Genomic DNA, 107,387 nt, shown 5'->3' on the forward strand with positions numbered 1-107,387 from the left:
GCACGTCTGTCCAGGATGTGTCCAATTGTGAAGGGTGTCTTAATAATGTCCCTCCACTGCAGCAAGGTCTCAGTGGCTGCAGTAGAAGATTACCTTTCTGACTCCAAGGCTTGGCCATACAGATTCTAAGTTCTCCTTTTTCTCTTTAACTTTCTCTCTTTCTGTGGATTTTGCAGAGATCCGTTAGTCTCTTTAGCTTTCTCGGGCCTGAGAAGAGGAAGCATGAGGCACTGCTTCCTTCCTCTCTGAACTTTCACTATAGACTCCCTAGAGCCAAGGGTGGAACCGACCACCACCTATCAACCTATAAGGGCTGAGCTAGGATTATTAACCTTTGGCTGTGCCATTCATACATGGCTGTACTTGATGGAATACATCACATAACAATACATAACATGCTCTGGGGTACTCTACAAGCATGGTGGTTGCAACAGTCTTTTGACAGACAACAGGTTTAGTAGTTACAGTCTTAAACAAGGCATAAAGCTTGAGTCATTGAGGGCACAGTCTTAGGGCTCATGCACAGAGACATACTCATTGTACGGCCTACATGCCCATATACAGATTTGGGAAAACTGTGCATGTAATCTGAAAAGATTGAGTTTACTCTCTGCAAGTGCCTTTGTGTATCATCTGCCTAAATCCGGCCTTGTCATTGCTTTGCACCACCACTCTGTACTGTCTCATCATCCATCCTACTCTGAGGTAGCCCTGCGTTACACACCAAAAACACCCCACCTAACATCAGGCAGGATTCCTCAAACCAGAATGTTCCCATGTGGTAAGAAAGCCCATCCCATGACTGCATTGCCCTGTAAGCACCAGAGTGAGGACTGTTACTGTGGCTACTACTACTACTCCTATCCTCTCCACGCCTGTCTTCTCCCCTAGCAGATCGCTGCAATTACCCATTGGTAATGGCATGTATCGGGTCCACTAATAACTTCACTTCTGAACCTGGATGAGGTTCTGGAGTTTTGTCTCAAGATATTCCAGTGGGATGTATCTCAAGATAAATGTCCATACTATTACCCCTGTTAATCCCTGCCTAATCAGCAGAGAAGCTGCCCTGAAAAGGATGCCATTGCCCTATAGAGGCTAACCCTGTTAAAGCCCTCAAGCTAAAAAATAAAAGAAAACTAGCTTTTGTTGTACTACGATAATCATAACATATACATTTCTGGTGTAATTAGTAATGTAGCTTGTTACAGTCACAGTGCAACAATTCAACTAGGTGAAGTGGCCACCGCAAGACAGTCAAACTAACCCGTAACAACAGGTTTACAGTAAAGGATATGTAGTCTTCTTGCAAGAGGTTTTGCAGTGGTAATACAGAGATTAACTTGCCTTTTATTACACACATTAGAAACTGGGTGGGGAAAAAATGAGGATTCCATAAGACAAATCTCTGTGCAGAGTCTGTTTGGTATAAAGCATGTAGCCTGCAAATGGGTGGTTTGACCTGGATGCCTGTTAACTACAAGCAGAAAGCTTCCCACGTAAAGGGGTATTGGTACAAAAGAGACCTCATGAGGAGGAGAAGGCTATTTTATACTTGTCCATGGCCATGTTCCATGTTGCAGCTTTCCATGAGGAGAAGGCATGGAGGTCTCCTGGGTACAGAGAGTATACCATTTATCATGGGACCAGATTATATTATGGATTGTATGGAGAGCAGAAGACCATGAACATCAACTGTTCTCGGCCATTATCATAAAGGAAGTATCTTCTTATCTTCTCACTTATATTTTCTTACTCACATTCTGATGCTGTGCTCCTGCAGAATAGTAATAAAGTCATACATTTGTCAGCTTGTAAAACATACCCTCTAGGACAGGGATCAGCAACCTCCGGCACGTCAACTGTTCGGAAACTGCAACTCCCAGAATGCTTCATTCACTTTTATGGGAGTTAGAAGAGCAGCCAAGCATGTTTGCATGCTGGGAGTTGTAGTTTCACAGCAGCTGGAGTTCCGACGGTTGCTGACTCTTCACATCCCACCAATCAACTGTTTTGCAGTAGCTCTGGCACCACAGGTAGACATCTTTGTCTACGTTGTAGTGCGCTAAGCTTGTCACTGCACTACTGCTCCAATTGAAGTAAATGGGTGTAGCGCTGCATTGACAAGGTCAGTCCACTACAATTAGATGGATCTGTCTACAAGTGCCAAAAATATAGCCAAACAGCTGATCAGCGGGAGCATCAGATCCCCAGCTAATGATGGCCTAACTTGAGAACAGGCCGGTGGACAACCCTTTTAATAATTACCAAGGGGTAATTATCGACAGGCTGAGTGCTACAGCTCCCTTTCTCTCAACCACCATTTGTAGGTCTGGTGTCATCTTAAAAGGCAGATGATGCTTCAGGTCCTCTTTAAGCAACAAGGCACAGGCAAACCTCACCTCTGAACCCCTAAAGCTCTGTAATTGGTTGCTGATTAGATTATATCCTTTTTGTCACTTTGGCAGAGGGGACTGAGCCTCTTCAGACACCAGGGCCTGGATATGATCAATACTTTGACCCATATACCTACATCCCTAATTCCCCCCTCAGACACTAGCCCCTGAAGTATGACTGCTAACTCTACACCACCTATATAGCTACATCCCTGGTCCTCCCTCAGACACTAGCCCCCTTGATATGACTGCTACCTCTACACCCCTGGTCCTCCCTCGGACAACAAGACCCAAGTATACCTGTTATGTCTACACCTATAGCTGCATTACTGGGGACCCCTGTAACACCACGGCCTTGGTGTAAGGGTACTTTCACACTAGCGTTTTTCTTTTCCGGCGCTGAGTTCAGTCCTAGGGGCTCAAATCCGGAAAAGAACTGATCAGTTTTATCCTAATGCACTCTGAATGGAGAGTCAGTCCTTCAGGATGCATCAGGATGTCTTCAGTTCAGTCTTTTTGACTGATCAGGCTTTTCAGAAAAACGTAGCATGCAGTATTTTTACCTCCGGCCAAAAAGCCTGAACACTTTGACTGAACGCCGGATCAGGCCTTTTTCCCATTGACTTGCATTAACGCCGGATCTGGCGCTGTGTGTTCAGTCAAAACGGATCCGGCTTTTGCATGTTAAACCCGAAAAATGTGAAAAAATAGTTAAAGTCCATAAATGGCGGATCCGTTTTTTCCAATGCATTTTTTCATTGTGATCAAAATCCTGATCAGGATTCAAATGTAATCCGTTTTCACACGTTTTTCCGGATCCGGCGGGCAGTTCCGGTGTCGGAATTGAACGCCGGATTAAAACAACGCTAGTGTGAAAGTAGCCTAACACTACCTTTGCACCCAGATAGATATAGCCCTGGGGTTCCCTCACATACCAGGGCCTGGGTGTGACTGCTACCTCTGCACCCTTCCCCTAGACCCTGCAGTGTTTCTCTGTGTTCTTGGGTCAATGCTGATTTTGTATTGTATTTTTCCGGTTTACTACTAGAAATGAGCTGCACCCACGTTAAGGATCTCCTCCATTCATGATTAAACACAAGAGCACCTCCAGAAACAGCAGGGCTCGACCTTCACAATCTGAAATCATTAGAGAAGAAATGAAGTTGCAATGCCGTGTGAGGGAGAGCAATCCCCTGTGGACACCGGGCTGAGGCTCGGGAGTTTTACCATGAAGCGCTCTCCTGCTCCTGTAAACAGCCTATTTATTGTACTGAAGTCCGGACGCTCGTTCCCTTCTGCTGCTGCAACACAAGGCGATTGATCGGTGAGTAGATAGCGCAGTAGTCGCCGCTGGTTTTCCAAGTGTCTTGAGGGGCGGAATGCTGAGAAATTCCTGTATGGCTGATTTCAGAAATGCTGTATTGATGGAGTTGTTGTAGCAGAAGCAAGGAGCGGATAGTAAAGAGGGTTAATTATATAAGAAAGATTCTACTTCTCTAAAAAAAACTGCATTAAAACAGCATGTGTGGAAACACCCTAGTATTAGATATGGGGAAGCACCGTAGATGTTTCCTATAGAATATTCACTGTGATGACACAATATCTGCCTTAAACTTGTAGCATCAGGCAATATTGGACGTTTCATAATGGTGAGAAGAGTGGGCGCTCCACAGAGGCATCTCACCTTTCCTATCATCTTTACAACCTATTAGCCAAAATAGCAGCTGCAGACCCTCTGCTCTTCCCATTTTGCTTGTAATTATGAAAATGATGTGAGTGCATTGTACAATCAGATCTGACAGATATCCTGGACTCTGTATTACGCCTTGCTAGCACACTGATAGGGGAGAGGCAGAGAATCACACCTGTGCTGGTTATGCAGCCCTCTCAGGAGGTCGCCATTACTAGATAGGTCTCTTAATGTGGTTACTGCCATCTGTGGTATAGATCATAGTAGCAGTATTCTAGTAGTATTACTCCTATAGTGTAGATCATAGTAACAGTATTCTAGTAGTATTACTCCTATAGTGTAGATAATAGTAGCAGTATTCTAGTAGTATTACTCCTATAGTGTAGATAATAGTAGCAATATTCTAGTAGTATTACTCCTATAGTGTAGATAATAGTAGCAGTATTCTAGTAGTATTACTATAAGGCCTCTTGCACACGACAGTATGTGGGCCATATGTCCCGGAGCGGCACTGATCGTACGCACGGGAGCACACAGCATTATAGATTACAATGATGCTGTGCACATCGGGGCGCCCGCAGGACAATTGTCCCGCACTTATAAGATCATATAAGAAGCGGGACAATAATCCTGCGGGCGGCCCGACGTGCACAGTATCATTGTAATCTATAATGCTGTGTGCTCCCGTGCGTACGATCAATGCCGCTCCGGGACTTATGGCCCGCTCACGGACCGTATGTCTCGGAGGGCATACGGTCGTGTGCAAGGGGCCTTATAGTGTAGATAATAGTAGCAGTATTCTAGTAGTATTACTCCTATAGTGTAGATAATAGTAGCAGTATTCTAGTAGTATTACTCCTATAGTGTAAGTAGTAGTAGAAGTATTCTAGTAGTATTACTCCTATAGTGTAAGTAGTAGTAGCAGCAGTATTCTAGTAGTATTACTCCTAGAGTATAGATAATAGTAGCAGTATTCTAGTACTATTACTCCTATAGTGTAGATAATAGTAGCAGTATTCTAGTAGTATTACTTCTAGAGTGTAGATAATAGTAGCAGTATTCTAGTACTATTACTCCTATAGTGTAGATAATAGTAGCAGAATTCTAGTACTATTACTCCTATAGTGTAGATAGTATCAGTATTCTAATAGTTTTACTCCTATAGTGTAGGCCATAGCATAATACAATAGTGGTATTACGCTAAGGGATCCGCAAATCACGGACACCGGTCATGTGCGTTCCGCATTTTGCGGTCCGCACATGGCTGGCACTATAAAAGAAATGCCTTTTCTTGTCAGTGTCTGCAGACAAGAATACGGCATGTTCTATTTTTTTGCGGGGCCGCAGAACGGAAGTGCGGATGCAGACAGCACACTTTGCTGCCCCATTGAAAATGAACGGGTCCGCACCCGTTCTGCAACTTTGCGGAATGGATGCGGACCCATTTTGTGGACGTGTGAATGGACCCTAAGGGCTCATGCACACGAACGTATTTTCTTTCCGTGTCCGTTCCATTTATTTGTGGAATGTATGCGGAACCATTCACTTCAATGGGTCCGCAAAAAAAACTGAAGTTACTCGGCGTGCATTCAGTTTCTGTATGTCCGTATTTACGTTCCGCAAAAAATAGAACTTGTCCTATTATTGTCCGCATTACGGACAAGGATAAGACTGTTCTATGAAGGACCAGCTGTTCCGTTCTGCAAAATACGGAATGCACACGGATGTCATCCGGATTTTTTGCGGATCCGTTTTTTTGTGGACCGCATGCACATACGGTCATGTGCATGAGCCCTAATAGTGTAGATAATAGTGGTATAACTCTAGTGTAGCTAATAGTAGTAGTAGTCACAATATATTAGCTTACTAGTTTGCTTTGGATTTTCTGACGCATCACAGATTCTGGAATTTCTCTACTATTCTGGTTTGTAGATGATGGAAAATGTTTCATCATTATTTTCTAGACAAAAAAAAGCTCAATTAATGACAGTAAAAATAACGATTCCCAAAAGATGGCGACTTTATCCCCATCGGGTGGAGAAATCCTCCAGAGGTGTTGACATGTCAGTAACCTGTTAAATACCAAATGTAAGTGTTAGACCTGCACTGTGCTGGGAGCTGACATTTGAATAGAGTTGTGTTATAGTACTATAACACCATCCAGTACAACCAGCTCCATCACCAATGTAGAGTACTATAACACCATCCAGTACAACCAGCTCCATCACCAATGTAGAGTACTATAACACCATCCAGTACAACCAGCTCCATCACCAATGTAGAGTACTATAACACCATCCAGTACAACCAGCTCCATCACCAATGTAGAGTACTATAACACCATCCAGTACAACCAGCTCCATCACCAATGTAGAGTACTATAACACCATCCAGTACAACCAGCTCCATCACCAATGTATAGTACTCTGCATTGATGATGGAGCTGGTTGTACTGATTGTGTTATAGTACTCTACATTGGTGATGGAGCTGGTTGTACTGGATTGTGTTATAGTACTCTACATTGGTGATGGAGCTGGTTGTACTGATTGTGTTATAGTACTCTACATTGGTGATGGAGCTGGCCTTACTGGTTTGTGTTATAGTACTCTACATTGGTGATGGAGCTGGCCTTACTGGTTTGTGTTATAGTACTCTACATTGGTAATGGAGCTGGTCTTACTGGTTTGTGTTATATTGCTCTACATTGATGATGGAGCTGGTAACACTGGATTGAGATGTAGTGAGCTATGCTTATAATGGAGCTGGTTGTACTGGATTGTGTTATAGTACTCTCCATTGATGATGGAGCTGGTTGTACTGTATTGTGTTATAGTACTCTGCATTGATGATGGAGCTGGTTGTACTGATTCTGTTATAGTACTATACATTGGTGATGGAGCTGGTCTTACTGGTTTGTGTTATAGTACCCTACATTAATGATGGATCTGGTTGTACAGGATTGTGTTATAGTACATTACATTGGTGATGGAGCTGGTTGTACTAAATTGTGTTATAATACTATACATCGGTGATGGAGCTGGTTGTACTGGATTGTGTTATACTTCTCTACATTGGCTTTGGCGCTGGTAACACTGGATTGTGTTATAGTTCTCTACATTGATGATGGTACTGGTTGTACTGGATTGTGTTATAGTACATTACATTGGTGATGGAGCTGGTTGTACTAAATTGTGTCATAGTACTCTACATTGGTGATGGAGCTGGTTGTACTGGATTGTGTTATACTTCTCTACATTGGCTTTGGCGCTGGTAACACTGGATTGTGTTATGGTTCTCTACATTGATGATGGTACTGGTTATACTGGATTGTGTTATAGTACATTACATTGGTGATGGAGCTGGTTGTACTAAATTGTGTCATAGTACTATACATCGGTGATGGAGCTGGTTGTACTGGATTGTGTTATACTTCTCTACATTGGCTTTGGCGCTGGTAACACTGGATTGTGTTATAGTTCTCTACATTGATGATGGTACTGGTTGTACTGGATTGTGTTATAGTACTTTACATTGATGATGTAGCTGGTTGTACTGGATTGTGTTATAGTACAGTACATTGGTAATAGAGATAGTTGCACTGGCTTATGTTGAATTGCACTATGTTGATCATGGAGCCCCGGATTCTGCACTGCGCTGTGCTCGTGATGTTGCAGTGTGCTGTGTTAGTGATGCAACCGGTTGCACTAGAACAGGGGTCGAAAACCTTTTTTGGACTGAGTGCCAATGTAAGAAATAAAATAAAAGTTGAAGAGCTCAGCGTTCCGGGCAATACAGGAAAGTCATATAACACAAACTGTATGTGACAAAAAAAAAAGGGGAAAAAATCAGTTTAACTTACCACTCAATGGGATCTTTGTTCCTGACTTTCTTTGCAAAGACGATGCAGCTTTAGTTCATATGAGGAGACTTTTACGTCCCTCTGGCAGTCACATATAGGCTCACTATCCTCCACACCCTCTAAAGTTGTCAAAAGCTTGTTCCACATTGACCCCCCCCCCATTACTCCCAGCAGTCACATACAGGCTCAACATCCTTCCACCCCCCCAAAAGTTGTCAGAAGTTGCTCCCCATCCCCCCAGCAATCATATGCAGGATTGCTATCTGGCAACACCCCCAAAGTTGAAAGTTGTCAGAAGTTCGCTCCACATTGTTCCCCCATTTTCCCCAGCAGTTACATGCAGGCTCACCATTCTCCCACCCACCCAAAGTTGTCAGACGCTTGCCCCACATTGTCCCCCCATAACCCCCAGCAGTCACATGCAGGCTCACTATCCTAAACCCATCCCCAATTTAGTCACTAAGCTTCCCCCATTCCCCAAGCTCACTATCAACCTACCATCTGACTGCCCCAGCACATCATCCCCTGCTGTCCCTTATCCCACTACTACTCCTTACCCTCTGCTGTTACCTGTGCCACTACTACTCCCATCTCCCTAACTGTCACTTGTGTCATTAATCCCATCTCTATGGTGTCAGCTGCGCCAGCAGAACGGCAGTCGAGGAACATTAGCGATACAGCAGCCAGCCCGTGAGGTAATGGAGGGAAGTGTGAGGAGCGGGCCTTGGTGATGGGTTCTGTGCAGCGCATCAGTACTCAGCCAGCCATCCAACGTGAGGCAGTGGAGTCTCGTAGCTGGTTGGCACTGCGGGAAGCATGCGGGGCGGGCCTAGCAGACCCTGTGTAGCGAGTCTGATTTTTTTTAAATTAAAGATGCAGTGCGTTGCGATGCAGTGTGACTGCGTGCCAGTCAAATATGGCCTGCATGGCATTTTTGGCACACGTGTCGGGGGTTGCCGACCCCAGCACTAGAGGGTGTTGCGGTACATTGCATTGATGAATGAGCTGGTTGAACAAGTTTGCTTTACAGTGCTATGTTCTGTGATGGAGTTGGTTGCACTGGATTCTGTTACAGTATAGTACATTAGTAATAGAGCTGGTTGCACTACATTGTGTTGTAGTGCACTGTGTTGGTGTTCGAGCTGTTTGCTCTGGATTGTGTTGTAGTACATTGCGATGGTGTTGGAGCTGGTTGCACTGGATTGTGTTGCAGTGCTGTGTGCTGGTTATGGAGCTGTTTGCTCTGGGTTATGTTGTAGTGTGTTGTGATGGAGCTGGTTGCACTGGATTGTGTTGTAGTATACAGTATTGGTGATGTTACTGGTTGAACAAGTTTGTTCTGTGATGGAGTTGGTTGCTCTGGATTGTGTTGTACTACTCTATGTTTGTGATAGAGTTGGCTGCACTGGCTTGTGTAGTAGTCTTCTGTGTTGGTAATGGCTGTGGTTGCACTGGACTGTATTGCAGTGTTGGTGATGACACTGGTTTCACTTGATGATATTGCAGTATTTTGTGTTGGTGATGAAGCTGGTTGTTCTGGATTGTATTGCAGTGCTCTATGTTTTTAATAGAGCTGGTTGCTTGGAATTGTGTTGTAGTGCCCAATGTTATTGATGGTTGTACAGATTGTGTAGTAGTGCTCTGGACTAGTGATGGAACTGGTTGCACTAAATTGCATTGCAGTGTTTTATGTTAGTAATATACAGTAGTTTGTTGCAGTGTTCTTTCTTGGTGACTAGAGATGTTTGCACTGGATGTGGAGTGGTCTACATTGGTGATGGCTGGTTGCACTAGATTGTGTAGTAGTACTTTGTGTTGGTGATGGAATTGTTGCACTAGATGGTGTTGCAGTGTTCTGTGTTGCTGAGATAAGATGTTTGCACTGGAAGTGGTCTACAGTGGTGTTAGAACTCATGCACTGGATTGTGATGCAGTAATCTGCATCATTTATAGAGCTTGTCACACTGGATTGTGTTGCGACACTCATTATCAGTGATAGAGCTGCACCGGATTGTGTTGCAACACTCATTATAAGTGATAGAGCTGCACTGGATTGTGTTGCGACACTCGTTATCAGTGATAGAGATGCACTGGATTGTGTTGCACACTCATTATTAGTGATAGAGCTGCACTGGATTGTGTTGCGACACTCATTATTAGTGATAGAGCTGCACCGGCTTGTGGTGCGACACTCATAATTAGTGACAGAGCTGCACTGGATTGTGTTGCGACACTCATTATTAGTGATAGAGCTGCACTGGATTGTGTTGGGACACTCATTATTAGTGATAGAGCTGCACCGGATTGTGTTGCGACACTCATTATTAGTGATAGAGCTGCACCGGATTGTGGTGCAACACTCATTATTAGTGATAGAGCTGCACCGGATTGTGGTGCGACACTCATAATTAGTGACAGAGCTGCAACGGATTGTGTTGCGACACTCATTATTAGTGATAGAGCTGCACTGGATTGTGTTGGGACACTCATTATTAGTGATAGAGCTGCACCGGATTGTGGTGCGACACTCATTATTAGTGATAGAGCTGCACCGGATTGTGTTGCGACACTCATTATTAGTGATAGAGCTGCACCGGATTGTGGTGCAGCACTCATTATTAGTGATAGAGCTGCACCTGATTGTGGTGCGACACTCATTATTAGTGATAGAGCTGCACCTGATTGTGTTGCGACACTCATTATTAGTGATAGAGCTGCACCGGATTGTGGTGCGACACTCATAATTAGTGACAGAGCTGCAACGGATTGTGTTGCGACACTCATTATTAGTGATAGAGCTGCACTGGATTGTGTTGGGACACTCATTATTAGTGATAGAGCTGCACCGGATTGTGGTGCGACACTCATTATTAGTGATAGAGCTGCACCTGATTGTGTTGCGACACTCATTATTAGTGATAGAGCTGCACTGGATTGTGGTGCGACACTCGTTATCAGTGATAGAGATGCACTGGATTGTGTTGCACACTCATTATGAGTGATAGAGCTGCACCTGATTGTGTTGCGACACTCATTATTAGTGATAGAGCTGCACTGGATTGTGTTGCGACACTCATTATTAGTGATAGAGCTGCACTGGATTGTGTTGCGACACTCATTATTAGTGATAGAGCTGCACTGGATTGTGTTGGGACACTCATTAATAGTGGTAGAGCTGCACCTGATTGTGTTGCGACACTCATAATTAGTGACAGAGCTGCACTGGATTGTGTTGCGACACTCATTATTAGTGATAGAGCTGCACTGGATTGTGTTGGGACACTCATTATTAGTGATAGAGCTGCACCGGATTGTGTTGCGACACTCATTATTAGTGATAGAGCTGCACCGGATTGTGGTGCAACACTCATTATTAGTGATAGAGCTGCACCGGATTGTGGTGCGACACTCATAATTAGTGACAGAGCTGCAACGGATTGTGTTGCGACACTCATTTTTAGTGATAGAGCTGCACTGGATTGTGTTGGGACACTCATTATTAGTGATAGAGCTGCACCGGATTGTGGTGCGACACTCATTATTAGTGATAGAGCTGCACCGGATTGTGTTGCGACACTCATTATTAGTGATAGAGCTGCACCGGATTGTGGTGCAGCACTCATTATTAGTGATAGAGCTGCACCTGATTGTGGTGCGACACTCATTATTAGTGATAGAGCTGCACCTGATTGTGTTGCGACACTCATTATTAGTGATAGAGCTGCACCGGATTGTGGTGCGACACTCATAATTAGTGACAGAGCTGCAACGGATTGTGTTGCGACACTCATTATTAGTGATAGAGCTGCACTGGATTGTGTTGGGACACTCATTATTAGTGATAGAGCTGCACCGGATTGTGGTGCGACACTCATTATTAGTGATAGAGCTGCACCTGATTGTGTTGCGACACTCATTATTAGTGATAGAGCTGCACCGGATTGTGGTGCGACACTCGTTATCAGTGATAGAGATGCACTGGATTGTGTTGCACACTCATTATGAGTGATAGAGCTGCACCTGATTGTGTTGCGACACTCATTATTAGTGATAGAGCTGCACTGGATTGTGTTGCGACACTCATTATTAGTGATAGAGCTGCACTGGATTGTGTTGCGACACTCATTATTAGTGATAGAGCTGCACTGGATTGTGTTGGGACACTCATTAATAGTGGTAGAGCTGCACCTGATTGTGTTGCGACACTCATAATTAGTGACAGAGCTGCACTGGATTGTGGTGCGACACTCATTATTAGTGATAGAGCTGCACTGGATTGTGTTGGGACACTCATTAATAGTGGTAGAGCTGCACCTGATTGTGTTGCGACACTCATAATTAGTGACAGAGCTGCACTGGATTGTGGTGCGACACTCATAATTAGTGACAGAGCTGCACTGGATTGTGTCGCTTAGCTCTATGCTGCTGATGGAGCTTTTTCCTTTGTTGCAGAAAGTCTCTACTTTTCAATGTATTTGACGGTGAGGCATTTGCAAGGAGATTGATGTAATAATAATTAGAGTGAGATGAATTGATTTGATGGTCTCTGGAGCAGTAACCTTGTCAGCATTAGAGTCTCTGATCTCCTTTAAAGTCTAGTTAATTAAACCCGGGCAGGGGAAGTGAGATGTGTCCTCCTCTAGCTGTATAATGACCAGATCACAGGAGATTATTGATCCTCTTAGGTCAAAGGAACGACTGGTGTCTCTTCGTCCCCTAGGGCTGAACACGAGGATGGGTGGCACTGTACATTATATTATATTCACATCAGCTCCACATGAGCAGATACGGGAGATGCTGCAATTCTTTCCTCTTTAACTTGATGGAGGATCCAGGGAGCGCAGATTGGAGACGCTGATCTGGTTATTGCAGTTGGCAGCTTGTAATTAAGCCAAGAGGCCTCTTGATACCGTTCATGCTCTTTAAGCTCAGCTGATTTTTTTTTAATTGCCACTAAAAAAAAGAAAGTTTCCTGCAAGGTATTTCACGGCTGAGTGTGGAAAGTTTTCTATCCTGATCTCAAGGTCAAACATGATGCAGAGTTACTGCCATCATTATACGAAATTTGTAACCATCGCCAAATGGACAGGGAGAGAAAGAGGGGGCACAGGTTCTACAGGAGGTTCAGCACATGTCTCATCATGGTCACCAGGGGAATTGGACGGTGCTGGATACATTTTGCTGAAAGACACTAACAACTGTGCTATATCCCTCAAGAGTGAACTTCAGGACCACTGACTCATTCTTCTGCGGTTGATCTGCTGGTGGTTCAGACTCCAATTGCAGGGATAATGTGTTATAGCAAGAAACGTTCCTGGCTCTATACACCGTAAAATCCTCCCATCTCCTGTCTGTAACACGTGTAAGGACATACATGTGACTGAAACTAATTTACAGTTAACCCCATCTTGTCTGCCCAGCATAAAAGAATTCTCTCTCCTGTGCTAGGTGTCCTCTGCTGCATATTAATTTTATTTTTATCTTGTACTGAGCCCTGGAGCGTCACTTTCTTGTCTGTAAAACTCCTGATTAGAGCTCTCATCTAAAACTGAAATGTAAGTCTTCTCTTCAGCATCAGACAAGACAATGTCTGAGATTTATCATGAGGGGAATTTTTGAAGTCAGTTTTGCAGGTCTCTGAGTTGCCTAAATTTGGGCCAAATTTATCAAATGTGTTAGAATGTTTGATAATTTGGGTCTTGAAAGGGTTTATTTAGCCATAGATATTGATGGCCCATCGTCAGGATAGGTCATCACTCATCAATATCTGATCTGACACCCCCACGATCAGCTGTTTGAACAGGAGGTGGCGCTCCATGAGAGCACTACTTCTTCTTTATTACACAGAAGTTCAGTGTGATGACAAATACTCATTCCTTTCGCTCTAATGGAGCGAGTGCTTGTAGTTACACTGTGCAACCGCTCCACAGGAGACAATGCGTAGTTGAATGACCAAGAAGCAGCGCTTGCATGGTGATTGTCGGGGTTGCTGGGTGTCTGATCCCCGCCAATCAGATATTGATGACCTATCCTGGCGACAGATCATCAATATACATGGCTGGACACAGGCGCAGACTGGGAACCTAAAGTGGCCGTGGAAAAAAATACTAAAAGTGGCCCCGTTTTGTTGTTGGGTCAATATTGATGGAAGACAGGGCCAGCAATACCATATTGTTGCATGTTATACCACCCCAACAGAGCCAAATACCACAGTGCATCACAAAATACTGCCAGAAGCACAAAATACATCCCCAAAACTTCCACTGGCTGGCCATGAGGAGGGCCAAGGCGGTCCCCTGGGCATTGGCCCACCAGGAAATTTCCCGGTAAGGTCTATGGCCAATCCACCTCTGGCTGGACAACCCCTTTATGTCTAACACTTCTGTCTTGAGATGTCACTCCACTTTCTACACCTCCTCTTTAGTGGAGTAAGATTGCTACAGTTTTTATGACTTTTTTAAAGTCTCAGTTGATAAATCTGGCATAAATGAGCTCCATATGCTAACCATGCCCACTCTCCCACTCATTTTTCAAAACAGGAGTGGATTAGAAATGCAAAATGTCTCAACATTTCTGAGAAAATAAACCCATAAACTCGCAAAATCCTATTTCCGACTTTTTGAAACCAGTATTCTGGAGTGCAGGGCTTGAAATATTCCCCCATTGCTGTGCATGGGAAAATTACAGGATTCAGTTTCGGGGCAAATATTATTGATTGGTCAAAATGCCATCGAAGAGATCAGGAGGAATATCAGAAGGCCCATGTTCCTGCAGAAATTACCGGTAAAGGATTTGAGATAGAAATGTCCCCCTTCATTTTTTTTTTTTTTTTTTTACAAAGCAGCGTCTAGGCCCAAAATATATGCAGCCATGAAAAGCTTAGAGGGGTTGTCCAGTCAATTAAAAATGGTAAAAAACTACTGAGACTGCTTTAAAAATAAAAGAAGTAACGCTCGCTTCACCCATTCTTCGCTGCTCCCAATTTCCTTGCTTATTCCCTGTGGGATCTTGGTATTTAGCCAGTCACAGCAGAGAGAGAAACTCATTCCAGCTTTGATTGGCTGAGAGGACAGCGGCATATGGCTTGGCGGCTGCATAGCGGCAATAGTGACATCATGAGTAGGCTTGAGCGAATCGACCTTCGGATCATAGATCCGAAGTTGATTCGTTCAAAAACTTTTATTGTAATGTATTGGCTCTGTGGAGCCAAAGTTCATTTCGCCCTAAGTTGCGCGAGACTTTAGTGAATTCCTACTGTATTCATGTCTGCGTAATGGAAAACAATTTAAAATAGCAATTCAAACTGGGCTTTGGTACTAAAGTACCAGCCAGTACCAAAGCCCAGTTCGGATTGCTATTTTAAATTGTATTTCAATACACAGATATGAATTTAGTAAGAATTCACCATGCGCCTTAGGGCGATATGAAATTTGGCTCCACGGAGCCAATACATTTTTATTGCTGTACGGAAACAGCATTAAATCATGAGCCTCTTTGATTCACCTTTTTTTTACTGTAGAACAAGTTGAAGTTTTTCATAAATATGAAGAACATCATCTGCTTCATTATTTCTACAATTTCTGATATATTTTGTTTTATCGATGGGGAAGAGCGGGTAAACTACATATCGGATTAGGATGGGCTGTGGAAGTTAACAGGCCTTCCGCACTCCAGGCTCCTCCACCACTCCCCATCTCAAGGCTTGATGTCTTGTCCCTGTTCTAAATAAAAAGTAAATGCCCTCATCCTTTGTTAGTGTCACCACAGATTTTAGCTGATTCTTCTTCAATGTGGTGCAGGCATGTCCAGATTTCAGAAGATTCTGCACCAGTAAAGTGTGGTATGAGTTAAATGCCTCACATCCAGAGGAGAGTCTATCGGATGAGACGCTTTGCTCTGAGACGCTTCATCTCTTGGCTCTGACATAGATTCTTGAATATGACCACAGCACTTGCCACTTGTTAAGTGGATCATTATCGCCATTAATAAATAACAGGGATGAGATGGCGCCGGCTGGAGGGTGACGACGAGAAGGCTGTAACCTGGATCCACGTGTTCCCTCTATATGCTCTGTAGCTGAAGTTGATTCTAGTGATGAACCATGAGTTGAGATATGAGATGCTGTTGGTATGTCCCTCATAGTGTACAGCTTATGTATATGCCCCTGTTGGCTGGTGACAGAGAGGGAAAGTCTTCATTGTCTATGGTAAATGAATGGCTCTGCAGGATTAAAGGGGTTTCAGCAAGTGGCATTTATCATGTAGATGCAGTTAATGCAAGGCACTTACTAATGTATTGTTATTATCCATAGTGCTTCCGTTGCTGGCTGGATTCATTTTTCCTTCACAGTATACACTGCTTTTTTCGATGGTTACGACCATCCTACAATCCATCAACGGTGGCCGTGCTTGTACACTATAGGAAAAAGTGCCGGCCTCTCTGGTGGCCAGGACCGTGGGAGCGCACATAGGCTGGTGCTTTTTTCTATAGTTTGCAAGCAGGACCACCACTGACGGATTGCAGGATGGTCTGTAACCATGGAAATTAGCAGTGTATAATGGGATGGAAAAATGAATCCAGCCAGCAAAGAAGGAAATATGTATAATCACAATACACTGGCAAGTACCTTGTATTAACTGCATCTACATGATAAATGCCACTTGCTGAAGAGAGACAACCCCTTTAAGGATTTAGTGTTGCCGCCACAAAGTAGATTCCCAGATGCCCACAGTGTTTTCTCCATGTTACATGCAGCACAGAGACAAATACAGAAGCTGTACCGTGTGAGCAGCGTACAATCAACTCCCTCTGCCTCTGTTTCCTGTACCCCTGTGACATATGGAATGGGTGGAGAACTGCAAAGCCATAAAACATCATAGAAATTTCATAGTGATGTGTTAGCAGTTGAAAGTCTCATGATGACATATTAATACATAGTCATCAGCCATCTCAAATTTTAAAGAACTGTCCCTAATTTTCAGAGAGGATTTTGGGAAACTTGAACTGTCCCACACGTAAGTGGGCGGGCCTGACTGGGGTTGGGTTATTCCCGGTTATGGCTTACATGCCCCGAAGTTACCAACTACAATGTTGGTAAGTATGCAGCTTGTGGCAGATTGATGTCCAGTCCAGCAGATGTACAAAATCCCATTGCTACGGCAGTGGTCCACTACTTAAAGGGTTAAAATGTATTTTATGCATCTTCTGTATGTGACCTTGCACAGGCAATATCCAGTCCCCATAGCTCTGTGTGCTTTTATTGTGTAAAAAAACCGATTTGATACATATGCAAATTAACCTGAGATGAGTCCTGTCCCTGAGACGAGTCCTGTACGTGAGATGAGTCAGGGACAGGACTCATCTCAGGTTAATTTGCATATGTATAAAATCTGTTTTTTGACACAATAAAAGCACACAGAGCTATGGGGACTGGGTATTGCGGATGTGCTAGCGGCCATCTAGCAACCCATGTCCTCAGCTCTATACCCAAAATCCAGGTGACAGGTTCCCTTTAACCACCTCAGCTCCCCTAGCTTAAACCCCCTTAATGACCAGACCACGTTTTACAATTCTGCACTACACTACTTTCACGGTTTATTGCTCGGTCATACAACTTACCACCCAAATAAATTTTACCTCCTTTTCTTCTCACTAATAGAGCTTTCATTTGGTGGTATTTCATTGCTGCTGACATTTTTACTTTTTTTGTTATTAATCGAAATTGACCGAAATTTTTGCCAAAAAAAAAAAAATTTGCACTTTCAGTTGTAAATTAAAAAAAAAAAAAATACATTTCTATATAAATTTTTCTCAAAATTTATTGTTCTACATGTCTTTGATTAAAAAAAATGCAATAAGTGTATATTTATTGGTTTGCGCAAAAGTTATAGCGTTTACAAACTATGGTGCAAAAATGTGAATTTCCGCATTTTGAAGTAGCTCTGACTTTCTGAGCACCTGTCATGTTTCCTGAGGTTCTACAATGCCCAGACAGTAGAAACACCCCACAAATGACCCCATTTCGGAAAGTAGACACCCTAAGGTATTCGCTGATGGGCATAGTGAGTTCATAGAACATTTAATTTTTTGTCACAAGTTAGCGGAAAATTATGATTTTTTATTTTTTTCCTTTCAAAGTCTCATATTCCACTAACTTGTGACAAAAAATAAAAACTTCCATGAACTCACTATGCCCATCACAAAATACCTTAGGGTGTCTTCTTTCCAAAATGGGGTCACTTGTGGGTTTTTTATACTGCCCTGGCATTTTAGGGGACCTAAAGCGTGAGAAGAAGTCTGGAATCCAAATGCGTAAAAAATGCCCTGTGAAATCCTAAAGGTGCTCTTTAGAATTTGGGCCCCTTTGGGCACCTAGGCTGCAAAAAAGTGTCACACATGAGGTATCGCCATACTCAGAAGAAGTAGGGCAATGTGTTTTGGGGTGTATTTTTACATATACCCATGCTGGGTGAGAGAAATATATCTCTAAAAGTCAACTTTTCCCATTTTTGTATACAAAGTTGTCATTTTAGAGAGATATTTCTCTCACCCAGCATGGGTATATGTAAAAAGACACCCCAAAACACATTGCCCAACTTCTCCTGAGTACGGCAATACCACATGTGTGACACTTTTTTGCAGCCTAGGTGCGCAAAGGGGCCCAAATTCCAATGAGTACCTTTTAGGAGGGCATTTTTAGACATTTGGATTCCAGACTTCTTCTCACGCTTTTGGGCCCCTAAAATGGGCCCCTAAAATGCCAGGGCAGTATAAATACCCCACATGTGACCCCATTTTGGAAAGAAGACACCCCAAGGTATTCCGTGAGGGGCATGGCGAGTTCATAGAAGTTAGTTTTTTTTGGCACAAGTTAGCGGAAATTGATTTTTTTTTTGTTTTTACTCACAAAGTCTCCCTTTCCGCTAACTTGTGACAAAAAGTTCAATCTTTCATGGACTCAATATGCCCCTCAGCGAATACCTTGGGGTGTCTACTTTCCAAAATGGGGTCACATGTGGGGTATTTATACTGCCCTTGCATTTTAGGGGCCCTAAAGCATGAGAAGAAGTCTGGAATATAAATGTCTAAAAATTTTTACGCATTTGGATTCCGTGAGGGGTATGGTGAGTTCATGTGAGATTTAATTTTTTTGGCACCAGTTAGTGGAATATGAGACTTTGTAAGAAAATAAATAAATAAATCAATTTCTGCTAACTTGTGACAAAAAAAAAATCTTCTATGAACTCGCCATGCCCCTCAAAAGTGATCTTTTTATAGCGCCGCAGCGATTTTACGGTGTTTTTGCAGTGATCAGAAAAAAAATAATTCACTGAACGCAAGTGTGCGCACAAGATCAGGCCTGATTGGGCGAACACTGCGTTTTTTGTAGAGCCTATAGAACATGTCCTATTCTTGTCCGCAATTGCGGACAAGAAAAGGCATTTTTTATATAGTTCTGGCAATGTGCGGAGCCGCAAAATGCGGAAAGCACATTGCCGGTGTCCATGTTTTGCGGATCCGCGGTGTCCGTGTTTTGCGGATTTGCAGTGTCCGTGTTTTGCAGCCGCGGTGTCCGTGTTTTGCAGCCTTACAGGGGGGTGATCAATGACAGGGGGTGATCAGGGAGTCTATATGGGTGATCACCCCCCTGTCATTGATCACCCCCCTGTAAGGCTCCATTCCGACGTCCGTATGTGTTTTGCGGATCCACGGATCGGATCCGCAAAACACATACGGATGTCTGAATGGAGCCTTACAGGGGGGTGATCAATGACAGGGGGGTGATCAGGGAGTCTATATGGGGTGATCACCCCCCTGTAAGGCTCCATTCAGACGTCCGTATGTGTTTTGCGGATCCGCTGATCCACGGATCGGATCCGCAAAACACATACGGACGTCTGAATGGAGCCTTACAGGGGGGTGATCAATGACGGGGTGATCAGGGAGTCTATATGGGGATGATCACCCCCCTGTCATTGATCACCCCCCTGTAAGGCTCCATTCAGACGTCTGTATGTGCTTTGCGGATCCGCGGATCCACAAAACACATACGGACGTCTGAATGGAGCCTTACAGGGGGGTGATCAGGGAGTCTATATGGGGTGATCAGGGGGTTAATAAGGGGTTAATAAGTGACAGGGGGTGTAGTGTAGTGGTGTTTGGTGCTACTTTACAGAGCTGCCTGTGTCCTCTAGTGGTCGATCCAAGCAAAAGGGACCCCCAGAGGACCAGGTAGCAGGTATATTAGACGCTGTTATCAAAACAGCGTCTAATATACCCTTCAGGGGTTAAAAAAATCGCATCTACAGCCCGCCAGCGAACGATCGCCGCTGGCAGGCTGCAGATCCACTCGTTTACCTGCCGATCCTGTGAACGCGCGTGCCTGTGTGCATGCGTTCACAGGAAATTGCGCCGGCGCGTCAAGGAGGAATGAATCGACCGCCTCCAGAACGCAATCCTGCGTTAGGCGGTCCGGAGGCGGTTAAAGACAGACTGGGGATCTGCTAAGGACCACATCCTGCAGAGGACATTGTGGGTAGAAGAACTCAGTGAGATAAAGCAAAAAGCAGTGAGGGAAGTGTTGCACACCTATTTCTGGATGCTTGTATTTGAGCTAGAGAACAAAGTGTAGTGCTTCAGAGAAAGACCTGACTTGTAAACTACCTTTGCAGCTGTGAGAACTGTAAGACCAGAGGAAAGTGCAAAACTGTATACGAACTGACAGTCAATGCATGCTGAGAAATGTAACTGATGTATTTGAACCATTCACCTGTTAAACCTGCCTCATTGCCTTACACTTCAGGGAACACTGCCTTACACCTTAGAACAGGGGTGGGGAACCTTTTTGCTGCCAAGGGTTATTTGGATATTTGTAACATCGATCAGGGGCCATACAAAATTCTCAACTTAAAAATTTTACGGCTATATTTGGTCAAACATATAATTGACTTAGGGTAAGTTACAGAAGCTCTTCAATAAAAAAATCTAGAGTGCTGTATTTTTGCAGCACAAAATGGTGCCTGCATTATATATTACAAATAGTACAGGCACCATTTTGACCATATATAGCAGTCTAATTTTTAAGTTGAGAATGTTATATATTTAGTTCTTTATTTGGCATTAATGGCAGCCAAGATAAACCCAGAGGGGTCCAGAGAGGGGTTCACCCAGCTTTCAATCTCCCTGCCACTGTCCCTGCCTCTTTCTTCGCAACTGTCCCTTTCTCTGCCCCTTTCTGCACCCCACCTCCATTAGTCTCAAATGAGCCTCCTATCAGACCCCCCCAGCCTACATCAGCCTCAGATCAGACCCTCATGAGACCCTCCCCAGCCTTAGATTAGACCCCCAGCCTCAGATCAGACCTCCCAACCTCAGATCAGATGCCCATCAGACCCTCCCTACCCTAAGATCAATCCCCATCAGACGCCCAGCCTCAGATCAGACCCTCATAAGACCCCCCAGCCTCAGATCAGACCCCCAGCCTCAGATCAGACTCCTGAGCCTCAGATCAGACTCCTCAGCCTCAGATCAGACCCCCCAGCCTCAGATCAGACCCACAGCCTCAGATCAGACCCCCAATAGGCCCCCAGCCTCAGATCAGACACCTATCAGACCCCCAGCCTCAGATCAGACCCCCAATAGGCCCCCAGCCTCAGATCAGCCCCTGTAAGACTCCCCAGCCTCAGATCAGACCTCCAGCCTCAGATCAGACCCCCCAGCCTCAGATCACACCCCATCAGACCCCCCAGCTTCAGATCAGACCCCCAACAGGCCCCCCAACCTCAGATCAGACCCCCCAGCCTCAGATCACACCCCATCAGACCCCCCAGCTTCAGATTAGACCCCCAATAGGCCCCCCAGCCTCAGATCAGACCCCCCAGCCTCAGATCAGCCCCCATCAGACCCCCCTAGCCTCAGCTCACACCCCCATCAGACCCTCCCCAGCCTCAGATCAGACCCCCAACAGGCCCCCCATCCTCAGATCAGACTCCCCAGCCTCATATCACACCCCATCAGACCCCCCTGCCTCAGATCAGACCCCCAACCTCAGATCAGACCCGCAATAGGCCCCCTAGCCTCAGATCAGACCCCCCAGCCTCAGATCAGCCCCCATCAGACCCCCCTAGCCTCAGCTCAGACCCCCATAAGACCCTCCCTAACCTTAGATCAGCCCCAATCGGACCTCAGATCAGACATTTAAAATAAATAAATAAACTTACCTCTCCAGCTTCGGACAGTGCTGCCACTTGGCAGATTCACTTACCCTCCCTGGCCTTCTCCCCGCCGTGCTACACTGTGACCTGACAGTGCACAGCGTCAGGTCATAGTGTGTGTCTACGTGCACTACGTCCTGACACTGTACATGTCAGGACACAGCCTGGGGCCGGAAGAAGACCAAGGAAGATGAGTACAGCTAGCAATGCACTGTTCTCACCTTCCTGTGCCTCCCGCATGCTAATGACCGCTTCCATAATGGAAGCGTTCATTAGCATCTTCACAATATGTTCTGGCAGGGGCCGGGGGCCAGATGAAATGGTCATATGCAGCCCGCGGGCCGGAGGTTCCCCGCCCCTGCCTTAGAACATCACCACCAAGGGCATTCCGAACCACCACCAGGCAGGAGAGCCCCAAACCCTGGGAGTGTCCTGAAGAGAAGCACAGATGCGCCCTTTCCATCACTGCATGGCTCAGGAGAACATCAGACTAAGTAACCACTACCTCCATTACTGATACTACTATTTCTACTCCCATTCTCTTCCTTCTCCTGGGCCCGCTACAGATGGACAATGTGGATCTGTTCATTAGGTAATGATGGTCTTTCTCCCTCATTGTACTGCTGCTGCTGGAAAGAACACTGGGTTAGTCTAGTCTAGTCTTAGAGGGTCCATAAAATAATATAAATGTTCCTTCATTTTCTGTGTTTTCCATGTAGGAATGGATTACAGTAAAAACGACAAGAAGCAGAAAATGTATTCTACTGGTCGTCTTCTAAAGTCAAGATACCCCAATGTTGGAAACAATTGGCCAATGCACCAGAAACTTCCTGGAAGCACACACATAACTCCCAAGGATGCAGGAGACCTTTTCATCACTGGAATTTCTGTCTCAAAACTGAAAGACCAAAGTCTAGAAAACCATGCCAACCAGAAAGTGTCCATTACACAAAATGTGACCTCAGCACAGACCAGCGGATGGAGACTGAAAGCTGTCCCGGTAAATAATGTCCCTATCATCTGTTCGTACACCAGACCATTACAAATAACTCTTCATGGCTGTCCACTGACTGCCTCGAGCTCCCGAACGCAACAGTTTATCCGCCAGTTTGGTAGTACATTGGGTACAGCAAGTTCTGAGTCCTGGTGGAATTATCGATTTGCTACATATACAATTTTATCGAGAAAACCTGGAAAACCATGTAGAGAATCGAATCTCTTGGCTGGACATGAATCTCAAAGTCATAACCATCTACAGAGGCAAGAAGTGATGACTCGCAGCAATCAATACAATAAATATTTGTGTATGAAGCCTCTCCTGACAGATTCGTCTACTCAGACCCAGAGTCCACAAGATGTTCACCTTTCAAACCCTGAGGAATACAATACCTTCAAGGAGAAAGACCCCAGTCATCTGGATCCTGGAGGCTCCACTAACAGAATGGGAAAATTGGGCAAAAGAATGAGAAAACAGAAGAGTGGGTATGCACTGTCCATCCCTTCATCACCCAAAAACTCAGGGAGCAGGATTTACTGCACAGAGCCTGGTGTCCCAGTTATGTCCCCTGAGCCTTGGTCATCACCTCACACCCCAGAAGAAGAAGAGATATCTATCACTGTCCCTCTCCTTCCAAAATTGCAAAATTTTGGACAGTAGTCAGTGATCCATACAAACATCCTGGCCGTTCACACAATTTACCAGTAATAGAGGAGTTAATCAGCCATCATGGTGGCCCAGCTACTTCAGAGGACCTTGGCGAATGGAATTCCTTCTGCTGCTTTCCATGTAAAAATTCCTAATACTAATAAATCAGTGAGAACAGAGTAAATCAGAGTAGAATTTTAATTAACTTTTTTGATCCACTCTAACGTGAGTTGACCTACTGTATCTTATTATTTTTGGGTGCAACATGTTACCAACACAATTTGACTATTAGACAAAGCATCCAAGCCAACCTCTCCTTCTTACCAGTATGACCCCTTAATCACAGCTCCACCTTGTCCGACGGGGGCCCATCCTTAGAATTACTGACACATATACATTGCAGAGGCTCTGTGGCTTGTCTCCTTCAGTAGGCACTGCAGCCTCAAAACCTGTATCACCAGCTTGCCATGTAGATCATAGATTAGATGCCTCCCTATGAAAAAAATTTCAATATAATCTTCATAGATGCAACACCAAATGACTCCAGAATCTCACAGAGGACGTGTCCATCCCAAGAGGTCTCAACAGTGCCCCAACATGTTAAGCACCACAGTTATTGTTGCTGGTGAGGGCTATAATGTTGTCTCTAATGGGCCAAGTGTTGCTGGCCAGGCCAGAAAAGTCTCATAGAACTTGAGTGACTTCTCATGGAGCAGCAGCTTCTCCTCCAGAAGACTTGGTCTAAATCCTTGGTCATTGTGATCATCTAGGTCCCAGTACCTGTCACAGAAAAATTACATGAAAAAGTACCAGTTTCAGGATAAATGCAGTCACCTTGGCTAACATACATATGTGGCCCCTAGGTCTCATGTATAGATGTGGTCCCTGGGTAATGTATAGATGTGGCCCCTGTGCTCATAAATAAAAGCATCCTCTGCACTCATGGATAGATGAGGCCCCCAAGGCTCTGTATAAAGGCAGACACCATGACTCATGTATAGATGTGGCCTCCTGGACTGATTATACACTGTGGGAACTGCTGACTCCAAAACCCAAGCTGATTTTCTTATGGACCCTTCCTGCTACATCTGGATGTAAAGGACTTTAGTTCTGGGTTATTAGAGCAGAGATTGGGAATCAGTCACAGGTGATGATGCCAGCTTTATTGGATAATTAGGTTGTAAAGTTGGATGATAAGATGGGGCAAAGTCTAGAAATACTGAAACACTCAAGGTCCAGTGGTTACCTGTAAGATATTTGCCAGAAAGCCAAAGAATTCAAGAGCATTGCAGAGGCCAAGAAGAAGAAGAAGTGCTCTAAGTGACCACTTGACAAGATGTCTGGAAACCAGTCCCCTGAGGATAAAAAAAGTTCAATGTAGGAGGTGATATCACCACACTATAGATATATTATATTATACAGCTGTGACATCACCGGTCCTCGGATGTGAGTTATATGATATAGGAGATATCACCACTATCCAGATATGTAACATTATACAGCAGCGAAGGAGGTGAGGTGGGGTATGGTTTAGATTAGACACCTTGATCACACACACAATACATTATACATATACAGTTCAGATCTCTATACAAACCTTCTGATGCTGAAAACACAATTTTAATCAGTAAAGCTCCAATAAAGCAGCCAAGTGCCTGAAACACAGTCATAACTGCCATACAAACACCCCTGATACTGCGTGGAGCCAGGCAGAATGTGATAAAAGAACCTGTGGAGAGAAGAGGGAGCACCATCAGTGATCCCTGTGCATTCCATATTCATCAATTACATCATCAGCTCTGCTGCCCCACCCACAAGGAGACATGGTATAACTGAGGAGCCAGAACTTCTGAGGTCTGGGAGAAATTTCACCTCTGTCAGTACCAGATCACTGCTTTATGATATCAGCAGGGAGACGCACCCCTAATGACCCCACACAACTTCCTGGACTAAACATAAGGGAGCTGCTTACCTATAAATATTACATGCAGACATTTCAGATTTCAGTGCTGCTGCAAAAACAGTACATGCAGACTTATGACTATCTCCTATGTGTGCTCTGTCCCTTCCTCTATGTGGCTCATCCTCCTTAATTCTAACTACTTGTTTTCCTTTCCTGCTTTTCTGCTTTGATACTATGTGTGGCCTTTTCCTTCCTATATGTGACTTTGTCTTTCTGTGTCGTCGTCCCCCCCCCCATGTGGCTCCTCCTCTTTCCTTTCTGTGGCTTCTTTTGTTCCATTTCTGTGGTCCCCCCCCCCCCCTTGCATGGTACCTCCTTCCTCAAAGAAACATCTGATCTGTGGCAACCAAGGAATAGGAAGACTAATCAGCAGACTTCTGAGGAACATGAAAGAATGTAGTCATCACTGTTCAACCTAAAACCACATGCCACCTGATCTCCACAAATCTGCACAAGAGTGACTAGTGAGAGGTCACAAGGAGAGACAACAATTCTGACATTTGATTTTCAACATAAGTACACCAGCCTCATCAGGTCTAAAGATCTGCTTAAAAATGGGTGCAGTTTGTATTAGTGACAAAGCCTGTTTTTATTATTCTGTGCAGCTGGCAGAACCCTGCTTCTGTATCTGGCCTCTCACAAGTCATTCTTGTGCGGAAAAGTGGAGGTCAAACAGTTGTGTAGACTGTGGCTGAGTATTGATACAGTAGATAAAAACTTTCACATTATTCAGGAGTCTGCAGTAGAAGAACTGTGTTTCTTGTTGGAAGAAGCAGAATCCCCTGAAATATAGAGTATATAAGGAAAGAAGTGTGTTGATCTTGAAAAGGAAGGTGTAGGGGTAGTCACAGGCTTAGGCATCATGCACAGGACCGTAAGCTTTTTGCAGTCCACAAACTATGGATCTGCAGAACACAGACACCTTTTCTTTGCAATCTGCATTTTTTTCACTCTCATTAGGGGACATTTACACAACCATATCCATTCTGTGGTCCGCAAATTGGGAATCCGCAAAACACGGATACCGGCCGAGTACATTCTGCATTTTGTGGATTAAAAATGCCTATTCTTGTCTGCAAAATGGACAAGAATATGACATATTCTGTTGTTGTTGTTTTTTTGCTGAGGCACGGAACAGACATAGGGGTGCAGACAGCACGTGGTGTGCTGTCTGCATCTTTTACGGCCCCATTGAAATCAATAGGTCCACAACCGATCTGCAAAACATGTGGATTGGATGCAGATGGAAAATACAGTTGTGTGAATGCACCCTTTACTAGAAATGACTATTACTCTCCGCAATATGGCCAAGAATAGGATATGTTTAATTTGCAGAATGGAAACACAAGATGCAGACAGATGCTGTCCGTTTTTTTTATGTTTTTTTTTCAAAACCCATAGAAATGAATGGGTCTTTATGCAAGCCGCAAAAAATGCTGATCGGACATGGATACAAAATTGGTCGTGTGCATGAGGCCTTAACCTGGATAAAACATTGGCTGATACTTATTAATAGTGCAGGGTGTCCAATTATTTTATCTTAGACTTACAAGCAGGAGCCACCATAACTTCTGCCATTCCTAGGAAAATATATTGTGGAGCCAGGTGGAGGCAGGACATGGAAGACACTAACAAAATCTTTCCTGATAGGGTCTGTTCCACCAGAGGGAACCACTTGCGATGAATTTCATAGATACCAGCAATTAGCAGGGACAGCGCAGCAGCAACGTGACCACAAACTGCAGAAAAATCACAAATGGATAATGCTTCCTGATTACCAAGACCCTGAGGAGGAACAAGAAGAGACACTAGCTTACTTATAGAGGACACTTTGATTCCCTTATTGCCAACAGCAGACCATGGGATTACTCTGAAGTAGGACAAAGTGGTCATGTTTAATCAGAATCTATGACACCATCCCCCCACTATCCCATAATACTTTTTTCCCTTTAGGCGTCAGATTGAGCTAGGGCATTCGGCCCTTCCTACATGTCCAGCTGTTCATCTCTGATTACAGAATTATTTTTTTCTCATAATATGTAGCTAAAACTTTTTTTTATGTACTGTACCCTGGAATTAATAGTGCTGTATAATAGATAAGAAGAAGAAACATGGAAGACACAGATCTGACCACCTTACATTGACCATGGTCCATTCCTCTTTAGATGTTGAAACAAAGACTAGCGGTGGCTATACACTTTAGATAGAAGTGTGGTGATGGTTGAACAGCAGTTGTACAGTCGTGGCCAAAAGTTTTGAGAATTACATAAATATTGGAAATTGGAAAAGTTGCTGCTTAAGTTTTTATAATAGCAATTTGCATATACTCCAGAATGTTATGAAGAGGGATCAGATGAATTGCATAGTCCTTCTTTGCCATGAAAATTAACTTAATCCCAAAAAAACCTTTCCACTGCATTTCATTGCTGTCATTAAAGGACCTGCTGAGATCATTTCAGTAATCGTCTTGTTAACTCAGGTGAAAATGTTGACGAGCACAAGGCTGGAGATCATTATGTCAGGCTGATTGGGTTAAAATGGCAGACTTGACATGTTAAAAGGAGGGTGATGCTTGATATCATTGTTCTTCCATTGTTAACCATGGTGACCTGCAAAGAAACGCGTGCAGCCATCATTGCGTTGCCTAAAAATGGCTTCACAGGCAAGGATATTGTGGCTACTAAGATTGCACCTCAATCAACAATTTGTAGGATCATCAAGAACTTCAAGGAAAGAGGTTCAATTCTTGTTAAGAAGGCTTCAGGGCGTCCAAGAAAGTCCAGCAAGCGCCAGGATCGTCTCCTAAAGAGGATTCAGCTGCGGGATCGGAGTGCCACCAGTGCAGAGCTTGCTCAGGAATGGCAGCAGGCAGGTGTGAGCGCATCTGCACGCACAGTGAGGCGAAGACTTTTGGAAGATGGCCTAGTGTCAAGAAGGGCAGCAAAGAAGCCACTTCTCTCCAAAAAAAACATCCGGGACAGATTGATCTTCTGCAGAAAGTTTGGTGAATGGACTACTGAGGACTGGGGCAAAGTCATATTCTCTGATGAAGCCTCTTTCCGATTGTTTGGGGCATCAGGAAAAAGGCTTGTCCAGAGAAGAAAAGGTGGGCGCTACCATCAGTCCTGTGTCATGCTAACAGTAAAGCATCCTGAGACCATTCATGTGTGGGGTTGCTTCTCATCCAAGGGAGTGGGCTCACTCACAATTTTGCCCAAAAACACAGTCATGAATAAAGAATGGTACCAAAACACCCTCCAATAGCAACTTCTTCCAACAATCCAACAACAGTTTGGTGAAGAACAATGCATTTTCCAGCACGATGGAGCACCGTGCCATAAGTCAAAAGTGATAACTTAGTGGCTCGGGGACAAAAACGTTGACATTTTGGGTCCATGGCCTGGAAACTCCCCAGATCTTAATCCCATTGAGAACTTGTGGTCAATCCTCAAGAGGCGGGTGGACAAACAAAAACCCACTAATTCTGAGAAACTCCAAGAAGTGATTATGAAAGAATGGGTTGCTATCAGTCAGGAATTGGCCCAGAAGTTGATTGAGAGCATGCCCAGTGGAATTGCAGAGGTCCTGAAAAAGAAGGGCCAACACTGCAAATACTGACTCTTTGCATAAATGTCATGTAATTGTCTATAAAAGCCTTTGAAACGTATGAAGTGCGTGTAATTATATTTCACTACATCACAGAAACAACTGAAACAAAGATCTAAAAGCAGTTTAGCAGCAAACTTTGTGAAAACTAATATTTGTGTCATTCTCAAAACTTTTGGCCACGACTGTACAAGCAATGATCTGGCGAACAACCATTTTGCAGACATGTGCTGTGTACTGATAGCCCACTACTAACAGTTAAAAATGTGTGAAATATGACATGATGAATTACCTTTCTATAGGCCCTAAAAGGGGTAAGCTGGCCTTAGTTACTGAGAGGGCTGCCCTAAGTATGCAGTTGAGTGTAGTGAAAGAAAGCAGTGAGAGAAGAAAGCAGAAATTATTCAGCCAGCTTGAGTCAAAGCCTTACACCAGGCTCTGAGGAAGCAATTGAGATTTCTATGAAGTGTACCAGCCATTTAGAGGAGATGTGTGTTAAAAAGTCTGTGGAGATAGCCTGCATACAGTTTCTAGACTCCATAGAACTTTGCTTGGGAGAATAGAAACCCTGGCATACTTTAGAGACATCTGCTAAGTAGCTATACCCTGTAGCTGGGTACTTGAAATGCGGCATCTTGAAAAGAACAGAGATTCAGAGAAATACAGAAAAAGGAAGAGAGATATATGTTTTGCACCCCTGTGACTCCAAGTACTCCAAGTGACTGTTCCAGCTTTAAGGGGCTGATCTATAGATCTATAAATTGATGAAGTTGTGTGACACTGCAGAGATATCAGAAGAAGGAGCAGGAACTGTATTAGATGTATACAAACCAGGTCCAGCCCAAACCCCCACTATTACCATTTTCATGGACATGGAACATAATTCTTCCTCCAGGAATCTTAAGAACTGTAATCTCCATGAAACCTGGGACCCACAGACTTTATGGTGGATTATGATTTTGTTTATTGAGGTTGCTGAGTAAAATTCTGTAAATCTTATGTGTTATTATATTGATATCAGTGCTGTTATCATGTCATCAGAGGACACTTTTCCTAGCCAGAAGACCATTCGTGATGAGACTCACCTATGGCCATGCAGGGTAGCTGCTTGTAACCTCGTTTGGAGAACAGGAAGGAATGGACTCTCCCCAGACAAGGGGCCAGAAGAATGACTGGGATTATACTTATGACTTTCATGGCAGCGATGGGCAGCAGGAACCCGTTGAGACTTAGATTAGAGTTCATAGACTGAATAAAATATCCAGATGAAGCCTGAGCAAGAAGACATAAAACTGAGTAGCTTTGGTGGCCAATGGCCATAATGTTAGATTATGATTACTGCAGGCTCCTAGGAAAGTTTGTGGTCTATAGCCTTGGGTTAAGACAGGGAGTAGACAAAATCAAACCCTATAGCTAATGGTGTAGTGGGCACTAAGGGGGAGATTTATCAAAACTGGTGTAAAGGAAAACTGACTTAGTTGCCCATAGCAACCAATCAGCTTGATTTTTTCATTTTCCAAAGGAGGTTCTGAAAAATGAAAGGTGGAATCTAATTGGTTGCTATGGGCAATTAAGTCTGTTTTTTCTTTACACTACTTTTGATAAATCTCCCCATAAGGCTACATGCACACGAACGTATTTTGTTTCCGTGTCTGTTCCATTTTTTTACGGATTGGATTCATTTCAATGGGTCTGCAAAAAATGCGGACAGCACACCGTCCGCATCCGTAAGTCCGTTCCTTAGCCCCACAAAAATATAGAGCATGTCCTATTCTTGTCTGTTTTGTAACAATGGATGCCAAAAGGACGTCATCCGTATTTTTTTGCGGATCAGTGTTTTGTGGACCGCAAAACCTATACAGTCGTGCAAATGTAGCCTAAGGCTGTAGCCACATCGAATGTAGCAGGAGGCATATGGAGGTACAGTTGGGGACATAGACATCTATTTCTGCCTCCTTTATTCTTAACCCTCATTTCCATGTCACTCACCTGAGCAGTACATATTCTGTACAGAACCTGCAATACAAAAAGTGGGAGGAGCCTTAGCAGCACCTTAGCATTTTCCACATGGGACTCGCTGTAACGACCACCATTATATTCCTTAGCACGATCTATCCAGCTGGAGACCTGTCCCCCGACATGACGGTAATGAATGCAGCACATCCTTCCGGCATTTACAAACACACCAAGCGTTGTTGCAAGAGAACTGGCTGCAAGAGACAAACATTTCTACCATCAATATAACACAAGGGAACGTCCAGATATCAGATATTACAGGCAGAGGTGGAAAGCAGCAGCCACACCACTCACTGACACACATGTAAATGAACAAAAATGGAGAAACCATTGACTGGCATACTCCCTATAACAGAACCATTTGGGACAATAGAAGAAAAAATCAAGATCTGGGAAAAGGAAAAATGGCTGAGTAGTGTGAATGGCTTAAAGGGCATCTGTCAGCAGATTTGTACCTATGACACCGGCTGACCCGTTACATGTGCACTTGGCAGCTGAAGGCACCTGTGTTGGTCCCATGTTCATATGTGCCTGCATTTCAGAGAAAAATGATGTTTTAATATATGCACTTGAGCCTGTAGGAGCAATGGGGGCATTGCCATTACATCTAGAGCAGGCATCCTCAAACTGCGGCCCTCCAGCTGTTGTAAAACTACAACTCCCACAATGCCCTGCTGTAGGCTGATACCTGTAGGCTGTTCGGGCATGCTGGGAGTTGTAGTTTTGCAACAGCTGGAGGGCCGCAGTTTGAGGATGCTTGATCTAGAGGCTCAGCTTTCTTTGCAACTGCCACGTCCTCTCCACTTTTGCATGGTGAGACGTGAGGAGGTTTTCACTGCTTTTCCCTGTTAATGAAAGTGCTGTCAGCACGGCAGTTCCAGAGAGAGCGGAGCCCACATTATTCCCACAGGCTAATTTGCATATATTAAAATCAATTTTTTAAGCAATGTGGGCACATATGAACATGGAACGAACACAAATGGATTTAGCTGCCAAGTGCACATGTAACAGACCAGCCAGTTTGATAGCTACAAATCTGCTGACAGATGCCCCTATTGCCTACTTCAGGCAATAACTGCATAGCCGGATGGATGAGGTTGTATTATTGGTTGGATGGATGAGGTTGTGTCTTATTGGTTGGATGGATGCATAAAACAGTTGAGTCTGTGTCCTCCTATTAGTCAAATACATACAGTCATGTCCATAAATATTGGGACATCTACACAATTCTAACATTTCTGGCTCTATACACCACCACAATGGATTTGAAATGAAACTAACAAAATGTGCTTTAACTGCAGACTGTCAGCTTTAATTTGAGGGTATTTACATCCAAATCATGTGAATGGTGTAGGAATTACAACAGTTTGCATATGTGCCTCCCACTTGTTAAGGGACCAAAAGTAATGGGACAATTCGTTTCTCAGCTGTTCCATGGCCAGGTGTGTGTTATTCCCTCATTATCCCAATTACAATGAGCAGATAAGAGGTCCAGAGTTCATTTCAAGTGTGCTATTAGCATTTGGAATCTGTTGCTGTCAACTCTCAAGATGAGATCCAAAGAGCTGTCACTATCAGTGAAGCAAGCCATTATTAGGCTGGAAAAAAAAACACAACAAACCCATCAGCGAGATAGCAAAAACATTAGGCATGGCCAAAACAACTGTTTGGAACATTCTTAAAAAGAAGGAACGCATCGGTGAGCTCAGCAACACCAAAAGACCCGGAAGACCACAGAAAACAACTGTGGTGGATGACCGAAGAATTCTTTCCCTGGTGAAGAAAACACCCTTCACAACAGTTGGCCAGATCAAGAACACTCTCCAGGAGGTAGGTGTATGTGTGTCAAAGTCAACAATCAAGAGAAGACTTCACCAGAATACAGAGGGTTAACCACAAGATGTAAACCATTGGTGAGCCTCAAAAACAGGAAGGCCAGATTAGAGTTTGCCAAACGACATCTAAAAAAGCCTTCACAGTTCTGGAACAGCATCCTATGGACAGATGAGACCAAGATCAACTTGTACCAGAGTGATGGGAAGAGAAGAGTATGGAGAAGGAAAGGAACTGCTCATGATTCTAAGCATACCACCTCATCAGTGAAGCATGGTGGTCAGGGGCGTAGCTAGAAATGCATGGGCCCCATAGCAAAAAAAAATTATGGGCCCCCCCCCCCCCTCTGTGCCATCCACAGATCCCCCTCCCCTAAATAGTGCCATCCACAGATCCCCCTCCCCTAAATAGTGCCATCAACAGATCCCCCTCCCCTAAATAGTGCCATCCACAGATCCCCCCTCCCCTAAATAGTGCCATCCACAGATCCCCCTCCCCTAAATAGTGCCATCCACAGATCCCCCCTCCCCTAAATAGTGCAATCCACAGTTCCCCCTCCCCTAAATAGTGCCATACACAGATCCCCCTCCCCTAAATAGTGCCATCAACAGATCACCCCTCCCCTAAATAGTGCCATCCACAGATCCCCCTCCCCTAAATAGTGCCATCCACAGATCCCTCTCCCCTAAATGGTGCCATCCACAGATCCCCCTCCCCTAAATAGTGCCATACACAGATCCCCCTCCCCTAAATAGTGCCATCCACAGATCCCCCCTCCCCTAAATAGTGCCATCCACAGATCCCCCTCCCTAAATAGTGCCATCAACAGATCCCCCTCCCCTAAATAGTGCCATACACAGATCCCCCTCCCCTAAATAGTGCCATCCACAGATCCCCCCTCCCCTAAATAGTGCCATCCACAGATCCCCCCTCCCCTAAATAGTGCCATCCACAGATCCCCCTCCCCTAAATAGTGCCATCCACAGATCCCCCCTCCCCTAAATAGTGCCATCCACAGTTCCCCCTCCCCTAAATAGTGCCATACACAGATCCCCCTCCCCTAAATAGTGCCATCAACAGATCACCCCTCCCCTAAATAGTGCCATCCACAGATCCCCCTCCCCTAAATAGTGCCATACACAGATCCCTCTCCCCTAAATAGTGCCATCCACAGATCCCTCTCCCCTAAATGGTGCCATCCACAGATCCCCCTCCCCTAAATAGTGCCATACACAGATCCCCCTCCCCTAAATAGTGCCATCAACAGATCCCCCCTCCCCTAAATAGTGCCATCCACAGATCCCCCCCTCCCCTAAATAGTGCCATCAACAGATCCCCCCTCCCCTAAATAGTGCCATCCACAGATCCCTCTCCCCTAAATAGTGCCATCCACAGATCCCTCTCCCCTAAATAGTGCCATCCACAGATCCCTCTCCCCTAAATAGTGCCATCCACAGATCCCCCCTCCCCTAAATAGTGCCATCCACAGTGCCGTCCACACTCCCCTAAATAGTGCCATACACAGATCCCCCTCCCCTGAACAGTGCCATCCACAGTATCAGGTGCCTCTCTCTCCCCCCCATGTGCCAGTATCAGGTGCCAAACCCCCCCCCCCCCAGGTGCCAGTATCAGGTCAGGTGCCAACCCCCCTCCCCCCATGTGCCAGTATCAAGTGCCCCCCCCCCCCCGCTCCCCCCATGGCAGTAACAGTCGGGTATTAAAAAAAAAAAAAATAAACACTTCTACTTACCTCCATGTCAGCGATGCGATGCAGCCTCTTCCTGTGTCCCTCCCTGTATTGTGTCCCGCCCTGTATGTCCATATATGGAGTCACTGCTTGTATTTCAGAAAAGGTTTCTGCTGGGATTCGAACCCACGACCTTCTGTATCAGAGGCAGAGCACCTACCCTCAAGACCATAACAGCTGCCTTGCTGCTGACTGAAAAATTATGAGACTTCTACTGTTATAGCTGGCTAAGTGTACATCTATACACATAGCTGCTCATATATAGAGATATAGCAGAGCTCAGTGTGCTGGGATAGCTGTCATATAGAGATATAGCAGTGCTGGGTGTGTTGGGGCAGCTGTCATGTGTATAGATGTACACTTAGCCAGCTATAACAGTAGAAGTGTCAAATTTAGACGGAACTCTATGCCGGAAGACAAGAACGCAAGTGTGAAAGAGCCCTTAATAAAAAAAAAAAAAATTTGAATGCGGTCGGACGGGCCCCCCCTAGTGGCGTAGGGCCCCATAGCCACTGCTATGGTTGCTATGGCGATCCCTACGCCACTGATGGTGGTGGTAGTGTCATGGCGTAGGCATGTATGGCTGCCAATGGAACTGGTTCTCTAGTGTTTATTGAAAATGTGACTGCTGACAAAAGCAGCAGGATGAATTCTGAAGTGTTTCGGGCAATATTATCTGCTCATATTCAGCCAAATGCTTCAGAACTCATTGGGTGGTGTTTCACAGTGCAGATGGACAATGACCCAAAGCATACTGCAAAAACAACCAAAGAGTTTTTTAAGGGAAAGAAGTGGAATGTTATGCAATGGCCAAGTCAATCACCGGACCTGAATCCGATTGAGCATGCATTTCACTTGCTGAAGACAAAACTGAAGGGAAAACGCCCCAAGAACAAGCAGGAAATGAAGACAGTTGCAGTAGAGGCCTGACAGAGCATCACCAGGGATGAAACCCAGCGTCTGGTGATGTCTATGTGTTCCAGACTAATTGCAAAGTATTAATAAGTGAAAGTTTGATTTATGATTATTATTTTGTCCTATTACTTTAGGTTCCTTAACAAGTGGGAGGCACATATGCAAACTGTTGTAATTCCTACACCGTTCACCTGATTTGGATGTAAATACCCTCAAATTAAAGCTGACAGTCTTCAGTTAAAGCACATCTTGTTCGTTTCATTTCAAATCCATTGTGGTGTACAGAGCCAAAAATGTTAGAATTGTGTTGATGTCCCAATATTTATGGACCTAACTGTAATTCTGCTTCGTCTTATTGGTTGGAAAGATGAGGAAGCATCTTCTTATTGGTTGGATGGTATGGGCTGCATCTTCTTATTAGCAACTTGGGCTACAGAGTCTCAGTCCATAGGGTTAAACTATGCCCCCTACAGAAAAATAAACCAGTAGCAACTACCTTACTCTAGATAGTGAGAAGAAATACAATTTTCAGTGACTCTCAATTCACATTAGAGGAAAAACACAGCATCTCATAGTCCTGAGAGTTGCCACTCCACAATCTGCAACGAGATGATTGGCAGCTTAGCAGCAAGTAGATAACCAGTTCTCCTGTGCTAATCCATACAGTTGCCTAGTGTAGTTGGTATTCTCTGGCGGCTGGAGCCATGCAGTCCGTTTTTCTTGCAGTGTTAGTGCTATGAGAATAGAGGAGACCCATAGTGCAGAACACTCGATTCAAGGATAACATTGAAGGTTTTATTATACTAGGAGTTAAAAGCATTTGTACTTATCACATAAAAACATCTCATACTATCTCTGCCCGACCGAGGTTTCACCGCACCGCGGCTTCTTCCGGGGCATTAGTAGCATATGCAAACAGAACCAATATATAGCCACCCATTAGAAATATCTATATCGTAATAAAATAGAACGTATTAAAATAAAACACAATGGAGGTCATTTCTCATGCGCGTCAGTTTTTTAGAGTGTTATTAGACCGGCATAGTGGATTAGCCTGTCAGTATTTTGCATAGTATTTATAAGGAGTCGCACAGCAGGTGATGAGTTAGGCGAGGTGTCTTTGTGTTTGTCAGGGCGACGGTGGATAGTGTACAATTAGACTACTCATTGGTCGGCTCAAATAAAGTGCAAAAGTGTGGCAAAAAGTCGCAGCTATATACACGTTTTATATTTGTGAAAAGACGCACATCTACCAGACAATGCAACTTTTTAAATAAAATTGTTGCGCAGCCCCACACAAAGCAGACAAACATAACCAATGGGGTCATTTATCAAACTGGTGTATAGTAGAACTGGCTTAGTTGCCCATAGCAACCTATCTGATTCTACCTTTCATTTTGGATAGCTCGTTTGGAAAATGAAAGGAGGAATCAGATTTTTTGCTATGTGCAACTAAGGCAGTTCTACTTTACACCAGTTTGATAAATGACCCCCTAAGGCTACTTTCACACTTGCGGCAGAGTGATCCGGCAAGCAGTTCCGTCAACGAAACTGCCTGTCGGATCCGGCAAAATGTATGCCAACTGATGGCATTTGTAAGACTGATCAGGATCCTGCTCAGTCTTAAAAATGCCCAATCAGTCAGAAAAATGCATTGAAATGCCGTATCCGTCTTTCCGGTGTCATCCGGCAAAACAGATCCGGCATTTATTTTTTTCACCCTTTTTTCGGTCTGTGCATGCAAGGCATTCAGGCAAGTCTTCCTTTTTTTGGCCGGAGATAAAACCATAGCATGCTGCGGTTTTATCTTTTGCCTGATCAGTCAAAATGACTGAACTGAAGACATCCTGATGCATCCTGAACAGTTTACTCTCCATTCAGAATGCATGGGGATATACCTGATCAGTTCTTTTCCGGCATTGAGCCCTCTTGACGGAACTTAGTGCCGGAAAAGAAAAACGCTAGTGTGAAAGTACTCTATGTCTTTCCTGGAGTGGAGTAAAAATAAGACTCATTTTATGTCATACTTCCAAAAAGCGCACCTACATAAATAGGCACACAAAACACACAACTAGCCAAACCCTCACCATGAAACTGTCTAACAAGTCTAACTCCAAAACAGGCATAGCATCATTAGTAAATGTGGCTAAAACAAGTAGTCGGTCCAAACAAGGTAAAATTGGACAAAAACAGGCTCAGACCACGATAATAAATGACCCCCAACATATACTAGATTAGACACACTTCCTCATACCTCACATTTCGAAATTTCTTCTCAAAATCTTTTTGTGATATTTTTACATTTTCCGTTCTCATCGTGACCTAATCAGCTGAGCATTCTACTGCCCTGACTCAGAACCAGCATTTTATTATAAAATTTTCTCACATGGGTAAAGTTACACCTTAACCTATAACTTTAGATATTTTCTCCCTGTGCTATCAGCATCTTGAGACGCCAGCGATAAAGGCCAAAAAGTCCACCAGTAGTGGTTGCTTCCAGATGTCTAATCGCTCCTCTTCCTTTCACGTCATGTCATCTGACTGCTTCTACCCTATCCTCATACTGTACATGACTGCTAGAAATAAGCGAAATTTTGGAAAATTAGATTTTACAAAAAAATTCGCTTAGTGACAAATTACTTCGTCAGGAAGCACATTTTTTTGTAAGTAGCGGGTGCAATGAAAGTGAGCTGCAATAGCGCAGCTCCCCATAATTGTACCCATCAGATGCCGTGATCATACATGATCGTGGCATCTGAGAGTACAAACAGTGTAAAATTAACAGAAAGAAAAATTTAATCACACTTACCACCTCCATTTGCTTGTGACTGGCCATCCACTGCCATCTTGCTTGAAGATCTGACTTTGTCACGCTGGCCGGTGTTACGGGATTTCGGCCGAGATCTTCAATCAAGATGCCGATGGCCGGCCCGTCGCGAGCAAATGGAGGAGATAAGTATGATTTTTTTTTTTTTACACTATTTCAGGTAAATTCGTTACCACAAAGCACGAGGAAATTCAGCTTCGCGACTAATGAAATTTATCCTGAAATCTGGATCGAATTCCACTTCCACTCTAATGATTGCCTATCTATATGCAAAGTAACAATTACTCCAAACCCAATCTATTCCCATGGTCACATGATTCTTGTTATGTAAACAGCTATTAGGCATTGACAGATGAGATGTAATACACCCTATCAGTGTCCATAAACAGATAACTCCCATTTGTTCCACCTACAATACAATTCTCAAGATTATTCGCTAAATTTGGTTTTTGGACATGAAAAATATATTGAATATGAATAAGCCATAAAACTAAAACATGTCTAATCTTTAAGGAAACTTTTTTTTTTTTTAATCTATATTTAAAGGGAATCTGTCACCTTCTTGGAGTGCTATTAGGAGGAATACTACATGAATAGTACTGCTCCTGTTGAGTCTGGATCATGAATTTTTATGTTCATACTCCCCCTTTTTCCATTGGTTTGTGCCTACAAAGTGCCACTGTAATACACTCATTGACAAAAAAAACTGATAGAAATGTACAACTCAGCATGCAGTTATGTCTAAAGCTTGATTTACACGGCCCGATGGTCGGGCTGATTATTGGGAATGACTGTTCCTACGAATGCTCATTCTTGATAATCTGCCCTTCTAAAGGTGCTGCAGATCACCTGATGAGCGAGCAAAAATGCTCATTCATCAGGGGAAATGATTTGAGGTGTGGACACCTCAATCATAGTTTCCCAGGATCGTCCAAACAGCACCCTCCTGCCCAGGAACAATGCTTTTGTATGGGGACGAGCAATAGCAGCAGCGATCCCTCATCCTCATACTGTGGAGGTGATCGCTGAGTGTAAATGCAGCACTTTACTTTCACTTACAAGCAGTCGATTGTCAGGAAGGAACACTTCTTTCCCAGCATCTAAATGCACCTTAAGGCCTCTTGCACACTACCATATGGCTTTTTCAGTATTTTGCGGATCCACAAAAAATACCGATGATGTCCATGTGCATTCTGTTTTTTGCGGAACAGCTGGCCCCTGATCGAACAGTACTATCCTTGTCCGTTATGCAGACAATAATAGGACATGTTCTATCTTTGAACGGAACGGAAATATGGAAACAGAAGGCATACGGAGTACCTTCTGTTTGTTTTGCGGATCCATTGAAGTTAATGGTTCCGTATACGGAACGCAAAAAAAAACAGGACGGAAAACTGGGTCTTGCCACAAAAAGGCCTAAAGGGGCTTCCCCACTGCCCTATTAAAAGGCTATCAGACCCTACTATTGACTAGTGTGTCTGTAGTACCCTGGAGCAAGGGTACTTTAGAGTATGGTCGTTTGTGGACATTTGCCCCAATTCCTACTATGCAAAGCCATCAACTCCCTACCTATTTCACTTTGAAGGGTTAACTTGCTTTGTGATTTATGCCATTGTTAACACTTATGCTGTTTTACACTATTGAACTGCATTTTATGTTATGTTATATTATATATCCTATTCATTTGCACTGTTATTGCACTGTATTTGCACTGCACTGTGGAAAGGAATAATATACAGCAAGCAGCATTCTGAGAGACTTTGGGACTTTCTACCTATGCACTGAGAAGCTAGTAAATTTCTACAGTTACCAATAGAGAATACGCAGAATTGAGTTTTGGAGGGGAAAAAACTGACACTGTGAACTTTTGACCCCTTTGTCTGGTTAAGCTGTATATAGACTGCTGTTTATGTCTCAAAACTGCTTAGTCATTCCCACTGACTTGTATTGAGGCTCAGTACAAGTTTGTGGCAGACTGGTATTGCAACAATGTTTCTGTTAGACTGTGCTTCTTCACTACACCCCTACTAGTAGGTTCTAGTTAGCTAGAAACTGTATAAAGGTGGAGAAGTCAGAGCTGTTAGTTGTCTTCAGATATGGACCAGTGTTCAGTAGGAGAGACTCTGCTACACTGAACCAGTGACCAGAATAAGATGCTGAGACGGGGATACTTTTCCAGAGACCCTGGGTCACTAACCATTTGACCAGAGAGCCATCCGGACAACTGACCCAGAGACTATGGGCCGCCAGCCCTTTGGCCAGGGTACCAACCTTCAGAGAATGAGAGGGACAATTAGCTCAGGCCTTTCCTCAGCATGAAACCTTCTTCTGCCAGGGAGGAGACTGGAGAATCTAGCAAAATGCATTGCTTACATTGTTTTGCACTTAAGTTCCTCCAGCAAAGAAGCACACTGGTTCATTGCAAACCCTGCCTCCCTGGACTTATCTTCTATTGGGGTGCACCACATCTTACCATTCCCTCTGGAGAGCAGCAACACGTGACGCCTCGACGATGTCTGGGCGACCCAGCGTAGCGCTGGGGTCATCCCAAACACATCCACGGCATGTCTCTTGGTAAGAGATCATTGACCTCTAAATATGCCTCTATGAAGCACTCAAAGACATTTTACCTAAAATGCAGACTTTGAGAGGGGGCATACCATCAGTCTGAGAGTAGCAGGATGGTCATTTCAATGAACTGCCCGCAATCTAGGAAATTATGAACAAGCTGTTAGGAAGTGAGTGAGGGCGCACACACACCAAGAACAGGCTCCTAATGGCCCAGACAAACCACTGGTAGAGAGGATCATTTGATTTGCAGACAAGCACAAACAGCTCCCACAGTTTTGTTGTCCACCAGCAAGACACAAGTGGCACCTTCATTACACACCCCTTTCTCAGCTCGGGACATTTCCAGGCACTAAGCAGAAGGAAATGTGGTGTCCTGGCGTACAGCATTCGAATGGAGTGAGTATGAACATGAGCAATGAGGACTCAGCAATAGTGCTAATAGTGCTCCAGAAAGATGACAGGGTCTATTTAAGGGGATATATGTAGTATATTAGATTTTTGGTGATTTTTGTTTTAATTTTTAATGTCGCTATATTTGAGAAATAATATTTGAAATCTTGCACTTTTCATACTGGCCACTATGCCTAATAATATTTTAAGACTTCCTGTTCTGTGTTGGTAACTTTTCAGCAGCCATCTCATTACCATCACAGACAGAATTACAATGAGAGATATCCCCTATATATACTGTACAATGCATTCAGAAACTCTCACTTTTTTTCACATTTTGTTATGTTGCAGGCATGTTCTAAATAAAATAAAACATGTTTTCCCCATAAATCTGCATCTAATACCCCATAATAAAATAGTGAAAACTGAATTTTAGAAATGTTTGCTAATTTATTAAGGAAAAACAAAAATTTGGCATGGACATAAGTATTCAGATCATTTGCTATGACACTTGAAATTTAGCTCTGGGGGCCTCCCATTTCTTTTGATCATCTTTGAAATGTTTCTACATCTTGACTGGAGTCTACCTGTGGTAAATTAAGTTGATTGGGCATGATTTGTTAAAACACACTCCTGTCTATATAGGGTCTCACAACTGACAATACATATCAGAGCAAAAACCAAGTCATGAGGAGGAAAGAACTGCCTGTAGAGCTCAGAGACAGGATTGTGTGGAGGCACAGATCTGGAGAAGGGTACAAAAAATGTATGCTTCACTGAAAGTTCCCAAGAGAACAGTGGCCACCATAATTCTTAAATGGAAGACGTTTAAACAACCAAGACTCTTCCTAGAGCTAGCCGCCCCACCAAACTAAGTAATCGGTGAAAAGAAACTTAGTAAGGTGACCAAGAACCCAATGACCACTGTGGCTGAGCTCCAAAGATCCTGTATGCAGAAGGCAAAATTTTCCAGAAGGTCAACTATCACTGCAGCACTCCACCAATCTGGGATTTATGGCCAGAAAGAAGCCTTTCCTCAGTAAAATACTTATTGTTAATGGAAACCTGATCCAAAGTGCTCTGTACCCCAGACTGGGCCAAAAGTTCTCTTTCCTACAAGACAATGACCCTAAGCACACAGCCAAGACAACACAGAAGTGGCTTAGGGATGGCTCTGTGAATGTCCTTGAGTGGCCCAGCCAGAGCCCTGACCTGAACCCAATCAAATATCTTTGGAGAGACCTGAAAATAGCTGTCCACTGATGGTCCCTATCCAACCTGACAGAGCTTGCGAGGATCTGCAGAGGAGAATGGCAGAAAATACCCAAATCCAATTGTGGAAACCTTGTGGCATCATACCCAAGAAGACTGGAGCAGTAGTCGCTTCAAAGTCCTGAGTAAAGGATCTGAATACTTATGTCAATGCAAGATTTTAGTTTTTCCTTTTCAATAAATTAGCAAAGATTTCATACATTCTGTTTTCACTTTGTTCTTATTGGGTATTGAGTACAGAATGATTTGGAAAAACTTGAGTTTTCTAATTTTTTTTATTTTAGAACAAGGCCACAACATAACAAAATGTGAAAAATTGAAGGAGTCTGAGGACTTTCAAAATGCATTGTAGATAACAAAGGATCCACCATTCACAGCTATCACAGCTTATCTACTGCCTCCTAACCTCAGCACAAGTCACATAGCATGCCTACCAAAATCTCCCATAGAAGTCGATGTGTTCCCTACAGTTTATTGTGTCTATGGTCCATGTGGCTGCTCTTAAGGAAAAGGAAGAAGTCTTGACATATTTTTGGACTAGTGGCCAATGTGAAATGATTATGATTTTAAGATTTGTTTTTAAATATACTGTATATTAAGGAGATGGAAAATAAAACAAAATCACCAAAAATTCTACAAAATATTTTCTGAAGACATATTTCTTTTAACCCTATTGGTGCTAGTGATTTCAGTGTATAAATCCAGAAACCTTCCTATGTGTTTAATTTAATTTAATTTAACTATACACTTCTGTACTACAGAACACCAGTGACTGTCTGTCCGCTGTCTCTAACATCATGTTCTCTCTTATCTGAAACGGAATTCTTTCAAAAAACTGAACTACTGGTGTTTTCTCCACCTACTAACCTACCAAAACCTGATATCTCCATCTGTGTGTGGCACTACCATAAGGCCTAGACAGCACGCCCGTTATCTCGGTGCTATGTTTAAAACTGATCTTTCCTTTACCTCCTATATTCAATCTCTTGCCTGCTCATGCCGCCTACTCCTTAAAAACATCTCTAGAATCTGCCCTTATCCTACTTTAAAAAAAAAAAAAAAAACTCTCATTGTTGTCCTGATCCATTTCTGCCTCGATTACTCATTACTAATTGGTCTCCCCCTCACCATACTTTCCCCTCTCCAATCTATCCAGAATACAGCAGCCAGGCTCATCTATCTGTCTAACTGCTACTCTAATGCCTGTGCCGTGCCAGTCATTGCACTGGTTACCCATACAATATAGGATTCAATTTAAATTTCTCATCCTCACCCACAAAGCTCTCCACAGTGTTGCACTCCCTACATCTCTTCCCTCATTTCTGTTTACCATACTACCCATGCTCTCTGTTCAGCCAACAATTTACAACTAAGATCCACCATATTTCGAACCTCTCACCCTCATCTCGAAGACTTCCCCCGAGCTGCACTATTTCTCTGGAATGCCCTACCCCAAGCAATTAGGTTCATTTATAACATCCATAGTTTTAGGCGCTCCCTAAAAACAAATCTTTTTGGTTAGCCAATTACATACCCTGATCTAACTCTCCCCCATTCACCGCCCCACCACCCCTTCAGCATCATTCTTCTGAACCTGATCCATTATCCACACTCCATGCACTCAGAAGCACTACAAATATCGGCTGGTGACTGTGGCTGTATATCTACTCCCGTATTGTGTTAATATGGCACTTATTACCTTGTGTGTAACGCTTATCTTTTTATAGATTGTAAGCTCTTGCGAACAGGGTACTCATTCCTCTTGTTTTAATTGTTGACTTGTTTGTTGCTATGTAATTTATTAATCTGTTTGTACATGAGCCCTTCAATTGTCAAGTGCTGTGGAATATGTTGGCACTATATAAATATATATTATTATTATATTATTATTATTATTATTATTATTATTATTAATATCTTCACCCATCCACCACAATTTTTTCTATTGCCCAAAATGTCTTACCAAATGAATCTCTATAATGTTTTCCTTTCAAATGTCTGGACACGCTATAAGTCTCTTTACCAATCCTAACATTTCTTGGGTGTTCTCATGACCTAGTTTTTAATTTGCACCCAGTTCTGCTGACATACACCAGCCCACATGAGTATTGCAGTGTATAAATAACACCCCTAACCCGCAATTTGCGGTCAACAGCACGGGGCGCACACGTTCATGTGCATGAGCCCTAAGGCAGAGTTCACATCTCTGTTTCATTTTCCTTTCCTTTCTTTTTCCTTTTCCTTTCTTTTTCATTTTCCTTTCTTCTTCGGTTTTTTTAATTTTTCAATGTAACATCATTCAAGTGCAACTCTTTAAGTGCACATACCGAATTATACCAGAATGTAATATTATGGATATGGAATACACTTTGTCATCACTGTCTACTGACCTTAACCCAATTCTCTCCTCTCCGGGTATGTCTGCATTGAACCTAACTGCTGCACCCAACTTTTCCAGAGTCTGATATTGTCCACACCCCTAATCTTTCCTTCTCATCCCCTGGTATGTCTGCATTAAACTTTTAAAGTCTCTTCCCCTGATGGATTTATTGAGTATTTGTTTACATTGACTATTTAACCCTTGTATCTAGTCCTCCCTTGATTAGGCCAAATGTAGCCCCCTCCCCTCTTGTTCACACCTGATTGAACACTTAGTGGTATAAATCTAAGTCCTTAGGTCTTTCCGACCTTGGTCTTTTCAATGAAACATCTTTCAAGTGCAGCTCTTTAAGTGCACATACCGAATTATACCAGAATATAACCAGAAGCGGACCAAAGGTAAATACAAAAATAGGTAATGCAAACAATGTTTCAATCTTTCATCTTACTCTTTCCATTTTTCCAAAACCTCCTGAAATACCCCCACATCCATTCACCCAGCAAGGAACTATTAATCTCTCCCTCCATCTTACCTTCTCATCTGACCGCTTGCACAAACCTGTTTGGCAACGTAAAACACTTCCTTCCCAAACACACACAGATACCTCATGCCCTCTCTTATTCTCACCTACTTACACTTTCTCTGCTTCTCCTTATTGCTGGTGATATCTCTCCAAATCCAGGCCCCCCTCAGCAAATCCCCACTATCACCTCTACCTCCTACTACAAATCTCCTTCTACAAATTTCTGCAACCCCTTAAAACCTAATAACCATTCCTCTGACCCCTGCTCCTTTGGTTCCGCTTGCAGGAGTATTATGGAATGCACGCTCTGTAACAAACTGTCCTACATTCATGACCTCTTCATCTCTCGAAAACTTTCCTTTCTGGGTCTCACAGAAACATGGCTGACACCTCTGACACCTCCTCCCCTCCTTCACTCTCTTATAGTGGATTTCATTTCACTCACACCCCCCGCCCCGGCAGCAAACATGGTGGAGGAGTTGGTCTTCTCCTATCAGACACCTGCTCCTACAGCCCAACTCCACTGCCACCCTCCATTACAACTAACTTTATTTGAAGTACACTCTGTTCACATCTACTCTCCCTCCAACCTCCAAGTAGCTGTCATTTACCGCCCCCCAGGCCCAGCCACCATCTTTCTTGACCACTTTAAAAACTGCCTCCAACACTTTCCTTCTGCCAACATCCCCACTATCTTCATGGGTGACTTTAACATCCCTATTGACACCTGCCACTCAGCCGCCTCTAAACTCCTATAACTCTCTTCCTCCTTCGGCCTCTCACAGTGGTCTTCCGCTCCCACCCACAGAGATGGTCACACTCTGGATCTTATCTCTACCCGCCTCTGCTCCCTATCTAACCTTTATAATTCTCCTCTCCCCCTATCCGACCACAACCTACTCACCTTCTCTTCACTGGTCTCTTCTGCTGCTCCCCCGGTCCACACACTAACACCCCCCCGCAGGAACCTTAAACATCTCGACTTCGCTTGCCTTTCTAACTCTCTTCTGCCACTCTCTACCATTTGTTCCCTACAAGACCCAGATACTGCCACCACCCTATATAACACCACAATAAGTACAGCTCTGGACATTGTTGCCCCCTCACACACAACGAAACCCCAAAAATCTACAGACAACCTTGGCACACCAACCTGACCAAAAAACTCAGACAAGCTTCCAGGGCTTCTGAGCGGCGATGAAAGAAATCCCACTCTAAGGATCACTTCACCACATACAAGCAATCCCTCCTCATTTTCAAATACTCACTCACTGATGCAAAACAGGCCTACTTCTTATCTCTCATATCTTCCCTGTCCCACAGCCCTAAACAACTTTTTAACACTTTTAACTCCCTTCTCTGTACCCTAGCACCCCCACCCCCTTTTTTTTTTATCTCAGCAGAGGACTTTGGCACATACTTCAAACAAAAGATAGTCTCTACTCTCCAGATCACATCTCACCACCTGTGCACTTGACCCAATCCCATCCCACCTCATCCCTAACCTCACCACAGTGTTTATCCCAGCCCTAACTCATCTCTTCAACCTATCACTAACCTCTGGTGTCTTCCCCTCTGGTTTTAAACATGCTACCATTACACCCATCTTCAAAAAGCCTTCACTTGACCCATCTTATTTGTCCAGTTATCATCCCATCTCATTTCTTCCATATGTCTCAAAGCTACTTGAGCAACATGTCCATTCTGAACTGTCCTCTCATCTCTCCTCCTGCTCCCTCTTTGACCGGCTACAATCTGGCTTCCGACCCCACCACTCAACTGAGACTGCCCTCACCAAAGTCACCAATGACCTACTAACAGCCAAAACCAAAAAACATTACTCTTTCCTCCTTCTCCATGACCTGTCCTCTGCCTTTGACACTGTTAACCACTCCCTTCTGTTACAAACTCTCTTATCTCTTAGCATCACTGACCTGGCCCTCTCCTGGATCACATCATACCTCACGGAGTGGACATTTAGCGTCTCCCACTCTCACACCACCTCCTTGTCTCATTCCCTCTCTGTTGGTGTCCCGCAAGGCTCTGTCCTAGGACCCCTGCTCTTCTCTATCTACACCTTCAACCTAGGACAGCTCATAGAGTCCCATGGCTTTCAGTATCACTTTCATGCTGACGACACCAAATCTACCTCTCAGGTCCCGACATCACCACCTACTATCCAGAATCCCACAATGCCTATCTTCCATATCCTCCTTCTTCTCCTCTCGCTTTCAAAAACTTAACATGGATAAAACAGAATTCATCATCTTTCTTCCATCTTGCTCAACCCCCCAACAAACCTATCTATCACATTCAATGGCTGCACACTCTTCCCGGTCAACCAAGTCCACTGCCTTGGAGTGACCTTGGATTCTGCCCTCTCCTTCTGACCGCACATCCAAGCCCTTTCCACTACCTGCCGCCTCCAACTCAAAAACATCTCCTGCATCCACTCTTTCCTCAACTTTGAGTCTGCGAAAATGCTTGTACATGCCCTCATCATCTCCCGCCTAGACTACTGCAACATCCTCCTCTGTGGCCTTCCATCTTGCACCCTCACACCCCCCCAATCTATCCTTAACTCTGCTGCCTGACTGATCCACCTCTCACCCTGTTACTCCTCTGCCTCTCCCCTCCGTCAATCCCTTCACTGGCGAATTCAGTTCAAAATACTAACAAATACATACAAGGCTGTCCACAACCTGTCTCTCCCTACATCTCTGAGCTACTTACCCGATACATCCCCACACGTATTCTTCGATCCTCACTAGACCTCCTTCTCTCCTCTCCTCTTATCACCTCTTACCACAATATCCTCCAAGATTTTCTCCCCAAACTCTGAAACTCGCTACCACCCCAACATATCAGACTCTCACCTACAGTGGAATCCTTCAAAAGAAACCTAAAAACCCACCTCTTCAGATAGGCCTACAACGTGACCCTGCTGCCTCTAATCCGCCAAGACCAACTTAACCCTCACTTAATGTGTCCTCCTCCATACCATGTAGATTGCAAGCCCTTACGGGCAGGGCCCTCTCTCCTTCTTGTACCAGTTTGGAACTCGTCTTGTTTCATGCCTAGTGCAATTGTCTGTATTATGTATGTATACCCCTTTTTCATATGTACAGCGCTATGGAATGAAGGGCACTTTAATGATAATAATAATAATAATCCGTCAGAAGAACAGAAACAGGATCCTGTGCATCAGATAGGGGAGGTATGTTTCCTTTTTTCTGGTCTGTCAGTTGAACACAAAATAACGGATCTGTAAAAACACAGTCCTGTGCATCCAAATGGCATCTTGTTGCAGATTTTTCTCTAACGTAAATGACTGTGAATTGTATCTGTTCTCACTATCTGGAGTAGGATAGTTTTGTATAGATTTGGTTGGACATATTGAACTTTTCCTTTTTATTCTCTTTAGTGCCCCTTGTTAGTCCAGAACTATTGCAAGTACATTTATTCATTTTTAACGTCCCCTATAGAACATCATGAGAGTCACAGAGACATACAGAGAGGGTGGATGCTGCTTACCTGTTACTGGCTGGAAGATTAGCTCATTACGCACCATATGAATGGTAATTAAGGCCATAACAATGGACATAAATGGAATCAGGAATCCTAAATTCTTGGCCACAGACTGTTGTATATAGGAGATTCCCACAAACACAACCAGGGAATTAAGATTAACGAGCCAATAAAACCTAAAGACACAAAACAAAGGCAAGAATGAGCGGTGACATCACACTTTTATACTCCAGTCCACATTCAAATTGTTCTATTTTTTACGGTGCAAACGGATCACGGAACCCATTCAAGCCGCCGCACGGATGTTGCCCGTGCATTGGGGACCCGCAAATAGCAGTCCCAATGCACAGAACGGCCGCACAACGGCCGTATGCATGAGGACTTAGACGTATTTACCGGCAGTGCTGTGGGGGAAACTAAGAACGGTGTAAAAAGCCGGTCTTATTAAATGTACCCCGCTATCTTTTATACCTGAAAACAGGCATAAAAGAGGAGTAAAAAGTAAAAACTACTCCAGTCAGGGGCTGGTGTAGTTTTTTTTTTACATAAATTAGACAAATCCTCCGGCAGCACACCTGGCAAATGAAGACTGGCGTAAAAGGCCTGAGAATACCCAATGTACTTGTGTAGGGTTGCCAACTTTCCCAATCAGTCACGATTACAAGGGTAAAAATTGGTGCTTTTTGGGGCGTAGCTTAACAGGGTTTATTTGATACCACTTGTTTGATCGCATTTTAAGTTTTGGGCCATTAAAAAGATATATATTTTTCTCATTGCCATTTTTGATATAAGATGCAGCCACTGGCATCATGTGGGAACAAGTGTAATTGAATGAGCTCTTATGGAGAAGCAAATAACCAAAAAGTCTGGAAAAATACATCTCGTTCACCTCCCAGTTTTCCTGGTTTGTTTATTTTATAGGAACAGTCAATGAGAAAAAATATATATATTTTTGACTGATGGAAACCTTTATAGATACAGTACTGTACAAAAGTTTTGGGCAGGTGTGGAAAAGATGTGGCAAAGTAAGGCTACTATCTCACTAGTGTTTTAGTTTTCCGGTATTGAGATCTTTCATAGGGGCTCAATACCGGAAAACTGAAAAAAAACGCTTCTGTTTTGTCCCCATTCATTGTCAATGGGGACAAAACTGAACTGAACAGAACGGAGTGCTCCAAAATGCATTCCGTTCCGTTTAGTTGCGTTCCCATACCAGAGAGCAAACCGCAACATGTTGTAGTTTGCTTTCCCGTGCTGGGATGCGGAGCAAGATGGATCCGGCATGACCCCCAATGCAAGTCAATGGGGACGGATCCGTTTTCTCTGCCACAATCTGCCACAATAGAAAACGGATCCGTCCTTCATTGACATTTAATGGAGGTCATGACGGATCCGTCTTTGCATTATTAAAGATAATACAACCAGATCGTTCATAACAGATGCAGATGGCTGTATTATCAGTAACGGAAGCATTTTTGCTGAACCCTGCAGGATCCAGCAAAAACGGTAGTGTGAAAGTAGGCTAAGGCCTCTTTCACACTTGCGTTGTCCGGATCCGGCGTGTACTCCACTTGCCGGAATTACACTCCGGATCCGGAAAAACGCAAGTGTACTGAAAGCATTTGAAGACGGAACCGTCTTCCAAATGCTTTCAGTGTTACTATGGCACCCAGGACGCTATTAAAGTCCTGGTTGCCATAGTAGTAGTGGGGAGCGGGGGAGCGGTATACTTACAGTCCGTGCGGCTCCCCGGGCGCTCCAGAATGACGTCAGAGCGCCCCATGCGCATGGATGACGTGATCCATGTGATCACATGATCCATGCGCTTGGGGCGCCCTGACGTCACTCTGGAGCGCCCGGGAGCCGCACGGACGGTAAGTACACTGCTCCCCGCTCCCCACTACACTTTACCATGGCTGCCAGGACTTTAGCGTCCCGCAGCCATGGTAACCACTCTGAAAAAGCTAAATGTCGGATGCGGCAATGCGCCGAAACGACGTTTAGCTTAAGGCGGATCCGGATCAATGCCTTTCAATAGGCATTAATTCCGGATCCGGCCTTGCGGCAAGTGGTTCCGGATTTTTGGCCGGAGCAAAAAGCGCAGCATGCTGCGGTATTTCTCCGGCCCAAAAAACGTTCCGTTCCGGAACTGAAGACATCCTGATGCATCCTGAACGGATTTCTCTCCATTCAGAATGCATTAGGATAATCCTGATCAGGATTCTTCCGGCATAGAGCCCCGACGACGGAACTCTATGCCGGAAGACAACAACGCAGGTGTGAAAGAGCCCTAAGAATCCTTTAAAAAATAGAAGTGTTACTAGTTTATCAACAACAAAACGCTGGTCTTAGTTCCCCCTTGTGCTGCCATAAGATTTGTCTAATTTAAGACGAGGCATGCACCTCATCATAAATTTGGCGTATCTGTGGCAGGTGTAAAAACTACCGTACATTGATGTTAGTAAATTAGCAAATACAGCATAACACCAGCTGTGCAACTAAATATTGTCGCACGGCTAGTTAAAAAAGGGGACTTGCGACTATTGTTGCGTAAAATAGTCAAAAGTCCCTCAGTAAATGTGTCCCGATGTGTCTTTCATCTGCTGCAAGACAGTTTTTAGCAAATGGAGTTGGGATTTGGTTTGGATTAATGGTGTCCTTACTGGGAAATACATGCTTCAAGTAATACCATCACAGAGGTGTCTGATTGGCCTCAAATTTATTCTGCAGCAGGACAACAACCCCAAACATACAGCCAATCTTATTAAGACCTATCATCAGTGTAAAGAGGGAAGAGAAGACCTGGAAATGATGATATGGCCCCCCTATAGAGCCCTGATCTCAACATCATCAAGTCTGTCTCGATTACATGAAAAGACAGAAGGATTTGAGCAAGCCTACATCCACAGAAAATCTGTAGTTAGTTCTAGCAAGATGTTTGAAACAACCTCACGGCCAAGTTCTTCAAAAACTGTGTGCAAGTGTACCTAGAAGAACTGATGATGTTTTGAAGGCAAAGGGTGGCCACAGGAAATATTGATTTGATTTAGATTTCACTTTGTCCATTCACTTTGCATTTGTTAGTTGCTAAATACTATTAACACTTCAGTTTTTATAAGCATTCTTAGGCTACTTTCACACTTGCGGAAGGACGGATCCGACAGGCTGTTCACCCTGTCTGATCCTCCTTTCGCCCTGGCCGCCGGAAGCCGCCGCTCCGTCCCCATTGACTATAATGGGGATGGGGGCAGAGCTCCGGCGCAGCACGGCAAGTGCATGGCGAAAGGCCGCCGGACTAAAAGTCCTGCATGGTCCGACTTTTAGTCGCGGCCTCTCACCGCGAACTGCCGTACTGCGCCGGAGCTCCGCTCCCATCCCCATTATAGACAATCAGGACGAAGCGGTAGTCGGCGGCAACGGCGAAATAGCGGAAGGACGAATCCGACAGGGTGAACAGCCTGTCGGATCCGTCCTGCCACAAGTGTGAAAGTACCCTAACTTTGCAGCATTTTCCCACCCACCTGCCTAAACTTTGCACAGTACCGTAGTCATAATATAACTTTACAGCGGAGTGCTGTGTTTCTCATTAAGAGCCTACCTCTGCTCACACATCCAAGATCACATCCTCTTCCTGCATTCACCACTAGGGGGAGCTCACCACATACAGAATTTTACAGATCATAAAAGCTTATTATTGTGTAAGTGGTAAGTTCCATTAAGGAAGGCAACAAACAGACTTTATCATAGATCAAAAACTGAGAGATGTGATGTGTAGAGGGGATTTACCTCTTACTTCACATGCCCTGGTGTCCACTATCTTCTCTTTGTCACATTTATAGGGCTTCCTTGTGATACTGTTTCAGATAACAAAGGCTTCTATGTGTGAGGCATCATGGGAAGGGGGCCCAAAGTAGATATTATAGCAGTGCATTGATCAGTGAGCAATGTGTCGCTTCTCAAATCTTAAGCTGTGACAGGGCTTTCCTGTCCATCCTTACATGGCTCACAAGCCCAGTTCTATATCCTCTGGCCAAACTCTGCACATTGAACAGTGGCACCTGGGATTGAGAATAATACATACAGAGGAGTAGCAGATAACTGAGGCTGTGGCTTAACACTATATGAAAATATACTTGACTTATGCAATGACAAGGTCAATGATTTACTGACCAGTTAAAAAATGACATCAGCTCCTTCTGTTTATAGCCCAGGAGACCATAGGCCACTTAAAGGGCAGATGATGGCTCGAATCCCTCCGGTTCCAATGGATGCCATAAAAGTCCAGCATTGAAAAGAAGAGTTTGCTCCCTCCGAGCCAGTGTGTGCGCGATGTGATGCATGTCTATGTAAAAAGTCCTCAAAGGGGAATGCAACTACTGGCAGCAGAACCGTTCCTGGGGGCATAAAAACAAACATGTCAGGTGCCCAAATATTGACTTATCATTGTTACAGCTCCCATAGTCATCAAACCAACCTACTGGCACCCAGCTACAGGGTCTACCTTACTTACCTTATATAGACCCCCTAAGTGTCTATCAAAATGTACCATAACTGTAGGCTTTGTAAGCCCAACTGCAGGTTTCTACCAGCAAGGTCTATCAAGCCACACTCACTACAGGGCCTAACTTGCTACACCCCAACTGAAGGATCTACAAAACACACACCCAAAACAATGGCTGGATGTACTGACTTCTATGTAGTCAGTATATACCCCCTACTAGGGTGTGATGAAGGTCCACTTACAAGATGGGGCTACCGACATCCATTCAGAGCAGTCCTCACCATGATAACAGCTGATCGTGTGTATGTGTGGTGGTGGTGGTGGGGAGACTGCAGTGAGAATATTCATAGACATATACATTCATGTACACCCAACCGTACACACACATCTATATGCATGATTTGTACACACACAACCATACACATATCCATGCACAAACACACATCTATACACACATGCATGTACACAAATGCATTCACATATCCATGCACATACTCAAGTTTATAAACACTTCTATTCCCATATTCATGTACATAACCACATCCATAGTCAAGTCTTTGCATGTGCACAAATCTGTACATTCACATATCCATGCAATTACACACCTCCATAAACACTTCTACCCATGTACACACATTCATGCATATGCACATCGATACACACTCACACATACATCCGTGCATGTACACACATCTCTTCTCTGTGTATATGCACGAATGTGCATATATATATGAATGTATGTGGGTATGTAAATACAGTACGTGCAGGCTATATGTACAGTGCATACAAACGTGCATACATACATGTATACATGTACACAAGAATATAAATACATACATCTGTACATCTATGCTGCATACATAATACATACTCATATACATGTAGGTCTCATAGATACCTACCTGCAAAGTGCAGGAAAGTGCAGATATAAATCACTCTTGTTCTTCCAATGAACAACTCTGCTGACCAGCCTACCAGGACAGGCGTGATGGTACAAGCTCCCACAAAGCAGAGGTTTGCAATGGCCGCTTGGTGGTACTGGTAGCCCATTTTTAATTTGCAGAATAAGATCATGTTGCAGACAGTGGCAAAGAAGGTAAACCGCTCACTACAGTTCCACCAAAAAGCATACAGATTATGGGCTGGAGGCTTTTCCTGGCCTCAGTCCTTGAAGACTCCAGGTGGACATCTTTCCTCCAAAACCTGCTACTGTCCCCATGCGAGGACTGGAACCTGGAGAAGCTCACAAAGTGTGGCAAAGGCATCTCCACTGCTCTCACACTGAGAGTGATAATGGAGAATGCAGCCCTTCAGTGCTGTCCAGGGACAGGAATTCCACACATACATAAAACTATTCCTCTGCAAGTCACACTCTGTTGCTGCACCAAACCCTGCTGCTTTGCGTCCACCAAATCTAATTACGGTAGTATAAAAAACAACAACACAAATCTCAGCGGAGAACATTGCCTACTTTTGTGGAATCCAGTGTATATGGGGAATTCATGAAGCCTAGTGCAAAATGTCCTATACAGTGTATTAATCAAAGTGAAGGCCCTAGATGGGACCCTCGGGATAATTTCAACAAAATCCCAAACGGTCAACTGACCAAAAAGAAATCCCTTTCAAGAAATTCGCTCATTTATAGTCTGAAGTCCTTCTGAATGCATTGTGTAAGGGTCAGGTTATATATGACAAGTTGTACTTTCAAGTACCATCTCAGCAAAGTAAAAGTGCTTCAACTTGATACACCCTGTTACAATGGCACTGACTCTCTCTACTACACAGAGGTCTGTTTCATACACTGTATAGAATCCCAAAAGGGATTTCTTTTTGGTCAGTTGACCGTTTGGGATTCTATACAGTGTATGAAACAGACCTCTGTGTAGTACAGAGAGTCAGTGCAGTTGTAACAGGGTGTATCAAGTTGAAGCACTTTTACTTTGCTGAGATGGTACTTGAAAGTACAACTGCATTCAGAAAGACTTCAGACTATAAATGAGTGAATTTCTTGAAATTCATTTCATGCCCGATTTGACAACTTCTTCAAACGATTTGATTCAGAGCCGATTCCACACGAATTGAATATGCTCCACTTGGCCTAAAAATTTGTATATAACTCTCTGATGTCTCTTTAGACTCAGGGGTGCACTGCTAACGAGGCGAGGTGAGGCAATCAGGTGGCGCCACCTCGGGAAAAGTGGGGGGTGGAGACAGGGCCGTGGCTAATGAGCACATCCTATGATATTCAACGGCTTAGCCATCTGACGTCTCTTAAGACTCAGGGGGTCACTGCCAATGTGGCGAGGTGAAGTGGCAGTGCCACCTAGGGAAAAGTAGGGGGCTGAGGCAGGGCCGTGGGCAATGAGCACTTCCACTGTAGAAGCGCTCATCAACTGTATCGCTGTCCTCAGGATGGCAATACAGTCAAATGCTGCGGAGGGTCATGGGAGCGATATCTCCCTGCCCCGCCATTCCCTCTGATAGGCTACAGGCACTAGGCCTCAAGCCTATCAGAGGCCCAGCGCAGGTACGCGATAATGATGAAGCGCTACCTGAGCCGGGCAACATACAGCTCTGGACACAGACCAGAAGAGGCCTGTGTCCTGCACCACATAGCTGACAGCAGCATGGAGGTAAGCATTTGAGGTTGTTATTTTTCATTGGCAGCATGCCGTTAGGTCTTTATGGGGGGGGGGGGAAATCATTATTATACCTGTGGGGGAGCACTATGGGGACATTGGTTCTATTGGGGGCACTAGAAAGGGGCATTTTTGTACTGGCACAAATTATAAGGGGGGGCACTATGGGGCATTAGATCTATTGGGGTAAAAGGGGGTATTTTTGTACTGGCACATGTTATAAGGGGCATTTTTGTACTGGCAAGTGGCAACATAAGAGAGCATTTTTGTACTTTGCACATGTTATAAGAGACACACCTTTTAAGATGACTTTTTGTTGTACATTATAGCGGACACTTTTTATACTGGCAAACATTATAAAGGGGTATTTTTTGTACTGGCACACATTGTAAGGGGGTATTTTTGTATTCGCACATGTTATAACAAATATAATTATAGACATTATAGCAAATATTTTTTATATTGGCAAACACTATAAAGGGGTATTTGTTTGTACTGGCACACATTATAAGGGGTATTTTTTGTACTGATAGGACATTATAAGTTTTTTTTTTGTACTGCAACACAATATAGGGGAAGCTATGTACAGATAGAGACAAAAGGACGGCACTCACCGCTATGTGCTGTAACAATTTATTTTATTCCTGATAGAGAGCGGACAACATATATGCGTGCTCCAGCTGAGTTAGGCCGAAAACAATATAGGGAAGCTGAGGAGTACAACCACAGACACTGCGGTACCACACGCTGGTTAGAGAAACCCTCGTTCCTTCCACAGTCACCAGCTTACACAAAGCAGACCCAGGTTGGTAAGACTAAGGCCCCATTCACACGTCCGCAATTCCGTTCCGCATTTTGCGGAACAGAATTGCAGACCCATTTATTTCTATGGGGACAGACTTTGTCCCGCTCGGATCCGGAATTGCGGATCTGCACTTCCGTTCCGCAAAAATATAGAACATGTCCTATTCTTGTCTGCAATTGCGGACAAGAAAAGGCATTTTCTATATAGTTCTGGCAATGTGCGGATCCGCAAAATGCGGAAAGCACATTGCCGGTGTCCGTGTTTTGCGGATCCGTGGATCCGCAAAACATATACGGACGTCTGAATGGAGCCTAATCATGCACGCATCTCATAAAGTTTTGGTGCCTAGGATCCTAGAGACTGAGACCAGGCCTATAGTCAGTTAGGTTTACTGTTTGTGTCAGGCAGCAAATGCTGTAAAGAGGACCTTTCACCAGAGGAAAGCCTCTAAACTAACTATACAGAAGTGTAGAGCGGCGCCCAGGGATCCGCTGCACTTACTGTTATCCCCGGGCGCCGCTCCGTTCGCCCGGTATAGCCTCCGGTATGTAAGTAGTTAGGCTCCACCCAGTTGAGCCTGCCGCGGTCTCCTTCTCCTATGCTGTAGCGCTGGCCAATCGCAGCGCTCAGCTCATAGCCTGGCTATGAACTGAGCGCTGCCATTGGCCAGCGCTACAGCATAGGAGAAGACGACGCCGGCAGGATCAAGTGGGTGGAGCCTAACTACTTACATACCGGAGGCTATACCGGGCGAACGGAGCGGCGCACGGGGATAACAGTAAGTGCAGCGGGATCCCTGGGCGCCGCTCTACACTTCTGTATAGTTAGTTTAGAGGCTTTCCTCTGGTGAAAGGTCCTCTTTAACTGCTCTTAACAAGGACTTAACGTTTAAAGTGTCAGTTCACACCGGAGAGCTGAGAAGCTTCACAACTAATTCAAGCCAGGCTGGTGTAATTATGAGAAATACTATAGGCACGTGCTGTTTAACCAGTTGTTGGGGGAGGGAATTGTTATAGCATGGAAGAAGATTGTAAGCTGCTGTGCTATACTGCAGGTTAGCCGGCATTACGCACCCAACAATTGTTCCTAACTCTAGGGTAATAACGGGTAAGTGTAGTGTACGGGGACGGTAATGCCCGTCACTACAAAAGGGTCACTTGTTGTGCTGTCGTTTCCCCTTATTTATGGGGAGGTTGATATGAGTGAAGATAATGTAATGTCATGCTATGTATTTCCCTGTTACTGTGAAATGTGCATGTACAGGCCTGCTAGGGGTGTCATTCCAGCTCTTAGTCACTAGAGGGAGCTAGGGAGCCCTAGTTTATATAAGGCCCAGTCAGGGTAAGGAAAGTCAGTCTAGTCTAAAGTCAGTCTATAGCAGTTGGAGTTTAGACTATGTCAGAGACAAGTCCAGGCCGGAAGCCTGCAGATCAGGAGAGGGTATTGCAGTCCCTGTAACCGGGTTCCAGATTCAAAGAGAAGGTTCCCCTCCTGAGTTCACATATGCAGAAGCAGGAACACCTCGGTAAAGAGCCTGAGGGAGCTGAGATAGAGACAGAGGCAAATCCAGGAAAGCAAGAGGTACTCAAGACAACAGAGGAGGTACTTTATAATTATAAACCCAAGGATATACGCCAGAGCTAGGGTATCGGGCCTTGGAGAAGAGTTTCTATGTCCCAGGATCAGTCAGGAATAGAGTGCAAGCTGCCTGTACTGCAAGTCCTGTGTTTAACACTCTGAAGTCACCTTGCTATATCTATATTGCCTGCATCAAATGTACTGCAACCAACTGTCTGCAAAGGAACTGCGTTTCCATCAATGTCCCTGTATGATGACTACTAAAGTTTGAGTTCTGCTTTAACATCCCGTGGTTCCTCAGTTATTCCTGCTATCAGCAAACGGCGTGCCACCGTTTAATTGGCACTGGCGTCACGAACATTTCTCATCATCACCTGCCCTTGCAGAGAGTCAGCCGTCTCAGGTTAGTGTCTATTGCACTACAACACCCAGGAACATTTCTAAACACAACTTGAGTACGCTGCATAAGGCGTGGCTGGTCTATTTGAGCCCGCCAGTGGGTAAATTTACCGTTAATACCTTCAGCATCCACCAGAGGGCGCAGCGCTGTACAGCACAAGGGCCACAGCCCCTGGCTGGGTGTATGTAATTTTATTTGTGTGTAACCAGCATCTATTGTTGCTTTCATGACCACGTTTAAGTAAAAAAATGGTTTTGGCAAAACTAGTGTTTGAGTTGCTCTTATCGTTCATGACTTTGCTGTATCCTGGGGAGCCCACCCCGGTACACGGCTTACATATGTATGTATGTAAGAGTGCCTGCATATGTACAAGTGTGTGTATGTAAGAGTACCTGCATGTATGGAAGTGTATGTATGTAAAAGTGCCTGCATGTATGAAAGTATGTATGTACAGTAAGAGTGCCTGCATGTATGGAAGTATGTATGTAAGATTGCCTGCATGTATAAAAAGTATGTATGTATAGTAAGAGTGCCTGCATGTATGAAAATATTTATAAGTGCCTGCATGTATGAAAGTATGTATGTAAGAGTGCCTCCATGTATGAAAGTATGATTACAATAACAACTTTTTCATTGGTACTTATTAAATGTTGCTTTATTAAATGTTCCTTAGTCTTCCAGGATCATGTGCTGTACATTATACAAGTGATATTGAGAGATTCAGTCTTATGCATGCGCTGCGAGTTGTAACCAGGCTAGGATCTACGGTTGTCACCTTTCCCCACAAAATATACCAGCCAAGTTAAGCCACACCCCAAAGGGGAAGTATGGGTGTGGGGACGTGGCTTAACACAGGGTGTTAAGTCGCTATGTCATAATGTGGTTCCCAGTAATATTAACCCCTTCAACCCCGGGCCTGTTTTCACCTTCCTGCCCAGGCCATTTTTTGCAAACATGACATGCGTAACTTTATGTGGTAATAACTTTAAAACGCTTTTACTTATCCAGGCCATTCTGAGATTGCTTTCTCGTCACATATCGTACTTCATGACAGTGGTAAAAATTAGTAAAAAAAAAAAACATTTTTATTTATAATAAAATACCAAATTGACAAAAATTTTTAAAAAATTAGCAAGTTTCCAAATTTTAACTTCTCTACTTTTATAATAGATAGTAATACCTCCAAAAATAGTAATTACTTTACATTCCCCACATGTCTACTTCATGTTTGGGTCATTATGAAAATTACATTTTATTTTTTTGGGACGTTAGAAGGTTTAGAAGTTTAGAAGCAAATCTTTTTAACAATATTTCCAAAACCCTAATTTTTCAGGACCAGTTCAGTTATGAAGTCACTTTCTGGGGCTTACATATTAGAAACCACCCAAAAATCACCCAATTTTAGAAACTAAACCCCTCAAGGTATTTAAAACTGATTTTACATACTTTGTTAACCCTTTAGGTGCCCCACGAGAATTAAAGGAAAATGGGAATTCAATTTCAAAATTTCACATTTTTTTAGCAGATTCTAAATTTTAATCTATTTTATCTTCAAGAAATTAAGGGTTAACATCCAAAGAAAACTCAAAATCTATTACCCTGAATCTGGGGTTTACAGAAACATGTGTGCTCAAAAACTGAAGTATGGGCGCACAGCAGGCTTCAGAGTGGAAGGAGCACCATATGGCTTTTGGAGAGCGGATTTAGCTGGAATGGTAATTGGGAGCTATGTCGCATATGAAGACACCCTGAGGTGGCCCTACAATGGAAACCCCCAAAAGTCACCTCATTCTGGAAACTACACCCCTCAAGGAATATTTCAAGGTGTGTAGTGAGCACTTTGACCCATCGGGCGTTTCACAGAATTAGGAAACGCTTGGCTGTGAAAATGAAAAATTTTATTTTTTTTAGCTGCCATGTCGCATTTAAAACATTTCCTGAGGTCCCCAGAAATGAAAAACCCCAGGAAGTGACCCCATTTCAGAAAGAACACCCCCGTACGAACATTTTAAGTGGTGGAAAGAGTACTTTTTACCAAACAGGTGTCTCACAGAAGGCAGAAATACTAGAGAGAGGATTTCGAAGCAGACATTTGTAAAAATGAAAAATTGCTAGCAGACCCCAATTTTTCACTTTCACAAGGGGTTAAAGGAGAAAATGCACCGCAGTATATGTTCCCCATTTTGCGAACACCCCATATGTGCTTGTAGCCTGCTGTATTGGCGCACAGCAGGCCTCTACAGGCAAAGTGCAAAATATGGTTTTTGAAGGCCTGAATTGGCAGACATGGATTTTAGCTGCCATGTCGCATTTAAAAAATTTCCTGAGGTCCCCAGAAATGAAAAACTCCAAGAAGTGACCCCTTCGAAATGGAAACAGCACCCCCGTACGAACATTTTAAGTGGTGGAAAGGGTACTTTTTACCAAACAGGTGTCTCACAGAAAAAATTGGAAAGTGGGTATGCACGTGAGGTGGACTAAATCAGAGATATGGAAATATTACAGGGCGCATAAAGAATTAAATAAAAAATCCATGGATAAATGGTAGGTTCGGAAGCATTTCTTCATGCAGAGGCCTGGTTTATCAGGGCAGGTGTCGCACTGATAAATGGTGTCCTTTCGTATTCCCCTTTTGCAACAAACCTAACATCTTTTTTGGGTCTTTCTGGGAAGGGACACATAGGAAACATAGGATGTGTCGGCAGATAAGAACCATTTGGCCCATCTAGTCTGCCCAATATACTGAGTACTATGGATAGCCCCTGGCCCTATCTTATATGAAGGATGGCCTTATGCATATACCATGCATGCTTAAACTCCTTCACTGTATTTGCAGCTACCACTTCTGCAGGAAGGCTATTTCATGCATCCACTACTCTCTCAGTAAAATAATACTTCCTGATATTACTTTTAAACCTTTGCCCCTCTAATTTAAAACTATGTCCTCTTGTAGCAGTTTTTCTTCTTTTAAATATTCTCTCCTCTTTTACCTTGTTGATTCCCTTTATGTATTTAAAAGTTTCTATCATATCCCCTCTGTCTCGTCTTTCTTCCAAGCTATACATGTTAAGGTCCTTTAATCTTTCCTGGTAAGTTTTATCCTGCAATCCATGTACTAGTTTAGTAGCTCTTCTCTGAACTCTCTCCAAAATATCAATATCCTTCTGGAGATATGGTCTCCAGTACTGAGCACAATACTCCAAATGAGGTCTCACTAGTGCTCTGTAGAGCGGCATGAGCACCTCCCTCTTTCTACTAGTAATGCCTCTCCCTATACACCCAAGCATTCTGCTAGCATTTCCTGCTGCTCTATGACATTGTCTGCCTACCTTTAAGTCTTCTGAAATAATGACCCCTAAATCCCTTTCCTCAGATACTGAGGTTAGGACTGTATCACTGATTTTATATTCTGCTCTTGGGTTTTTACGCCCCAGGTGCATTATTTTGCACTTATCCACATAAAATTTTAGTTGCCAGATTTTTGACCATTCCTCTAGTTTTCCTAAATCCTTTTCCATTTCGTGTATCCCTCCAGGAACATCAACCCTGTTATAAATCTTTGTGTCATCAGCAAAAAGACACACCTTACCATCGAGGCCTTCTGCAATTTCGCTGATAAAGATATTAAACAATATGGGTCCCAGAACAGATCCCTGAGGTACCCCACTGGTAACAAGACCTTGGTCTGAATATACTCCATTGACTACAACCCTCTGTTGCCTGTCCCTCAGCCACTGCCTAATCCATTCAACAATATGGGAGTCCAAGCCCAAAGACTGCAATTTATTGATAAGCCTTCTATGTGGGACAGTATCGAAAGCCTTACTGAAGTCTAGATAAGTGATGTCTACTGCACCTCCGCCATCTATTATTTTAGTCACCCAATCAAAAAAATCAATAAGATTAGTTTGACATGATCTCCCTGAAGTAAACCCATGCTTTTTTTCATCTTTCAATCCATGGGATTTTAGATGTTCCACAATCCTCTCCTTAAGTATGGTTTCCATTAATTTCCCCACTATTGATGTCAGGCTTACTGGCCTATAGTTGCCCGATTCCTCCCTACTACCTTTCTTGTGAATCGGCACAACATTTGCTAATTTCCAATCTTCTGGGTTGACTCCTGTTGCCAGTGATTGGTTAAATAAATCTGTTAATGGTTTTGCTAGTTCACCGCTGAGCTCTTTTAATAGCTTTGGGTGTATCCCATCAGGCCCCTGTGACTTATTTGTATTGATTTTAGACAGCTGACTTAGAACCTCTTCCTCTGTAAAGACACATGCATCAAAAGATTCATTAGTCTTCTTTCCTAACTGAGGTCCTTTTCCTTCATTTTCCTTCGTAAAGACTGAACAGAAGTATTCATTGAGGCAGTCAGCTAGTTCTTTATCTTCTTCCATATACCTTCCTTCTTTTGTTTTTAATTTTGTAATTCCTTGTTTTAGTTTCCTTTTTTCATTTATGTATCAGAAGAATGCCTTATCGCCTTTTTTCCCTGACTGAGCTAATTTCTCTTCTGCCTGTGCTTTAGAAGCTCTTATAACTTGTTTGGCCTCTCTCTGCCTAATCTTGTAAATTAGCCTGTCATCCTCGTTTTGTTTTTCTTATAATTCCTAAATGCTATCTTTTTGTTTTTAATGATTTTGGCCACTTCTGCTGAGTACCACAGTGGCCTTTTCCTTTTTTTGCTTTTACTGACAAGCCTAATGCAATTTTCTGTTGCCTTCAATAGTGCCTCTTTTAAGTAGTCCCATTTCTCCTGGACTCCAATGAAACTGTTCCAATCTGATAGGGACTCGTATACCACTAATCTAATTTTAGAAAAGTCAGTTTTTCTAAAATCTAAAACTTTTGTTTTGTGTGGTGTGACTCAGTCACTGTACTTATAGTAAACCACACTGACTGGTGATCACTAGATCCCAAGCTTTCCCCTACAGTAATATCATATACCAAATTCCCATTTGTGAATACTAAATCTAAAATGGCCTCCTTCCGGGTTGGCTCCTCAACTACTTGCTGTAGAGATAATCCCAGTAGGGAATTTAGAATATCTGTACTCCTGGCAGAACTAGCTATTTTGGTTTTCCAGTTTACATCAGGAAGATAACTTCCCCCTTCAATGTCATTTTAGCTATTTCCTCAACTAGTAGATCATCTAATTCTTTGACTTGGCTAGGTGGTCTATATATCACACCTACATGAGTTACCTTATGATTATCAAGCTGCAAGGTAACCCAAACTGACTCTAAATTGTTCTCGCTAACTTGTATCAAATTAGATTTTATGCTGTCTTTCACATACAGGGCCACCCCTCCCCCTTCTTGCCTTCTCTGTCTTTCCTGTATAGAGAGAACCCTGGTATTGATATATCCCAGTCATTACTTCCCTTGAACCACGTCTCAGTAACAGCCACTACATCTATATTCTCAGATGCCATTATAGCCTCAAGTTCATTGATCTTATTCCCTAAACTGCGAGCATTTGTAGATAAGAATCTGAGCTTGTCATTTCTTAACCTTTGTGCTACTGGCATCTTCTGGCATTGTTCCGGGGGGCAGTCGGACTGCTGGATTATGACTCTTTTGCCCCCCCCCCTTTCCTAGTTTAAATGCTCCTTAGCAAATACTTGGAACTGTTCACCGAGGACATTCGTTCCTTTGAGAGAAAGATGCAAACCATCTTTCTTGTACAGTTCTTTTCCATTCCAACAAGAGCTAACATGAGACACAAAGCCAAACCCTTGGTTCCGACACCATTCACCAAGCCATACATTGAATTCCTTAATGCGCATCTTCCTGTCATGCTGAAGGTTATGCACAGGCAAAACTGCAGAGAATGAAACAGTTGATGCAACCTCCTGTATATCCTTTCCAAGTGTGTGAAAAGCTTCTTTCACCTTTGAAACCTCATTGCAAGCCAGATCGTTTGTCCCCAGATGGACAATAACATCCACCTCCATTTCCTGTTTTGCTTGCCTAACAATATTAAGGATCCGTCGTCTATCCCTGCTAGCGGTAGCACCAGGGAGACATCTTACAACACCATTCTCCTCAAACTTCACACCTCTTATGATGGAATCGCCCACCAACAGCTGCTTACTATCAGTCCTCACCTTCTCCTTTTTGTCTTTGGCTGCAGTCTTGCATACTTTAGGCATGGGAGATGATTGTTTCTCACCCACTGTGCTTGAGCCATCCGCCATGTTGCTCTTGCACTCTGAAAGTGCTGCAAATGAATTATGGAGAGCCACAGACTGTGGGACATGTCTTCTATCCACAACTCTCAGTCTACCAGAACCTACAGTAACCCATCTTCCATTTCTAGGGGGCCTCTGTGGCAGTGGCATTTCAATGTTCTCAGTCTGAGTTTGCTTAATGGTTAATTTACAAATCTGTGTCTGGTGTCCCCTCCCTGACCTAGGAGGAGACATGGGCTGATGTCATTAGCCTCTCCCACCTCTAGCCGAGCCGCCCTGCAGCTCCATACATTGCCGGCGCTGCGATGGGCCGGTCTTCACTAGCCAGCCAATCACAGCGATCTGGGCTGCAGGGGTGCGAAAAAACTCCTCCTCACCTTCATCTAAGATGGCTGACTGCCGATTAGTGCCCCATTTAGTGCCCCACAGTAATATTAATGCCCCTTTTAGTGCCCCACAGTAATATTAATTATACACAATATTTTAGCTTGGTGGCTCACGTCCCTTCTCTACTATGTAGAAGGTGCTCTGGCTTTGTGACTCACCCTATTCAGTTATATGGTATCAATTTGATTTATAGCTGTCTTGGCCACTGAAGAAGGAGTCACTAGAACTCCAAAACGCGTTTGCTACAAGCGATACACCGAGCCCAGAACCCACCAAAAATAACCCACTGGACTCAAAAATGAAAAACACAACTTCTCATGAAGTGCTTCAGATATAATATGTGAAAATTGCTTGGGAATCTAATATATCCCACCACGTGTAACGCTGTGATTCCATCAACACGTGGGACGCCGAATCTTTGCCAACTCCACGCAGGCTGATTACCTACAATGAAGATAACGGCAGTCGCCGCATCTGAGTGGAGCGTTATCTTACCGCTTACTACCCTACCACTGTACCGCCTGTACCTGAGCGAAACACCACTGTATTGCTCATTTCCACATTGTCTGTTACTACGTGGGGAGCTGGAGAGATTGACAGTCTAAGATCGTCTTACAGTGAGTAAAGACTGCCCAGCAACATTAGTGGAATATGTTACCGTATGCAGATTGATACCAACTGCTACAAACTACTTATGAGAACTGTCTGCTTAGTGAGTAATTAACACAGATGGTAACAGTCTAGAACTTCGGAGTAGCATGCAAGGACAATAATCAAAGACATTTATTTATCAATTGTATGAATGAAGACGAAAAGACCAATGTGCTGTGTTTATAAAGGAGTTATTTAATTGGAAATATTTGCACAATAAGATATAAATAACTACATAAACATCTATGGTTGTTTCAACTCACTCCCTTTATCAGTCCGCACATGGTGAGGGAAGTAAAGAGAAATAAGTAGTCTGTTGTGCAATAAATTTAAGGAATTGCAAATTATATACACAATTTATTTTTTATTATATTGTATTATTATATATATTTTTATTTTATTTTTTATAGTTTTATAATTAATAAATGAGATATTTGAATGGTATGAATAAGATCTTTCTGGATTTCTCCAAATGAAGTGTGCCTGTCTACAGCTATAAATCAGTAATATTAATGCCTCCATTAGTGCCTAGCAGAATTTATAATGCCCCCTATTAGTGCCACCAGTAATAGTAATGCCTCCATTAGTGCCCCCAGAATTAATAATGTGCCCCTTAGTAATATTAATGCCCCAATTAGTTCCCCCAGTAATAGTAATGCCTTCATTAGTGCTCCCCAGAATTAATAATGCATGCATTACTGCCCCAGAATTAAAAATGCCCCCATTAGTACCCCCAATAATATTAATGTCCCAATTAGTGCCCCCAAAATTTATAATGCCCCAATTAGCACCCCCCCAGAATTAATAGTGCCTCAAGTAATATTAATGCCCCCATTAGTGCCCCCAATAATATTAATGCCCTCATTAGTGCCCCCCAGAATAAATAGTGCCCCCATTAGTTACCCCCAGTAATATTAATGCCCCCAGTAAGAAAAATGACCCAATTAGTGCACCACCAGTAATAGTAATGGCCCCATAAGTGCCCCCCAGTGATAGTAATGAACCCATTAGTGCCTGCAGTAATAATAATGCCCCCATTAGTGCCCCCGAGTAATAGTAATGCCCCATTAGTGCCACCAGTAAAAATAATACCCCATTATTGCCACCGCAGCGTCATACATACATATCACCAGCGGTGGACTATTTACATATCATACATACATGTTACCAGTGGTGGAATACTGACAGATGAACCATACATATCACATGCACAAATCACCTCTGGTGGGACTACTGATATATCATTCAAACATGTCTTCAGTGTCGGACGAATGACACATCATCTGTATATGTACTACATATGTACTACATATGTTAGTTGTCTCACCACTGGCAATATCAGCGGTACATATAACCAGTGCTGGAGCCTGGTAAAGAGAACTGTCCAAAGATCTTTACTTATAGCTATAAAGGGAGGGATTTCAACCTTTTGGAATGAACAGAGCCTGACAGAAGTGTTCTTTTTCTACTCTTGTTTGGAGAAAACCACAGCGTCTGGTTGGCATCGTACTGGGGGCAATTGGCATACAGGAGCATAATGAACAAATGGCTAACCAGCACCAAAAGTGGGCTAGTTGCTAGCACCATGAAAGAAGTGCCCTAGACAAGTGCAGCCCCCAATATGCCTCCATCAGCCACCCCCAGTGCCTTCAATACAACTTCAATACCCCGCAACAAGCCCCGCCCCGACGAGGGCCGCAACAAGCCCCGCCCCCGCAACAAGCCCCTCCTCCCGCCGAGCCCAGCGATCGGAGAGCATATGGCAGCAGGCATTTACTTGTTTCTTTGGTCTGCCATCACGTCTGTTGTCCCGGCAGCTCCGATCCTCTCCCTAACTGATGCGGCTTGAATGTTCTAATGCGCATGCGTGGCAGCCGGCGTGCGCGCTCCCGAGCAACAGACCGGCCGCCTGGGTGAAACAAAGGTCCTCTCTGCGCAGCCGCGGCCCAGAGATAAGGGCCGTATCCTTTGGATACAGGATACAACTGTGGCACTACATAAACAGAATAATTAGAACATGGGTGAGTTTTTTTTAATGACATTAAATTAGAAAAATGACGGAGGGCATCAGTTGGATCATATAAAATATGATCTTAAAGATGAGAATACCCCTTTCAAGCAAGAAGGAGAATGAACAAGCTCTTTATGAGAGACTATGCTAGGTCCTTAGGTGGAACCACAATTACAAGTGGGACTTCCTTCGCTAGCAGAAGTGCTGTCCCCGTATCAGAGTCCTCAAGTACTTCAGCCAAAAGAAAGGAATTAGCAGAGCAACTTGCTGTCAAGAGAGCAGAAAATGAGATGGAAGCTGCCATCGAGGCGCAGCGCCAACTGGTGGCTGAAACGGAAGCTGAAATCAAGGCACAGCGCCAACAGATGAAAAGTCTGGAAAGGCAAAAAGAAGTTAAGATCATAGAAGCCAGACTTAGAGTACACGAAGAGGATATGAATCAGAGTAGTCTGAGGTTTAAATCTGTTCTAAGTGAAGAAACGGACTCCTATTTTCCTCCATACGCCGAGGAGAATGGAAGGAAATCTCCAGCACTTAGTGAGGAAATAAGTCATAATCCTTCCATCCCTGCTCAGAAAGACAAAGAGAGACCTAGTCCAGTGTTAGGAAAAAGGTGTGTGAACTTACCTTCTATCTCTAACGGAAAAAATGAAGAAGAGGACTCCCCTAATTCAGAACTAAATGAGAAAATAGAACTCAATGATTCTATTCCTAGATGTCACTGCAACGGTCAGGAGAATGTTACAACCATTGTCCCAGCAAGACCACAGAGAACAGTCCTCGCTAGACTTCCCGTTCCAGAACCTACTGTATTTTCAGGAGACGTACTGAAGTTCATAGAGTGGAAGGCAAGCTTTGAAATGATCATTGAGCATAATTGCTTCAGTCCACTCGACAAGTTATTCTACCTTCAGAGATATGTTGGTGGAGAAGCCAAGGAAGTTTTTGAAGTTAACTTCTATAAAGAGACAAAGAAGCCTACAAGCAAGATTGGGAAAATTGAATGCAAGATATGGTCATCCTTTCTTAGTACAAAGAGCCTTTAGAGAGAAACTGAATAACTGGCCTAAAATAGGTCCTAAAGAACACTTCAGACTCCAATAGTATGGTGACTTCCTGCAAGCATGCAGCAATGTCATCCCACATGTTCAAGGACTAGAAGTACTGAACGACTATCTAGAAAACCACAGGATGCTAACTAAGCTACCTGAAGAAGTGACTTCTAGATGGAATCACTATGTGACTAAACAATTAGATCTAGGTAAGAACTTCCCAAGTTTTAAAGAATTCTCTGAGTTTGTCAATGAGGAAGCATGGATAGCATGTAATCTAGTAACATCATCTTACGTCTTAAAATCCTTAGAAAAAAGGCCTGCAAGAGAGATAAGACGTGCCAGAGCAACTAGCTTTGCAACCAACACAGCAGCTAAAGGTCCAGATACCTATGAGAGCAAGTTCAAAGTCACTACTGGGATCAGTAGAAAGACAGAACCGACAAATCTTCAGACTACCTTCAAATGTATGTTCTGTGGAGAGAACCACTCCATACACAAGTGCCAACAATTGAAGGAGAAGTCCCCAGAAGAAAAGAAAAACGTTGTATTGGATAACCAACTGTGTTTCGAATGTCTAAGAAAAGGCCATGTCACTAAGGAGTGTAAGAAAAAGTCCACATGCAGAGTTGGCAAAGGACACCATCCTACACCACTACATGAAGAAAGTCCAAAGAAAGATAAATCCTCAATACTTAAAGATACTGAGGAAGGAAAGAAAGTATCAGTATTCTCTTGCAGAGTGAGAGAAGGCGAAAGCAACGGCACATCAATGGTTGTACCAGTGTGCATTTCAAAGCCTAAAAAGAGTAACAAGAAAGTATACGCCTATGCGCTACTGGTTGGCCAGAGTGATGTCACCTTCATTGATCAAATGAAATCTGCAAGAAATTACTAGTGGCTACAGAACCAGTGAAGCTCAAACTCACCCCAATGACAGGAAGAGACACATTAGTGAACAGTCAAAAGGTCAAAGGACTGAGAGTTAGAGGACTTCATTCAAACTTCACATTAGATCTACCTCCAGCTTATACAAAAGAAGATATACCTCTAGATCGAGATCACATACCTACCTGTGAAACAGCCAATAAATGGGAGCACCTATCTTTCATATCACATGAAATGTCCTCGCTGAAGAAGTTTGGTGTTGGACTGTTGATAGGCTACGATTGTCCTGAAGCCTTGATACCACGAAAGGTAATCACAGGAGGAAAGGGTGAACCCTACGCTGTTCAAACTGATCTAGGATGGGGTGTTGTTGGAGCAAAACAGCAGATCGCAAACTTAAGACAGGTGACAGGATTGTGTTATCGAATATCTGTCCAAGAGTTACCAACTGTAAGTCCAGCAAAAGTAATCAAGATCCTTGAATCCGACTTTGCAGACAAGTTCTAAAGAAAAGAGTGTATCCCAAGAAGACATAAAGTTCGTACACACTCTAGAACAAAGTATTCACCAGAATCAACAAGGTCATCTTGAAATGCCCTTACCTTTTAGAGAACGACCTCGTCTGCAAAATAACAGAAATCTTGCCCTAGCAAGATTGAAATGTTTGAAGAAAAAGATGGGAAGAGATCCCAAACTCAAGAATGATTATTTGAAATTCATGGAAAGTATCCTTGTAGAAGGACATGCAGAGAAAGTTACTAATCAGCCTAAAGAAGGAGAAGTGTGGTACATCCCACATCAAGGTGTCTACCACTCAAAGAAACCAGATAAGATTAGAGTGGTATTTGATTGCTCAGCAAAGTACGATGGTGTTGCATTGAACGATCTTTTACTAAAAGGACCAGATTTTACAAACACTCTGTAGATTCAGAAAGTATCCCGTAGCAGTCATGTATGATGTTGAAAAGATGTTCCACCAGTTTCATGCAAAGAATGAAGATAGAGACTTCCTGAGGTTTCTATGGTGGGAAGACGGAAATACAGATTGAGAGCCAGCAGAATACCGAATGAAAGTACACTTGTTTGGAGCAGCATCGTCTCCAGGTTGCGCCAATTATGGTATGAAGTACCTGGCCAATCAGAATGAAAAGAATTGCACATCAGCAGCAAATTTTCTGAAGAAAAGCTTTTATGTAGATGATAAGTCTAGAGTCCACAGAATCTGCAATCAAACTAGTGAAAGAAAGCCAAGAGTTATGCACAAGAGGAAACCTGCGCCTTCACAAATTTATCTCAAACAACAAAGAGGTACTGGAATCCATTAGCGACTCTGAACGTGTAGCAACAATGAAGAATGTAGATCTCAATTATGATCATCTTCCAGTTCAGAACGTACTTGGATTGGGATGGAATGTAGAGAACAACAAGTTCTTCTTTGAAGCATCTATTGAAGAGAAAGTTGCAACTAGATGTACCATTCTTTCCGCAGTGGCTTCTATATTTGATCCATTAGGATTCTTGACCCCAGTAATCCTCAGAGCAAAAGAAATACTGCAAGAATTATTCAGACAGAAGTTGGGATGGGACGAGCCTATATCTAAAAATTTGACGCCAAGGTGGGAGAGTTGGATAGGAGACTCAAAACTTGTCAAAAAAGGAAAATGTCTCACTACTCCACTGAAGTTGGAACATCCTATACAGAAGTTAGTTGTTCTACTTGAGAGTGATAAAATACATTTGGAAGTTGACAACCTGATGGAAAATTCCTCAAATTTATGTTCAAGTCCTACCACTAAGAACATAGAATTATAGGTAATTTTGGTGGGAGTGTAGCTGGCCAGCTAAGACCTGTCCTAGGTTGCTAATATAGCTTATATGTTTATACAGCTATACCTGCCAATAACCTTAATACAGTTCCTATGTTTGTGTGTTAAAGAAAAAAGCTGAGTTATTTACAGTGACTTCATGTTTAGATGTCATATAACTGTTATATATATTGTGTTCACAGAAGCAAAAAAGATAATATGCCTTTAAGATTCATTATATGGATGTGAGGTAAGCTCAATGACACAGGAGAAACAACAGAAAGCATAGAGTTAAATTGTTGTTGCTGGGCAGGAGTCTAGACCAATCACAGCCAGCCTCACACAGAGCCTGTGTGGGAAATTCCCTAGCAGGAGCTGCTAAAAATTATTATTCACCAGAGAGAGCTGAACAGACATTCACTCCACTAAAAGCTGTGTTTTATGGAAGAGGAGAGGCCACAATAGGTATTTAAAACAGTTATATAATGTTCCTACTGTTAATATAGTGATTAGAACTGTATACTGAACCAGCTATATTTCTTTTCTACTTACAGTTCCACCAATTGCAAACTACAAAGTTCACAATCCAAATCCAAATTCCATATTGCAATCCAAATTGCATACAACCATACCAGATCATACTCAACCAATCTGCAAATAGTTACTGCTAACTGCTTATTGCAAATTGCAACCAAATTCAGCAAGTGAACTACTAGTTAGACCTCAGATATACCTCTCAGAGAGATCATAAAGTGCTTAAATAACTTAAAGTGAGAGTACAGATACTCAAGAGAGAAATATATCCACCATTTTATGTTGAATGACAAGATTGAACAGTTGAACCACCATCTTATGCATACTGCCATCTTGTGATATCTTTTCAACACATGTTATGTGCATGGACTATCTGCTGCGGAGACGGCAGTGTTATATATGAAGAAAGGCTCAAGTTAATAAAGAAGGTATTTCAAGCATTTGGTGTGCTCTTTAAACCTACTGTTTCCATAGAACGGCGTTAGAGGAATTACAGAGTAATAGACAGTCTGGTTAGATTAAAAGTCAGAGATATCAAAATCCTTCTAATGCCACAGCGCAAAAGGCACTTCATAGTGCTGCGCCTGCCACATGCTGCCCAGGTCCGTATATCTGTTCAGAAAAATATAGAACATGTAGTATTCCTGTCTGTTTTGTGGACAAGAACAGTACTTTCTAGGGATGTGAGTGAAAAAAATTGATTTCACACAGAAGATATCCGTATTTGCTGATCTATGGTTTGCAGACCGCAGTATGGACACAGTTGTGTGCATGAGGCCTAAAAGTGTGTCAGCATGTGTAGAAATATGCATGTAAGGCTTCATTCACATTGCCATATATTCAGTCTGCATCTGATCTACATTTTTTGCTGATCTCAATCAGACCCATTGATTTCTATGGGGCTGCAAAAAATGTGAACAGCACACGGATGTTATCGGTGTGCTGTCCACATCTGTGTGGCCATGCAACGAATGATAGAACTTGTCCTATTCTTGTCTGCTTTCTAGAGAAGAATTGGCAATTTTACAAGAGGTCCTGCAAAAGGTGTGGATGAATACGGACTGCATCTGTATTTTACAGATGACAAAACGGATACGGTCATGTGCAGGAGGCCTAAAAGAGTGCCGACAAGTGTACAAATATGCATGTAAAACAGCACAGGCATGTGTGGAAGTGCTGGTGTAAAAGAGAGCCTGCATCATCCTGCATGTGTAGACGTATGTGTGTAAAAGAGAGCCTGCATGTGTAGACGTATGGGTGTAAAAGAGAGCCAGCATGTGTAGAAGTATGTGTGTGAAAGAGAGCCAGCATGTGTAGACGTATGTGTGTAAAAGAGAGCCTGCATGTGTAGACGTATGGGTGTAAAAGAGAGCCAGCATGTGTAGAAGTATGTGTGTGAAAGAGAGCCAGCATGTGTAGACGTATGTGTGTAAAAGAGAGCCTGCATGTGTAGACGTATGTGTGTAAAAGAGAGCCTGCATGTGTAGAAGTATGTGTGTGAAAGAGTGCCGGCATGTGTTGAAGTATGCGTGTAAAAGAGAGCCAGTTTGTGGGACCACAGAACGGAACTACGGATGCAGATAGCACATGGATGCTGTCCGCATCTTTTTTGTTCCCCTTGAAATGAATGGGTCCGCACCCGATCCACAAAATTGCGGAACGGATGCAGACTTAGAAATACGGTTGTCTGAATGCACCCTTATGGCCAGTATTAGGATTAGGGTCCGTATTAGAGTTAGAGGTCAGTATTGGGGTTAGAGTCAGCATTAGGGTACATTCACATAACCGTATTTCTATTCACTTCAATGGGGCCACAAAAGATGCAGACAACACACTGCGTGCTGCCCACATCCGGAGTTCCGTTCCGCAACCCCACAAAAAAGATAGAGCATGTCCTATTCTTGTCAGCAATCGCAGACAAGAACAGGGATTTCTATCATAGGGCTGCTTATGTGTGTTCCAAAAAATGCGGAACGTACTTAGCCAGTATCCATGTTTTGCGGATCCACAATTTGCGGACCGCAAAACACATACGGTTATGTGAATGTAGCCTTAGGGTTAGGTTTCAGTATTAGGGTTAGAGGTCATTGTGGCGTAATATTACAGTTAGGGACAGTATTAGGGGTCAGTATTAGGGTTAGGGACAGTAGAGTCCATCTTCCTGCTGAAATCGGACCTACCTGGCAGGTGGTGGTACCAAATGATGAAGGCCCCAGTTTGTAATATCCAAACCCTTTATTCACTGCAACTTGTGATGATGGATTACCTGACAGTGGAGGAATCTCTGCAGGGATATAAGTTCTTGATGGTCATTGTGGACCATTTCGCAAAGTTTGCAGTAGCTGTTCCTACCCAGAATCAGACAGCAGAGTCAGCAGCACAGGCCCTGTGGACATTTTTTTTATTGCCTTAAAGATTAGTGTTGAGTGCAAATATTTGAAAAGCTATTTTTTTTTGCGAATATCGGTACTTCGAGTGCTATATATTCGGAATGAGGAATATTCGTACACATCAGGTGATCATCCCTCCCTTCTTCTAGCTTGTGGGTCAATGAGTAGGCTTTGTCACAGCTTAGCAACATCCCTAGCAACCAATAGAAAAGTTGCCTACCCCACGCCGATATTTCCCGTGCATTACGCGAATAATACATTTTCGCAATCAAGAAAATAATGTCGAATTCACAAATTCACGAATATATGACGAATATTCTACAAAATTTTTGCGAAATATCGCAAATTTGAATATTGCCGCTCCTCACTATTAAAGAATGGATGTCCTGCTTGTTTTGAGGGAAGTATAATTATATAGAATTAAACACTCAGAATACTATGAGTATAAGGGCTCATGCACACAAACGTGTGTGCCCCTTACCTATGCTGTGAACCGTAAATTGCAGTGCGCAATGCATAGGCACTGTCCGTGTGCACACCATTTGAGGATCGCAGACCCATTCACTTGAATGGGTCCGTGATCCCCAATAGTCGGTCCAAACCACAAAAAAAATAGGACATGTTCTATTTTTTTGGGGCTGTGGAGGCACGGACCGAAATCCGATGGAATCATTTCGTAGTGCTTATTGGGCATCTGATTCGTGCCTCTGCTCTGCACCACTCCATATCTTGTAGATTGCCAACCCATACAAGTCAATCCGTGATATGGAGTGCACAGGGCCACATATTGCAGACCCGCTGTTTGCGGGCCGCACGAGGCACACATGTTCGTGTTCGTGAGCCCTAAGTGTGGGGTTGCAGTTGGGCATTGTTTGCTGACTAGTGAAGTACAGAGCAGCTGTTTGGTCATCTTTAGATTATTAATATTATTCCATGTTTGAATTATATGGGCTTTGTAGTGACTGATTAAGGCGAAGAGACCTCCTGTAGGAAAGGACAGTGCGTGGGCCCCAGGGTCAGTCACACATAAATATAATAATCACGGATATGGCACATCATCCTACATAAAAACTTTGATTTTTATTACATGCAGCAAATCACAATCCTGACAGCAGTGCCATCAAATATCCAAATGATTGCACAAGAAGGACGAACCTTTCCTGGGAAGTGTCTATGCCTGAGATTCCTAAATTGGCCCCTGTGAGATCATTTAAAGTTGTGTTATCTTAGATCTTGTCCATCCTTTTGTCAGGTCGGTTTAACAAGCAATAATCCTTCCAACAATAGAAATGTGATGAAACCTTCGGAAATCTCTGCTGTGTACATGAAAGGTCAGAAGCTGGTCAGAGGCAGGCAGAGCATGGAGGGAAGCAATTAACAGCCGCCTGCTATGTGCTGCAGCCACGGCTCAGGCTGGAGAAGCTTCTTCACCCCTCGTGCAGCTCCGCACATTGCAGCTCTAATTAGTCCCGAATGTTTTATCAACTTCTACAGACTTTGGCGGCTCCTCCTGAACCGTTACCTTTGCTCCATTGAGTAAACAAAATGGCGGAGATCTTTACTGCTCATCTTGGAAAAAGGGGATTTTATGTCAATCCCTCCAAAACTTAGGGACCTTTGTGTTGTTTTTAGGGCCAAATAATTTGCATTTCAGGACGGTGCTCAATCATTTCACAGAGGGGATCTGCAGAATATTCTGTTATAGCTCCTGTATGTTACATAGTAACATAGTAACAGTATATAAGGCCGAAAAAAGACATCCGTCCATCCAGTTCGGCTTGTTATCCTGCAAGTTGATCCAGAGGAAGGCAAAAAAAAACTGTGAGGTACAAGCCAATTTTCCACACTTAAGGGAGAAAAGAATTCCTGCCCGACTCCAATAAGGCAATCAGAATAACTACCTGGATCGACCCCTCTCTAGTAGCCATAGCCTTTAATATTATTACACTCCAGAAATACATCCAGGACCCTCTTGAATTCCTTTATTGTACTCACCATCACCACCTCCTCAGGCAGAGAGTTCTATAGTCTCACTGCTCTTACCGTAAAGAATCCTTTTCTATGTTTGTGTACAACCCTTCTTTCCTCCAGACGCAGAGGGTCTCGTCACAGTCACAGTCCTGGGGATAAATAGTTGATGGGAGAGATCTCTGTACTGACCCCTGATATATTTATACATAGTAATTAGATCTCCCCTCAGTCATCTTTTTTCTAAGGTGAATAACCCTAATGTTGATAATCTTTCAGGGTACTGCAGTTGCCCCATTCCAGTTATTACTTTAGTTGCCCTCCTCTGAACCCTCTCCAGCTCTGCTATGTCTGCCTTGTTCACAGGAGCCCAGAACTGTACACAGTACTCCATGTGTGGTCTGACTAGTGATTTGTAAAGTGGTAGGACTATGTTCTCATCACGGGCATCTATGCCCCTTTTGATGCACCCCATTATCTTATTGGCCTTGGCAGCAGCTGCCTGACACTGGTTTTTACTGCTTAGTTTGCTGTTTATTAAAATTCCTAGATCCTTTTCCATGTCAGTGTTACCCAGTGTTTTACCATTTAGTATGTACGGGTGACTTGCATTATTCCTTCCCATGTGCATAACTTTACATTTGTCAGTGTTAAACCTCATCTGCCACTTCTCTGCCCAAGCCTCTAATCTATCCAGATCCATCTGTAGCAGTATAGTGTCCTCTTCAGTGTTAATTACTTTACACAGTGTATCTGTGTCATCTGCAAAAATGTATATTTAAGGCTACTTTCACACTAGCGTTCGGAGCGGATCCGTCTGATGTTTCATCAGACGGATCCGCTCCGATAATGCAGACGTTTGCATCCGTTCAGAACAGATCCGTCTGCATTATTACTTAGAAAATTTTCTAAGTTTGAAAGTAGCCTGAGCGGATCCGTTCAGACTTTACATTGAAAGTCAATGGGGAACGGATCCGCCTGAAGATTGAGCCATATAGTGTCATCTTCAAGCGGATCCGTCCCCATTGACTTACATTGTAAGTGTGGACGGATCCGCTCGCCTCCGCACGGCCAGGCGGACACCCGAACGCTGCAAGCAGCGTTCAGGTGTCCGCTCACTGAGCGGAGCGGAGGCTGAGCGCTGGCAGGCGGATGCATTCTCAGTGGATCCGCCTCCACTGAGAATGCATTAGGGCCAGACGGATGCGTTCGGGGCCGCTCGTGAGCCCCTTCAAACGGAGCGCACGAGCGGACACCCGAAAGCTAGTGTGAAAGTAGCCTTACTGTGCAAGCCTCCTACAAGATCATTAATAAATATTTTGAAGAGAATAGGGCCCAATACTGACCCCTGAGGTACTCCGCTAGTGACAGTGACCCAATCTGAGTGTGTACCATTAATAACCACCCTCTGTTTTCTATCATTGAGCCAGTTACTTACCCACATACAGACATTTTCTCCCAGTCCGAGCATTCTCATTTTATATACTAACCTTTTATGTGGTACAGTGTCAAATGCTTTGGAGAAGTCCAGATATACGACATCCATTGATTCACCGCTGTCAAGTCTAGAACTTACCTCCTCATAGAAACTGCTTAAATTTATTTGACATGACCGATCCCTCATGAAGCCGTGCTGATATGATATTTGCTTGTTTTCATTGAGATCCTCTAAGATAGCATCTCTTAGAAAACCTTCAAACAGTTTACCCACAACAGATGTTAAACTTACCGGCCTAGAGTTTCCGGGGTCTGTTTTTGCACCCTTTTTGAATATTGGCAGCACATTTGCTATGCACCAATCCTATGGAACCCTCCCTGTCAGTATACAGTCTGTGAATATCAGAAATAAGGGTCTGGCTATGACATTACTTAATTCTCTTAGGATACGGGGGTGTATGCCATCTGGCCCTGGCGATTGGTCTATTTTAATCTGTTTAAATCGCTGTTGTACTTCTTCCTGGGTCAGACAGGGCACTTTTAATGGGGAATTTATTTTTACATTCAGCATTTCATCTGACAGTTTATTTTCCTCAGTGAATACATTGGAGAAAAAAATATTTAACAGCTTTGCTTTCATCTCGTCGCACTCTGCAACTCCCCCCTCATTGCTCTGTAGAGGGCCGACACCTTTAGATTTATACTTTTTACCATTTATATGATTGAAGAACATTTTAGGGTTAGTTTTGCTCTCTTTGGCAATCAATCTCTCGGTCTCTAGTTTGGCGGCTTTTATTTGTTTTTTACATATTCTATTTTTTTCCTTATAGTTTTTCAGTGCTTCCTCGCTACCCTCAGGTTTTAGTGATTTAAATGCTTTCTTTTTGTCATTTATTGCCTTCTTTACAGTTCTATTTATCCACATTTGTTTCTTCTTGTTCCTTAACCTTTTATTCCCATAAGGTATGTACCTCTCACAATTAGATTTTAGGATGCTTTTTAAAATATCCCATTTTGTGGCTGTATTTTTATTTTTGAGGACTTTGTCCCAGTTAGTTAGGCCTATGGCCTCTCTTAGTTGGCTAAAGTTTGCTTTTTTGAAGTTTGGTATTTTTGCTCCTCCCTGTAGAAACACTCGTTTGAAGGATAATTGGAAGGTTATTACTTTATGGTCACTATTTCCCAGGTGTTCCCCAACCTGCACATCTGTTGTTCTGTCAGGTCTATTGGTTAATACTAAGTCCAGTATGGCCGTCCCTTTAGTCGGGTCCTGAACCAGTTGGGAAAGGTAATTGTCTTTGGTTATTGCCAAGAACCTGTTTCCTTTATGAGATGTACAGCTTTCAGTTTCCCAGTCTATATCTGGGTAGTTGAAGTCCCCCATAATAACCACCTCATTATGATTTGCCGCCTTGTCTATCTCGTTTAGAAGTCGATTTTTTGTGGACTCTGGTATATTAGGTGGTTTATAATAAACTCCTATTAGTAATGTATTATTATTTTTGCCTCCATGTATTTCTACCCACAGTGACTCCACATGTTCATGTCCTTCGCTTATATCTTCTCGGACTGTGGGCTTTAGACAGGACTTTACATAAAGGCAGACCCCTCCCCCTCTCCGGTTTTGATGATCCTTTCTAAACAGACTGTAACCTTGTACATTAACTGCCCAGTCATAGCTATCATCCAGCCATGTCTCAGTTATTCCCACTATGTCATAGTCCTCCTCACACATCACTAATTCCAGTTCACCAGTTTTATTAGTCAGGCTTCTGGCATTAGTATACATACAATTAAGAGGTTTATGTATATTTTTTACCCTACACCTTTCCTTTTGAACTGTTCTAGTCCCTCCTTTAATTCCTCCCCCAGTCCCACTACCTTACCCCCGGTCTCTATCTGCACTATCTTCCCATCCTATAACGTAATTACCCTCCCCCCAGTCCGTAGTTTAAACACTCCTCTAACCTTCTAGCCATCTTTTCCCCCAACACAGATGCCCCTTCCCCATTGAGGTGCAGCCCATCCCTACGATAGAGCCTGTAGCTGACAGAGAAGTCGGCCCAGTTCTCCAGGAACCCAAACCCCTCTTTCCTACACCAGTTCTTGAGCCACTTGTTAACCTCCCTAATCTCCTGCTGCCTTTCTTGTGTGGCTCGTGGTACAGGCAGTATTTCTGAAAACACTACCTTTGAGGTCCTTGCCCTAAGTTTTTGACCTAAATCCCTAAAATAATTTTTAATGACTCTCCATCTTCCTCTAACTTTGTCATTGGTTCCAATATGGACCATGACCCCTGGGTCTTCTCCAGCCCCACCCAGTAATCTGTTGAACCGATCCGCGATGTGTCAAACTCTAGCGCCAGGAAGACAACACACTGTTCGGCGATCAGGGTCTTTGTGACAGATTGCCCTTTCTGTACCCATAATAATAGAGTCTCCCACTACCAGCACCTGTCTGGCCTACCCTGCTCTCCTGGTCCCCTGCTTACTGGAGCTGACATTCCCCTGACTGGCAGAGGAAGTGTCCGGCTGCAGCAGTGCCATCCCTGAACCGACATCCCCCTGCAAACTTGTTGGGGTGTGACAGATCAGGGCTAGCCTCCCTGGCACTCTTCCCTCTACCCAGCTTTCTGTTACCCAGCTAGCTACCTCACTTTCCTCAACCTCCTCACTAACACCCTCCCCCTCATCTACCCCAAACAGTGCTTGCTCAGTGAGAAGCAAACTCTTTTCTAAATTGTTAACGCCTCTCAGTGTTGAAACTCTCCTGTTTAGATACTTAATTTGTGATTCCAAACAGGTAATGTGCTCACATTTTGAACAATGATATACACCCTCGAATGTTCCAGGACTGCATACATCAGACACAATGTGCACTGGACTGCGCTGTTAATAATGGAACACATACTAAATGGGAATTACACAATAAAAGTGAAAAATACAATATAATGCAGTAATAAGAAACTGATTTACTGCAGTCCCCCACTGAAGTCCCTGAATATGAAGTCACTTAATCTAAAGTCGCACACTTATACAAACACACACTTAACTCAAACACGCGACGCGCAAACTCGCGTTATACTCCTGCTTATATAAATGGAGCTCTCAAAACCAGCCTGTTTTGTTTCCTCTGGATTAAAAGGACTGGGCTGCCCTCAAGGCTGGCTTTTTACCTTCTCCTAATGTTGAGCGACATTTGTTGATGGCGGATCAGGAACATATGGATAAGTCTGTAGAAGTAAAGCAGAAATTACCAGCCTATGGCCTATATCACACAAGCATATTTGTAATCCGTATATGGGCCGGATTTTATGTACATGAATCCACTGCTAATGTTAATGAATAAGACTATTCACATGGGGCGTATAATTCCCGTTGGTATTTAAAGTCCGCAGTGTGTCTGAGAGTTGTGCATATTTTTTTCCAAATACGCACATTACAGTCTATGGGAGTGCATCAAAAATGCGTGGAGGAAACAATACACATGTCAAATTTAAAAAAAAGTTTGGGCTGAACCGAAGTTGCTCCAATTTCCCTGAAAGTTGGTGTATAACCCCCTCTAGCCTCCTTGGACTTTTTAGGAAAACTTGTTATATCTTTTTGTTTATTTTTTTATGATTTTTTTCCCCCTCCTACATCCCCCTCCCCAAGCTTTGGAACACATTGACAAAAATAGTAAATGATGTCTGAGTGACACTCACATACATAGCTATTAGAGATGAGTAAATCGAAGTTGACGAAGTGGAAATCGATCCGAATTTCAGGAAAAATTCGATTCACACCGATTCCAAATTTCTTGATGCTTTGTGGTAATGAATCGCATTTTTTCCTAAAATGACTGCTGCACATGTTAGGACATGGAGCAAAGAACTCTGGGAAGGAGGGATCACCCCCAATGCCATGCATGCAGCCAATCAGCAGCCAGCCAGCCCCTGTGATGACACATCCCTATAAATACCCTCAGCCATTTTGGATTCTGCCATTTTCCAGTGTACTTAGTGCAGGAAAAGACGTCAGCAGGCGCTAGGGACAGTGCTAGGACTTTATTGTGCTGAAAAAATTATTTAGAAGTTCAGGGAAAGATTAGCATTACCACCATCTGCACCCCTCTACTATCTCCTATGGTTAACCTAATGTCATCCCATGTATTCATTTCCAGGGCCTGCAAAATGTGTATTTCAATTTCCTTGTAACTGTTATGTTTAAGTGTAATATGCCTGTTTACCAGCAACTGGCAGTATAAATGGCAGAGCTACCTTACATAGAATGGAAGCTTCTTTCCATTCTATTCCCTCCCTCTAGGGAGGAGTTTAGCTAGTGAGAGAGGTTAGAGTCTAGCTTACCCCCTGCTAGGCGAAGGCTGTGGCAAATGCCAACGCCTGCTGGAAACCAAGAGAAAGCCTGTAATCTGTTTGGAAGGATGTTTATTCAAGTAAAGTTGTTGTTCAACTATATACAAGGTCTGGACTTTCTTCAAGTCCCTCAACTATTCCCCCTATTTTCTCTGCTTTGGACGTCAATGCCTGGGGTTCCAGCGTATCCAGGCAGGAGCACAGTGACACGTGCACAACACCTTAAGGGACATTTAGGCCCCCCTACACCACTCTGCCATTCCTACACTGGCTACCATCTTCTACATCACTAAAAGGGGCCCTGTACCCTTGTTGCTTCACTGCAACTGGCATCACGACTATATATATATCAAAAACACCAAAAGGGACCCCAGTCCGTGTCCAGTCTGTCGCATAGGGAAAGGATAGGAAGGCATTATCTACGCCATAAAAGCAGAACAGGGTGCAATAGGAGTGATTCTATTACACCTTGCTGCACTTATTGGGGATCCAAATTGCTTTTAGGTTGTTTGCACTATATGATACATCACTAATTCCAGCAAACCTTGCTTGTGATTGGGGTGCAAGTTCTGTGATACAACCATTTGCGGGGAGTATTAATAGGAAATATACGTACGTCCTATTAGCCGTCCTGCATTGATTTTACATTAACTTTTTTTTGATGCGTGTATTAATAGAAAAAAAATATATATGTCATAAGTGCCGTTCAGTGGTGAAGTTACATTGTACTACAGCCATTTATTGGGTGAATTAATAGGAAAGATACTTAAGTCCCATTAGCCGTTCTGCTTTGATTTGACATTGTTTAACTTTTTTTTTGTGGTATATTAATAGGAAAAAAAGGGAAAAATATGTCATAATTGCCTCAAACTTTTTTTTTATGGGTGTATTAATAGAAAAAAAAAGATAAAAATATATGTCATAAGTGCCGTTCAGTGGTGAAGTTACATTGTATTACAGCCATTTACAGGGTGTATTAATAGGATAGATACGTATGTCCTAATCGCCGTTCTGCGTTGATTTTACATTGTTTTACTTTTTTGGGGGGGTGTATTAATAATAAAAAAAATATATATATATTTTAATATAAGGTTTCACCTTACATGTGATTCTAGCTACATTATATACGTGCTTATTTGTCCATGTCAATTATTATATGTAGGTGAGACCACCACGGATTTTAAAACGCGACTTAATAATCATAGATATTCTATTAGAAAACGAAGACTTGATTTACCGGTTTCAAAACACTTTTCTGAGTGTAAACATAAAGAGAGTGAACTGAGATGTTGTATCATTGACCACGTCCCTATACAAAGGAGAGGTGGCAATAGATCATTACTGCTTAAAAAAAAGGAATTATCCTGGATCCATAGATTAGGATCTCTAAAACCGCATGGATTTAATGTGGATTATAATCTAGGAGAGGTATGTTCTGAGATGGGTAGGTTTGCCCTCCTTTTCCTGTATGATGGGTTGGGCTGATGTACTGTGTATTTGGTAGTTATAATTGGACAAAATTTTTTTTTGTATATAAACACAAAAGATACATTTTCTTTAGATATATTTTTTAATATTATGAGCTTCATTATTACTATCTTCTCTTTCTCTTTTCTTTTTTAGATACTTGGAGCTACGCAGGTGGACTGGGAGTTGTGGAGGAGCATACTTTGGCCTGGGTCGTGACGTCCTTATTTGCTGGACTCATTGTGTCACAGGATATGTGCGACTATATTGGGATCCTTGCTTAAGGCCTCATGCACACGACCGTTTTTTTGCGGTCTGCAAAACGGATTTCCGTTGTTCCGTGATCCGTGACCGTTTTTTCTTCCGTGGGTCTTCCTTGATTTTTGGAGGATCCACGGACATGAAAACTGAAAAAAAAAACTAAGTTAAGTTTGCATTGAAAATGATAGGAAAAACGGACGCGGATCACGGACACGGATCACGGACGCGGATGACTATCTTGTGTGCATCTGTGATTTTTCACGGACCCATTGACTTGAATGGGTCAGTGAACCGTTGTCCGTGATCCGTTGACAGGTCATATTTTTTTCACGGACTGGAAAAACGGATCACGGACGCGGAAGCCAAACGGTGCATTTTCCGATTTTTCCAAGGACCCATTGAAAGTCAATGGGTCCGCGAAAAAAAAACAGAAAACGGAACAACGGCCGCGGATGCACACAATGGTCGTGTGCATGAGGCCTAAGACACTATAGTTCTATATAGAGGGGCATAAAATATATAGGGGGAGATCCCTCCTTTGCACATCTGTGTATATAGTGGTCCCATTTGGTGGGCAGGGCTTTGATCCGAGGTTGCAGTGATATGCTGACAACGGTAGTGCCTGCCACCCTGTGCGGTATGCTGCCTCTCGGCAGGGGGGTAGCGGCCGGCACTGGGACTATCAGAATATGTGCTTGTTACTCTGTCCCATCTTCATAAATAATAAATATGTTTGAAATCTGTATTTGACACTCTTTTGAATAGAGTGAATAGGGCTGCAAGGTTCTTTTCCCTTTATAAAGATGGCGGATGTTGCCTCAGGTGTGCTATGCACATGTCAGCAGTTACGTTTCCTTCTGTGCTGCAGATGTGGATACGTAGGTCATAATGGACATGCACACTTTGACCCTGGACACGCTGAGCCCGACATGTGGAATTTGCCAGACGCCATGACCCTGCATTAATGAGTTATTGTATTGCCTCTCCCCTCCTCCTTCTTCCCCAGCAGTATGTATCCAAGTATGATGAATTACTAATTGCACTATGCCCTTTACACACATGTAATCTATTTGATAATTATTAAATAGTTTATGAATTTTGCATATTTAACACTGCATATTATGAATATAACTATGTTAATTGCTGGATATCACTTATCACTATCACAAAGCTATTTGGATCTTTTTATATCATGATTTTGTAAAAAGATGTATTCATTATTTGTGAAGGTTAATGTATTAATTGTTTATTGAATTGGTATAATTATTTTGACTATAAAGTATGTTGCACTATGTCCTCACTATTGCTTGAGAAAGGCTCTAGTTCTGAGCCGAAATGTTGCGCTGCCCACATGGGTGAATAAAAGGTGATTGTTTTTTCATTCAAATCTCTGGAGTGCTGCCTATTTTTTATATATTTTTAGATATATATATATATATATATATATATATATATACATACAGTACAGACCAAAAGTTTGGACACACCTTCTCATTCAAAGAGTTTTCTTTATTTTCATGACTATGAAGGCATCAAAACTATGAATTAACACATGTGGAATTATATACATAACAAACAAGTGTGAAACAACTGAAAATATGTCATATTCTAGGTTCTTCAAAGTAGCCACCTTTTGCTTTGATTAGTGCTTTGCACACTCTTGGCATTCTCTTGATGAGCTTCAAGAGGTAGTCCCCTGAAATGGTCTTCCAACAGTCTTGAAGGAGTTCCCAGAGATGCTTAGCACTTGTTGGCCCTTTTGCCTTCACTCTGCGGTCTAGCTCACCCCAAACCATCTCGATTGGGTTCAGGTCCGGTGACTGTGGAGGCCAGGTCATCTGGCGCAGCACCCCATCACTCTCCTTCATGGTCAAATAGCCCTTACTTTCAAAGTTTTCCCAATTTTTCGGCTGACTGACTGACCTTCATTTCTTAAAGTAATGATGGCCACTCGTTTTTCTTTACTTTGCTGCTTTTTTCTTGCCATAATACAAATTCTAACAGTGTATTCAGTAGGACTATCAGCTGTGTATCCACCTTACTTCTCCTCAACGCCACTGATGGTCCCAACCCCATTTATAAGGCAAGAAATCCCACTTATTAAACCTGACAGGGCACACCTGTGAAGTGAAAACCATTTCAGGGGACTACCTCTTGAAGCTCATCAAGAGAATGCCAAGAGTGTGCAAAGCAGTAATCAAAGCAAAAGGTGGCTACTTTGAAGAACCTAGAATATGACTTATTTTCAGTTGTTTCACACTTGTTTGTTATGTATATAATTCCACATGTGTTAATTCATAGTTTGGATGCCTCCAGTGTGAATCTACAATTTTCATAGTCATGAAAATAAAGAAAACTCTTTGAATGAGAAGGTATGTCCAAACTTTTGGTCTGTACTGTATATATATATGTCATAAGTAGTTGAGCGGACATCCGGATGTTCGGGTTCGACAGGTTCGGCCGAACTTGACCCCGAACCCCACCCGAACCCCATTGAAGTCAATAGGGATCCAAACTTTTGAGCACTAAAATGGCTTTAAAAAACAACATGGAAAGGGCTAGAGGGCTGCAAATGGCAGCAAAATGTGGTTAAGAGCATGGTAAGTGCTCTGCAAACAAATGTGGATAGGGAAATGACTTAAAATAACATAAAATACATAAAAACAAAAAAAATAATCTTGATTTAGGAGGACGAGGTCCATATGGAGTAGGAGGTTGAGGAGGCGGTGGATGTGTAGGTGGAAGCGGCGGTGGAGGAGGAGGAGGTAGCCAACACTGGTTTTTGGTTTTAATTTTTATTTTTTTGTCCTCATCTTGAAATATAAGTGGTTGGGCATCAGTGCACTCAATCTCTTCCACTTCTGGTGCAGGGCTATGTGGATGGTCCACGGAAACCCTGCTAGCAGAGACATCAAAAAGCAGAAGAGACTGCTTCATGACTTGGGGCTCAGACTACTTGGCTGATTTACAAGGGGGTGAGGTCAAGGACTGATGGACATTGGCTGCAGGTGCCAACTCTGATCTTTCAGCAGGAGACTGGGTGGGAGACAATGTGAAGGAACTGGAGGCACTGTCAGCCACCCAATCTACTATCGCCTGTAGTTGTTCTGGCCTCACCATTCATAGAGCCGCATTCGGCCCTACCAAATAACGCTGAAGGTTCTGTCGCCTACTCGCACCTGAGGAAGGTGATTCACTTGGGTATGTAGCTGGCACAAATTGACCACGTCCTCTCCCTGCAACAGGAGCTCCACCAGCAGCACCACGACCGGGGCCACGTCCCTTATTTGATACTCTCCTTATTCTTTGCGTTCACCCACCAAACTAACAGATGGTTTATGTCAGGCAACAATGTAACCGACAATAGTCAACCATTAAGTTCACTGAGAGTAAGGCAGTGCCGGTGTCATAAAGAGGAAAAATTTCTTGAGGTCACACAACAGTGTGACAGGCGAATTTTATACAATTACTTCACGGTCCCAAAAAATGCTAATTTGTCAACCAACAATGTAACTGCAGTATTGACTGGTTGTATTTGACTGTGACAAATGCAGCAAAGGCCCCAAATGTAGGGTCTTGCCCAAAATGGTTGTTTTTTTAAACCCAGTATATAATTGCAGTATTTAAAGCTTGTATTTCACTGTGACAAATGCAGCATAGGCCCCAGATGTAGGGTTTTTCAAAAAATTTGTGTTTTTATAAACCCAGAATATAACAGCAGTATTTAAAGTTTGTATTTCCCTGTCACAAGTGCAACAAAGGCCGCAAATGTATTATCTTGCCCTAAATGGGTGTTTTTTTAAAACCAGAATATAACAGCAGTATCTAACGCTAGTATTTGACTGTGACAAATGCAGCAAAGGCCCCAGATTTAGGGTCTTTCAAAAAATTGGTGTTTTTTTAAAACCAGTATATAACAGCAGTATTTAAAGTTTGTATTTGACTGTCACAAATGCAACAAAGGTACCAGATTTAGGGTATTGCAAAAATGGGTGTTTTTTTAAATCCAGAATATAATATCAGTATCTAACACAAGTATTGGACTGCCAGAAATGCAGCAAAGGCTGCAAATGTATTATCTTACCCAAAATGGGTGTTTTTTTTAAACCAGAATGTAATAGCAGTATTTAAAGTTTGTATATGACTGTCACAAATGCAACAAAGGTCGCAAATGTATTATTTTGCCCAAAATGGGTGTTTTTTTAAAACCAGAATATAACAGCAGTATCTAACGCTAGTATTTAACTGTGACAAATGCAGCAAAGGCCCCAGATGTAGGGTCTTTCAAAAAATTTGTGTTTTTTTTAAACCAGAATATAACAGCAGTATGTAAAGTTTGTATTTGACTGTCACAACTGCTGCAAAAGCCGCAAATGTATTATCTTGCCCAAAATGGGTGTTTTTTTTTAAAAACCAGAATTTAACAGCAGTATCTAACGCTAGTATTTGACTGTGACAAATGCAGCAAAGGCCCCAGATGTAGGGTCTTTCAAAAAATTTGTGTTTTTTTTTTAAACTAGAATATAACAGCAGTATTTAAAGTTTGTATTTGACTGTCACAAATGCAACAAAGGCCGCAAATGTATTATCTTGCCCAAAATGGGTGTTTTTTTAAAACCAGAATATAACAGCAGTATTTAAAGTTTGTATTTGACTGTCGCAAATGGAACAAAGGACCCAGATGTAGGCTATTGTAAAAATGGGTGTTTTTTTAAACCCAGAATATAACAGCAGTATTTAACACTTGTATTGGACTGCCAGAAATGCAGCAAAGGCTGCAAATTTATTATCTAGGCCAGAATGGGTATTTTATTAAAACCAGGATATAATAGCAGTATCTAACGCTAGTATTTGACTGTGACAAATGCAGCAAAGGCCCCAGATGTAGGGTCTTGCAAAAAATTTGTGTTTTTTTAAAACCAGAATATAACAACAGTATCTAACGCTAGTATTTGACTGTGAAAAATGCAGCAAAGGCCCCAGATGTAGGGTCTTTCAAAAAATTGGTGTTTTTTTTAAACTAGAATATAACAGCAGTATTTAAAGTTTGTATTTGACTGTCACAAATGGAACAAAGGCCCCAGATGTAGGCTATTGCAAAAATGGGTGTTTTTTTAAACCCAGAATATAACAGCAGTATCTAACACTTGTATTGGACTGCCAGAAATGCAGCAAAGGCCGCAAATTTATTATCTAGGCCAGAATGGGTGTTTTTTTAAAACCAGGATATAATAGCAGTATCTAACGCTAGTATTTGACTGTGACAAATGCAGCAAAGGCCCCAGATGTAGGGTCTTGCAAAAAAAATTTGTTTTTTTAAAACCAGTATATAACAGCAGTATTTAAAGTTTGTATTTGACTGTCACAAATGCAGCAAAGGCCGCAAATGTATTATCTTGCCAAAAATGGGTGTATTTTAAAAACCAGAATATAACAGCAGTATCTAACGCTAGTATTTGACTGTGACAAATGCAGCAAAGGCCCCAGATGTAGGGTCTTTCAAAAAATTTGTGTTTTTTTTTTAAACTATAATATAACAGCAGTATTTAAAGTTTGTATTTGACTGTCACAAATGCAACAAAGGCCGCAAATGTATTATCTTGCCCAAAATGGGTGTTTTTTTAAACCCAGTATATAATTGCAGTATTTAAAGCTTGTATTTCACTGCAAGAAATGCAGCAAAGGCCCAAAATGTAGGGTCTTGCCAAAAATGGGTGTTTTTTTAAACCCAGAACATAACAGCAGTACCAAACACTAGTATTGGACTGCCAGAAATGCAGCAAAGGCCGCAAATGTATTATATTGCCCAAAATTGGTGTTTTTTTTAAAACCAGAATATAACAGCAGTATCTAACGCTAGTATTTGACTATGACAAATGCAGCAAAGGCTCCAGATGTAGAGTCTTGCAAAAAATTGGTGTTTTTTTTATTAAACTATAATATAACAGCAGTATTTAAAGTTTGTATTTGACTGTCACAAATGCAACAAAGGCCGCAAATGTATTATCTTGCCCAAAATGGGTGTTTTTTTAAAACCAGAATATAACAGCAGTATCTAACGCTAGTATTTGACTGTGACAAATGCAGCAAAGGCCCCAGGTGTAGGCTCTTTTAAAAAATTGGTGTTTTTTTAAACCCTAGTTTTAAACGCTAGTATTGGACTGCCAGAAATGCAGCAAAGGCCGCAAATTTAATATCTTGCCCAAAATGGGTGTGTTTTTAAACCCAGAATATAACTTCAGTATTTAAAGTTTGTATTTGACTGTCACAAATTCAGCAAAGGAGCCAAAATGTATTATCTTGCAAAAAATGTGTGTTTTTTTAAACCCAGTATATAATTGCAGTATTTAAAACTTGTATTTCACTGTGAAAAAATGCAGCAAAGGCCCCAGGTGTAGGGTCTTGCCAAAAATAGGTGTTTTTTTAAACCCAGAATATAATTGCAGTATTTAAAGCTTGTATTTCACTGTAACAAATGCATCAAAAGCCCCAGATGTAGGGTATTGCAAAAATTGGCGTTTTTTGTAACCAAGAATATAACAGCAGTATCTAACACTTGTATTGGACTGCCAGAAATGCAGCAAAGTCCGCAAATGTATTATCTTGCCCAAAATGGGTGTTTTTTTTAAACAAGAATATAACTGCAGTATCTAAAGTTTGTATTTGACTGTCACAAATTCAGCAACGACCCAAAATGTATTATCTTGCAAAAAATTTGTGTTTTTTTAAAACCCAGTATATAATTGCAGTATTTAAAGCTTGTATATTACTGTCAGAAATGCAGCAAAGGCCCCAAATGTAGGGTCTTGCCAAAAATGGGTGGTTTTTTAAACCCAGAATATAATTGCAGTATTTAAAGCTTGTTTTTCACTGTGACAAATGCAGCAAAGGCCCCAAATGTAGGGTCTTGCCAAAAATGGGTGTTTTTTTAAACCCAGAATATAATTGCAGTATTTAAGGTTTGTATTTGACTGTCACAAATGCAACAAAGGTCCAAAATGTATTATATTGCCCAAAATAAGTGTTTGTTTTTTTTAAACCAGAATATAACAGCAGTATCTAACACTTGTACTTGACTGTCACAAATTCAGCAAAGGACCCAAAATGTATTATCTTGCAAAAAATTGGTGTTTTTTTTTTAAACTCAGTATATAATTGCAGTATTTAAAGCTTGTATTTCACGGTGACAAATGCAGCAACGTCCCCAGATGTAGGGTCTTGCCAAAAATGGGTGTTTTTTTAAACCCAGAATATAATTGCAGTATTTAAAGCTTGTATTTCACTGTGACAAATGCAGCAAAGGCCCCAGATGTAGAGTATTGCAAAAATTTGTGTTTTTTTTAACCAAGAATATAACTGTCACAAATTCAGCAAATGACCCAAAATGTATTATCTTGCAAAAAATGGTTGCTTTTTTAAAACCCAGTATATAATTACAGTATTTAAAGCTTGTATTTCACTGTGACAAATGCAGCAAAGGCCCCAGATGTACGGTATTGCAAAAATGGGTGTTTTTTTTAAACCCAGAATATAATTGCAGTATTTAAAGCTTGTATTCCACTTTCAGAAATGCAGCAAAGGCCCCAAATGTAGGGTCTTGTCAAAAATGGGTGGTCTTTTAAACCCAGAATATAATTGCAGTATTTAAAGCTTGTATTTCACTGTGGCAAATGCAGCAAAGGCCCCAAATGTAGGGTATTGCCAAAATCGGGTGTTTTTTTAAACCCAGAATATAATTGCAGTATTTAAGGTTTGTATTTGACTGTCACAAATGCAACAAAGGTCCAAAATGTATTATCTTGCCCAAAATGGGTGTTTTTTTAAAACCAAAATATAACAGCCGTATCTAATACTTGTACTTGACTGTTTATATACAAAAATTATCTCTATGCACCAGGTGCATGTGTGCAGAGATATGTCACACCTCTTATTAACTTATTTACCACATGTGGACTGAGTATATATAAATATAAAATATAACTTTTACTATAATTTCACTTAAAAAGCATTGGTGGTAGCAGTGAGACAAAGACAAAATGACATACATACATATAAACACATATATTTCCACCATCTAGAGCCGCGGTAAGGTAATAGTGGGTGGGTCTTACCCCATCCTGTAGATATACGACCAAAGGATGGTGGGTGGCGTCAATGCTCCAGTGTGGTAACAGGCACTGGTGTCCAATTGCTATGTTGGTATGGCAATCTGGATACTCCTATAATGCCCTGGTCTAGAGCCCTCCCTATGTGGATGGTCGGGGGCTATTCTCATAGACCTGCCTCAACGACACGGAGCACTCGCCCCGACAGGGGCGACCCCATACGGAACCTGTCCCTAAATGGGGCCTATTCCCTGTAAGTCCCTTACTGTATGGCCCTACATGCCATGTTTCGTTTCATTAAAAATGGAGCTCATCAGGGGCTCATTGAAATCAGAAAATTTCTATAAAAAACACACAGAAGAGGATACACACAAAACGTGGTCACTATAATGTGCCTATTTTGATATACATTTAAACAGCATTATCAGGTATGTAGTCTCAACTTACTATTTCAGTAGAGAGTTTCTCTTTGTAAATACAAAGCGGTTTGGACGGTCAGTGGTACACGTCCCTGCCGGGGAATGGGGAAGTGTCCCCAGCGATACCCTCGCCTCACCTCACTGCTAGATGTCGGCAGTGTGGGAACACATCCTATTCCACTGCATCGCCTTTTAAAATCAGCGCCTCCAGCTGTTTCCGCCCTCCTGCTCCACCCTCCTACGGTGGAACGCACATGGAACGCACGCCGTTCCTATGCGCTCCATTCCACCAGAAGTTGGTGTGACATGATCTGATAAACTGTAAAACTACGGGGGTTGTCTATAAAATTATATGCACCTGTAACAAGGAGTATGTTGGCAAAACAAAAAGGGAGCTGAGAAGGAGAATTAGCGAGCATATAAATGATGTCCATAATAGTAGGGACACCGCAGTCTCGCGCCATGTACGTGTTGATCACGGCGGGGACCCAAGGTGCCTCTCCTTTATGGGAATCGAAAAAGTGAAGCCACCTTTAAGAGGTGGCGATTGGGATAAGAGAATCCTCCAATGTGAGGCGAGGTGGATTTTCTATTTGAAGACACTATATCCCAACGGCCTTAATGAACAACAGAGTTACACATGTTTCATTTGAATGGTCAGCGACTGTGATGGCCATAACACTAGAATGATCTGATGTAAACCTGGCTGTTTGATCTAATTGACAAAGATCTAATATGTGCGGGAATATACCCCTTTGCCCCATATATTGGATGATACAACTGTTAAAGATCAAAATAGTGTAGGAACACTCCCTTGAGCCCTATACATCTGATGATAGAAATATGACATAATTGATAACTTTTGTACTGGTGGAGGAACACATTTTGGTGTCCTACATATCCTTCCTATCTGCACCGCATGATTAATTGCATGTGGGAATAAGTATGGATGAGAACCTGCCAGAGAAATCCATCTCCAAATGATTGTATTATATAAAGTTACCGTCCGGCATCTGAGACGGCTTATCAGCGTGCAGTGCCTGCGCGTCATCCGGTTGCTTGGCGACGGGTGACGCTTAGACACATTTGTATGGAACTTCCGGCAGCCCGGGCGATCATGTGACACCAACTTCCGGTGGAATGGAGCGCATGGGAACGGCGTGCGTTCCATGTGCGTTCCACCGTAGAAGGGTGGAGCAGGAGGGCGGAAACAGCTGGAGGCGCTGATTTTAAAAGGCGATGCAGTGGAATAGGATGTGTTCCCACACTGCCGACATCTAGCAGTGAGGTGAGGCGAGGGTATCGCTGGGGACACTTCCCCATACCCCGGCAGGGACGTGTACCACTGACCGTCCAAACCGCTTTGTATTTACAAAGAGAAACTCTCTACTGAAATAGTAAGTTGAGACTACATACCTGATAATGCTGTTTAAATGTATATCAAAATAGGCACATTATAGTGACCACGTTTTGTGTGTATCCTCTTCTGTGTGTTTTTTATAGAAACCTTCTGATTTCAATGAGCCCCTGATGAGCTCCATTTTTAATGGAACGAAACATGGCATCTAGGGCCATACAGTAAGGGACTTACAGGGAATAGGCCCCATTTAGGGACAGGTTCCGTATGGGGTCGCCCTTGTCGGGGCGAGTGCTCCGTGTCGTTGAGGCAGGTCTATGAGAATAGCCCCCGACTATCCATATAGGGAGGGCTCTAGACCAGGGCATTATAGGAGTATCCAGATTGCCATACCAACATAGCAATTGGACACCAGTGCCTGTTACCACACTGGAGCATTGACGCCACCCACCATCCTTTGGTCGTACCCACCATCCTTTGGTCGTATATCTACAGGATGGGGTAAGACCCACCCACTATTACCTTACCGCGGCTCTAGATGGTGGAAATATATGTGTTTATATGTATGTATGTTATTTTGTCTTTGTCTCACTGCTACCACCAATACTTTTTAAGTGAAATTATAGTAAAAGTTATATTTTATATTTATATATACTCAATCCACATGTTGTACTTGACTGTCACAAATTCAGCAAAGGACCCAAAATGTATTATCTTGCAAAAAATTTGTGTTTTTTTTAAACCCAGAATATAATTGCAGTATTTAAAGCTTGTATTTCACTGTGACAAATCCAGCAAAGCCCCCAGATGTAGGATATTGCAAAAAATTGGTGTTTTTTTTAAACACAGAATATAACTGCAGTATTTAAAGTTTGTATTTGACTGTCACAAATTTAGCAAAGGACCCAAAATGTATTATCTTGCAAAAAATTGGTGTTTTTTTTTAAACCCATTATATAATTGCAGTATTTAAAGCTTGTATTTCTATGTGACAAATGCAGCAAAGTCCCCAGATGTATGGTCTTGCCAAATATGGGTGTTTTTTAAACCCAGAATATAACTGCAGTATTTAAAGCTTGTTTTTCACTGCTGGTGCTGATGCTCCTGCTCCTTCTACTCCTCGTCAGTCATTCCGTCAGCAATCAATCACCGAAGTGATTGACAAGAGACAACAGTATGCGTGCACTCATCCAACGGCGCAGAAGCTGAACGTGCCAGAATTTCTTTGCAAAAAAGTCAGTACCAGCCCTGCACACATATGTAGAACAGAAGGTGGGCCAGTCCTTGAGCCTGTCGGTGTCTGCCAAAGTGCACGGCAGCGCCCATGTGTGGAGTTGTAACTACGGTCAGGGACAATATATGTCCTTTAGGGGCCCACTTGGTAAATTTGGTTCCTGCCCAGCCATACCAGCAACTTGGCCAGGTGACGCCGCTTCCGCCTCCACGTTCTCACGCCATTGGTCCTGCAATAATGTCTGCCTCTGCATCCTCATCCTCCACCATGTCCTCAGCCTCCACTGCAGAGACAATTCACAGTGCCCCACCAGCATACCACATGTGCAGGGCACGGCGGTGTCACACTGTTCTGCACCTCGTTTGCCTGGGCAAACTGAGTCACACAGGGGAGGAACTGCTCCACGTCCTTCATCAAGAAATTGAATCCTGGCTTTCAGATTGGAGATTGTTATCAATCTACATAGCCCCCTTATTATGTTAATTAAAATGGTTACGCTGTTTAATAAGATTATGGCGGTGTATCCCTTCCTTTATTTTGTTGGACATTCTGGTGCTGCTCCAAGGTATATTTGTCTATGACACATGGACATGTATCTTAGGGCGTGCACTCATCTATTAAGGATTTGTTTTGTCTGGCTTGGATCCCTCACATTGGATTGGAACTGGCCACAGGTCAAATGATGCATCCTATTTGGGTCTAAGCTTCCTGGACGTTTATATGGCGTTGGGGACACTCAGACTCGAGCATTATCAGGACTCATTTATGGGGCATATAAAGGCCTTTTTCACATGAGCGAGTTTTTCATCCGGATGCGATGCGTGTTGTGAACAGATAATATCCAGACTTTATTTCATTGGGTCTGTGCACATGAGCATTGTTTATCACACCATCTCTGCGTTCAGGAAAATTGCAGCATGTTCTATATTGTGCGTTTTTATACGCAACCCTGGCCCCACAGAAATGAATGGGGCTTGTGTGAAAAATGGAAGGCATCTGGATGCAATGGGGGTCATTTACTAATCTGAAATACGCCTTAATTTGCGTCGCAACAGTTAGGCGTGGCGTGGGCGGGGAAGTGGATGGGCCGGCAGGTCTGTCTCATTCATCATTTTCTACTTCTGCTTTAGGCATAGAAAATGGTCTAAATGTAAGAGAGCTCGGATGCTGTCTTACATTTAGAACTGGCGCTGGCTGCGCCGAAATTATGGAGAGGACTGCCCGGATCCACCACCAGCTATGGGCCTTTATTAAGACCAGTGTCTAAAAAGCCAGTCTTAATAAATGTGCCACAATGTTTTTTTCGCTGATGGTTTCTGGGAAATGTTGAGTGTTATTCTTCAGTTTGTTTTCATGCGTGTAAAAAAAGTATCAAAAACTGCATTCACACGGAATAAACTGAAACACTGAGTGCAGTCTCAGACAAAACTGATTTAATGTACATGCAAAACCATCAGTTTTTCCCTGTATGAAAAAGGCCTAACTGCTACATCATGGTTTTTTGGGGGGCCTGTTTAGGGTCTATATTTTTATTCAGGGGCCCTCCTCATTCAGTGGCCCTCAGTATCATTTAGTAATTCTATTCCACTGACATGTGAACGAAGCTTCAGATTATGTGATTTAGGCCTAGTTCACACGAATGTATGGCTTTTATAGTTTTTTGCGGTCCGTTTTTCACGCATCCGTTGTTCCCTTTTTTGTTTCCGTTGTGTTTCTGTTCCGTTTTTCCATTTCGTTTTTCCGTATGGCATATACAGTATACAGTAATTACATAGGAAAAATTGGGCTGGGCATAACATTTTCAATAGATGGTTCCGCAAAAACAGAACAGATACGGAAGAAATACGGAGTACATTCCGTATGTGTTCCGTTTTTTTTGCGGACCCATCGACTTGAATGGAGCCACGGAACGTGATTTGCGGACAATAATAGGACATGTTATATCTTTGAACGGAACGGAAAAACGGAAACGGAATGCATACGGAGTACATTCTGTTTTTTTTGCGGAACCATTGAAATGAATGGTTCCGTATACGGACCGTATATGGAACACAAAAAAACGGCCCGTACACTCGCAAAAAAAACGATCGTGTGAACTAGGCCTTAGGTGTAATCATGTGATCACTCTGTTAGTGACCTGTGATTCAGGCCTCATGCACACGGCCGTTGTTTGGATCCGCATCCGAGCCGCCGTTTTGGCGGCTCAGATGCCGACCCATTCACTTCAATGGGGCCGCAAAAGATGCGGACAGCACTCCGTGTCCTGTCCGCATCCGTTGCTCCGTTCCGCGGCCCCGCAAAAAAAAATATAACATGTCCTATTCTTGTCCCCAAAATGGACAAGAATAGGCAGTTATATCAATGGCCGCCCGTTCCTTTCCGCAAATTGCGGAAGGCACACGAGTGGCTTCCGTTTTTTGCAGATCCGCGGTTTGCGGACCGCAAAAAACAGCATGGTCGTGTGCATGTAGCCTAAGGCCTCTTTCACACGACCGTATGGCTTTTTCTGTGTTTTGCGATCTGTTTTTCACGGATCCGTTATTCCGTTTTTTTGTTTCCATTGTGTTTCTGTTTCGTTTTTCCGTTTAGTTTTTCCGTATGGCATATACAGTATACAGTAATTAAATAGAAAAAATTGGGCTGGGCATAAAATTTTCAATAGATGGTTCCGCAAAAACGGAACGGATACGGAAGACATACGGATGCATTGTGTTTTTTTTGCGGACCCATTAACTTGAATAAAGCCAGGGAACGTGATTTGCAGGCAATAATAGGACATTTTCTATCTTTCAACAGAACAGAAAAACGGAAATACGGAAACGGAATGCATATGGAGTACATTCCGTTTTTTTGCGGAACCATTGAAATGAATGGTTCCATATACGGACCGTATACGGAACGCAAAAAACGTCCCATAAACGGGAAAATAAAACGGTCGTGTGAAAGAGGCCTAACTAATAGGAGTGTCTACTAGCGGGAGATTATTCACGCAGATGATGTAGCTGTTTCTAGATTAGCAGAGGCGCAATACAACACTTGCAGACATCATGATGGGGAAATTGCTAAAGATTAACATTGGCAGTTTGTAACTTATTGATTTCTATTCATTTGCACTGCTACGATTGTGGAGATATGGAATGTACAGTAATATGGTTGATGTGGAAATTCAATTTTCATAAAATAAAAGGATTGTTTTTACATCGATGTACAGGGTGGGCCATTTATATGGATACACCTTAATAAAATGGGAATGGTTGGTGATATTAACTTCCTGTTTGTGGCACATTAGTATATGTGAGGGGGGAAACTTTTCAAGATGGGTGGTGACCATGTCGGCCATTTTGAAGTCGGCCATTTTGAATCCAACTTTTGTTTTTTCAATAGGAAGAGGGTCATGTGACACATCAGACTTATTGGGAATTTCACAAGAAAAACAATGGTGTGCTTGGTTTTAACGTAACTTTATTCTTTAATGAGTTATTTACAAGTTTCTTTGTTTACAGCCATTGACATGTCGCCGAGGTTAACACTTGAGGAGCGGATAGAAATTGTGTAGATGTCTGGTGAACGCAGTAACCGGGTCATTGCAGCAGATTTCAATGCAAGACACCCTACGAGACCACCCATCTCCCATGCTACAGTTAGCAAACTGCTTGCTCATCTCTAATTGCTACTATAAATATAAGCATATTGGCACTTTGTATTTGCTTGACAATACCCATAAAGGGTCGAACCTTTGCTTTTGTTTATGGGAATAAAGATGGAAGATTATTCCTGGAGAGCTACAGTTCTTCCGTATGTGTATGCTCTAAAGATAAAAGTGTCTGCTTTCCAGCACCAAGATGTTAACAGCAGATTTTAAGTGGTTGTCCCACAAATAAATATTTGTTTAGTCTGGGAGTTGGACCCCTGCAGATCTGATATCGATTACCTATCCTAAGGCCTCTTTCACACGGGCGTTGCGGGAAAATGTGCGGGTGCGTTGCGGGAACACGCGCGATTTTTTCGCGCGCAAGTGCAAAACATTGTAATGCGTTTTGCACTCGCGTGAGAAAAATCACGCATGTTTGGTACCCAAACCCGAAGTTCTTCACAGAAGTTTGGGCTTGGGATCGATGTTCTGTAGATTGTATTATTTTCCCTTATAACATGGTTATAAGGGAAAATAATAGCATTCTGAATACAGAATGCATAGTAAAATAGCGCTGGGGGGTTAAAAAAAATAAAAATAATAATTTAATTCACCTTAGTCCAGTTGATCGTGCAGCCCGGCTTCTCGTCTGTCTCCTTTGCTGAACAGGACCTGTGGTGAGCATTCATTGCAGGAACAGGACCTGTGGTGACGTCACTCCGGTCATCACATGATCCATCACCATGGTAAAAGATCATGTGATGACCGGAGTGACATCACCACAGGTCCTGTTCCTGCAATGAATGCTCACCACAGGTCCTGTTCAGCAAAGGAGACAGACGAGAAGCCGGGCTGCGCGATCAACTGGACTAAGGTGAGTTAAATAATTTTTTAACCCCTCCAGCTCTATTTTACTATGCATTTTGTATTCAGAATGCTATTATTTTCCCTTATAACCATGTTATAAGGGAAAATAATAATGATCGGGTCTCCATCCCGATCGTCTCCTAGCAACCGTGCGTGAAAATTGCACCGCATCCGCACTTGCTTGCGGATGCTTGTGATTTTCACGCAACCCCATTCATTTCTATGGGGCCTGCGTTACGTGAAAAACGCACAAAGAGGAGCATGCTGCGATTTTCACGCAACGCACAAGTGATGTGTGAAAATCACTGCTCGTGTGCACAGCCCCATAGAAATGAATGGGTCAGGATTTAGTGCGGGTGCAATGCGTTCACCTCACGCATTGCACCCGCGCGGAATACTCGCCCGTGTGAAAGGGGCCTAAAGGTAGGCCATCAATATAAAATTCCTGGAGAACTCCTTTAAAACAATAACCCTGTGTCTATACTGCTGTTACAAATGTGTTTTGGCACCTCCTTGTGTTCGTAGGATTCCTTCTCAGAACGTCCACCATATGATTTTAAATAACTCCAGTTGGACACAAATGTTATGTTGCTGAGGTCTCCATGAATTGGAATTAGACTTTTTTGAGCACACCCCACAGATGTTAAATCAGATTGAGATCTGTTTGGAGGCCAAGTCAACAACTGACACTCTTTGTTATGTACCTCAAACCATTCCTGAACAATATTTGCAGCGTGTCAGGGTGAATTATCCTGTGAAAAAGATCACTGCCATTTGTGAATATGAGCTATAGAACATGCCTTGACCGAGAAGGAGAGATGTAATGTCACACTTGAAAGCACTATTGGGGCAGTGCCTGTCACTTTCTAGGATGTAGGATATAAGCTTGTGTAGAGCTCTGGCAAAGAAGGGTTTGGTGTAGCTGGTATCACACATGGAGGCTATGGCAGTAGTTACCAGGCAGAGTCTTCACCCAGTGACGAGTTCCTTCACAAGTTGGCACCAACAGGAGGGAGAAGTTGCAGTAGCAAGAAGAGCATGTCCAATCGCATCAGAGTGCTGTTTTCTAGGTGGATTGAAGAATCAGTACCAGAATATGGTAACATGTCTTTGGTCCCGTGGAGACAGTGCATGAAGTGAATGAATAAAAGCTGCTTAAGGCCTCATGCACACGACCGTGCCGTTTTTTGCGGTCTGCAAACTGCGGATCCGCAAAAAAAACGGAAGCCGCTCGTGTTGCCTTCCGCAATTTGTGGAACGGAACGGGCGCCAGAAATATAAATGCCTATTCTTGTCCGCAAAGCGCGGACAAGAATAGGACATGTTATAGTTTTTTAGCGGGCCCGCGGATGCGGACCCAAACAACGGTCGTGTGCATGAGGCCTACGACTGAAGATCTGTAAGTATGGTTTATTTCATCTTATTGTACAGTTAAGGCTACTTTCACAATAGCGTTTTAGTTTTGCAGTATTGAGATCCGCCATAGGGGCTCAATACCGGAAAAAAAAAACACTTCAGTTTTGTCCCCATTCATTGTCAATGGGGACAAAACGTAACTGAACAGAACGGAATGCTCCAAAATTCCTTCCGTTCCGTTTAGTTGCGTTCCCATACCGGAGAACAAACCGCAACATGTTGTTGTTTGCTTTCCATCCTGGGATGCAGAGCAAGATGGATTTGTGATGACCCCCAATGCAAGTCAATGGGGACGGATCCGTTTTCTTTGCCACAATAGAAAACGGATCCGTCCTCCATTGACTTTCAATGGAGTTCATGACGGATCCGTCTTGGCTATGTTAAAGATAATACAACCGGATCCATTCAAAATAAATGCAGATGATTGTATTATCAGTAACGGAAGCATTTTTGCTGAACCCTGCCGGATCCAGCAAAAACGCTAGTGTGAAAGTAGCCTTAAAAAGCAACATGTTTTGGGACTGGACTAGTCCCTTCATTAGGCATTACACAATAAAACGTCATCATTAACACTCATGAGTCCACCCAATCTCTGTAAATCCTAGTCCTGGTTCACTGTATACTGAAGTACAATTATAAGCATTTCATATTATTTTTTTTTTACCTTTATTGACAAATACATAAGGTTTATGTAAAGCCTCAATTCTCCAGTGTTGACATAATTTCTGTGCTTTTATTTGTCCACCTGCTTTTTGAGGATTGACTACCAATGGGATTGAGATCTGGGGAATTTCCTGGCCATGGACCCACTTTTGCCTTGTGACATGGATCTCCATAATGCTGGAAAAGCATTGCTCATCACCAAATTGCTCCTGGATTGTTAGAAGTTGCTCGTGAAGGATGTTTTGATTACCATTCTTTATTCGTGGTGGTTGTTCTAGAGTGTTGAGAGTGAGCCCACTCCCTTTGATGAGAAGCAACCCTACACATGAATGGTCACAGCTTTAGTGTTGGCATGACATAGGACTCAGTGGCACTCAACTTTTCTTCTTTGGCAATCATTTTACAGATGTCTCAAACAGTCTGAAGGGGGCTAAATCAGAGAACATAACCTAGTTCTCTGCAGTCCAATCTCTGCACTTCCTGCAAAATTTCAGTCTGTCTTTCATTTTTTTTCTTGGAGAGAAGTGTACTTTTCACTGTAGTTCTTGACACCAGGCCATCCTCCAAAGGCCTTCTTCTCACTGTACGTGCAGATGCACTCATACCTGACCATTGCCATTCCTGAACAAGCTCCGCACTGGTGGTGACTTGATCCTGTCGTCAAATCCTCTGTAGGAGATGGTCCTGGCACTTGCTGAAATTTTTGTGGGTGCCATGAAGCCTTCTTCACAGTTAGTGAACATCTCTCCTTGATGTTCTTGATGATTCAACAAATGGTTGATTTAGGTGCAATCTTAGAAGCATCAATCTCCTTGCCTGTGAAGCCTTTTTGATACAAAGCAATGATGACTGTACGTCTTTACTTGGAGGTAATCATGGTTAACAATTATTTAAAGCAACCAGTCTGCTCTTCTAATTCAATCAGGATGGCAGAGTGATATCAGCTGCCTTGTCCTCGTTAACACTTTCTCGTAAGCTAATGAGAAGATCACTGAAATTATGTTAGCAGATAATTTTGTGGCAGGGCTGAAATGCAGTAGAAATTGGGTTATTGTGATTAAGTTACTTTTCATGGCAAGGAAAGACGTTACAATTAATCGCAATGCATTTGATCACTCTTTATGACAAATTAGAGTTAGTAAAAATTGCTACCATAAAAACTGAAGCAGCAAACTTTGTGAAAAGGGAAGGGAAGTGTCATATAATCTCTTACTTGTCCTTCGCAGCAGATTCTTGAGTTAATGACATTGATAGTTTTGCTTTGTATCATACAGATTGTTCAGCAACGCCGTGGATTTAGTAAAAAAAAAAAAAAAGCAGGAGTTACGGCCCTCCTTACTAAGGAAGATTTAGAGTTGTCATTTCAGCTTCTACGCCTCTGTACCAGGAAGATAAAGGAATGACCTTCTATCCAGGCTGCTACCAGTGAAAAGCCCATACAGATAAACAATAGCAAGAAAAGAAACAAAGGATGCAATATGTAGGCAAATATCATAATGTGGCAACTCTGAGTCACTGTGCTCAATTACTCAAACTATTCAAATCTAAAAGTATTTATCCTGTACAATGAATACCGTAACAGAGAAAAAAAAACGAAATGTCTGAAACATCGTTTTTTGGTTGCTTTGCTTCCCAAAAAGTCATTCATACCCCAGAATTTGAAGCTGCAAAGAACATTTAAAAAAAATGTTGTTTTAAAAAAAAAAACATTTAAAGTATTAAAACAATAAAAACTGTAATAAAAGCTATAATACTGTAATTGTACTGACCTGCAAAATAAAGGTGATGTGTCATATATACCTCCTGTGAATGCTGTAAATATGAATTCTGTAAACAATGGCAGAATTGAATTTTTTTCTAATTTCAATTTTTAGCAGCCTCCCAATACACTGCCTGAACAGGTGGCAGTTGAAAGTACGACTTGTCCTATATAACCAGAAACTTATAAAATGCATTCTGAATGGCCAGACCCTTTCACTTTTTTCAAATTAACGTTGCGGCGTTGTGCTCAAATAAAATAAAACATAATAATGATGTTTTCCCCCATCATTCTGCACTTGTTAACCAATTATAATAATAATAATAATAATAATAATAAAAAAATAGAATGATCAAAATCGTTCCTAATTCATTGAAAAGGAAAAACTAAAATATTGCATTGACATAAGTATTCAGACCCTTTACTGAGGACTTAGTTAAAGCACCTTTGGCAGCAGCCTGTAGTCGTCTTGGGTATGACGCCACAAGGTTTACACACCTGGATTTGGGGATTTTCTGTCATTCTTCTCTACAGATCCTCTCAAGAACTGTCAGGTTGAATAGGGACCATTGGTGGACAGCCATTTCCAGGTCTTTCCATAGATTTTCGATTGGATTCAAGTCAGGGCTCTGGCTGGGCCACTCAAGGACATTCACAGAGTTGTCCCTAAGCCACTCCTGTCTTGGCTGTGTGCTTAGGGCCAGGGGCGTAGCTATAGTGAATGCAGAGGAAGTGGCTGCTGCGGGGCCCAAACTCAGAAGGAGCCTGTCTGGGAGTTGGACAGTATTATACAATGACATTATATACAGTGACAGTATGTACAGTGACATGACATACTGTATATATGTAGTGTCCCACTAGATTGGCGTGGGCACTACACAAGGGTCAATTGGTGTGCGCGTTCCTCCTACTCACAAGGGACAGAAATGTCATATGTAATTGTGCAAACAATGTATTTTCTAATGTGTTTTTTATATGCAATGTTCCCCTGTATGATGCAATAGCAGGCCTAGTTGGGTGTAGTTAGACATCCCAGACACTAGAGAGAGTTAGGGAACCCCTAGTATAAATGTCCAGGCCCAGACAGGGAGAGGGAGTTCAGAGTCAGGAGTCTGTGGACACAGAAGTGAGAGGGCATCTTAGCCAGAGATATGCTGAGGGCCTCCTCCTGACATGCAGCTAGATAGTCCTGGCTGCTAGCTGCTACCAGGAGGCTAGTGAAGAACTCTAGCCTGCCTGTTGATAAAGTGAGCCACAGTTAGCTCAGAAGATTACCCCAAGAGAAGAGATGTACCTCCTGGGAGAAACCTGCAGCCAGCTGCATACTAAGCAAGGACAATACAACCAGCTCAGATAATTAAGCTGATGGGCAGAGGTACTATAAAATAGAAGCAAGGGTCAATACGGGAGGAAGATTATTTTACCAAGGATTAAAGCCAGCATTTAGGCATCCGGGCCTTGGGATACAGCCAGACAGAATAGCTGTGGAGATAGTGCAGCCTGGACTGTGAAGAATTAATTGTACACCCTCCAAGTATCTTGCAAGATTATACCTGCCATTATTGAATGTAAGCCTGCTTGTGGAACATATGCTAAAAGGGACTGCATTATCATCATTAACTGTATGTACAAAGTTGGACTGTGTTCACCAAGTAAAGCAACGTTTTGGTTTATCCACTGAGTACTCAGTTATTCCCACTACAAATCGGTGTGCCACCGTTACAGGCACTGGCGTCACGAATCCAACAGGGACCTTGCCCCAGGCACTAAAAATACCAGTAACATCCAGGGCACCTCATCCACCATCATGCCTGGTCCCTACATACCGAGTGTGCCCCAGAGGAACTGTGTCTACCTCTCATTCACTGCTGCATGCCTGCCCAGGGTTCTCTAATATAGTGAGCAACCCTCGATTGCCTATAACCGTGACCTCGCTTCGCTATACCCTGCAGGTCTGGCGTGCTGCATAAATTGGCGTCACGAACAGGATCTACGGAACATTCCTGCGCCATTGCGGATATAAAACTGTGTGCTAAAGACTGCCTTAAAGTGACCAAGCCCTATTGTTTTATTCCAAATTGCTGGGCCAAAGAACTGTCATAATTTGCGGTGTGAAGATAACGTTTTCTGGACTGTTTGCTGCTTGTTTGAGCCACCGCTTGCTGTCAGTGAATAGACAGCGTTTTTACTAAAGATGGCCGCTGAGCTTGCTTGAATTTACTGCTGCGTCATCTTCATCCTGAATTGGCGGTAAAAGTTTGCGCCTTTTTGCTGAAAAGAGCGGGAAAAGGCTTAATGTCGGCGCCACCGCCCTGTCTGGACATTTGCATGTCTGCAGAAATGGACTCCGCCTCCCCCATACTGGAGTACCTGGGGGGCGGCCTCCCAGTGCAATGGGAGGATCTGTCTGAACTTATTGGCGCCACCCTGTCGCTCTCCAGAGAAGGATCGAGCATGGAGAGTGAAGACTGCTCTGCTGGGATGTCCGCGCCTGATCTATTAAAGATGGATTGTATTGGTGTAGAGCCAGAGGACGCTCCACCGGCCTATCCTCCGGGACCGGAGAAACCCGCCTGCCCGCCACCGAGGACGCGACCGGAGACCTACTATGGCTCCTGGAGGGACTTCTTCCAGCCCTCGTTCAAGTGGTCAGCGTTAATGGCAGAGATCCGGGAGGCCGCCATAAAGAAAAATATCAAGTCAAAGATATTCTACGAAGAACTGGCAAAGACCGTTCACGAGCGTCACACTGACACCCAACCCCGCCTGGAAAGGGGTTGGTTGTGGCCTTCGACAAGAACCGTGGCTACGGTTTCATACAAGACTATACTACCGGCAGAGACTTATATGTAAACCGGAGATCCGTCAAGCGGGGTTACCTCCCCGAGCATATGCATAACCTCCGCGAGGGAGAGGAAGTGGAATTCACCCCAGCCGAGGGCCTGCGAGGCCCATATGCTACTGCCGTGACCCGTCCCAAGAAAGAACCGGAGGACTGGGAGGCAGATGAGGACTACTCTGGCTGCGAGTGCAAATCAGCGCGCTCTCCAGAACCGGCCCATCACGCATTCCAAGAGCGGGGCTCTTTCATTGGCCCTAACGTATTCTGGCAGCCGACCGTATTGGAGAAATGGGTGAGTCCCTATCCATCCCCCGAGCTGCCTCGCCGGGAGAAAACGATCCAAGAAATGGAGAATCTGAAAGGACTCCGCGTTACCCTGGATAATATCCGGAAGG

At 43.0% G+C, this 107,387-nt stretch overlaps 2 protein-coding genes across 2 annotated transcripts; one reads left to right on the forward strand and one right to left on the reverse strand.

Annotated features, from left to right (window-relative positions):
* Positions 1 to 3,575: 3,575 nt before the first annotated feature.
* On the forward strand, positions 3,576 to 23,946 carry LOC121003425. The gene is made up of 2 exons (XM_040435273.1): positions 3,576 to 3,720; positions 22,879 to 23,946. Exon 2 carries the CDS (start codon positions 22,881 to 22,883, stop codon positions 23,814 to 23,816), a length of 936 nt encoding a protein of 311 aa, XP_040291207.1. The 5' UTR covers positions 3,576 to 3,720; positions 22,879 to 22,880; the 3' UTR covers positions 23,817 to 23,946.
* A 490-nt stretch (positions 23,947 to 24,436) lies between these two features.
* SLC15A5 (solute carrier family 15 member 5) lies at positions 24,437 to 55,141 on the reverse strand. The gene is given in 13 exon segments (XM_040431395.1): positions 24,437 to 24,584; positions 25,051 to 25,159; positions 25,402 to 25,533; positions 27,318 to 27,506; positions 30,459 to 30,645; positions 31,363 to 31,579; positions 49,378 to 49,551; positions 53,546 to 53,598; positions 53,600 to 53,652; positions 53,655 to 53,727; positions 53,729 to 53,769; positions 54,779 to 54,984; positions 55,080 to 55,141. Coding segments are annotated over 13 exon segments (1,644 nt in total).
* Between the last annotated feature and the right edge of the window lie 52,246 nt (positions 55,142 to 107,387).

The sequence above is a fragment of the Bufo bufo genome, chromosome 1 (assembly GCF_905171765.1).
Source record: "Bufo bufo chromosome 1, aBufBuf1.1, whole genome shotgun sequence".
Taxonomy (NCBI): domain Eukaryota; kingdom Metazoa; phylum Chordata; class Amphibia; order Anura; family Bufonidae; genus Bufo; species Bufo bufo.

Bases quoted from the DNA above. Each gene is read 5' to 3' on its own strand.
- LOC121003425 (XM_040435273.1), top strand. From the start codon at position 22,881: ATGGATTACAGTAAAAACGACAAGAAGCAGAAAATGTATTCTACTGGT.